Below are 144,179 nucleotides of genomic sequence, written 5' to 3'. Positions count from 1 at the left end.
TTGAACTTTAGTATTTAGATTTTAAAGAAGAGATCAATTTGAATATTATATTAGCTCATTTTTGAATTTTCACTTATTTATTGTACTGTTCTAATTATGTGGCAGTATGTTGTTACTGTGTCTGATTATTATCAGGCTAATTGAATTATTTTCAAAACTTTTGGCTAACAATTTTCTGCATAATGCTGTTGGAGGTCCCCTTTTTAATGATAAATGATTAATGATATATTTCTTTATTGTACCATGCCATCTGTTTCAGGAACAAGGCATTAAACATCTCGTGATTCCCACAAGAGATTATCTTTTTGCTCCTTCATTTGAGGACATACATCGAGCTGTGGATTTCATTCATGGTTAGCAATTATGTTTTCCTTCACTTGTGCACTTTTAATGTTCTGTTTAGGTTAAAATTGTTTGAATGCAAAACAATCTCGCTTTTGGTTTCTCCTACTTGGAACTGTAAAACTACAACGTGTGCCTGATAAATTTAACCAACCAGTTTTTTCATGTGTTGATGTATATCAGTACACATCTTTGTTGGACTGATTTTTCCCCTGTAGAGCTTATCCTTCCAGCTAATCTAGATTTGTTTACTCTTGTGTAACTCTTTAATGTTGTAGTACTGTGAAAAGTTTTCTTGTTTGTGACTAAAAATGCAAAGTTTTGTTTGCTCTGTGAAAGATTTTGGGTGATGTTATTGCATGAAGTTTCCAAATCTGTTGTTGCTATTGATCTTTGAATTGGTCAATTTCTACTTGTATGATTCATTAAGTTTGTTTCAAGTATAGTGCTCTTTTGCAAAGGTTGTCAGTTTTTCTTGTTAAGTGTTTCTTGATTTTAATAATTTCATGCTTGATTGAAAGATTTGTTGAACCATGTTTGAAACATTTTTCTTGACTTTCTGATAGTGAGTGCATTATGTACTTGATTTGCATTTTCAAGATTTTCTGTTAATAACTTAATATAGTCAAATTGTGACTTTTTCTCAACAAATAATCAATAGGATTATAATGGAATGCAGTTTATAATGCATCTATGGTTAGTTTTTGCATTAAATGGCCAAGGCCATGTGGTTCTCATCGTTCGGTAATAATATATACTTGCTGATATTTTCAAGAGGTGAAACATGACTTATGCCTTTGTCTTGGGAGACAATTTTCTTAGGCAGGCCGACTTTAATTTTCAGCATGCTAGCTGTGTAGTAAATGCCAAATGATCAGTTTAAATGAACAGTTCAAGGCTGGTGGATTTTTTTAGCTGAATTATATTTATTCTCTTCCCACAAGGAGTTGATCCTGTAGATGGATGTAATGTTGCCTACTAACACATGAGTATGTACAGGAATAGCTCGTTGATTGCCATGGGGAGATGACTTTTATGTTAATAAAGCAGCAAAAGCAATCTGCTTTAGTTCAAACATGTTCAGTAGCATGTTGTATGTATAGTTTATTTGCATAAATTTTATATACTAATCTGGTAATATACTCACCTTTGTTTTACCCATTCATCAGTCAGTTCACCTTTACTCTTATTGAGATATAAACACTTTGATAGTTCCGTTTTGGCTGTGTGCATGTTCTCTGGACATGGTTTTGTGGACTGCTCTTCTCTAAACTAGTATTTAAAAATCTCACTATCACGATAATGGTTCATTTGTAATACAGAATGATTAGACTCTACACCAATAACCTTATTGAGATTTAAAGAGCCTTTTATAGTTCCATTTTTGCTATGTGCATGTTTACTCTGTAGATTCTAACATAGCTATTCTCCACTGTACAAATAGCCCCATTTCATTGAGATAATTGATAGTTAGAATTAGGATATTTAAGTAGTGCATATTTTTCTTCTTCTTTGCTGGCTTTGAATTATGAATTGTTTTTCCATTTCACACGTCCAACACTTCTTTCTCTTGTTGCATCTATGAGTTTACAACTACGATGTAAGTTTTACGTGCTCCTACAAGACTAGTTGCTTGAAGTTTTAGTGATTCATAATCATGTTGGTGTTCATACTGGTTTCACTGGGATTCTCCCATGCCATCCCCTCTTAGTTTGTCCTGTTACCTATTGGTGTTTGCAGTGACTCCAATGTTTTAGTAATTTGCATGTGTTTTGAGGATCCTTTTACTGTAAATATCTTAATAATAATGGTTGGTGCCTGTACTACTAAATGTTGAAATGCATAATGGTGTTAAAATAAATGGGAAATGGGTGAGTGAGGAGCATTATTTAGATTTAAAATGATAAATGGGTGGGAAGAGGATTGGATAGCTATGCAGGAAACATGGAGGTGAATTAAGTTACAACAGATGGGAGTAAGTTCCAATTTTTTTCATAGGGCTAAAATAATGGTGTTCAAATAAATGGGAAATGAATATGATAAAGTACTGGTTAATGGACTGGGCAGTCCACTCGACAAGCTTGGAGGTGAATTTTGACCACAGCATATGAGATAACTTTTTTTTAAATTGTTAGAATTAGTTCAGCGTTGGGCCGAGTAAAGTCTATTGTTATTTTTTCTCTTTGATGCTCTTAGCACTGTAGATATGTAAATTTTCCTGGCAATTTTAACAACCCAACTTAATGTGCAAAGCATTGGAACTAGATTGATATTCAGAAGCCTGATAATATTTCATATTTGCATTTCCCTCCATAAAGACTTGTACTTCTGAAAGCTGTCGTTAGAATGGGAAAAGTTTTTTATATACTTCTAAAATTATGAAAAGAGTGGAAAATTATTTTTTATGCTTCTGCACTGATTTATGGGGATTTTACTGTCTTAGAATGGGGATTTTTTTTTGTTGGATATTACGTACCTGTTAAAATTGTTAAAAAGTGGCAAAATTATTTTCTGTGTGCCTGTACTGATATTGTGCAATTTCTCTGTCAATTGTTTTAAGTCTGCTTTAACTGAATATGAGATTCTATCGTCAATAGAATGGAAATGTTTTTTTATTTATATTTATGTACTTCTGAAAATTAGTGAAAGAGTGGAAAATTAATTTATATGCGCACTGATTTTGTGCAATTTCTCTGTCAATTTTTTCAAGTTTGCTTTATAACTGAATATGGGAATTTTATTTTGTTTTCGTTTCTTGAATGTACAGATAATGCAATTCACGGGAAGACAACATATGTTCACTGTAAAGCTGGAAGAGGTCGAAGTACTACAATTGTTCTTTGTTACCTGGTATTCTTTTATGCTCGCTACAATTTAAATCTCTATCATTGTTAAAGCTGCACAAAAGTTTCCTCCTATAGTCACATTTCCCATATTCTGAATTTCAATATAAGTGCCAACTTGAATTGAAGATCTATATGTTAGAGATGCTTTTTCCATGTTTGAAGAATTTTAAAATCTACATGAAGAACTATTAAATCAGCTGCTATTTTCCTATATGGTTGCAATATGTCTGAATATATCTAGCTTTTTAGAACTGCCAGTAGTTGATGTTGAAGTAAACTCTATTTTTGCAATCACTTAATCCTCTTGGCAGGGATCTTATCGCATGACAAAAGACACCTCTATGTTCTTAGACTGTCTTGAATAAAATGTTTATTCCAATAGTTGTACTGAATCATTTTCTGAATTTCAGTGGAATGTCAACCTCAATTGAAAGAGCTATCTGTACTTAATTATTGTTTTAAATGCGCGTTATGCTGTATAGGTAGTTGTGGTTTTGTCTGGCAGATACAGTATTGATACCATTAAACTTGAGCATAAAATCCCTTTTTACCAATATGTAACAGGTGCAATACAGGCAAATGACACCACATGATGCATATGCATATGTAAGGTCCAAGAGGCCAAGAGTTTTGCTGGCAGCTTCCCAGTGGAAGGTTAGATAGAAAAATATTGTTCATTAGTGGAAACATTTGTCTCTTAAATGAAATCTAAATATTAGTGTTTGCAGGCTGTTCAAGATTACACTAAGCGGATAAATCAGAAGCAGACAAAATTGATTGTTCCTGTTGGATTTTCCTTGCCAAAACAGTTTCCTGTGACGCCTCTATACATATCCCATACATCATACGAAGGCAATCTAACAATGAACAAAACAGAGATGAATGTATGTTATGATGATTCAATTGTGATTGTTACAAGTGCTGATCTTGAGGGATATAGAAGTATTGAAAGCTCTGGTCTCATTGGAAACGATATATGGAATGAACTAGGAGTGACTTATCGAGTCAGTTTTGTTGCCGCAAGAAGAGTCATGGGAGTAGCAAGAGCTTCAGCAGCACTTGCAAGGCTCTCCTACCTGTGGCTTGGCTGTCAGGCTGAAAGTAAATTGTGCTCAAAAGATCTGCCCGTGCCATCACTAAAGGCTTTGCAAACTTTTGAATGCTGCTCATCGGTAGCAGAGCAGTTGTCAGGCATGAGGACTGATGTTCCTGTATGTCCACAGGGTATCGTAAATTGTTGAGGTATTTATTAGGCTTTAACGTTTCATGCATTGAAGAGTCTGTATGTAAACAAGAGTTGTGTACCATTTCTTTTCTTTTTTAGTCCATGGTACTTAAATTGCTGCCCTTTTTAAGTTATTCTGTTAGCTTGCACAGCACATCCAGGAAACAGGGCTCAGTATGATACTGAAAGTTTGATGCTTGTAAGGGAATTAAGAGCTTGCCCTTAATTCAGGCATTGGCATGAGACAGTGCCAACTTACTTGGATAAGTTGCATCTAAAATAAGGCGAGTGTAGTGCCTTGCAAATAATTGCACTACAAATGAGCATTGATCGAGCATGTTTTAGTTCCTCCTAACGGAACAACATGACAGTGTCATAGTTACAGAAATGTATATGCTGACAACTAGGATGTAAGACAACAATGTTTGTTACTGCATTATATATGTACAGGGTTTCAGTGATAACTCGCAGTTTAATAATCTTAATATATGCAATGTTCTTGTTGGTTGATTGCTATTCATCTGATCTACGTTGGTAGTCAACAGTAAGCCAAGAGCTGCTGCTGCCTGTCATTCTTTTTCTATTTACTAATGTGATTAGTCGTTCCTATTGTACAGTTCATGCAATGTGTATTCTTTATAGGGTTATATAAGATTATTTTGGTGCTTTTTTGTGGAGGATTTTTTAATTTACAAAATTGTGTGGCTACTGATATGTGAGCACACGTCTGGAAGTTTAATATTCAAGAATTGAGGGTATCTATTTTGCTAAAATCTTCCAGAGCATCATTTCCACTGAGGGGTATCTATTTTGCTAAATTCTTCCAAAGCATGATTTCCACTGAGGGGTATCTATTTTGTTATTGTTAAATTCTTCCAGAGCGTGACTTGAATCTGATCTTATTATGGTGTGGATTCATTTAGAAATATTCAACTTCACAAGTAGACTAATGGCCTAGGGCCCCTTGCTGCTTTGGATTTTTGACTTGCTCATCTAACAAATTTTAAATTTTATGAGGGCTTTTAGGGTAAGTGGAAATTTTAGCAGAGTAAAATTTGGTGGTTTTGGCATTTGCCGTGGACAAGAAATGATGATGATAATAACAAGGAAAGTGTTTCACTTATCAATGTATGCTTGGTGTTATTCGGGAAGGGAGCTTGATTTTGCCCATAAGTGGATTCAATTTAATTAGTGTTTATGTGGACCACTTGTATTTGAATAGTGTTATCCGTTGATTAAAAATATTCTAAATAAGATTTTAATGTTCTGAAGCTGATGGTTTTTAATGGATAAACATTATGAATAATGCATTCCTAATCCATTATGTGGGTAATTGGCCAATGTGGATGATGTTTTTATAGATATTCAAAATATAACAATCTTGTCCCACACACTGGACTTCTCGTTGTATTTGCATTTGCGGCATCTCTGATTAAATAAATCATCAGAATAAAATATAGAACAAATTGATTTGATTGCACGCCCCTCGTTTCTAGAAACTGGTAACCAAGTCATGGATTTTTAGTTGTCGTTTATGCAGCCCCTCGTTTGGCACGTCATGTTGTTGACAAAAGTATCAAGAAATATCAATTTACTTGAGTAAAGAATATAGGAATTGTAGTAGATTTGAATTTTATGCAACTAAGTAGATTACAATAAATGAAGGTTTTTATAATAAATCAAACTAGAGTACATCATTATCGTTAAAGCATGATAGTTATATGGCGGACTTTATAATCCTTTCCGAGGATTGATAAAATAAATAATGAAATGGATCTTAAGAAAGTATTCGGCAGAAGGATCAATTTTGAGGAGATTCTTGTCGTATTTTGTTGAGAGAGACGTTACAAATTGATCGCCTTGTCCAGATATTCGTGCTGTTGTCTTCGTTTATGTAGCCTGAAAAAGACCTCACTAATTTAACTAAAACCGATGCAGGCTTTTTCCAAATTAAATCGGCATTCTTCATTTCAATATTTAATATAAATCTTATTTGAACATTTTTTAAAAAATTTGCAGGAATACTTATGCATTCATGTTAGTGCTAATATGACATTAACACTGACCAATCAAATCAAAGAATTTAAAAGATTATATGAAATTTTAAATGTTAATATTTTTTTCTAATTTTTCATTATATTATAAATCGCATTTTTCATTCATTCTATTGGTCCATACTGTTTGCTTCAACAAAAATACAAATATTTTTTAACAACTTCATCATGGACAAGTTGATAAGATTTTTTTTAAATCATTTTACCCTCCCCCTCACACATGTCTAATCAATATAGCAATATTCATCTTTGTATTTGAATTTCTAATTTTTTTAATAAAAATAGTTAAATTATTACTATTATTTTACTTTTATAAAAATAAATTAAACAATATTATTTTTAAATTATATTTTATAATAGTGTTTGTAATATGTATAATTGATAAGTGTTATAATTTATAAATTATATCATTTATTATTAATAATATTTTTTATTTAAACAATTTATCATTTAGTTTGACTATATTTAAAAATTATATATATATTTTTTAATATTAAATTAATAATTATATTTTACATCAAAAAAAATACTAAAGGAAATATCCACAAAAAAGAAATAATTCAATTCTAAAAGATACATAAATTATTATTAAGTTTTTATAAATTATGTATTAAAATTAAATAGTTTATTCTGTTTCTTATTTATTACATAAATGTGAGTTTTAATATAAAAGTTAAATTCTTAGTTTCATTAATTAAAATATAATGTATTTTTATCTTTTTATTATGACCATGATTTTATTTTGACTATTTGTTTTATTAAAGAAAATAATTATATTTAATTTTCTGTCTCTCACACAATTTATGTTGGTATCACTCTATCTTAATATTTTATCTCTCTTCCTCTTCCTCCTCTATATTATCTATCCTTTTTCCCTCTGCATATATGTTTGTTGTTATTGTTCTATACTACTATTTATCTCTATCGTAGTTTTTGTCCAATGTTAATGATTAAAAATAGTGTGACTTCCATTTGATAATCAAGATGAGAATAATACATAGTTGGGGGAGTTTTTCAGCTTCTTATGGTTCTCTAGTAGCATGCATAATATGCTTAAACATATAATGTGATACTCCAAATGCTTCATCACTTCTTCAAGTTCTATAATTCAAATATTGGTATGAATATCTTTCCTCATTGCACATATTTTATGTTGTCAATGTAGAAGTTGCAAATTTGTCTAAAGCATATGTATTGATCGTAATTGTAATCACCTAAAAATGGTCATCTAGACTATTAGCCCCTTTTTCAACATTTTGGCTAAATTAATTTAATCATTTACCTAGATCAAATTGCTAATAATCAATTTATTTGATTATAACCTATAGTTTGACTATGCTATCCTAAGTTCTTTATTTGATTAAAAGAACATGTCCACATCATCCATATACTCTTCCTACTACCATTTCTCTTTCATCACCCTATCAACATCTTTGAGCATACCAGTCTATGGTCTCGACTTATCATGACTTATCTTTTCTATAGGAGCACTATCTACAAACAGCTTGAGCTCTTTCTAAATTTTTTTTTTAAAAAAATGAAAAAAAATGAAAATGTGCCTTGGTGAAAACCACTTCTTGTGGCACCTTGGTAGCAAAAGTAAAGAGAAATAAATTTATCCTATGGTGAAAACTACTTCTTGTGGCACCTTGGATAAGTACCATGATGAAAACCTCTAAGGCTCATCTGAGAGCTTTCTTATTTTTGAAATATACTCTCTTGCACTCCGTGGATAAGGAGCTCTAAGCCGACATCTGAGCATTCCAAACTCATGGAATCGTTTGGATAGAAGGGTTTAGAGTGGGACACAATTCGAGTGTACAGTAGTATGATATTAAGTACTTAGTGTCATATTGGGGACTTTGGCCTCTTATTCTTGAGCTTGAATGCCCAAATATATAATAATATAACATGAGAACTTAACAACAAAATATGAGCCATCCTATCAAATCACAAGTGCATTTCTAGGCAAAAATTAATGCATTCACAATGTTAATTTAGAACTATTTAACCTTATTCTCACTCATCTACACCTCTACAACCATTATGCGTTAGGCAGGAACTATGACGGATTGTGTCTCTTGTTTACATATTGGCATTGGCAACATTAGTTTTTCGACACTATAACGTTGGCAGTGACTATTCTCCATATGATTATATTGGGAGAAATAATTTAGATTTTCTTGAATTGTAAAAAATTAATTAGCAACTTTTTTTCATATTTATTTATTTATTATAATCGACAATCTAACAAGGGTTTTGACCCTTGCATAATCATAATTTGAAGATGTCAAGAGGTGTTGACTTTTATAGGCCATCAATGTGTTATTAATGATGTATGAATAAAATTATTGTAAAAAATAGTATACTAGTACAAAGGCTACTAACTCTTCTCAAGAGAGGGAGGGTTGTTCACTAATAGCCTATGGGGAAGAGTGAGTTTGAAGAACTAGTTTTCTTGTGTTGTTTGATGACTAGGTGATGTTGTCCTTACAATGTCCACCACAAAGGGGAGAAAATAGTAGAACTATATTTAGATATTTGTCAACACAGTGGTTGACTTGGAGTTAAGTAATAATAGAAGGTGAAGTTGAGATGGTCAATGAGTCATCATTTGCATCTTTTCACTATGTGACAATACCTTTACAACATAGAAGAGAATAGTTTGTAGTGAAATGTCTAGTACAAGAGCATTGTTGACATTAAAAGGAGAGATCCTCATAATCTGGCAATCGAGTCTAAGCATATCCTCAACCATATTCCTGGATAGTGGTGCAGAGATATTTATGTTTTCATGCAATTCATCTACATTTTATCAAGTTTAAAATTAGCTTGATGGGTTCTTATAGATTGGACAAGAAGTTAGTTGCATGGAGTTGAGCTAGAAAGATCAAAAAATGATGTTACTATAGGAAGATTGTTGGATTAGGAGAAGTTAGTTGTATGGGGTTAGGGATAGAAAATAGAAAAACTTGATGGGGGTATAATAAAAAGATTCAAATAAGTTACAATGATAGATGAAGGGTCAGATATAAAAGATATGGAGTGGTGGTGTCTATGAATGTTCAAAAATAATATCGAATTAGTTACAACATCTAGAGAAAATTAGAAAGGAACATCTTAAAACAAGATTAGAAAATGTCTAGAAGATGGAAGACATTGGTTGAGAGAAAAATGAATGGTAGGGAAATCTATAAGAGGTACACATTTGTGAGTATGTTGATAATTAGTGTTACGATTGTGATGTACATAACTCAATATAGCTTGTAAATAAATGTGTTTTTTAATAACTTGTAAAGAAATATATTTTTTAAAATATGTGTAAAAGCATGATCAACATCTATGATTGGGATTACACAGTCGTGGAAAGAAAATTGGCAAATGGGAGGAAGGCGAAGGAGAAAACTGACAATTTTGTTAGTAATAGCAAAAAGAATTGGACAAATCAAATAATTTGCTAGTTTTGGTTATTATTATTATTTATTATTTATACATCCTACATTATTCCAACCTTTTTAATATATGATGCACCTCGAGTATGAGATAAAGGGAAGATCTTATGACAAATTATTAGTTTGAAATAGATTAACCTTCCACTTGAACATGTGGATTGAAGGGAAGAATTCAAATAAATAAAATGGTATTTTATTGAGTAAATCTCACTTACATGATAGATAGAGGGAGTAGCACTATAGAGATAAATGTCACATTTTTTATTTGGATTTGGTTAATTTATTTAAAAGAATGAAAGATTAATTTTTAAAAATATTGCAAATTTATTTTAGTAGTTTGAAGATAAATTTTGTGATTTTTTCTAATTACCACTAGTCTTCATGACAACACTAAAAACAAAGAAAAGGAATGTCTATATAATATATTTTATAGCCCAATCACAAATCATAGATGAAGCACACGTTCGAAGGCATACAACATTTTCATAGCACAAACATGGACTATTATAGAATATTCTTTATAATCATGATTCTTTGATCAAAGAGCTACCCTTAATCATATATACTTCCTAAAATAGGCGATGCAAATAATTAGATTATTAGCCCTCACATTCATTTGTTAACTTAAGCTTAATGTTGTAGCATTTATTAAGGTTAAACCATAAGATTAGTTTGTTCCCCTTTACAATATATTCCTTTGTAACACTTTACAATTTATAGTTCATTTTTTAAAGTTTTAATAGAAACCTTGTAACATGGGATGACAAGATTGCAACAAGAGAAGATTGAGGGTACAGTGGCAACCCTAATATTTAAGCCTCCATTTCTCTAGAAACGATAGAGACTATGAGTGAAGGTGAATGGGAATAGATGGATGGAAAACCATGATAAACAAGAAAAGGTCATAAATTTTTGTAGATCATAAAAAAAAAAAAATGGTCTAGGTGTTGAAATTTCAATTTTAAATCAATTGTCTTAAGCCTTTTCCATTGCCTCCTACTTCTCAAGAGTAGCCAACAATGAACAACTAGAAGATTGCTTTGCTTTTTCATCCCCTAATTTGTTCTAGATGTGCAATAGTTGCTAGTGAATTTATTGTTGGTAGGTCAATTTAAACTCTAAGTATGAGAATACTTGTGTGGACATGCAATAAACAAAATGGAAGAATACTCCCATTAGCAAGTTTTTTTTCTAATATTGTTAATAATTTTGAGCAAGAGGATTTTTGCACAAGAAATAGTGTTTGTGAGTTTACATAGAGTAGTAATTGCTCCAGACATTTTGTTTTTGCAAGTGCAAAATAGTTAGAGAGAGTCCAAAAAGCTCCATAGTTTATTGGACGCAACTCTTGATTAGTATAAGTTTTTTCATAATCAACAATTAGTAGTTTATTTTGAGTTTTTAGTTTGTTAATTTTACAATAAATTTTATTTGTGAATCAATAGAAAAGAAAAAAGAAAGTTTCATGTCTTCAATTGTTTTTTTGTCTTTTTTCATTGGTATTTCATTGTGCATTGTTAATGATTAACAAATAGAGTTGCAAAATATTTATCTTACAATCTTGTTCTTGGTACTAAAGCATTTTAGTTTCCAATTTTAGGGATTTCCTAGGTTATGTAGTGGGTAGTAAAGATATTTTGTGAGTGATTTTACTTCTAACTTGGTATTATAGCCATTTGGCTCTAAAATGTTGTGATTTTTGACATAAGATATTTTGCATATTAAAGTTTATTATGTAGGAAAAATGGCTAGAGATGAAGGAAATACCTAACTATGATCATTATCCTTTAATGGACAAAACTATGATGTTTAAGAAAAGAAGATGAAGGTTGTAATGGTTACAAATATTTTGTGAATCTCAAGATAAGTGGTTTTGTGGATATAACTAACTCAACTCTGCTTGCATCCTTCACAAAAAATCAAAAGACCTAGTTGAAGGAGACAAGAATAAAGGATGTAAAAGCATTAAGCTTGATAGAAGGTCAATTTGGTTAGTTTTAAGCCTAGATCAATATCCAAGTTCCAAACTAGAAACAACCACTATTATATTGCCAACTACTAGTGTTATTCACCAAGCATCTAAAGGTAAGTGATCATTTTTTGAAGTATTATAATATTTTTCAAAAAAATCTATTTATAATTCTTAGTTCATTTCTATTAAGGAGACCTCAAATATCTAGATTGTAGGTCCCAAGACTAATGAATCTTTCAGTCTATTATTATTTTTAAATAAGTATATAGTTTTGTATAGACCTTATTTTGCCAGAAGTGTAAAAAAAGATGACATGTAAGAATCTTGAATGCGGCGAAGGCCAAGAGAGACCAACAAAATGCAAAATCTCAAACCAAAACTTTTGCTTCTATCCTAAACCTTATATTCCTAATTTTGTGGACACATTTTATCATAGGGTTCCAAAGAATACCTAATGGTGTGGAGGTGTCCACTGTTGGCTCTCCCATTAGTTCCCATAAACTTCACTTTCTACAAAATATTTCTAAGCCTTGACATTCTAGCTTAGTTTCCCATATCATAATCATATCTGCCTTGAATGTATTAATGGAACACTTAACTAAGCATTGTTTGTTAGGGGCATTACAATCCCCCAATATTCTAGGTTATGAGTTTCATGACTCATTAAGAAGGCACTTCCCCCTCCTAACATACATTGTGGCTATCTTGGCTTGGTCTACAACTTGCACGTCTTCCTTCCTATTATCAGTTAATAGTTTCCTTCCTCTCCTTCTACTAATCATGGCACAATCCTCCCCTCTTTTTCTAATCCGAGCTCCGCTAGAATGAGCTTGCTACCAGCCTCCATCTCCTTTTGCAGATTATGACCTATATCATGGTTTTCTCATCCTCCTCATTGAGTGCATAAACAACTCTTTGAAGAACTTTGACTTTTATCTTGATTACCTTCTGAGATCAAATCCAGTCCCAAACATTCACCCAATTCTTTCCATCCTTCCTTACATCCTAGAATATCATTTTACCTTTGATCTCCAAGATCATCTCGTGGTATGCTTTTTCCTTCCTCTTCCTCTAGAACATTCAACATGGTCTCCTTAGATGGATCCATAGCCCATTCTATACGAAATCTTACCCTTCTTAATATTTACTAATTTCGAAGTGAACACCCTCTTTACTGCTTCTACTTGATGTAACATATTTTCTAGAGATTCCTTAACATTTATACCTTGTAACATCCTTTGTTCACTCTCCTCATGGCACCTCTCTTTTGTGCCTTGATTACCAGTTTCCGACCTCATTGCTAATCCATCTTCCAGTTGTTACTTGGATGCATACAATAGGGATTACCTTTCCCTTCCATACTTATCACTTTCTCCTCTACATTAGTTGTCCCCTTTGATTTCTTCTAGAATTACATTCCCCCATCCTCACCCCCACTATTACTCCTTCTTCAACCTCCCACCCCTCTAAGGCGGGTTGCTCATTATCTAATATGTTGAATCCCCCTTGATGCTCATCTAGCTAAATCTCTATTCCATCTTTGCTTGGTGGTTTCCTAACATGGGGTTCCTCATTAGCCACATGAAAAACTTGCTCTAGCAAACCTACATATTCCCCTGCGGTATTGCATATTTTCCTAATAGTCTCTTTATTGAGAAACTCTACTATTAATTTTGGTAACAAGATAACCCTCTCTACTTGGAAATCTTTTAAATTTGTCAGTTTAAAATTCAATTGCCAATCTAAGAAAGCAACGAGTAATCCTTTAAAATGGGGAGTACTACTTGATGAAAAATCCCTTTTCATTTTTTTGGCTATTACAATCTGTATAGAGAAGATTATCAGAAAAAATAACTAACACCTACTTTGAGGGGCTTTTCCTTGAATCTACAAACTCAAGCCCTCATTTTGCCCTGGCCCCTCTGTCCGTTTTCTAGAAACCTCGAGTTTATACTGAAATTCCTTAATGTTCTTAGATGTGAGTGAATTTCTATTTCTAGAATGATTGAGAGGATCTTGGGCCGAATAAGGTTGGGAATTGGTTTTAGGTAACCCTCCTCGCCATTTTGCAAAATTCCAACATTTATTCTCCCTCCACAATGACACCTCATTCTCTATTAGAATTTATCCTCTTTTTCTTTTTATTTTATTTTATTTTGCCCTTATTTGCCCTATTCCCTGAATTGATTGCAGAGAGCCCAATCACATATTTTGTTTACTTGAAAGAATAGTACTGATGATTCTTTCGTTGTCTATTGAGATTATGCATATCCATTTCTTTTAGCATTACAAAACTAGCTTTGCAAACAAAATTCTTAGAAAATGGAGGACATTCAAATAAATGCTTCCTTATCGCTTTAGTCTTTTCCTTATTACTGCTTCTCATGGATATCTCTCAATAAGATTGCTCTGCATTGTTAGCAGAGAAAAGCTTTTAAAGTGTGATGTTATTTCTTCTTTGATGGCACTGACATTCTTCTTGAATCTTCTTCCAAGGAGAAGAGTGATTCAGGATTTGTAACTAAAATGAAATTTTGGCTATTAGATTTTTTTTTGAAAAAGCATTATGTTTTTGTTTGAACTATATGATGGTTGTAATTTTTGAAAAAATTATCTACATTATCATATTGTAGAGGGAAAAATTTATTACATTAAAAAAAATTATTTCCACTTTTTTTAAAAATTGAAATTATTAAAAATCATTGCACATAAATTGATTAGAAAATCAATAGAACTGTTTTATTATCTTATATAGATTATCATTTTATGTTTTGAATTACAATATTCAATTTACTACACAATAAATAATATTTATTACAATTAAATAGTGTATTCATAATCATGATTAGGATTATGATTAGTTTAAAGTTTAGAGATTCGTAAAAATTAAGACTTACATTGTAAGGTTAGTATGAGGTTTTTAAATGAAGAAAGTAGTGAATCCTAAAATAAAGTTGCTAAAAAACAAATTAATATGAGTGATAAATTTTCAAAATTTATTAAAAAACATATTGATAACTCAATGAGGTTTGTAATATATTTATTACATTTTATTAATCCATACTATAGTAAGTTAAATATACAAATTTAACATATTGAAAAGTTGTATATTTAAAAGTGGCAATTTAGATATTTAATGATAAGATTGATAATAATATTTAATGAATGATTTATGAAAAGTGTTTATTACTTTTATGTTACTTAAAGTTTAAGAAGAAAATATATAAATAGTAAATTGTTTATAATTGATTTGTATATTTTGTAAATATCAAAATAATTATTTATTACAACAAGAACTCTACAAAATTTGAAATACATTAATATAGCTTAAATTAGCATTATGAACATTTAATGTGATACTTTTACACTTAAATTTACATATTAACTTATTATAACATATTCACTTCTTTGTATTCCATTATTATCAAACTAGAAGATTCAAACTAAGAATATGGATTTAGTTTTATTGCTCGCTACTTTGGAGTAACTCTTCATATATCAAAATAGTACTACCAAGAATATGTTACAAGATATGAATTATTAAGCAAACATTGGACCATAAGGATGGCTTAGAAAACGTTACGTATTGGCCTAAAATAATCCCTTCTCTCATAAATGCATACAATATTGAGAGTCTACTCGATATGACATTTCCCACCCTCTTCCCAAATGGATCGACATAAGACATGAAACCATGTCTTAGGGATATGAAAATCCATGAATTTCCAAGTAAATCTAAGACTGGATTGGAATTTTCTAATGCTGATGCACAACCTATTTTTGACCCATCTCCTCATAATTCTAGTAAATTTGAGTAGATTATGCCTACCAACACTAGATGAGGAAAACTTTGTTCCCTCTCCTGCCATCCTTTGGAATGAAGAAGGACCTCCACTAGAACAAGATAATGAAGCTTCTACATCCCAACAAAAAGAAGAGTTAGATATTAAAGATCCTAATATAGAAAACATTCCCAGAAAAAGAATTGGTATTTATTGAAATTATGTGGCTTGCCAATGTCTTACTTGGTAATCTAGCTTTTAAAAATTTGGTGCAATGGATTGTTTAGTTTGACTTTTCAAATTTAAATAGTCTAATTTTGACAATATTTTCTATAAGATTTTGATTGTTTTCAAGGCATATTTGAAGTGGTTATTTATTCCTGGTGTACTTGGTCTAAAATGAGCCTTTTGAATTTGAATGTGTTTAATTTTGACAAGATATTCAGATGTGATCTTTTTCCTTAAAAAAATATAATCTATTGATTTTATTCAGATTTCTTGTTTTCTTATTATGAGTTTAATTACACTTAATGAGGTTCCATAGCCAGAGATTTTGAAGGCATCCCCAATTTCGATATTAATTCTCCAATCTCAGGATAAGGCACCACCAAGTTCTAATAATCATTGCAACAAGCACTTAGAGTGCAACAAAAATGTAGTCAATGAGGAATAACTTAATAAATAGGCTTTTCTTTGCAAAGGTTCTATAACACCGGGGGTTCCAATGTATGTTGTAACACGTATTGATAATTACAATGGGCAACCATGGAACTAAGATTTCAACAAAATTATAACAATAGTTCATGCATCACTGTAGAGTTGAAGATTGTTGGTGTAAATACGTATTTACTATTTACACTTACTTAGGTTAATGCATTGTTTTACTATATTGTATTATTTTATTTTGTGAGACACTTAGGAGTTTGTGTACTTTCATGAGTTGTCATGTTGACAACACAAAAGTAAGCAACTCATGGTGTCTACAACACTGGAGTTTGCATCATTCACTGAGTTGTCATGTTGACAACATATTTATTCGCACTCCCTTTTTAGCACATGTTGTCTACAACATAAATTAGTGTGCTACACTATTGTAGGCTTATCCTCTCATCATCACACTTACTTCTGTGCTTAATGGAGGATAACCCATATTTAGTGGGCATGTGCCTGGTTGTATGACTTATCATGATGTTGATTCTTAGGCATTCTAGATACATCTTAGAGGCCTTTATTTACTAGCACTCCTAGTGTACTTTTATACGTATATTGAATCGAATACATTGATATTCTGATCATACTCCTTTCTGGTCTATAGTTGTTCTTATGTTTGAGTTCTTAGTTCTCGGGTGAATTTTTCCCTAAGGCAAATTTTTACATAGTATCAGAGCTTGGAGAATCTCTCTTCACATAGTTGTTCGAGACCATTGTTGCTTCAACATCTCGACCTAGATCTAGAGTACCGCAAAAATTGAGAGCGTCTAGAGACAAAACGAACCTCGCCATTGCGTCTGAAAAGTCGATTCGGTGCAAATCGACTATAAATTTGGCTATCTTAGGTCAAAGTCGATTGTGAGGCAAATTTATTTTGCAAATTGGCACCCGGAGGGCCTAATTTGCAATTCGTGTATGGTCATTTTGCAGATCTAATTAATTGTTTTTCGGATTTGTAATTTAATTAATTCTCTGCATTTTTTCGAAATCTACATTTTTTTTTCGATTTTTTTTAAAGCCCAGTTGGGCTAGCAAAGCAATTTTATTTTGCAGAACCGGGTAGTCACACCCCGGCCCTGCAATTCAGAGGGAATATTCGTTATTCCATTCGGTAGGCTTCATAAAATTCCCCTGGCATCAGAGAATATTCTATGGCATTGAACCGACCAAGCCCTAATTTCTAGCACACAAATTTGGCGAGCTTCACAAACTTTGGCGACCGGGATTGGCCCCACCCTCCACACCAGCAAACAAACATTTGGGCCAACACTTTTAGTTTGTAAGCGACAAGTTTCATCTTTTATATACTGCACCGTCCCCTGTTCCCATGCATGTGGGATTAAAAAAGGTGAATTCCCGATGGTAAAACTCGATGACAGCGACAACTTCAACATCTGGCGCCACAGAGAAGAAATCTAGTCCCCTTGCTAACTTTCCGGTCCATGACTTAATTTTGAAAATTGTGCAAAGACTCTAGCGTCATAATACCTCCTCCCAGTGGTCGTTGAAAGTTCCCGGGCCGCACATAGACTTCCTTGTCAAGTTGCCACGTGACAGCGCTAGAATGTGCCACATCGTCTACAACCTAACTCTATAGCGACCTCACGTCGAGCCATGCAGACAAATAGCATAACACCACACAACACCTTGTCAATGATAGCAACTGCACAAACCCACGTCACCTCAAGCGCCAGCTAAGATCCACGTAAGGGAACGACCTGCCACGCAACAGTCACAGCAACTGTCACACGAGCACCACATGAACCCACCCTTTGTTCGCCACGTGTAAACGTGGACCTACAGTCAACACACGTCATCACTGCCTACGTTAGGACCGTATTGACATGCAAGTTGCTATGGTGGACTGTCCACATCAGCAGAACCCTAAGTGGCTTTTTTTTTGCTGACATCATCCAGACACAAGGAAAAATTTGACAGTTGTTTGACCATCATTTTCAGATTTTTTTATAACTACTACAGCGACCATTTGACCATCAAATTTAAGCACACAATTTCCTGCCCAGACCCCTCTTTAGATTGCTTTTTGGTTTGGTAGCCTGACTTTGTGAGCCTATAACTTGGTCATTCGGACTCCAAATCAGGTGCATTTTTTTTGAAATTGGGTAGAACTTCCTAAAATTTTTAGTGGTCTTTTTTGGTTTTGATGCAACGATTTTTCAAAAATTGCATTTTTTGGCAATTGTCCTTGCTCAATCCTACATTTTGCAACTGCAAACGCTCTGTACGAGCTCATCTAGACAAGAAAACAGGTTCTATTTTTTTGAAAGTGCGTTATTTTTTTGTCTACTTTCCATATCTGCAATCAGATTCTAGAGTTATGTGGACAAAAATCTCACTTTCAGAACCAGGGTTTTTCCTGCATTGTAATGTTTTGATTACTTTTCAGAATTGTTGTATATCTGAGCTATAGTGCTTAGTGACAGATTTGAGCCTCAAAAGGCAGTTGTAAAAAGCAAAATCAGAAGTCCACTTTGTTCATTTTGACAAGTGGCCTATTGTACATGCACTACATATAAAGTGTCAAAAGCATCTTTTTTGGAGGGTCTTTTGATTGTGTGAAAAGGGGGGGTGTGTACTGTGTATTGTGTCTCTCTTTTGTGCTCTTTTTATTTTCTACATCATGGGTTCACCTAAATGTCCACTTCTAACTTCACGCAATTATTCTACATGGAAAGATATTGCATGGAGTAGATTAATGGCAAAAAGTCAATCTTTATGTTGATGGTACAATTCCAAAACTCACTAATGCTAAAGAACTCATTGATTGGAAAATTATAGACAATCAGGCTTTAAGAATTAGCAGTTGTGTACATAGAGATCTCTTCTTCCACATTGTTAGTTTTACAAATCCAAACTTGCATGGGATAAACTTGAATCATTGTATGGTAAGGTGTATGAGGAAAAGGGATTTTAGATTGAGGACGATCTACTTCTCTTGGATCCAAAGAACTTTGACACAATTCAGGACTATATCAACAAAGCCAATGAGTATAGGGCACTACTTAAAGATTGTGGAAATCCTGTGAAGGATGACAAGTTGATTCATCACATCCTGAAGAGGCTACCTTCAGAGTATGCCTCCTTTGTTTTGAGTTATAATACTCACAAGTTAACCATGGGAAGTGCTTACCAAAAGCCTACATTTGATGCATTTGCAAAGATGTTGATTGTTGAACAATCTCACTTGATAGATTTGAGACTTCTCACAACATCAAAGACCAAAGCCTTGGTGGCTAGTGATGAGCACCAATCAAGTCAATGAGGGAAAAGTTCTAGCAACAACAAGAAGCAATGGAAGCAAAAATCACAAACTGAGACACAACAATCCTCCTCACAGCAAGACAATTCTTCTTCCAACAAGAGGGGAAGTAATGAAAAGGACAAACTTTTTTGTGCATATTGCAAAAAGCCAAATCATGATGAGCATCATTGCAAGACTAAGCAAATCGATGAGTTGGAAAACCTACTCAAGAAGAACAAAATTCAAGTGCCAGGTACTTCCAAGGATTCAATTCCAACCTCTTCAAAGCAAAAAGGGCAAGCACTTATGCCAAATACAAGTTCTTTTTCGGAATGGATTCTTCACTCAAGTGCCTCCTATCATATGGGTTCTTCAAAGGGAGACTTTTCTTCATTGAAGTAGTCACATGTACCGCACATCTTCGTGGGAGATGATACTAAAATGGAAGTTGAAGGGAAAGGACACGTGGAAATGAAAAATGGGAAATTCAAAGATGTTCTCTACATTCCAAACCTTAGCTCTAATCTCCTCTCAGTTTACCAAATCACTCACCTTAGAGATGGTCACAAAGTTGAGTTCCTTCTAGATTAAGTGATGGTGGGCAGTCTTAGAGATGATTCATTGGTTGCAGTGGGGGAAGTCAATCATGACAAAAGGCTTTATACCTTCTCCCACTTTGTGCCTAAGTCTCCTTCTCAAGCCTTGTTGACTCACTCTACTTCACAAGTCAAACTATGGCATGATTGGTTTGGTCATCTTGCCTTCCGCTACATTCAACAACTTTGCTCAAAACACATGGTCAAAGGTCTACCTAACATCAACTTTTCTAAGGGTGAGTGTTCATCATGTTCAGTGGATATGCATCTCGAGGAGAAGTATGATAAAAGGAAGTCTTCAAGAGCACCAGTTGTTCTTCAGTTGGTTCACATGGTTTTAGCAGGTCCTTTTGAAGTGACTTCAATCAGCCAAGGCCGCTACATCCTTACTTTCATTGACGACTTTTCCTGTTTCACATAGATCTGCTTCATCATAAGAATTAAGTGGTTGACAAGCTTCAAGCCTTTAAGAGTCATGTTGAACAAAAATCAAGGAAAGCCATCAAGGTTCTACGGATGGACAATGAAAGCAGATATGTGGATAGAAGACTTAAGGACTTTTGCAAACTTGAGGGAATTGATCTTCAGAATCCACCAGCATTCAGTCCGCACAAGACAAATGTTGCAGCACTGAGGATTAGAACTCTTAAGTCCATGGCAAGTTGCATGATTAAAGCCAAGTCTCTTGATCCTACACTAGAAGTCGAAGCTATCAGCGATGCTACTCACAAACTTAACAGGTCTCCTCATAATGCCCTAGATGGAAAGACTCCTTTTGAGGCATGGTGTGGCAGAAAACTAGTTGAGTCACTTCAGAGTCTTCAGTTGTCCAACATGGGCAAACCTATCTTCTAGGGGATGCAAGGCACCACCACCTAGGCCTTGTACTTTCATCGGATATGAAGATGGTGCTAAGGCTTACAAACTTATGGATCCAGAGACTCATGATATTTTTGAGGAGAAGGATGTTCACTTTGAGGAAAGTTCACCCAACTTATCCTCTAATCCTCTCCGCACTTCATACACAGTGGAAACTAATAGTGACACCAACGGTAGTGCTTCAACAGATTCAAAAACGTGGGGTTCTATCGAAAGTTGCAGTGAAAGGTCACGACATCAGTGTAGTCTACATGCATACATTGCCACAGTGATAGGTCCAGCACAACAGGGTACACATTGTCTTTCAGTTTCAGCAATAGAAGATGACTACATGGTAGACATTGCAAGTTTGTTCGTGGAGTCGCACACTGCAAATTTGAGAGATGATCTTGATGATTTACATCTTTGATGAAGATGAAGATGATCCTTCTACAGTTGTTGCGAGGGCTTACTTTGACCCTCATGTCCATTCTCTACACGATCGATCTTTGCAGGTTGGCGTGATTGTGAATCCTTATGTACAACAGTTGTCAAAAGTCTCTTTATCAGTTGAGGAGATAGTTGGCTCATTGGGATAGGTTCAACAGACATCCTTGCCAGAGCTGCATTCGTTCTTTTCAACACAGTTGGAAGAGGCGATCATCAACATCAACACAGGGACACTTGAGCAAGTTTCAAGGCCACCATACATCTTTAGGATTGCACCTTTGCCAATGTTTCTTCCAAAGGGAAGGAACATCATTCTACACTCATGGACCGACTTCTTCCTTAAAGCAGCACTCACTGGTCGACATTCTTCACTTGGGGGGGGGGGGGGGGGGGGATTACCTTGTCTCTCTTCTTCTTCTTTCTTATGGGGGGATTTTTTCCTCTTATGAGGTCTTGCTCTTCTCAGTCTTCACTATTGTATATACTTGATGTATGTCGTAATGGGGGGGGGAGAGTCTTCCTTACTCCATCCATCCATGCATCTTGTCTTTTCATCTCTCTTTTTGGGGGAGGGTTTTTCCCATGAGGTTTTCCCTCTTTCTCCGCTTTATGAGAGATTGCATTTCATTATGTACATGGGTACCTAACATGGCCTAGTAGTCGGGACCCATTCTGCATTTCATCCTAGTTTTCATAAGCTTAAGGGCATTCTCTTAAGATGCATTTAAGAGGGGGTGTTAGTGTAAATACATATTTACTATTTACACTTACTTAAGTTTACTTCGGTTAATGCATTATTTTATTATTTTATTTTGTGAGAGACTTAGGAGTTTGTGTACTTTCATGAGTTGTCATGTTGACAACATAAAAGTACACAACTCTATTTCAGCACATGGTGTCTACAACACTGGAGTTTGCATCATTCCCTGAGTTGTCATATTGACAACACAATTATTCACACTCCTTTTTTAACACATGTTATCTACAACATAAATTTGTGTGCTACACCATTGTAGGCTTATTCTCTCATCGCACTTACTTTCGTGCTTAATGGAAGATAACCCATATCTGGTGGACATGTGCTTCGTTGTATGACTTATCATGATGTTGATTCTTCAACATTCTAGATGCATCTCAGAGGCCTTTATATACAAGCACTCTTAGTGTACTTTTATACATACATTAAATTGAATACATCGATATTCTGATCATAATCATTTCTGGTCAACAATTGTGCTTGTATTTGAGTTCTTAGTTCCTGGGTGAATTTTTCCCTAAGGCAAATTCTTACAAAGATGAATACGCTCATAATGTCATTGGTTGTTACCATACAAAAATCCCAAAGATTGACACTATCAAGGAAACAATTGACATTTGACAAAATAAAGAGGCAATGCTTGACATTCATAACCATCTGTAGAGTCAAATCATTAGATGATCTTCACATTCACCTGATGCTCTCCTTCGAGAGATACTCCAAAATGCAAAGCAACTAGTACACAAGTCTAAGAAAAAAAGAGGAAGCTTGGCTGCTTCAACTCTCCCTTGAACAAGTCAAGCTACATGGGTTGGAGTCAATCATCTCCTATAAGTATCTGTGGTTACACGTTGTTAAGCATCTTTTTTCAATTATGACTTTGAAGAACTAAACTCATAACTTGCTACTTTGTTTCATACATTGTATAGAAACCCATATTATTATTATTTTAAAAAGTTTATCTATACTTTGGACACCCCAAGAACAACTTGTTGCAACATGTAGACTATACCCAACTTACCAATTAAAATTGAATTGTAAAACTTTTGGTTCTTCACATTCACCAAAAAAGAGGATCTTTATCTTGATTGTTCCTACATAGTCTAATGTGATCTTTATTCTTGATTGTTCCTATAGTATATATTGGTATCGGCGTAATCATTGCACCTCCTTTTAGTGCAAGTGCTAGTTTAATCATTCCATCTATAATCTAACCAATCGTGTCCCTGAAAACATATTTGAATCCAAGTATCAGACCATATAATATGGTGTAATGAATTGCAAAAAAATGGAATATCTAAACATATGATATCACTATGGCAACAATGATGGATGGTCCTTACGAAATCCATGAAACAACCATAAATAGAGACAAACTCCTTGCAATGCATTTAATCAGATGAGTATGGTCCTTGTGCATATATAATCCTGATTTAAGATTCCTATCGAAGTTATGACCATGAGTATGATTTAGAGGATTTAATCTTACACTTTTAGAATCCCCAAAAAAATGTAGGGTAAATCATATTGTTGTGTTTGGTATACAATTTAGAGGATTTAATCTTACACTTTTAGAATCCCCAAAAAAATGTAGGGTAAATCATATTGTTGTGTTTGGTATACAATGCAAATGCAGAAGGATTACTTCCCCAACATGGTAGCTTGTTGAGAGTCGTATATTTTCAGATTTTGTATGTTAATACAGACCTCCATGATAACCCAACAAACACAGACGAAATCTTGTTAACTAAAATAGAGACTAATATTCATTTCTTTACTGTTGTAGCTTTATCGTACTTCTGATTCGTATGGATCTTCTTTGGTCGTTTGTGGACGTCAGCATACTGTGAATTGACCTTTTTCATTAAATAAACATATTGTATGGACAAAAGATGACTTCATGTTTACTATTTCACCAAATATGACTCAACAACTGTCCGCCCAAACTTCTCTTGTATATCGTTAGGAGTTTCAATCTGCAAAATAAATGCAAATTACTGTAAGGAGGAATGACAGAAAACAACGGTCAAGTTTTTTCTCCAAGTATATAACAAATTGTATCAAACCATTCGAGTAAAATTACAACCAGAAAATTGGGTACATGTTCTTCTATGTCTATAGTTCTTCAGATTTCCAAACAAACAAATAGATCGGTCTTAGATACTTGCGAAGAATAAGAAATATTAGAAAGCAAAACACAATGGATTTCACACTCAAAAAATTAAAGGCAGGTTTGTAAAGACACAAATACAGCCCTTCAAAACCTAGAAAAAAATATTTAAGTTTACAGTTGTGATGGAATTGGAATAACAATAAAGCTGGAGATCAATCAGAAAAAGGAGGATGAAAAAACATAAAATGCAGTTCCTCACACCAAATTTCAACAATGAACTGTCTTGAGGAGTTTATATATTGCTTTTTGCTGTAACGCACCATTATTAACTAGTCGCAAGAAAAACAACTTCTTAGAAAAAGAATGAACTAAAGAACACTTGAGAAAACACATACCATATTTAGTGCTTTGAAAAGAGCTTTTACAGTATTCTGTGGATTTCTTGAACCGATAACCTGCAAGTAAGAAGCAAGTCATGATTCCACTAGTAATTTGAATTGCCTAAATTATCCTTTTCCAACCCATTTATCATAATGTCAGTGCAGAACTGTACCTTTGATTTTACATTCTTAAGGCCACACAAAAAGAGTATACTTTCAACTGTTTTGCCTGCCCTCATCCCTGTGTTAATAGCACCAGGCCACAGGTATATCTGCTAATGACAAGGAAAATAAATGTTCAAGGTTAGATCATGTAGAGGAATGAATCAATGCCTGGTTTAAAGTTTTTCAATAAAACGATATATATATATATATATATATATATTGCTTGTAAGCAGAGGCTGTGTTTTATACGACAGTCCACAGAGAGTAAATATTGGATGAGAAACAAGAGAGCTTACCCAACCAAACCAACCCCCAAGGACAAAATGGAGAAATAACAAGATGGCCAAAACGTCTGATTTCAATTAAATTACCTTAGTCTTCTTAAATTGAGCCTGTACAGCGTGGGGAATGGTATGCTCCTTGAACCTTTCTATGTAATGGAGGTTCTGAAAGCTCTTTGCATAAGCCTGTGAAGAACAGTAAAACATATGTAAAGCACTTCTACAGAAAAGGAAAAGAAAATTCTGTAGATACGTAATGACTCAAAAGGGACAAAAGTGCATCTTAAATACAAAATATTATCAAAACCATACTTTTAGACAGACATATGTATCAATCTCTGAGTCCTATGAAAGAAAAATATTCTATTTACCAGTCACTTTGAAAATACTCTATGATCAATCCCTTGGTCAGATTATGCAATTCACTAATTCACTAATGATATATTTCCATCGTTCTGTCTACAGTTAATAATATTCTGCAGTACAGTCAATAGATCAGTCAAATTTCTAGCAATAGGAATACATTATTTGCCTCACAATGGTTAATGTCCTCAACTAGTTTGAAGTATGCTACATTCAAGTGGATTGAGCTATTTATACTTGTCCAAATGGTCTTTTGTTTGTCCCAAGTTTTGACTGTTCCAGCTACCTAAACTCCCATGTTTTTGTCATAATGACTTGCTTCTGCCTACAATGTCGTTTTTCCTAGGTTGTCAAATTATAAACAAAAATAGGTATGGATAGGTTAAGATATGTTAGTATGATAGATCTTTAGAAAAGAGCAGCACCCATTTACGTACATCCACACAACAAACATATAAAATTAGAAATAAACACATTAAAATTAAAAATATAAATTATAATTATATGTAATATATATTAATATATATAATATTTGTTTCCTGTCACACACACCATGCCACATATACAGAATGTTCCTCCCCTAAGGCAAGATTTGAAGCAGTCCGTAATTTTTTAAGCACTCGATAAACTCACACATTCAACAGCAACCCCAAGATAGCCTGACCAATCCTCTACTAAATATTTTACTAATGCAAGATTTACTTAAAACTCTTCTTGTTGATCACGAAAATGCAAATAGATCCAGACGAGGGAAGGATTTCACTAACCACAAAAATGTAAAAATCATTGCTTAAGGTTTCAGACAAATGAAATGTGTCAGTTTTTCCCTATCACTGGAATGTCACTAACACACTACATCTAACATGGATTCATCGTGAAAATGCCATGTTGGATATGGAAAAGCTATTGTTTGCTAGTTCTCAATTCGTAATAAATTGGACAAAGAAGAATCCACAAGTGCATTGTTTCAAAATATGATTCCAAAACATTTCCTACCTAGACTAAACCTAATTTCCTGCCAGTTTAGTAACCTAGCTTTTTTCCTTCTGAATTGCCAGTGTGCCTTCTTCTCTAGATGTTTCCACATGCTAGCACCTTGAATACACTAGAAGTTACCAATAACTTCTTGCCAACACCTAAAAAGCTAGCCTCACATCCCAAACAAGTACTGCCCCTTCAAATTAAACTAAACAGGTGTTAAAAACCTATGAATACTCAATTTTTAACATCCTTCCTTTGCTCTATTTTTCTGCCAAACGTGCAGACAAACAAACTACCTCACTTTTTCAAGTCATCTGTAGTGTCCTACCTTGTTTGCTACTAAATTTTTGGCTTTTACCACTCATTGTGATTTGTCAAACAGCTTTCTGTATGTTTGGAATATTGTTTAAGCTCAATGTATTGATTCATATCAGAGGTAGCAATTATGCAAATTAAATAAGTACAAAATATCATTCAGCAGTTACAGATTTCAAAGATGATTTCTGAACTTAATTGCAACAATAAGCATCAATTGATGAATATCTCAAAGCTCAATATTCCAGAAATACAATAGGAAATGGACATCTTGCTGCAATATTGAGTCAGAATATGATGATGACCTGGATACAATGTGGCATATTACCAATTATTGAAGAAAAAACATGAAAGACCTTGCATCTACAAGGTAACTGGTTATGCAAGAGGGTGTTGTCCCAATGATGTCCAAGCCAGATAAAGGAGCTGAGCTTTCTACTATTTGAACTCCCATGCCAAAGATATGTAGTCAAACCTACATGCCAAGAAATGACCTGCAATGTCATGAAATCATCAAACATATATTGGCTCATAAACATCTCCAAACTGTTGTCAAAATACCATGGCATCCCTATGCACCTTGCACCTATGTCCACGCCCAAGATAAAAAGAAAACTTGTGCCAAGAATAAGGGAAATCATACCAAAATAATCCCAACAATGTAGATGCCAAGATATCTCAAAAAACCATGCCAGACCAAATTCGAGCAGAAAGAAAATAACTAATGCCCAACCAAGGAGTCTCACACCAAAGTTAAGTTTAATATTTCACAACTCCGCACCATGCAAGAAGTCACTCCAATCAATCATCAAATCTCACACCTTGATGTGATTATCCATGCCAAGAATGTGTACAAAACCAATGTAAACCTTGAATTGCCAAACTACAACAAGACATGAAGTAGCCCACACCTAGAAACAGTCTTTAATGTGTCCTGGATCCTGTAAATCATCCACTGAAAGGAACCACTTGAGAATTCTCAAATCTGAAAACACTATGAAAAACCTGTAAGATATTTCTAACAAATACCAAAAAGAGTAGACCTTTCACTATCATAGCTAGTCTTCTTCAAGAGGAAGTTTGTCCTCAAGAAGGATGAGATTAACCAAGTCCAAATCTCTAGAACCACTCTCTCAGACAGAAATATCAGAACCAATAAACTCAACACATTGAAATGAGCCTCAAAATCCCTTTGTATAAGCCAACACCATAATTAAGGTTTTGCACTTCTTAATTTAAATTTAAGTTCACCATGTTAATGTTTTTGAATCAGAATACAAAGAAATGCAATATAGTGAACTCAAAACACAAAAGAGATGACACAATAGGCTATCATGGGAAAAACCTCCTACTTGAGGGAAAGCCCATCCACACTCGAAAAATAGATTCTTTATTATAAACCAAAATCAATAAAGAGATCTTAAGCTTCTGATTGTTAACACTTAACAATCACTTGATAAGCTTTATGCATAATAATGAAACTGTAAGTATCTCACAGATACTTATAGCAAACAGTATGACTTACAATAATATATCAATCATAAATTGATCAAAAGACATAATAATAACACAACTGTGCCTCATGTAAACACCCACAGTAATCACATCGCTCTATACATCCAGATGTCTTGTACTTTCTGAATATTTCTCACACACATACAGCAGTATTACAAAGAGTAATATATGCTCACATCTCTGTGAATACAAAAACTGTATAAAAAGCCCAAACCTAATAACCACAATTGCCATGAGAAAGAATTCTTTTTTTTTTTTTTGTCTTCATCAAGCTGGAGCCAAAATGGCATCTCTTGGAAACTGACAGGTCCCTTGCGGAAGTTCAAAAGACAACAGTTACACAACCCCAGCTAAACTGATAGTACATGTCAATCATCAATTATTGACAGTTCATAATTTGAATGGACAACAGGTAGCTCACTGCAAAGCCACGATGCCAAGTCATTGTCCATCCAGCAAATACAAGGATGACAAAAGAAGTGAATAATAAATAAGAAACAAGGCCAGCTGGAAGACATCCTAATTGTCTTAACTGAAGACACCTCATGATGCAAAAATTGACAACACACGATATCATTTCGCAATGCTGCAGTGATGAATGAGGTAATAGTGATATGAGAAGGAGAGAATACAAACGAAACTGATCAACCATAAGATTTTATATACATGATGACACAGCTGAAAAGGAACTGAAAACATCTCCAACAGATAACAAAGACCATCTGCAGAGAAAAGATGAACAGAAGAATAGGTGACCATCAGAGGTATGAACAATGTCTATTGCTGCTACAAGAATTTAAACACACCTGTGTCTCCCAAGGCACCAGAAAGAAGTCACTTAATTAATACTTCAAATCAATATCTTGTCTCCCCTCATGCGAAGCCCCTACTATAGATAGGGGTCAACATTAAGCCAGATCGTGAATCTCTTCAGCTAGTAGTAAACAAATTGTGAATCTCCTGTAGGTGAGGTGGATTGGCCCAATCAATTAGCTAATATTGATTAGGGAATGGATAGCAAGATTCTCCAGCAGACATTTAATTGTTGGACAGCCCTAAAATATATTTCTTGCCCCCCCCCACCCCGGGGGAGAATCTGATTACAGCAGTTGGCCGGATTGGTGGGAAGAAGAATTGTGTCATTTAGGAATCCATAAGCCCCGGAGACTTCATTTATAAAAATTAAAAAGGTTAAATATTTAATTTGATTTTAGTATTTTAACATTATTTAATATCATATCTCTAAACGCCTTATGTTGCCAAAAAATCATCAATTTTAGCAATCATCAACTGTCCAAACAAAGTAACTCTGCCAACTGACTAAATCAGTGTCTAAACTGACACTGTCAATAGTAAGTACAAACAAATTGTCTGAAATCCCTCCAAAAAGTGACAACTCAAATAAATCCTCCGAGCTCACTGGCAACATCAAAATACTCTAAACCAGCTGACACAAACCCTGCAAGACAGCACCAGCTGCACTAAAGTCTAACAGAGAACCCCAAAGAAATGGGCATCACATCATTCTCATAACTTCAAACATTTTTGGTTCACTTGCAAATTTGTACATTGACTGTCAAAATCTCTTCTTTTTACTCTTGTTCATTTTCTTGAAGTTTGTCTATATATTTTTGTAAAATTCTCACACATTGGATTTCCCATTCTCTTCCTTTGTCCATGCCTTGCATCAAGAGAGGGGAGGGTGAAATGTGGGCACTAGTTGGTCAACACGTTTGTTCCACACCACTCATGAATTTCTTGGTAATTGTATTCTTAGATAACAATTTATAGAGGAAACTTAAGATTAACAATGTCATCAATGATGATAGTCTCCCAGCCATTGAGGCAACTGACATCTACTTTGACCTAGATTGAGTAGGCAATAATAACAAAACAGTACAAACAAATAATCACAATCACACCAAAATAAAATATATGAAACAAAGTTGTATCAATAATAACATGGCATTAAGTAATGAAATGGAACATTAGCATCTAATATAAACATAACACTGGGAAAGATGCTCATGTGATGATTGTCTGATCATAAATATGGTCAGCCAAAAAGATGCAATTGGACAACCATGAAACGATTAATCAAATCATATATTGCACAATATATTCTTCCAATACCCATACATAGAAGAATATAATTAGTCAGTCAACACAATATGCCAATATATCTAACTCAAATATATCAAGATAAGCATGATGGAATTGTTGTAATTAAATACTAAATCAAATTGCCAATAGTACACGTATGCTTTAATAATTTAATTGACTAACCAAGGAATACAATGAGTATTATGCTATGTTAGTGATAGTAGGTACTCGGGCTTTTTTTGTATTATATTGAACTTTTATCAGTTGATAATTTTTTTTGTTTTTCTCTGTAGTATGTTCCAGATTGTTATAATACCAAATACAGAAAAGCATAATTAAAAATACACAAGGAAACACCCGCGATACAACTTCAAAAGATGATTAAGTCACACAAGTAAAACAAAATAGTGCATCACATTTTTCCACCACAACAGGGGAATACAGAACCAATGCTGCTGCAGAGTAATCAAAGCATTTTAGTGTTTGAGCGATCGAAGATTGTGCTATATTCTTAAGTAGATCAAGTAAAAAAGGAATAACTCACCCTCTGAAGAGCAACTGGAACTGCTGTACCTTTCCCTTTTCCATAGCCAACTACACCATTAAAGTTCCCACAAGCAACTATGGCAGAAAATTTATGCACTTGGCCTCCCTGCCAGACGTCAAGAAACGTTCTATACATTGGCAATGAGTATTAAACTTCTCCAGATTACTCATGGTTTTCAAATAGCAAATGTATGTGTGAACAGAATTATGTAAGTGCTAAAGCATAAACAGAGAAAAAAATGGAACTAAAATCACCTTAGTAACTTTGCATGTCCGATTTACATCTATGAGCTTTACCTCAAAACCCTGAAACATATGGGAAAAAAAATCAACTTTCAGCAATTTAAAAAGGACACAAAATCCAAGAAACATTGCACTCGTGGAAGGGAAATAAGAGTAAAATTCAAGTATTATCAAGAAAATTATGAGAATAAATCTAATGCCTCTCCAAACAAGCTATTTGATCACGGATTGTGCAAAACCATATTCTTTAAATACATTATCCTTTAAAAACATTATTCTTTAAACATGCCAATCTCTAACATGAATATTTATCCTGTGCTGTACCTGCAGCATATCCTGTTAAGCAGGCCACTTCATAATCTTGCATGACCTTTTTTGGATTCAACTAGTTTGGACAAGGAAATACTTTCCATTTAACGTCTCCAAAGAGTCCCTAACTGTTAAATCTGTAACTTCAATATTATACTGATCTGATTGCACAAGATCATTCGGATCTGTTCTTGCATGAAAGGCCTATTAATACTTGCTCCTTGTATAAGGCATGATCGGTGTCTCCCTTGGGTGATGATATTTAAGTATGAAACTAAACTAACCTTATTTCAATAACAAACAAACATTATCTTCCTTTGGCGCCGATTATGGGAAGTCAGGTAAAGGCTGATCTAGATAGGGTCATGTCCTTTGGTTATGTGGGGTTTGGTTGTAGTTAAAGGACACACAAACAAGTCTGCTCCTTTAAGCAAGTCTGCCCCTTACGAATTAATGCAGAGATAAAGAAATTCAGAATAATAAATATATTATAGACATTTCTTCATACAAGCCTGATTAAGGAAGATCATCTTCAGCAAGCATAGAGAAAGGTATTATCTCAGATTTGATCACTTAAAATTTGCAGAAACTTTACATGATATTAGAGCTCTGGTAGTCAAACCTAGGCTCTGCAAATTAAACAATCACACTTGATATATATCTGACATCATTCTTCTATCTTCAATGGCATACACAATCAGACCCGAGGACAGGTTTGATGGGAAAGAACACGTTGATGCTTGGAAATTCAGAATCATGATGATTCTTGAAGAAAATGATGTAAAACAATTTGTTGATTCAGCATCCAAACAACCTGTTGTTGAACCTAATAAAACTATATGGAGTAAAGGAAACAGGAAAGCCATGCAGATCATATTAGATGGAGTAAAAAATGAAATAGTAGCCATGCTAACGAAACATCAAACAACATTTAATATTATGAATGCATAAGGTCAACAATGCAACTAGAGTCCTCACACTAAAAAAACAACTAAGTCATATATAGATAAAGAAGGGAGAATCAATGAATTTTTACTTACTAAGGGTTGCCAATCTAAGAGATGAACTTGCAAGTATAGGAACCATAATTGACGACAAGGAACTAACACTGATGGCTATAGATGGGTTACCAGATTCATGGGAATCGTTCGCACAAGGAGTAAGTGCCAGAGACAATCTTCCTAACTTCAATAGACTTAAGGGAGAGATTGTCTTCAAAAAGAATCTAGAAAACTTAAGAAAGGGGAAAAGTTGAAAACTAAAGACAAAGAACTTCATGTTCTCAACACAAATTCCTATAAGGGTAAGAAAAAGCATTTCAAGAAGAAGGGTAATCAAATGAATGACAAACTTTAGAAAGATCTATACAAAGTAAAGTGCTTCAAATACGAAAAGTTTGGACACTATAGATCTAACTGCCCTGAGAATTCTAAACAACAAGTAAACTGTACAAACATTACTAAAAAAGATAACTATGATCTTGAGAATCGTGTATTGCATTCGGCACTATCAAATAAAGTATCAAGCAAGGCATGGGTGATTGATATTGGATCATCCTGACATATTACAGGATACAAAGAAGCACTACACTCTATATCTAAAGAAGTTGATAGCAAAGTTACCATCAATGATAATTCCACTCATTCAGTCAAAGGAATAGGGAATTGCACCTTGAAACTAAAGGCGAGTAGTTCTCTACATCTCAAAGGAGTACTCTATTTACCAGGAATAAAAAGGAATCTAATCTCGGTTACAACACTTGAAGATGATGGACATAATGTTGCATTCATCGACGGTGAAATAATGACCTGGGCTAAGATCTCATTTAAGAAAGTAAAATTGATTGGTCAAAGAAAGGGGTACTTGTATGAATTAAACTCAGAACCTAGTCAACCCATTCAAACCTTAATTCATGAAACTGCCGATATAAACAAAATATGGCACAGAAGATTAGGACAAGAAAATTTCAAAACTTTATCTACTATGGAGAAGATGGTTATTGGTTTAACTAAGTTAAATAAAGATCATTCAAGTATATGCAAAGGATGCGGTCTGGGTAAGAACACCAAAAGTCCATTTCATGATAGCACTAGAAAAACTAACAATGTTTTGGAATTAATCCACTTAGATTTATGTGGACCTATGTTTGTTCCTTCTCTTGGAGGATTCTAGTACTATATACTTTTTATAGATGACTTCTCTAGGAAAACTTAGATTTACTTCTTAAAATGTAAAGAATCAGAAGAAATCCTTAAGAAATTTAAAGAATTTAAAACCTTAACTTAAAACTTAAAAGGGCATAAAATTAAAACTCTTAGGACTAATAATGGAGGGGAATATACCTCAGATTTGTTTAAAAATTCTTGGGTAAGATTGTGATTGTTTATTTGGATGATATTCAAATATTCAGTAAGACTAAGGAAGAACATCTTGAGCATATTAGACAAGTATTGCAGAGGTTGAAAGAGGAAAAGTTGCTGATTAATCTGAAAAAGTGTTCTTTTTATGCAAGAAGAGATTGTGTATTTGGGATTTGTGATTTCAGCTGATGGATTGAAGATGGATCCTGAGCAGGTTAAAGCTATTTTGGAATGGCCTACACCTGAGAATGTGGGTGAGGTAAGATCATTTCATGGTTTGGCTAGTTTTTACAGAAAGTTTATAAAAAATTTCAGTGCTGTTTGTAATGCTATGACTGAGACAATGAGAGGAGATAAAAAGGAATTCAAGTGGACACAGAGCTGATAAGAGTTTTAAGACTTTGAAACAAAAGGTTGTTGAATTACCTATATTGGCTTTGCCTGATTTCAACAAAGTATTTCAAGTTGAATGTGATGCAAGTGGTAATGCAATAGGAGTTGTATTAAGTCAAGAAGGTAAGTCTGTTGCTTTCTTTAGTGAGAAGTTGAATGATGCTAAAAGGAAGTATTCTGTGTATGATCAAGAATTTTATGCCATTGTCCAAGCATTGAAGAAAGAGAGACATTATTTGATTCCTAAAGAGTTTGTGTTGTATACTGATCATAAAGCTTTACAATACTTGGGAAGTCAACATAAATTGAATCAGAGACATATGAAGTGGGTTGAGTACTTGCAAAATTTTACATTTGTAATTAAGCATATGAGTGGAGTTGCTAACAAAGTTGCTGATGCATTGAGTAGAAGGCGTTCTTTGTTGACTGAAATGAAGGTTGAAGTTCTTGGTTTTGATGAAATGAAAGAGTTGTATGATGCTGATCCTGATTTTTCTAAGGCATGGAGAGAGTGCAGAGCACCAGATTTGACAAATCACATCGAAGCTGCAAGAGCTATCATATTTGATCAAAATCTCGAATATTATCTTTGGGCAGAAGCCTCCTAAACTGCTTTCTATATTCAAAAAATAAGTCCTCACTCCTACCTTAGAGATAAAACTCCTGAAGAAGTCTTTACTATGGTTAAACCTAATATAAGTCATCTTAGGATATTTGGGTGCCCAGTATATATACATGTTCCAAAAGAAAAGAGAACTAAGTTAGAACCCTCTGGGAGGAAAGGTATTTTTGTAGGGTACAGTGAAACATCTAAAGCATATAAGATTTTCATACCTGGTCAAAAAAATATTGAACTTAGTAGGGATGTAATTTTTGAAGAAGATTTAGCATTCAAAAGAGCCCGATGTTCTGGACATCCCTCTCCCTTACTTAATTCTGAAGAAAATACTGAATATGAGTCTCAAAGGGAGAACATTGAAGAAATTGAAGATGAAATTCAAAATCTCAATCTTGAAGACACTCAAAATATTAAGAAAAGACCAATTTGGGCTATTAAGATAGTAGACGAAGCACAAGACTTCGCTGCACCATTTGGAACATTTAGAGAAAGCAAAAGACCCAAAAAAATTCTACTTATGCAACAAACATGAATGATTTGTCTAAATCAAAACCAACCAATGTTTCAGATGCTATTAGACCTACAACTTCGAAGGATGCTGTGACCGAAGAATACCAATCTATTATGAAGAATGATGTTTGGGAAATTGTTCCAAAACCTGAAGAAAAATCTGTTGTTTCTTCCAAGTGGATATTTAAAATCAAGCATGTTGTTGACGATAGCATTGAAAAATATAAAGCCAAATTCGTAGCCAAGGGATTCTCTTAGAAAGAGGGGATTGATTATGAAGAAACCTTCGCTCCTGTTGCCAGATACACCTCCGTAAGAGCAGTCCTAGCTATTGCAGCATTGAAGGGATGGAAAGTACATCAGATGGATGTAAAAACAACATTTTTGAATGGAAAGATTATAAAAGAGGTATATTTGAAGCAACCTGAAGGATTTGAAACTCATAACCCTAAAATTTTTGTTTGCGGGCTCAAGAAAGCTCTCTATGGGCTTAAACAAGCTCCAAGGGCATGGTATAAAAGAATTGATAAGTATCTCACCGGATTAGGATTCTCCAAGAATGAAGCTGATCCAAATCTATATTATAAAAGGGATAAAGATGGTATGGTAATTTTGATTATGTATGTTGATGATTTACTAATAATAGGTGATGATCATCTCATAGATCAATGCAAGAAAGATCTAATCAAAGAATTTGAGATGAAAGATTTAGGACTCCTTCATTACTTCCTAGGACTGGAAGTATGGCAGAATTTTGACAGCATCATACTCAATCAAGGAAAGTATACATTAGATATCTTGAAGAGATTTGGAATGTGGACCTGCAAGCCTATGTCTTCTCCCATGGAGACTAATCTACATAAACTTAAGGAAGCAACAAAAAAATCACCTTCCATAGATTCTACTCTTTACAGACAAATGATTGGGTCTCTTATGTACTTGGTAAATACAAGACCTGATATTTGTTATGCTATTAATGCATTAAGTCAGTTTATGTGTGAGCCAAAGGAGATTTACCTAGTTGTAGTCAAACATATCATAAGATAGTTACAAGGCACTCTTAACCTTGGGCTCAAGTATGAGAAAGTTGAATTGGACCTACATGGATACACAAACTCAGATTGGGCTGGAAGTGTTATTGACATGAAAAACACTTCAAAATGTTGTTTCAGTTTAGGCTCAGCAATGATATCATGGATATGCAGAAAGCGGCCTTCAGTAGCACAAAGTTCCAAAGAAGCCGAATACATTGCAGCATCAATGGCCTCTCGTGAAGCAGTTTGGCTTAGAAATTTACTTGTGGGATTATTTGGTCAAGCCATGAATCCTACGATTATTCATTGTGATAATCAGAGTTCAATCAAGCTTTCTGTGAATCCAATTTTTCATGATAGGTCCAAACATATCAAAATTCCTTACCGCTATGTAAGAGATATGGTAGATAGGAATACTATAAAATTAGAATACATTTGCACTGCAGATCAAACAACAGATATTCTTACCAAACCTCTCTCTTGAGTGAAGATAGATCACTTCAGGAAAAGACTTGGTATGGTTGAATTGTAATACATTTGTATTCTTTAAATTATTAATAAAATAATTTTTATTGTCAAGCTATTGACTGTTATGGGTTCCACCATTTGAATTCATTATCTAAGAGGTGACGACCTCTAAGATAATGAACACTTGTATAAAAGACATTATGAGAGATGACGATCTCTTAGATAATGTGCTAAACAATAGAGATCTACTGTCAAATATAGATGAGTTCAAGATCACATTGTGATGTAGACACTGTTATGCCTATGAGTCACAATTTGGATAAAGGAAGAATTTTATTATTCTCCGGAGTTTATCCTGTGTTTTAGTAGATCTTAACTGAGGATCATGTTGTAATATAGGAATGCTAGTACCTATGAGTCACAACTTGGATAAATGAAGAATTTAATTATTCTTCGGATGTTATCTTGTATATTGTATTCTTTTCAATACTATTACCACTAGTATCAGTGATATGTCATATCAAAGGTATAGTAATATGACATAGTATCATGTGTTAGATGATACCACATGCTAAGAAGATTCAGATAAATATAGAGTATCATTCTATGCTTATTCATCGTAATTGATGATGCTAGATATGTTATCTCTTAGTATTATTATCAAGTTAAGAGGGAGTGTTAAATCTGTAACTTCGATATTATACTGATCTGGTTGCACAAGATCATTCAGATCTGTTCTTGCATGAAAGGCCTATTAATACTTGCTCCTTGTCTAAGGCATGATCAGCGTCTCCCTTGGGTGATAATATTTAAGTATGAAACTAAACTAACCTTAGTTAGTTTGATAACAAACATTAATTATCTTTGTTTGGCGCCAATTATGGGAAGTCAGGTAAAGGCCAGCCTAGATAGGGTCAAGGGACATGCCCTTCGGTTACCTTATGTATGCGGGGTTTGGTTGTAGTTAAAGGACACACAAACAAGTGCAAGTCTGCTCCTTTAAGCAAGTCTGCCCCTTACAAATTAATGCAGAGATAAAGAAATTCAGAGTAATAAATATATTATAAACATTTCTTCATACAAGCCTGATTAAGGAAGATTATCTTCAGCAAGCATAGAGAAAGGTGCTACCTCAGATTTGATCACTTAGAATTTGCAGAAACTTTACACTAACTGCTATGCTATGACAATAGATGGCTACTATTGATTTATTTAAACAACAGTCTATTGGACTTGAGAAACCTCCTCAGAGAAAATCTTGATCTAGGCATTTGCTACCGAAGACATGTTTCAAAACAGCTAGAATGAATTCTCATTTGTCTATGATATCTCCATTATATAACTTATTATCAGCTTTTTATGTATTGAAAAACCATCAATATAAAAGCACAAGACAATTTCCCATGTTTTAATTTTTGGTCAGAGAAGAGTGAGGCTTGAGCCTTCGAACATAAATCTCAAAAATTTACAGATCAACCCCCCGCGCCCCCCCCTCCCCCCCCCCCCCACCCACCCGTCTCTACCTTGTACACACACATCAAGGAAAGAAATTGTTTTAAATAGTTATGATGCAATGCATACTGTCAAGAAGCACTACACGTACGTGATAGTTAAGCATTAAGGAAGCCCAAGTCTACAGACAAATGTAAACAGCATGTAACTTACCAAACTGAAAGTTCTTCTGGTTTTTGCAATTTCTGCAATAAACTATGCATTAAACCTTAACACCTTTTGCTCCCCAAGAACTTTGCGTGGGCAAGCTTAAGAGTATACACTGAAAAGTGTAAACTAATATTAGAATATTATATGCTTGCTAGCAGCAAGTTACACAACTCAATATTGCAAACTTTGTGCATTCCGCTCAAATCCTCACCACCTGTATCAATTTCCAGAGAACCAATCGTATCTCTACTTCAGTTGTTTACTTATATACCCTAAGTTCATACAGAATACATATTTAATAACTACCCTTAAAATTCAGCATTCCCTACTCCAATTTTGGAAGTTTCAAGAAGTTAGGTCTGGAACTAGATGTCATACAATGCACAGTTCTTAAGAGTTGCGCTCCATTATGCATTAAATCCTTGTCCTCTAAATTTTTATTACCAGGAAAGTTGAAGATATTAAATGAATCCTCAGTTGAGTTTAAAAATTCGGAAATAGTAATGCAAAATCGATCACTTATAGTGCAAAGTAACCTACCTTTCTATACAGAGGCTGTTTACTTTCCTCTGTTAATGTTTGTCTTTGTTCCACAAGTTCCTTGATCTCCTCTTCCAAATCTCTAGACTGTTTGCCAAAGCTCAATTCCATCTGTGCAAGTTTCTTCTTAATTTCTTTATCTATAGCATGAATCTTTTCACTGAGTATTTCATCTTTATTTTCATCATCAGAAAGATCTTCATCCTCCTTATCAGTAGCAGCTTTTTCATCAGTCTTTTCACTTTCTTTATCCTCTTCGCTGTATTCATCCTCTTCCATATCATCTGTAGGACCCATATCCTCTTGTTTGATAACTCCCCAGTTAGCACGGTTTTCAGGATCAAATTTCTCTTTCCATTCCAGTTGCTTAAGAGCTCGCTGAGTCTTCATCAAAAGCATGAATCGCTCTTTTCCAGTGGCTTTCTTAAGCCGTTGCATTAACCAGCCAACAACCTTATATTCATATGACATTGCAAAGTTCTTTGCTTCAAACTGATCTATCGCATCCATCAATCTATACACTTCATCCAAAGTACCTGCCAATCGATTAATAAGAATAAGAAAACCAGTGCAAGAACTACAATAAAGTTCCTTTGCGCTATCTCAAACACAGCATACATCTTTCAGAAATGAGATATTCTTAGAATTAGAACTCCAATAAATCAAAAAGAATACAATTGTGGAGAATCAAATACAAATAAGATTCTAAGAAAAGAATTCTATATTATTAATTTTTAAAAAAGAATTCCAAAACAAATCACATCAAACTCCATAATTAGTAATTCCAAGAAAAGGACGAATCCTCCAATGACACCCTGTGTTCTAGTCTTCCCTAATATTTTAAAACCACAGCAATGATCACAAAGGACTAGAATTTGAAATCAGTATGAAGTATGCAACCACGCATTTGCAAGTGTTTCCAAAGAAATAGAACATTATCAAAACACACATCATTGAAACCAAAACCATATATCTTGTAAACGTAATGAAACACCCTGTCAAGTTTTCGAAAAAGACTAGTACCAATTACAAATAATTTTGACAAATAAAGTCAAAATAAATAATTCAAACCAATAATGAAAAGTAAGCAATAAACTTGCACTCATTACAAGTAATAGTTTGTGATCTTGACGCCTCTTCAACGGATAAGAAGGAATTCCATTGGCACAGACCATGGCAAGAGAAACAAGGACAATCTGAATTTGGCTGGTAGAGTTTTTTTTATTAGATTAGATAAGATAATTTTATTAATGTCCAACTAAAGACCGCAAAGGGTTAAAGGGACTACCGAATGAAACAAAGAGAGCCAGCCCACAGCAGGAATACCAAGCAGTATCCGGAAGAAGCAATGAAAACAGGAACAAAATAGAAGAAGTGGGGGGCTGGGGCAGAACCCCCTGGAGCCCCACTAAGAATTCTGAACAGCAGTAAAGAACTTCAACATTAAAAGATAAACCACAGGGCAAGACGGAGTCCTGAGCCAGCTCTAGGTAGTCCTCAAAGATAAAGACTGCAGCTGGTAAGAACCCATCCTGGGCCTCACGCATCTAGCACAAGGGGCGAGGACAAGTTGTAGCTTGGTGCTAAGCACCGAGTGAATCCCAGTGATGGAGAAGGAGGAGCTACTTACTGGTAAATTTCTTTATAAAGGATCACTGTACTTTCGATTTAGATCTACAAATAAAGCAGAATGGGAAGCCTTACTCACAACTCATGGAAGCTATTTCCAGAATATAAGGAATCTACTAATTGAGGGAAATCCTTGGTGGTCATCAAATTTGTGCATAAAGCATCTATTCCTAATTGGAAGCTTAATCAGTTTTCTAAATAACTGTCAAATTAAAAGGAAAATTTGCTGCATGCAGTTTTTCACATTGCATATGCTACTTAAATGCAGCAATTCATTATTTGGCTAAATCAGGTATACATAATAGCCTATAACTGTAGTATATAGTCATCTCTGCAATTCTTGGAACGATTTGGATTGGCACCTTAGCTATCAGTGACCATGAGTCTTATGCTGATCACTCAGTGTGATTTTTAGCCAGTACAATAATATAGTTCAAATTATTACTTTATTTGTCCTTATCTTGTAATACCCTGCTTATGAGTATGGGGTGGTTATATTTCTTGTTATTGGTATTTATTACATGGAAGTGTCAATAAGATTTTACTGCTCAAAATTAAGTAGAAGGTATAGTGGATTGGTAAAAAAAATTGACCCTTCAGGATTGCAGAGGTATACAGTGAAGCATGGGAAATCATGTTATTAAATGGCCTCATAAGGAAAATTCTTATGTCTTGTAGAATTGACATATTATGATACTATTCAGTATTCTGCTGCAAGTTGTGGAGGTATTAAGTCAAGCATGGGAAATCATGTTATTACGCCTCATGTAGCAAGTTGTTGCGTCTTGTAGGATTGGCATTATGTGTTATAAGTTGAGTATTTTGTGAAGCTTATGACAGGCACACTAGTTATGGGTTTGTATAGCCAGTGGCATTGCAATATTGCTAGCTGGTATGGCAAGTAAGAAAAGTTCGAGTGAGATGAAAAATATAATGCCTCATACTGTCTTGGACGAGGATTTTTTCTTGTGATTCAAAGTTGTCATAGGTTTTGTTAAAAAATTAAATATTTTGGTCTATGACTTTAGTTTGAGATTAAATATATCATTTTTGGGTTCTCCTGTTGGCTCAAGCCATCTTGAAAGAAACTATTTATACAAAACCTATAGTGAAGTCATTCTCTGGAAATAGATATCCACCACTACCTTGTGAACAGACTTAATCTCATTATCAGTATATTGATAGGGAAGCTGCATTGAGAATAACATAATGAACTACAGAAGAATTCAATCTGAAGTTGAAATATCCACTGGAACAGAGTTCATTTTATCAGATGTTTCAGTTTAAAAAAGAAAAAAAGTAGCAGGCTAAGTTATTCTGGAGGTGCATCTCTTCTTTCCAAGTCCATTTGTGATGAGCGTGCTGAGTTGGTTATTCTCATCTGTCAGCAGAGAGTTAATTTCCCAGGTGGCAACAGGAACAGTACATCAGTAATCACCTTTGCTTCCCAGTGGTTGTCCATTTCTTTCCATAATGTGAATGGTATGTCTAATGGAGGACTTGGTGCACAGTGTGAGCTCTCTTGCCAAAGAGATGACATTCTATACTGTTCTAATTCCAAGGCTCTGTTACAGGTGCTCTGACAGCATCAGAATTTGACGATTGGCAGCTTTATCTGAAACCATTTCATTTATTTATTCATCCTGTTTTAGTGAAACTGCTTCAAAAGTTTTTGTCAACTATGAGTGGGACAATGGAATTCTGGCAACTGTTGCTTGCAATATTTTTGTGCATTGAAGAGGTATTCAGAAGTAAATGGCATATACTTCAGCTGTCCATTCAGTGTGTGTGAATCGAGCTGTGGTATTGGATGGATGATGTTAAGGATGCAATATTATTGAATTGAAAAGATTTGAGTCGATCATGGTGTGAGGGTGCATAATATTTTCTGAGTTGTGTATGCTCTGGAGTGGAAATGTATGAGGTTGTGGAAATGAGCATGTAAGCTATGCATGTGTCAGATCTCTATTCATGGGTATTTAGATACTTGCATAGCTTCACATTAATGAGTGTTGAGTAAATCATGCATGGTGTTTGGAGTGCTGAGTATGTAATGATGAGTGTTACTGAGTTTTGCATTTGAGTTGGTGCTTCAGCTGATCAGAGTTGGTGCTTCAAGGAGAATTGATGCTCAGCTAACTTAAGTGATCAGAGTTGGTGCTCTCAGTGAGTTGGTGCTCACTTATGCAATCTGGGTTGGTGCCCATTTAATTAATGAGACCTGTTGATGTGCCATGGTTTTCTACGCAAAAGGATTTTCCACATAATATCTGGTGTTCTCTTTGTTCATGCTTTCTCTCTATTCTATTTCTAATTTTATGTGGTTATATATGTTTAAAAAGTTCAAAATGGATTTGAAGACAAAATTACCTTTCCACAGAACAAAGAAGGATCTGATTCTCTTCCGTGGGACTTCTTAGAATGGAAACAAGGTAGAGATAAGAGAAAAGTTTATTAATGTCCAACGAGTGACCACAAATGGGTCAAACGGACTGAGGGAACAACAAAAGAAGAACCAACAGCAGGAACACCAAACAGAGACCAGAAACCAACAAAAAGAAGACCCCGACAGCCCAGGGGGGTGGGTGGTGGTGGAAGGGACAAGACGGTAACCGCACCACACCAAACACAGCTAAGAAGCCGACGGGACCAAGAAAAACCTTCAAACAGAGGGGTCAACCATAGACATGGTAGTGATAGTAGGGCGATGCCAACGGTGCTGCTGCCTCTGTAGGTGTCTCAAACCGGAAGAGGAACCGGATCTGAATCTTCGTCTCTATAAATAGAATCTTTGAGATCTCATAGATCTAGGCTGAAAAGGTGAGTCCAAGTGTCGTTTGGTGCTGCGAACCATCTCTGAGAAGAAGGGTAATGATCTGTTCTGATAGAGGGCGCGGGGGAGCTGAAAGAGTGGTCCCACAAGCGAACAGCCCCTGAAAATAAAGAACCACACATCACTAATTTGTGCCTAAAGAAGGACGAAATGAAGCAAGACTCCTTAAAGACACAATAGAACCTTGCTCTGATCTCATAGTATACAGGACAGCGTAAAAGAAAGTGCTCCATTGACTCCACCTCACTAAGAGTGCAAAGCTTACAAATCTTGTCACATCTCTCGAACAAAAGGTCAATCTTGACACAACGATGATGAGAACCAACTCTAAAAGACCTAAGAGGAATCCTGAGGGAGTGTTTCCGGTGAAGAGAAGTATATAGAAGGCAAACAATGATACCACCCTGAATCTCTAAAAAGTGTTCAGCATAAAAAGACATCTTTAGTCGACACCCCCTATGAGGGTTAACCCAAGTGGTGTGAATGTATTGTCTATAGATATCATCTCTAACGCATCTGTTCAGATCTTTTCTAGTGGGGAAAAGGTGGGGTAGGGCATCCAAAGAATATTGGAATGGGGGAAGGTGGTCAGTCAAGATCTCGATGGGCTGATAGTGCTTAGAAGGGAAGCAGCCCCATCAACCACCCACAAGATTAATTGTAAGGAGCAGCAAAGAAAGCAAGGGACTCAAACAAATAGTAGGCCAGGTATGGATATCTCATGCAACCCTTTCTGGAGTCAGCAAAGCCATGAAGACAATGTAGGAACTACACAAGGTCAAAGATTGCCTCGAACATGAAGGGGTGAGCCCAGAACTCAACATGAACAATACTATGAGGTGTGGACCGTGTGCATCTGATAAATCCTTGAAGGAGGATCTGCACCTGCTCAATAGAGGTCCATTCAAACTCCAAAAGAGAAGACCCCCAAACTACATATCCATAAAGAATTGGGGGATGCACAAGAGTGTCAAGAAGTGTCATCTTGGATGAGATTCCTAGAAGCGATGTCTGAAGCGCTGTCTCTCAAGAAGAGCTAAGGAAATGAACCCTTTGTAGATATGCGGTTGGATAGTAGGCGAACCAGAGAACCTGACCCCTTAGTAGGTATAGGCTGAAATAATCTCGATCTTGGAACCCTTGAAAGTGAAGTGAAGATGGGAAGTCTTAAGGCAATCGAAGACCATTACCTTAGTCTTAACTAGGTTCACAGATGAACGTCTTAGGTCACAAAAGGAGGCTAGACAGTCCAATTGTCTTTGAAGGCCCTCAAGGGAGGAGGACAAAAGAACCACATTATCCACGAGGAGCAAGATATGAATCAGTACCCGATGAAGATGGCAACCATCACTCATTGGAAAGTGATCACAAAGAAAGTACTCAAGCTGATCAATATATATCCCAAACAGAGTAGGGGGTAAGGGACATGCCTGATTCGCTCCAATAGTGCTACTAATGAAGTTGGAGGAGCCAAGAGTCCTAAGACTACCAAGAATCAGCTCATAAAGTCTCATGGTAGTAGTAATAAGTATGCCCGAGGTGCCGATGTCCTGAAGTCTCTGAAAAAGTGCCCAATGGGAGACCACGTAGAAAGCTCTACAAAAGTCAACAAAGCAGCGATAGTCCTTTGAGGAGTGAGAGTGAGCCTCCTTAATGACAGTGCAAAGAGTCAAGATGTGGTCCATAATTTGGTGATCTTGTCTAAAACTTGCCTACCTTCTAGCTCTAGCTTGTCGCTAATTGAGCTCTCTAGAAAGAAGGATATTAAGGGTCGTAGCACACAACTTTGGGAAAGTGTGGTAGGTCGTAATAGTTTTGTAGTTACAAGGATTAGAGGCAGGCCTGTTTTATGGATCAGATGGATTATATGATGGGACCAAGAGGGACAGAACCCTAAATAAACCACACAGTTCACGAGCTTTGAGAGATGAGAAACAAGAATTGTAGCACCAAGCTTGAAGAGCTCAACTTGAAAGCCCTCCTCATCAACAACCCTACTAGTACGCATGTACCTAATGGCCTCCAAAACAATCGAACAAGTGAAAAGGTGGCACGTGGAAAGTGGGGTGGGTTGGATGAGAGTTTGGTCGGGGATATCATACAAAGAGGAGCAAAGGGAGAATAAGGTGCATTGCACAAGCCTGAGTGGGTACAGGAGGGAAAAGTGGAGGGCAGATTTGTGATCAACAATGAAATGGCACTTCTTATAGTGGAGGAAATAGGACAGTTGCAAGGAGGGGAAGGAAGGCTGATGGTGGATGAAGGTGTGGCGAAGGTGAGAGTCAAAAGCCTTACAATGCGCATCATACCAATGGTTCATAAGACAAAAAAATCTAGGCTTAAGACCAGAGGGAGGATAAAACGTAATCAATGATGTTCGCCATACAACAATGAGGTCGACAAGAGAAAGCATGAGATCTCATAAAGCATTGGATCCCATTGCAAATCACAAGGGCAGAGGACATACAAAGCTGAAGGTGTTTCTTGTACTTGATGCTGAGTCAATAGAGGATCTATGAAGGCCAGACACACTAAACTCAATGTCCTAAGTGTAGAAAGAGTTAGTAGCTCTGTCATGAAGTGGAGCCTGTCCAATCTATGTGCGGGCATTAAAATCCCCAAGAATAAGAATGTCACAGTCGGTCAAAAACTAAGAGATGTTGTCAAAAGTATCAATGTATGAGTCTCCATCAATGTCGTTATGAATGGCATAGGAGGAGGAAGCAGGGTTAAGTAACAAACTGCAATAAAAAGATCCCTAAGATGACAGGTAATGTGGTAAACACGAATCCACATGAATCTAGCCCAAGTGTCAGAATAAAGCACCGAAACCTGACTCACACCACCAAGCACAAACACCACCCAAGAATCTAGTCTCCATTAAAATCTGGAATGCATGGAAGGAGGCAAATCTGGTTGTCATGGGTCTCTTTAAGATAGAGTATATCTAAGGTACCTAATGCATCAAATAGCAGCCTAGGGAAGACCAGAAAGAGCCATTGCCAATCCAGCAATTAAGCATAAGGTTGGAATCCGTAGAACCCCCACACATCCTCAAGTTACGTAACCATAATCTAGTAGCCTCAGGATGACTCTTTGACCAATTGGGTGCAAAAGAGTCCTTGATGACAGAATTTAAGTTACAGATTACAGTCCATTTTCCATGTTTCCTAACATTGGCCACCGAGATCCTGGATTGTTTAAGTTCAGCAACCTGCAACTTGGTCAAATCTTCATCAAGATACAGTGATACACCTTAGAAGGCAACGGGAAAATCTTACGTCTTGCTTTGAGAGTACAGAGGCAGTCAACAATGGATTGAAATTGGATAATCAGAACATAATCAACCCTAAACCAAGCTCTGTCTGAGACGATGCCTGAAAGACTCAGATGTTAAGGAAGGTGGCAGCAGCTGCCATACATCCTGTGACAATTGTGGAGGTCGGCAGAATCTGAGATTGAGTTCTTTCAATCTTTGTGACCTTTCTTCAGTGATTTCGGATTGTACTAGCGCCTTGACACTAGCAGAAAGAGGGGAACCATTGTTACTGTTGCTGCAAACTGATGCCCAGGACTGATGTTTCTTATCAGTTTTTGAAATGAGGTTATTGTGAGAAGATAATAGTTTGGTATGCTTGGCCCTGAGTTCAGAAATATCAAATTCCTTGGTATCAGTCTATGTAATGTTGGTACCGATTAGGTGACGCAGTTCAGTGTTTTCAGTGACCAGACTAGAAACCGTAGCAGATAGATCAGAAACTAAGATTTTCAAGGCAGCATTGTCATTCTCAAGCCTCACCAAGCGTTCCAAGATATCATGAACTGTGGTCTCAAAAAGTTTCAGACAGTGGTAAGTGACGAGGAATGGAGTTTGCCTGGTTTACAGGAGGGGCAGGTTGCCATTGGCGAGAGAAGACATTGTGAGACTAGCAGTATAGAGCAGAGTAATAACCCACAACCACCCAGAGCACTATACAACAGGAACCAAGAAAACAAGCATAGGGAACAAAAACACACAACAATAGTAGGACCATGGAAAACACAATCGTCCAAAAGAACCAACACAAACGGGAGGAAACAGCCTCGCAAGATGAGGAATGCCAACAATCACCTGAAAAATATGAAAACAGAGGATGGAACCCACGGGAAGAAGCAGTTGAAGGTCATCATTAGGAACACTCGACAATCATGACAAACAAGGAACATAGACAAGCGCGACAACAAGGAAAGATGTAATGAGGAGTGATGGAATGCAAGCAAACAAGCCAACAAGAAGACAGAAGAGTGACTGATGCAGCACAAAGCATTACAGGAATGGATGAAGGAACAAACCATCACAAGCACAAGAAAAGGCAAAGGCATGGGCACAAGCACGAGCAAAGGGAGCAAATCATGAACATGAGAAATGGATGAACGAACACGAGCAGAGAAAGGGGGGGCAAAGAAACATGTGGGTAACGAACAACCAGGTCGGTAGCTAGGTGCTAGCAACATTGTCATGGACAAACAAGGAGTTAGTGAGCAGCAAAGGAGTCGTCAATCACGGGGTCACAGGTGGAAGTCATTATAAAAGATTTTCTCATTTCAGATGGTGCAAGGACAGAAGAGGGAAATTTGATTTCGGTGTCCATATACCAACACATATAGACAAGTGGTGTGGGTGCCCTGTAGAAAGGTTTTCTCATTCGAGATGGTGCGAGGACAGAAGAATAGGAGGGGAAATTTAATTTCAGTGTCCAACATACCATTAAGCATAGACAGGCAGTATGGGTGCCCCCTTTGCAAAATTCTTTGCTAGAGAGCAAGAAAGAAGGATGGGACCAATGAAGAGCATATTAGAAAAGCAAATTAAAGTCATTATCTATAGGAAGTTTCCTCGCCCATCAACATCCCCATATTTCCAACTTCAAAAATAGGCGCTCTATTAATCTGCAGCTTCCCAAGATCTCATGGTCTCAACATTGTTGGGACATTATTCCAAGAAGAAATCAGTACTAAAAGCAATCTAAAGCAGGGTATTTTCACAACCAATATTAATGGTATGGTTTGAAGAAGAATGGAACCCAAATCCCCAAACAAGAGGAGAGTTAGAACAAATTGGAAGAAAGGAGAGTTACAACAAACGTGTTGATGTTAGTTTTTGTACCACTACATAACATATTAGCAATTGAATATCTGATACGGAGTATCAAACACACAATTCCTCTCTTGAAAAGTTAATACTCATGGGACATGAGAATAACTCCAATGTTCCTTACACCTGTGGATACTAACTCAGTATATCGATGTGATTTGCTGGTAATCACGTAGGCAGGCTTACGTTATTCCTTCAAGGACAACTTGGATTTTGGGATGATGGTAATGGTGATTCAGTATGAGTGCTAGATGATGTTGATGGTGATGGAGAGTGAGTGTTCAAATGGCTTATACTTTCTTAACCTTCTTCAAAACCTCGACTAATCAACTACTCACTATTCTACTCCTACTCCTATGAATGGAAAGATTAGCAAATGGACGGGGATCGAATTTAATGAAAGTTTACCGACGGCTCCACCCTCATAGATGCAATGATTCAAAGGAAAAAGAACTAGTTTATCACACAAGGCTTCCCAACAAGCCACTAGGATGCTAGTGGCCTAGTTATAGATCCCTATCAAACATCTACTAATATCACCATACAATTAGCCATCTACTTCTACTCTCGCAACATGAAATGAAATCCTACTTTTAATTTGAGAGATGAGAAGAACCATGCAATACACCAAAATGATCATGTATATCCACCATGCAAGCCACAACAATGAATAGAGAACAATTTTGATAGTATTTTGGCAACAATTCTCCAACATGAGCAAAATAACTCCCTCACAAATGAAAGCAAAATAGCCTTATATAGAGGCTCCAAATTACAATGAATGGCCGAGATTAAGAGGCAAAATCAAGGGCCAAGATTATATCTTACAAACCCTAATTAGGGTTACCATTATTCAACCAATTACATGAGGGCACCAACTTTGTGGGCCAATGAGAAAATTACAATAATTTGTCGACCAATGAGAACATAGGACACTAGGCATGATTTGATTGCATTCACATGAAAGTGCCACCTCATCAACCTTATCTTATAAATTTATTCAATCCTTGAGATAAGGTGAAGCCTTGGATGCTTGAGCTTGTCCTTAGAAACTTTCTCATCACCGCTCGAACCTACTTGTACTTGATGTCCTGACCTTGAAAGGATGAGGTCTTCATGCACTTGGGGTAATCTTACCTCGGCCTCGATGGCTTCCCTGGATGTGAACTTCTTTACAACTTGAGAGCTTTGCTCTTGGCCACTACTTTGAAATCGAACTTAACCTCCCCCATTATCCTTGTCTTCCTGGTCTTCCAACCTTCCCATTCGAATTCAACCAAGCTAGCTCGCATCAATAGCCAAGCCTTGCCTAGCCTCAAATATTTTCAAATCTCTTCTACTAATCCGCTCTTTCTTGAAATTGCGGAGCTTCTTGAATCTTAATCTTCAATCAAATTTGCCTTTCACCCGATTTCATTCTTCACCAAAGCTCGCACTTCAACCTTTGCCAGCTTGCGATCAACTAGAAGGGCTAGGACCCCACGTGGAATTGCTTCTAGTTTTGCACTGCCCTAAGTTGTAATTCTAGATTTTCACTTATAATTCTAGCCCAATCAAATTTGCCCCTTCCATTTGCAATTTCATCAATTAAGAAGTACATCTAGTTTTTGGATTGCATACCTTGAGCTAGGCCCATGATCCGGCTGAGAAGCACCATGAGATCGCCATATTCTAATTTGAAGTCTGCCACTGTGAGCCTCGATGATCTAGTGACTCCTTTCTTTCCCTCGTGTAGCCAATCCTGTTTTAGATGCATGAAATAAGCTTCCTAGTTATCCTAAAATGACTTGGCAGCCTGATCCATCATCACCACTGTCATGCTCTTGTACGGGGGAACGTTAAATGCTTCTTCGATCGCTTGTCCGCTAATGTTGGCCAACACCCTGTTCTCTTCATCAAAAATGATGGATTTCCTAATCAATTCAAACTTGGATGCACACTCCATAACCAATTCTAGACAAGGCAAGGTAGGAGGAAAAGTTGCTGCATGTACAATTCCACTTCTGTATATATTCTTTGCCATGGGGGATTGTCCTTCCTTTAATCTATCCTTTAGTTGTATCATATTTATTGTACCGACATTGGTATCGGTTATTTGCCTCATTTTCAAGAAGAAAATTGTTTTGGGCATCATATCCTCTTTGTCTTTCTTAGTGTTTGTTCCCTTAGGGTTCTTGCTTGCACTGACATCTACCATTCTAAACACTTATTTCTGCCCCTTCATTCTAAGTGATATGGACTACACTTATCGATCTCCAACCTTCTTTCTATTGATGGATTCTAACTTATTTTTGCCTTGCCAAGTCCTATCACTGCACTTATCAATCTTCAATCTTCAACCTAGGGTGGGACTACCACTTATTTCTGCCTCTTCGTGCCTTAGGATGGACTACACTTATATCTCCCAACTTCAACCTAGGGTGGTCTAGCTTATTTCTGCCTTTTCAAATGTCTTAGCATGGATTCTACCTTTATCAATCTTCAATCTTCAACCTATAGATGGGATGATGAAGTGGTGGATGATGAATGCAAGAAGAACCAAGAGAAACAAAACTAGACAAGAACAAAAGAGCGAAATCCACTTAAGGACCACTTTCAACTCTAAATGAATTGAATTTACCATTACCAATGGCCGGGTCTTCTTTTGAATTTCATATCAGACCTAAGAATTTCAAGCCCCGTTGCAAATATTGATGCCCTAGTTGAAGAAATCAAAATTCTGCCCACTAGAAATTGCCGCATGCATTTGCAAAAAAATCAGCCTTTAATCACCTATTTCCTTTGCCAAATAATACTGTCTAGATCTGATGCAAAATCGCAGCTCCTCAAGAAAATCAAACTTCCACAAATTTCGGCTCCACAAAAAATTGCAGCTCCACAAAATTCGCAGCTCTCTATGGAAATCAGACATCAATCAAGAATCATCTAGGGCAAGAAAAATCAGATCTGCCTTATAAAAATCGCCAAGAACTGCCCTAATAAAAAAAGGCCAAGGAAGAAGAGCTGCTCCCATATGCAAATCTGCCCTTTGCCAAAAATCGTCCAAGGAGGAAGAGCTACTCCAAGCATGGAAAAGGAAGATGGAAGAATGAGGAGACAAAGTGAAGGAGAGCCTTCTTATACCCAATTCACTTGCCTCCCCTAGCTGGCCGATTTGCACCTAGGAGAGGCAAAAAAGCCAAAAACATTAATTAGTGCACAATCTGGTCCCACTTAAATGATAAGCCAAAAAAATTTTTTGCCACAATGAGATTTGCATTATTAAATTGCCGGTTAGACCAAAATTGCAAAAATAAAATTAATAAAGCCTTGGAGATGCTAAATGTTTTCATTTAATGATGATTTAACAATTAATATATCATTAAAAATCAGATTTGGCAAGCCAAAATTGATTTTTTCAATTTTAAATTACTATTATCTTTAAAGACTTTAAAATCTTCAAGGCAAATTTAATCCATTTAATGCCAATTTTTGCAATTTAATCTAAATCGATTTTGCTATGCAATTTTAATTTTTAATCATTTATCTAGAATCCAAAATCGATTTTCCTATTTGATTTCACCATCACAAACTTTATTTTCTTACCGAAAAAAAAATTCAAGATTTTCCCAAAAAAAACCAGATCTAACAAAATTTCATTTTTTGAAAATTACTCAAGTTTATACAATTATATCCAAATTTTCAAAAAAATCGTCTGAGTACCCAAAATTTTGTAATTTTATCTTGGCAAGTATATTTCTTTGAAATTTGTTCGCCATAAGTATAAAATTACTCGTTTTGGAAAATCAAAATTAAAACTGGGTGAAAAAACAAACCTAAACCTCCTCCCTCCTAGCTTGAAGGTGTCCAAGACATAAAATTTTCTAAAATCAGAAATTTTTTGAACAACTTCAAAAAATTATTTATTGCCAAGGTGATCGAAAAAAAGGGGGTCCCCAAAGTTCTGGGGCGATGGTGTGAAAACTTCACAACAAAAAGGATTTTTTTAAAATTTGATTTTAAACAAAAAAGGATCAAGCAAATCAAAGACACAGATCACAAGTCAAATGAAGCACAACTTTTGGAAAGCAATGTAAATACACAAAGAGGAGTTGAAGTAGGTCAAAATTTGGTTAAAGAGAAAGCGGAAGAGGACAGGAATATAAGCAATGGATATATTGATCTTCCTCAACATCGGGATCCTACTCCACCTATGTTGATGTATAGCATGAGTTGAAGTAATATCAAGTGCTTTAATATATATATATATATATATACATTAAATTGTTCAGAAGATAAACTTCATAATTATCGAGCTCATATATTAAGAAATTTGTTATTATTATTGGGGGGGCTTTGTATTCATATGGTCTGCCGCCGATTGCAAAGAAAAAGATATTATATGGAAGTCGACTACATTTGTTGAAAGACAAACTAATGATTAGTCATGCCCACATAGAGGCATGACCCTATGTGAACTTTGGCCATGTAGAGTCACATCTCCATGGGGACATGACTCTCCACCTTATTATAAATATATCGAGCAGTCGTTGGGATTAATATCAATATACGGCATAAACAATCCCAGCAATTACCCTCCCTCCCTGCAGGTCATTATAATCAAGATCACCGAATCTTGTTGGCATCGAAGTCTGAAGACAACATTAATCAGATTGCTATTCATAGGTCCCAAGATCTGCATCATTTAAACATCACTATAAGTCTAAGATAAAAGTAAGACAATTTGTATTTGTGCAAGTCTGCTATAATAGTTTATTTCTATCAGAAATCCTATGCATTAACATGGTATCAGAGCCATCCTGATAAGAAATTGTATTATTCATTAAAACTAAAATCTCAGATTTCAATATTAGAATTTTTATTCTCTAAATCAAAATGGTTAATCACGTAAGATTAAAGGATAGACTTGAGGGAGCATCAAACTTTTCATTATGGAAAATTCGAGTCATGATAGTACTAAGAGAAATGGATTTAGAAGAGTACATAGAATCAAACAAATCTATTTCTGAAAATGAACCAGATAAAACAACATGGTGAAACCACAACAACAAGGCCATGAAAATTATTATAGACTTGGTGAAGGATCATATTCTTCCTTCTATATCGAGTCTTAAAATTGCTTTTGAGATGTTCTCCATTATAAAGAATACTTTCGAAATTAATAACACAAGCAGATTGCTAACATTGAAGCAAGATCTACATCACATCAAGATGAATAATGGAGAAACTGTTGCGTCCTATTTCCTAAGAATCTCAAAATTAAAAAATCAACTTGCGACCATTGGAACGAAGTAGATGACAAAGAACTTAGCATTATAGCCCTAAAAGGACTACCACTGTCTTGGGAGACATTTATTTGTGGACTAAGTTCTCGACCAGATCTTCCTAAGTTTGAACTACTCGAAAATGAATGCACTCAAGAAGAGTCAAGATTAATTACGAGAGGAATCATTTCAAATGAAGAGGGAGAATTTCAAGCTCTTCAAGCCAGTATCAATAATAAGGGAAAAAGAAAGGGAATTCATCAAGACAACAAGGAATTCAACAAATCAAACAAGAAAAGAGATTGGTCCAAAGTACAATGCTTCAAATGTGACAAATTCGGTCACACTCATAACTTCTATCCAGAAAAGGAGAAAATTCAAGTAGCCCTAGCAGAAGTTAAGAATGAAAAGGATGAAAATCTAGCATTTTAAGTTGTTGAACAAAGAGATAAAGTGGAACGAGAATCCCATGGTGAGGAATTAGAGGGAGAGTGATACATTTCCAAAGTTCGAATACATAAGTGGCATATGCAATGTTGTACTCAAATAAATCAGTTATCTATAAATTAAGTTTTTGAATCAAAGATATGGTATATCAACATTGATGAGCAAACAACAATTATTCTTACTCAACCTCTTGCCAATGTTAAATTGGAATATTTCAAGGTAAACTTGATCTAATGAATATTGCACTTAAGTTTCAATTTATGTGTGTTTATACTTCTAAGTTGAATCGTTGCATCAGATATGTAATGAAAGATGATGATCTTTCAGAGACATATATATTTTTGTAAGGTGACGATCTTGCAAGTGATAGGCCTATTATTATAACAATTTTGTTCCAAATATGCCAGAAGTCATTGATAACGAATGCATTATGATTACTCTAGATACTGTTTTGGACAATTAGAGATCATAATATATGTTATGATAGTGTTCATAGCATGGTGATTTTGGTTATTTGACAAGTCACTATTTCAGAGTGTTAAAGTCAGATAATGCGGACAGATATTCTATATTCTGATATCTATTAACGAGTTTATTACTTCTCCCTTGCTAAGAGGGAGTGTTGATGTATAGCATCAGTTGAAGTAATATTAAGTGCTTGAATTCATGTTTTATGTGAACTCTGTTTTACTGGTGAAACATATATTCCTATATATATATATATACACACATTAAATTGTTCACAAGATAAACTTCATAATTATCAGGCTCATATATTGAGAAGTATGTTATTATTATTGGGGGGCTTTGTATTCATATGGTCTGCTGCCAACTGCAAAGAAAAAGATATTATATGGAAGTCGACTACATTTGTTAAATGACAAACTAATGATTAGTCATGCCCACGTAGAGGCATGACCCTATGTGACCTTTGGCCATGTAGAGTCACGTCTCTACGGGGACCTGACTCTCCACCTTATTATAAATATATCGAGCAGTCGTTGGGATCAATATCAATATACGGCATAAACAATCCCAGCAATTGCTCTCCTCCCCTGCAGGTCATTATAATCAAGATCACTGATTCTCGTTGGCGTTGAAATCTGAAGACAACATTAATCAGTTTGCTATTCACAGGTCTCAAGATCTGCATCATTCGAACATCCAAGTCTGAGATACAAGTAAGACGATCTGTATTTGTGCAAGTCTGCTATAATAGTTTATTTCTATCAGAGATCCCATAAATTAACAACCTATAGAACAAGAACACTTGTGTATACAGTTGGGGAAGGATTATATTCAATCAAAAACAGAAAACTTAGCACATAAGGTCATCATCTGTAAGTTTTGGGCTTCCTCTATCTCAAATATGGCATTACTAGAATAGATTAGATATCATTGGAAGGAAGAGCAAAGTGTTTTATCCTGGATAACTCTAATGGGGTATTTACAGTAAATTTTGCCTCAAAAGAAGATAGGGATAGGACTTTTAAATATAAGTTTTGGTTTTATTAAATGTGTGGATTACATATGAGATCATAGGTACCCAATTTTTCAAAGGATACATTAAACATTAGATTCACTCCCTTTTGGATAATATTCGAAAACATGCCTATGGAATATAGAAAACTCAATGTATTGGAGTTTATTGGTAATTAGTTAGGGAGCTTCCTCACTCTTGATACTTCTGGCTTAAATAATTTTTTTCTTCCGGTGAGAATCTGCCTTCTGCTAGACATCACCAAAACCCTAACACGCTCTGCAAATATTCTCTACATATGAAGGAATGGGTGCAAAAAAACTATTATGAAAAGAAGAAAGACTTGTTAACGAAATATGAAGAGGTACTAGCCATGGAGGAAACCGTCCAGAGAGAAATCAAGAGAAGTGTGGCTTGAAGATAAAAACCGTAACACTAAATTCTGCCACAACAGTACGAGGAAGAAGAGCATTAATAGAATACAAAAAATTGAACACTGAAAACAATATTATCATTGAAGATCCAACAGAAATCAATACTAAAGCGGTTCAATATTTCCATGATACTTTAAACAGGATATACAAGGCAGATCTCCAAGCTCAGAGAATTATGCTTGCAGGAATACCGAAAATAATCACAACGGCATAGAATAATTTTATGAATTCAAAAATGAATGAGCAAGAAGTCAAAAAAGATCTTTTTCAGCTTCACCAGGACAAAGCCCCTGGTCCAGATGGCATCCTGTTGCTTTCTTCCAGATGTGTTGGCATATTGTGGAATCAAATCTAACAAAAGTGTTGGAAGCAGCGAGGAATGGAGGGATATTCTTGACAGAAATTAACAACACATTCGTAGCGTTAGTTCAGAATGCCTCAAAGCTAGAAGATTTTAGACCTATTTCTTTATGTAATACAATTTATAAAGTCCTCACCAAGGTTTTAGCAAACAGACTTAAGTGCTTTCTGCCAGATAATCTCTGAAGAATCAACCAGTTTTATCCCACACAGATCCATCTCTGATACAGTTATCATAGCACAAGAAGCAATTCATTCTGTTCAAAGATCAAAAGCACCAAGTATGATTCTCAAATTGTTTATTAAAAAGGCCTACAAAAAAGTTGACTGGAGACTTTTATGTAAGTGCATTGTAGCATTCGGCTTTAATAGAGCATGGATTAATATTATCTTTTATTGCATTTCCATTCCGCTGTATTCAATACTAGCTAATGGTTCACCACAAATTTTTTTTTGAATGCTCAAGAGGCATTGGACAAGGGGATACCCTATCCCCATTCCTATTTACCATTACGGCAGAAGCTCTAGGTAGGAGTTTACACTTAAGCTCAGGTGGAAGGAAACATTTTGGGGATCAATGTAACCACTTCAGTGGCTCCAATTGCTCATCAAAAAGTTGCAGATGATAATTTGCTCTTTGATAATGGGGAAAAGGGGGAAGCACAGGCCTTCAAGGAAGTCTTGAATACCTACTCTTGTGCCTTGGTGTAGAATATAAATAAGGAAAAAATCAATGTCATTTTCTTTTCTGTGAAAGCAGAAACAGGAGAAATTCTGCAAACTTTGAGTTTTCATGAAGGGAAACTACCACACTCTTACTTGGGTGTTCCATTGGATAAATCTTTGAGATATACTAGACTATGGGATAGCATAGGAGAAAGGATAGCTAGGAAACCAAACTCAAAGAAATCAAAATGGTTATCTTGGGCTGGAAGAATTGCTATGTTGAAAGCAACAATATCAGCAATACCAAATTACCTTATGTCTTGTCTCTCTTTATCTACAGAAGCACATGGTAAGCTGATCAAAAAATTGAGATCTTTCTTTTGGCAAGGGACTGATACTAACCAAAATATATGATGATTGCTGGGAACAAAATTCGCAAACCAGTAGAAACAGGAGGTGTGGGGGTTAAAAACCATGGTAAAATAAAGCGTTGGGGACAAAACTGTTTTGGAACTTTTCAAGCAACCAAATTTGGAATGGGTAAGACTAATTAAAGGTAAACATTTCCCTCTAGTAGAACCTTAAAATTATTTAGACAGAGTTCTTTTCCAAGGGGATCTCGGATCTGGAATTTATTCCTCTCCTATAGATCGGTAAGTATGGATCAGATATTGTGGAATGTGGCTGAAGGGAATAAGGCCCTTTTTTGGAGGGACTCTTGCAGAGGTTATCCAGCTATTTCACAATTAATGGATACAAATAGAATTGTGCATATTTGTGAGGCCTCATGGAGACAGTTTATTAAGGACTCCCTAGATGGGGATGGAAATCATGGAAAGAGTTGCCTCTTCCACGTGAGGATATAGAGTATTTGAAAAGAATATTGGAGAATAGGCTATTAGCCTTTAGAAAAGAAGATGATGAGGTAATTTGGAATGGCTATAAATCAGGCTATTACAATGTTAAAGAGAGTTACAATTTTTGGTTTGAGCAAAGTGGCTTACAGAAAACTGAGATTCCCTTCCACCTGTGATGGAACAAATAATGCATAACCAAAGCAGGAATCTTTGCTTGCACAGCTCTTCAAGGTAGGATTTTGACATTTAAACAGGTCAGGAAACTATGATTTCAAGGCACTTCAATGTGTGTTATGCGAAAGTAAGGAAGAATCAATAGACTGTATGTTGCTCCATTGCCCCTTTCCACTGAAAGGATGGAATTGGCTGTACGCTGGGTTACACTGGGATTAAGCTATACCAAAAGACACAATGTCATTGTTTAAAGGGTGGCCAAAACTCTTTCCTTATAGTATTTTTTTGAGTTTGTGGATAGTATCACCTTCTTTATTGATTTGAGAATTATGGAAAGAAAGAAATTGTAGAATTTTTCAAGGGAAATATAATGGATTGGAAGCAATGGATTAATAAATTAGAAGCAAGTATAGCAGAAGTGGTGAATTCAAGAGTTAAGAATGCCAGAAGTAATCATATGAATCACCTAGTGCGGGATGACATGATGACACGATGCTGGTTTGGACTAAAATGACCTATTTTTGTAAGGGGGTCATTGAAAAATAAACAAAACATAGAAGAATGTCATTGGATACCACCAAGGCAGGGCTGGGTCAAAATGAATTTTGACGGTGCATCAAAAGCTAATTCAAGAGTTTCGGTGGCAGATGTGTCATTCATTTTGGAAAAAGGAGAAATCGTGGCAAAAGTGGCCAAACCTCTGGATATAGATACCAATAATGTGGCAGATTTCAAGGCATTGGTAGAGGGGCTGCTCTTACGTAAGGAATTAGGAATGATAAAAATGGAGATAGAAGAGGATTCAGCAACAGTTATCAATGCTCTCAGAATGAGACAGTCCATCAATTGGAAACTTAAATCATTAATTTCACAAGCCCTAGAGTTATTGGATTGTATTAGCAACACCACCTTCAATCATATTCACAAAGGAGGAAATATGATAGCTAACAATTTTGTTAATCTAGGGGCAGATGGTCAATCAATCAGAAGAACTCACATATAATTAGTGCTATTGTCTGGTTGGAGTCACCAGTAGATGATATATTTAAAAACAAGAAGGGGGAAAGATTAGAGAGGAACGAAGAAGAAAGAGAATGAGAGCTTCAAAATTCTAGCTGTTCAAATAGGAACGTTAAGTTTGCAGGAGAAATGCTAGATTTTCTCTTAAGGTCCTTTCAATTTAATATTTTACTCACAAGAATAAGGCCTACAATATTCTAGCTGTTTAAAAAGGAACATTAAGTTTGTCAGAGGGATATTTGATTATCTCATATCGTGTTTTATGTCTTATTAATTTAATATTTCATTCACTAGATTGATGATATTATGAAGTAATTGGTAAAATACTTTCTTGTTATTAAAAACGATCGAGAGGTCAATATATACAAGAAGAATGAACGATGTTTCCTTAGGAAACAATCGTAGAAAATAGAAACATTCTATTCTAGCCAATAGAAAACTAACAGTTATCTACAGATTGACTAAATATTAGAAAGATTCTAATATTTACAATAGATTACAAATAGATAACCATTAACTAATAATAGAAGTTATCTATTATCGCAATACCCTCCCTTAATGGTTAATCTATTGACAACAGCAAGCAGTCCTCCGAATTTGACAAATTTATCAGGACCAAGAGGCTTGGTGAGAATGCCTGCAGTATGATCCATTGTAGAAACATACTACAAGTCTATTGTCCCGTCTTCAACTAGTTATCGTATGTAGTGACAATGAACATCCACATGCTTGGTTCGTTCATGGAAGACTGGATTCCATGCTAATTTGATAACGCCTTTGTTTTCAACAAAGTGGTCGGTCCTATTGGTGACATTTGCATATCCCCAAGCATTCAATGAAGCCAAACAACTTCATAACCTACCTTGATTGTTCCTCTATATTCAGCCTTTATAGAGGAGAGAGAAATTGCTTGCTGTTCTTATTGGCCCATGTCACAACACCGGATCCCAAATTGAACACATCTAGAAGTTGACTTTTTATCATCAATAGAACCTGCCCAATCTGAATCTGTGAACCCACTGAGTTTAGGATTAGAACTCCAAGAATAAAGAAGTCCATAATCTGAAGTGCCCTTCACATAACGAAGCACATGCTTTGCGGCCATCCAATGATCAGCGTTGGGAGCTGTCATAAAGCGAGAGATGTAGCTGACTGCGAAGTTGATATCAGGCCTAGTAGCAGAGAGGTAGATGAGGTTGCCTACTAGTTTCTTGTATGTGGTATCATCAATGGGAGGAGAATCGGACTTGGCTAATAACTTGGGACCTTTCTCCATGGGTGTAGATGCAGACTTGCAATTCTGCATACGAAATTTGTTTAACAAAGCCCTGGCATATTTGGACTAAGGAATGAATATACCAGAAGACTGTTGCCAAACCTCAACACCTAGGCAATAATACATGAGCCCAAGGTCAATCACATCAAAAGATTAGCATAAATTCTGTTTGATTCCCTGAATCAAAGATGTCGACTGCCAGTGATGATCAAATCATCCACATAAATAACCAAAAGGATGATGCCATTGTTAGTAGTCTTGATGTACAAATTTGAGTCTGAAGAACTCCTCTAAAAGCCTTCATCACTAGGATACTTATCAATTTTCATGTACCATGCCCTAGGGGCCTACTTCAAGTCATAGAAAGCTTTCACCAATATGAGAACATGATGTTCTTTACCAGCAACCTTGAAACTAGGAGGCTGCGCCATGTAGACCTCTTCATGAAGATCACCATTCAAGAAAACACTCTTGGCGCCCATCTGATGGACCTTCCAGACAAACTGTGCTGCCATGGCTAGGACTAATCTCATTGTGCTCATCTTTGCAGTAGGAGCAGAGGTCTCCTCATAATCAATGCCCTAAAGCTGAGAAAAGTCCTTTGCAACTAAACAAGCTTTGTACTTATCCAAAGAACCATCAAATTTGTATTTGATTTTGTAAACCCATTTACAGCCAATGGGTTTCTTCCTTGCTGGAAGATCAGAAAGGACCCAGGTGTTATTCTTCAGCAAGCTCTATTGTTCAGATTTCATGGCCTGTTCCCAATCTAGAATTCCTTTAGCCTTGAAATATGTTTGAGGTTCAAAGTTCAAACACACTATGAATGTTGGCCATAAGAGCAAAGTTAACAGACTCTGTCTGTTCGCTCTTTTTCCGAGCAGTTGTCCCATCAATCAACTCATCCTCACAACGATCAGCAAGTGTCTTAGCACACCACTTAGGCCAGAGAGGAGAATGACCAACATTAGTATCAGAAGATGCTCTGTTACTAGGTTCCTCATATGAAGAATTTGGATCAAACTCAGGTGACGCATCTACAAATCTAGGTGATCCTACAAGAGAGGTTGGAGGTGTCCGTACAGGGATCACTGGTATACCTAGAGCTGCAGGAACTACTAGAGCCCTCCCATCACGTGGACTGTTGGTTCCCAAAACTGCAGATTAGAAATCCAAGAGCTTGCCACTTCTCCGATAGGACTTCTCAATCAGTTTTGGCCAATGAACGGAAATCACTTAGATTCCCCTGCACTTCGAGCTTCGCTACACCCAGGCGGGTAAACCTTCACCTTGAACGTTGACTACCCAATTCAAGGGTTTTCTATAGCGAATTTTAAACTTTACGAGTTCCTCGGTTGGCAAGGTCCTTGAACTCGATCAGAATGAAACTGAAACTGGATGCTAAATACTTGATGATTGAATGTTTTGTATAAATTTTGTAAATAATGGAATTGATGCTTGTAGGAGGAATATATTGATTTTCTGACTTCAACAAAAGACCAGTGCCTTTGCTCATCCGGGCGATAGAGTCAACTTCAGAGAATTTTTACATACAACTTCATAATGTTCAATGCACTTGTACTGCCAATAATTTTGATAATCTTGATGCGACAGACCAATTATGATGCAATCTTAAATTAGTCCAGATTGAATTTTAACTCTACTGAGACAAACTAGACACAGCTGTGGAAACAATTAAATATTTCACAACACCTGCGATGATCAAACTTAAAATGCTAATTGACCATGTCCACTTATCTGATAACAAAATCACATACAGAATTTTAAAATATAATTATGAAAGACGATTCCCCTGTGGTTTAAATCTCTACGCCATTAACAACAAACAAAGAACATTTTTATTTTATTATTAAAATAAAATAATTTTATAATAATAAAATAATAGAATTTTATTATAAAATCATATTGAACCCTTATTCCTACTCACAATAAAATATAAATATAAAATGCCTCCTCTCAATATCTGAATGAATGTTCGTATATGTTCTTTTTAAAAATAGCTTGCCCCTTATTTATATTTTAGATATAAGGAGGCGTGACTTTTCAAATGAAAAATCATTTTATTTCGAAACATTAAATCACACCTCTTCAGATTTATTTTAAAATTGCCGGCACATAACCAAATTTTAATTTGTAAGATTATTAACTTTCATTGCATCGGACCACTTTATAATTGCTCCCCGAACCCTTTCAAACATTTATGGTATCTCAATAAACTGTAACTGAAGATTAATTTGCTGCTTAATCACTTTGGTTTCTTGTGTTATATGTACGATTCTCCTTTTGGTAATGATTTTATAATGTATCGAATGGAAAATAATTTTTTTGGCTAAATACTGGATATCGCCTGTATGGAGCCGTCCCAAATTCTGCCTGCCATATCACGCTAAAGTCAACGGGTTTTCTCAGACTTTCAACTGAAACTCCTCACGCAAGTGGAAATCGACTGAACGTTTTGGTATTCCACATAAGAGACTACTCCCGATGAAAATATCTCACAAGATTTTTTATTAACTTCCATACTGGTAGTGTTCCTTGCTCTCTATCATGATGTGGTTTCTTTCAATGCGACTCATCGTATTTGCTACATCCTTTTGAGACCCGATGGTGATACAAGCATTTTTACTTGTTGCCATCTATCACACAGAAATTTAGAGTTTGTTGTCATGTATAGATTTATATTTGCCACTAATAACTATTTCAACATTAAGACTCTCGATGGCATCCCATCCCTTTGATAATTACTGTTTGATAATATTGATTCCACCAATTTTCAACTCCAGTCCTCCTTTAATAATTACTCTTGATACTGATTAAGTTTGTTGCCGTGGATCTGTATCACCACAATGTGCTGCCAATGACCATCAAGGGAAGAATATGAGGCTTTGAACATAGAGGATGGTCATAATCTGTTGAGGAAATGTCTGTTAAGTCTGATCCTATTCTCATCCTATGCTCCGTGTATGTTGTCATCCATTGCTTGTAAGCATTCTAGCATTTTTGTTTTATGTTTTACTTCCAAATGAGATGATATATTAAATGGAATGTGAAATAGTATTTGCAGAAGTCATTGTTTTCTTAGTTCATCCCAAGATGTCCCTGCATACTGTTCTGGAGCCTTACATATCCATCTTTCTAGTTCGACAAGTCCAGATTTAATATACTTCACATTGCTAAATGAACAACATTCACATTGCAGCAATAGGCTGTTGAAAAGCCGCTCATTGATGAATGAGAAAACTTGGGTAAAAGGTGGTACATGATTCTCACACAGTTTATTTAACAAAGTGTTCAAAATTTTCAATAATGTTCTGCCAATGACTGCTCAAAGTTTGCTGAACAATTCCAACCATGTTTGATGATCGCACTCTTTTTCCATACTTTCTCGGGATGTTCCTGGTGCTTGAATGCAACCAAAATATTATTGTCATAACTAGACAGTGAATCCTTGATAGGCAGAGAAATGCATGGTCAATAGCGCTGAAGACCTTGTCTTGCTCTTGACACTTCTATGGTTCTGCTATATTAGAATCTGATGTTATAATATTTTGATCCTCTCATCCAAGTCTCCTTAGCCATAATCCATAAAAACTTTCCACTTTTGCCCAATCTTAACAAAAATTGGAAGCTCAATTTTTGAGCTCCACCAGTGGCTCTTTCTGGGGACGTATGCTCCTTGTGAGCATAGCGAGATCTCAGCTATCTCTGGAAGAGCAGACCGAGCTTTGATGCTTAATGATGCAAGGTGAAACTTGAGTGACCCCAGGCTCCCCAAAAAATGAATAGATCCTTCCCTCTATCAAATACCTTATTCTGATCAAGTAACACTTTCAGCCCTGCTGTATTGATGCCATCACTTCTATGGATGATACATATTTCTTCTACTTTACCAATGCATTCTTTGGTATCTATCTCATGCTTAGCCCTCACAAAATCATTAGGTGCCTTATTATTTTTGCTGAATGGAGGATTGCTAGAGTTACATTTTTTATCTGTTATACAACCATTGGAATACGTCCTTTTCACCTGATTGTCTTGCACACAATCTGTCCCATCTTCAAGATGTTTCTTCTTACAAGAAGGATTCAAAGATGGTTCATATTCAAGGGATGCTATCTACCTATCATCAATAATTCCATCAAATGTGACATTAAGAAAATTTTCAGAACTATTTCTCAACATATTATCCCCATTATGCATGGCAGATTCCACCTTATTGCACAACTCCTGCTCATAGGATGAGCTGAAAGACACCTCACCTTCTGAATGTATATCATGAGCTTCATCAATTCCAAAATCAGACCGACTATCTTCATCATGATACAGAGGGATTTGGCTATATGGAAAATCCTCTTCATACAATGGATTTGAGAACGTGGTGAACTCAGGGATATCTCCTTCTGCTTGCTCCTCAAACAAAGGGTTTACAAACATAGAGAATTCAGGCATGGCTTCAAAAGAGCTTTCACCCAGTTCATTAAGTGTTTCATCAAATAGTGTACTAACTTCATTGCTTTGAGAATCATAATCTGCTTGACCAGCAAGGGGGATATCTTCATCATCAATATACTCTAAAACTTCTTCCTGTTCATACATTGTGTACAATTCTATTTCATCTTCATAATATGATTCTTCAGAATGATCACTTCTTTCATCCAATACCTCCTTAGAATGCATTGATTCATCAACTTGCTCACCATGGTGATTTGAGAAAAAATTTGGACCATTTTTCTCAACATGCTTCTGATATTCCTGATCTAACAAGGCTGAAATCTCTTCCACACTTAGGGAATCCTCTTCCTTATTTTCACATTCATCATCATCTATAGGCATATACGTATCATCACGAGCTGATTCACCTTCAACATGTTCAAAAATTTCATCTCTACTTGAATCTGAAACTTCACTTGACCCATTTGTTATTTCAGTCCTGCATTCATTATCATCTGCAACCAGCTCTTTATCCATAAGTTTAAGAAAGTTAAGAAACTAACAATCATATAAGAGGCCTAATTCCCGCATCTTGTAGAGAAGATCAGATGATGGAGGCTTGTATTCAGAAGGTATTTCTTGATAAGCATTAAACATTCTCAGAAAGAATTCTGTTGCAGATTCATCTTTTTGCTTTTCTACATTCAAATATGCATCCAAATGAGATATATATCTTGGACTTTCATCAATTATTTGGAAGAGAAGCATCAAATCAGGATCTTTTGGTGATATTCCCAACTCACAAAACTTTCGTATCAATTCCTTGTGTGAAGGCATGATGTCTGAAGGTATTTCTCGAAAAATATCCCCCATTCTTATGAATAAGTGTGTCGATGTCTCGCCTTCATATCTTTCCAAATTGAAAAATGAATCTAGAGGGTGTATGTATTCCTCCTCCATGGTGTAACATAGATCCATCTCCTGATCAGAGTAGATATTCTCCATTGTGCATGATCAAATTATTTCCCTATGAGTCCTTTCCCTCAACAGAGTTACCAACTGAAACTTTATCCAATAGAGTCGCCACCTCTTTCGAGGAATGTACTTATCTTTCAGGTTCTTACTTCCAGCAAAGTACACTTCCAATCAAACTGTTACAACTATTTTTGGATACTAATCCATGAACTTCGAAACTCTGGGTAACTGCAAAACACTTGTTGCGAGCAAATTTTCCCAGCAGAGTCACCAATCTGTTGGTTCCCAAAACCGCAGATTGGAAATCCAAGAGCCTTTCACTTCTCCGATAGGACTTCTCAATCAGTTTTGGCCAATGAACGGAAATCACTTAGATTCCCCTGCACTTCGGGCTTCGCTACACCCAGGCGGGTAAACCTTCACCTTGAACGCTGACTACCCAATTCAAGGGTTTTCTATAGCGAATTTTAAACTTTACGAGTTCCTCGGCTGGCAAGGTCCTTGAACTCGATCAGAATGAAACTGAAACTGGATGCTAAATACTTGATGATTGAATGTTTTGTATAAATTTTGTAAATAATGGAATTGATGCTTGCAGGAGGAATATATTGATTTTCTAACTTCAACAAAAGACCAGTGCCTTTGCTCATCCGGGCGATAGAGTCAACTTCAGAGAATTTTTACATACAACTTCATAATGTTCAATGCACTTGTACTGCCAATAATTTTGATAATCTAGATGCGACAGACCAATTATGATGCAATCTTAAATTAGTCCAGATTGAATTTTAACTCTACTGAGACAAACTGGACACAGCTGTGGAAACAATTAAATATTTCACAACACCTGCGATGATCAAACTTAAAATGCTAATTGACCATGTCCACTTATCTGATAACAAAATCATATACAAAATTTTAAAATATAATTATGAAAGACGATTCCCCTGTGGTTTAAATCTCTACGCCATTAACAACAAACAAAGAACATTTTTATTTTATTATTAAAATAAAATAATTTTATAATAATAAAATAATAGAATTTTATTATAAAATCATATTGAACACTTATTCCTATTCACAATAAAATATAAATATAAAATGCCTCCTCTCAATATCTGAATGAATGTTCGTATATGTCCTTTTTACAAATAGCTTGCCCCTTATTTATATTTTAGATATAAGGAGGCATGACTTTTCAAATGAAAAATCATTTTATTTCGAAACATTAAATCACACCTCTTCAGATTTATTTTAAAATTGTCGGCACATAACCAAATTTTAATTTGTAAGATTATTAACTTTCATTGCATCGGACCACTTTATAATTGCTCCCCGAACCCTTTCAAACATTTATGGTATCTCAATAAACTGTAACTGAAGATTAATTTGCTGCTTAATCACTTTGGTTTCTTGTGTTATATGTGTGATTCTCCTTTTGGTAATGATTTTATAATGTATCGAATGGAAAATAATTTTTTTGGCTAAATACTGGATATCGCCTGTATGGAGCCGTCCCAAATTCTGCCTGCCATATCACGCTAAAGTCAACGGGTTTTCTCAGACTTTCAACTGAAACTCCTCACGCAAGTGGAAATCGACTGAACGTTTTGGTATTCCACATAAGAGACTACTCCCGATGAAAATATCTCACAAGATTTTTTATTAACTTCCATATTGGTAGTGTTCCTTGCTCTCTATCATGATGTGGTTTCTTTCAATGCGACTCATCGTATTTGCTACATCCTTTTGAGACCCGATGGTGATACAAGCATTTTTACTTGTTGCCATCTATCACACAGAAATTTAGAGTTTGTTGTCATGTATAGATTTATATTTGCCACTAATAACTATTTCAACATGAAGACTCTCGATGGCATCCCATCCCTTTGATAATTACTGTTTGATAATATTGATTCCACCAATTTTCAACTCCAGTCCTCCTTTAATAATTACTCTTGATACTGATTAAGTTTGTTGCCGTGGATCTGTATCACCACAATGTGCTGCCAATGACCATCAAGGGAAGAATATGAGGCTTTGAACATAGAGGATGGTCATAATCTGTTGAGGAAATGACTGTTAAGTCTGATCCTATTCTCATCCTATGCTCCGTGTATGTTGTCATCCATTGCTTGTAAGCATTCTAGCATTTTTGTTTTATGTTTTACTTCCAAATGAGATGATATATTAAATGGAATGTGAAATAGTATTTGCAGAAGTCATTGTTTTCTTAGTTCATCCCAAGATGTCCCTGCATACTGTTCTGAAGCCTTACATATCCATCTTTCTAGTTCGACAAGTCCAAATTTAATATACTTACACATTGCTAAATGAACAACATTCACATTGCAGCAATAGGCTGTTGAAAAGCCGCTCATTGATGAATGAGAAAACTTGGGTAAAAGGTGGTACATGATTCTCACACAGTTTATTTAACAAAGTGTTCAAAATTTTCAATAATGTTCTGCCAATGACTACTCAAAGTTTGTTGAACAATTCTAACCATGTTTGATGATCTGTAATGTTCCCATTTTAGCAGTTGACCAAGTGTGTGTGCGTTAGCCTTGTTCTACATGGTCCCGAGGGCTAACGAAGGGTTTAATGGAATCTTGGAGTGTTTTGGCCTAGTCATTTCTAGTTTGGGCCAAAACGAAGTTGATTTACTCAGTTTCAGGCATACTTACTATTTTTAGTAAGTCGGCAGGACACAGTGCAGGTCAATTTTGGTGATTGGATTCGATACTCCTCGGTGAGAGCTTTCCGATGAGCTATCACTCGCATTATTCGGAGTCCGATTGCTAATACATTTTAATGCCTGAAGTTTTATTAAAGTAACGTCTAATTTAATTGTAAAATATTAAAGTGTTACTTTAATATTTATTTTATGGTGATGTGTACCCAAGGGAGACATAAGGGGTATTTTAATATATGTTTTATATTACACATCTTTATCCCACATTGCCCATATGAGTTGAACGGACCCGTGGGAATAGAATAAAAGAAGCATTTGTAGCTTCATTAGACGAGTTGAATATGAGAAGAAATTGGTGTGTGAGTTGCAGCTTTGTTCTTGGCATTTGAGGATGTCTATCCTCTCTTGTAACATTCTAGACGTCATTCCCTTGGGGTTTGGCCTTTGGAATTCTTTCTTATTGGCTTCATTATCAGGCAGTTTAGTTGCATTTCTGGCTACAGGCAGATTTGATATTTTGCTCATATCTTCTTCACTACTTGTCCGACGCTTATGTCGCTTGGAGGGAATGGTATTATGAAGGTAGTGGACTGATTGGAGGACAAAGCATTGTAGCAGCAAGTTCGTAAGCATGGGCTGGAGTATTATGACAATATTGCTGAAGTAATTAGTGAGTTGATAAATCTGCCATGTATTTGGTTTTATGAATTCTGAAAATAACATTTTATTAGCAGCAGTTCATTTCCACTTTGCATATTATTGTAGTTTCTTTCTTGTTTATGTTGTATGATACCAATTCCATGCACGAAACACAACAAACAAATAAACGTTTGATTTCCAGAGTTATAAGGGGTTTTAAGAAGTTGAATGCAAACTGTTTGACATAATTCCTTTCAGCAATTTGGTTTAGTTTTTTGGGACATCCAGGGGTGCCCATTACAGTGGTATCAGAGCTATAAGTCCTGCCATCCTGTGGAGGTCTTATAGGGAATTTGGAACAGCCGGATAGAGGGAAAAAGTAAGTAAAAAACACAGGCTAAGCATTTATGTTTGAGCATGCGACAGGGGTCTTATAATTTCCGCGATACCAGAGCAAGACAAAATAGGATTTCAGACTTGCAAAGCAAACAGTCTAGTACATCCGTGCAGGGGGACATTGAATTCAACCATACAGACACAGGGAGATATTCTGTGATCAGGACAATAATATGGGTGATCGAGATGACAGGAATATAGGATTAGGCGGAGGCAGAAATGCTGGTCCAGATCAGGGGGAGGTACTGTTCCGACAGTTACTGGATACATTAGAGCAGGGGCAGCGTATGCAGCAGGAGCAGAATAGGCGAATGGACATGATGTTGCAGCTCATGGCTAGACAGATGGGTGTCAATATTAATCCAGATGATGCCAACAATAGAAACAATAACAACGGGGGAAACAATAACCATGAAGGCCAAGGCAACAACAATGGTCCTGAGAATAACATTAATGGTAATAATGGACACGGCAACAATGGGAATGAGGCTGATAACTTTAGACACGTTGCACGCCCAGCACGGACTACGAGCTCAAGACCTCTTCTACCCACGTTTCCACCCAGAGATCCGGTTCAACCAGTAAACGAACCACAGATTACCGAGTTACAGGATCAGTTCAGGAGGGACTGGGAGGCTAGTGGACCAGAGTTTCAGGCGGATATTTCTCTTAGAGATTATATGGACTTGAGGATGAGACACATGCCTAAAGCAGGAGGGAGGAATCAAAACTTTGAGCTGAGGAAGAAAGTTGGAAAACTTTCTTTACCTTATTATGATGCTTCAGGGAAGATGACTGCACGAGCTTGGGTGCAGAAGGTAGATACATACTTGCAGCTAAATCCTATGCCTGAGGAGGAGGCTATCAAGTATGCGGCTATGCACTTGGATGGCGTTGCACATGAATGGTGGCATCATGGCATGGTGACTTTGGGGCATAATCAGATTACATCCTATGAGGAATTCACCGAAACATTGATTGGGAGATTTGACACTAAGGATCCCGAATTACATTTCAAGGAGCTAGCACAGTTAAAACAGTCAGGTTCTGTGGATGCTTACATTGCCGAGTTTCAGCGCTTGTCTGTACTTGTTACTGATATCTCTCCTAGGAGATTGGTGGTGTTATTTTGTGATGGTCTTGCTGATCCATTACGAGGTTGGGTGAAGGGACATGATCCACTCACGTTAGCTGAAGCAACTAAAAAGGCACGAGATTTAGCCCCTTCGGTATACAAAGGAAAAAACCATTCAACAGATTCTTCCTACCGCAAGGACAAAGACAAGAAATCATTTCAGAAAGAGTATAGCAAACCCAAAGAAGGATCAAAAGGACTAGACAATGAAACCTTGAATGAACTTCGAAAGAAGAAGCTGTGCTTCCATTGTAGAGAGCCTTGGGACTTATCTCATAAATGTTCTCTCAAGGCTAAGGCAAATCGAATGGAGTATTTTTCAGCAGAAGAGTCAGAGTCAGAAGGGGAGGATCAGCACTCCGATTCAGATGAGGGTAACACTATAGAGGAGAGCAACATTCCAAAGGATGATAGATCGTTGGCACGCTTGACAGGGGCCCAAAAGGCAATCACATTTAAGGTCAGGGGTACTATCCAGGGGCAGAAAGTGATATCTCTTATTGACACTGGGGCTACACATAACTTCATAGATGCACAGTTGGTAGCCAGGAGAGGGTTACAGAAAGAGGAGCATGATGGGTTTAGAGTCATGGTGGCTAACGGTGATAAGTTATTATGCACTCGGAAGATATCTAATCTTCGCATCAGGTTTGGAGATGGCTACGAGTTGGAGGATGAGTTCTATGTTGTGGACATGGGAGATTATGATGTCATCCTCGGCATGACATGGATGGCTTCACTAGTTGAGTTCACACTCAATCTAGCGAAATTGGAGATGAGATTCCAGCATGAGGGCAGAACTGTGGTACTTAGAGGGCTTTCAGATGGAGGTTGCAAAGTAGTGTCCTTGAGGAGAATGCAGAGACTTTTTCGTCATGATGACATAGAGTGGGCGGCAGAGTGCCACATTATGCCAACTTCACCAGAGCCACAAGAAAAGAGTCATCCACTAGATGTCCACAAGATACTTGATAGACACGCTAAAGTATTTAGCAATATTCCTCATGGGGTTCCTCCTGACAGAGGGATGGAACATGTTATTGAGCTCGAGGAGGGAGCCAATCCAGTTATGATTACTCCCTATCGTCATCCTAAGAAACACAAGGATGAGATAGAGAAGGCGATTAAGGATTTGTTGGAGATGGGGCATATTAGGCCCAGTAAGAGCCCTTTTGCTTCAGCAGTAGTATTGGTAAAGAAGAAGGATGGGACGATGCGCATGTGCATCGATTACAGGGCACTGAATAAGAAAACAATTAAAAACAGGTATCCCATTCCTAGGATTGATGAGTTGATTGATGAGTTGCATGGGGCATGCTTCTTCACCAAAATTGATTTGCGATCCGGATACCATCAGATCAGGATGAGAGCAAAGGACATTGAGAAAACAGCCTTCCGATGTCACTATGGCCACTTTGAGTTCATGGTTATGCCATTTGGTCTAACCAATGCACCTGCTACATTTCAAAGTTGTATGAACCAGGTATTCAGGAAGCAGCTGAGGAGATTTGTCTTGATCTTCTTTGATGACATCTTGGTCTTCAGTAAGACCTGGGAGGAGCACTTACATCATCTAGAGGAGGTGTTATCTATTCTGGAGAGAGAGTCATTGTATGCCAAGGAATCTAAATGTGAGTTTGGCATGACTGAGCTCCTTTACCTGGGGCATATCATTAGTGCAGATGGCGTTCGGGTTGATCCCGAAAAGATTAGAGCTATTGTAGAATGGCCTACTCCCACAAACCTTACACAGCTTAAGGGATTCTTTGGTTTATGTGGTTTTTATAGGAGGTTTGTTAAGGGATTCTCACAGATTGCTACACCCTTGACAGATCTTACCAGGAAAGGAGCCTTCGTGTGGAAAGGGGCAGCACAGAGGTGTTTTGAGCATTTCAAGCAGGTAATGTCTTCATGTCCAGTTCTAGCTCTACCGGATTTCACGAAGCCTTTTGAGCTTCATTGTGATGCATCAGGTGATGGGATTGGAGCAGTATTGATGCAGGAGAAGCATCCCATTGCATTCGAGAGTAGGAAGCTCCGAGGAGTTGAGAAAAGTTATTCTGTCTATGACCGGGAGATGTTGGCCATAATGCATGCATTGGCCAAATTTCGATCATATTTGGTAGGTGGACGTTTTGTGATCAAGACTGATCACAACAGTATTAAATACTTCATGAGCCAGCGTGATCTTAATGACCGGCAACAAAAATGGGTGACTAAATTGCAGGCTTATGACTTTGACATAGAGTTTGTCAAAGGTAAGAAAAATGTGGTGGTCGATGCCTTATCTTGGAGACCTCACTTATGTGCTCTGGCAGAGATTTCAGGAGATTGGAGAGATCGGATTATAGAAGAGTATGTCGGAGATGCTTGGGCTTCTGGATTGATTTCAGGTACCATACAGGATGATCGCTATGAGGTGATAGATGGATTGATCAGAGTTCAGGACAGGGTTTATTTGATTCCGTCATCACATTTGAGAGAGGCGATACTGAAGGCATTTCATGATGCACCCACAGCTGGACATCCGGGGGTCTTCAAGACCTACAGGCAGATCCGAGAGCGGTTTTCATGGAAAGGGCTCAAGGATGATGTTCAGATATGTCAGGGAGTGTGTGGTTTGTCAACAGAATAAGGGAGAACACACATTTCCTGCAGGTTTATTACAACCCTTGCCCATTCCTGATAGGAAATGGGAAAGTATTTCGATGGACTTCATCACTGGTTTACCACGAGTGCAGGGAAGGGATTGCATCTATGTGGTGGTGGACCGCTTGACGAAGTTTGCTCACTTCATTGCTATTCCGTCCACTTACACGGCAGCACAGGTGGCAGATCTTTTCTTTAAAGAGATATTCAAGTTACATGGGTTGCCCAGATTCATTGTCAGCGGCCGGGATAGTAAGTTTATGAGTGTTTTTTGGCAAGAGTTGTTTAGGTTGTGTGGTACAGATCTTACACCTAGCACTAGTTATCATCCGCAAACAGATGGGCAAACAGAGATTGTGAATAAATGGGTGGAAGGATATTTGAGAAACTATGTAACTACACAACAAAAGGCTTGGATCAGATGGTTGCATATGGGAGAGTATTGTTATAACACCACTTATCATATGTCCATCAAGATGACTCCTTTCATGGCACTCTATGGTTATGAAGCACCTAGCTTCATGGATTTAGTTTTGGGGGACAGTAGAGTGCCCAAAGCCAAAAACTTATTGCAGGATAGTCAGGACATCCTGACTGTGCTCAAAGAGAATATACAACAGGCCCAGAATCAACAGAAATTGTATGCTGATCAGCACCGAATAGAGCGCAGTTTCAAGGTAGGGGATATGGTTTACTTGAGGCTACAACCATATAGACAGTCATCGCTCAAGAAGAGCGAAGCTGAAAAGTTGAAACCTAGATTTTATGGTCCCTACAGGGTGATTCGCAAAGTGGGCAAAGTCGCCTATGAGCTTGAGCTTCCAGAGGGCAATCGAGTGCACAATGTGTTTCATGTGTCTAGGCTTAAGAAAGCCATTGGTCAGAGTGTAGTGCCTTCTGCAATTTTACCCCCTTTGGATGAGGAGGGGAAGCTTGTGTTAGTACTTGAGGCTATTCTGGATACAAGAGAGAGGAAGCTTAGAAATAGGATAGTGAAGGAGTATTTGGTCAAATGGAAAGATCTGCCGGAGGAAGATTCTACATGGGAGAGTGAGCAGGTTATTCAGCAGGCTGGACTGAGATTGCTTGAGGACAAGCAATTTCAAGGGGGGCGGACTGTAATGTTCCCATTTTAGCAGTTGACCAAGTGTGTGTGTGTTAGCCTTGTTCTACATGGTCTCGAGGGCTAACGAAGGGTTTAATGGGATCTTGGAGTGTTTTGGCCTAGTCATTTCCAGTTTGGGCCAAAACGAAGTTGATTTACTCAGTTTCAGGCATACTTACTATTTTTAGTAAGTCGGCAGGACACAGTGCAGGTCAATTTTGGTGATTGGATTCGATACTCCTCGGTGAGAGCTTTTCGATGAGCTATCACTCGCATTATTCGGAGTCCGATTGCTAATACATTTTAATGCCTGAAGTTTTATTAAAGTAACGTCTAATTTAATTGTAAAATATTGAAGTGTTACTTTAATATTTATTTTACACTTTAATATTTATTTTATGGTGATGTGTACCCAAGGGAGACATAAGGGGTATTTTAATATATGTTTTATATTACACATCTTTATCCCACATTGCCCATATGAGTTGAACGGACCCGTGGGAATAGAATAAAAGAAGCATTTGTAGCTTCATTAGACGGGTTGAATATGAGAAGAAATTGGTGTGTGAGTTGCAGCTTTGTTCTTGGCATTTGAGGACGTCTATCCTCTCTTGTAACATTCTAGACGTCATTCCCTTGGGGTTTGGCCTTTGGAATTCTTTCTTATTGGCTTCATTATCAGGCAGTTTAGTTGCATTTCTGGCTACAAGCAGATTTGATATTTTGCTCATATCTTCTTCACTACTTGTCCGACGCTTATGTCGCTTGGAGGGAATGGTATTATGAAGGTAGTGGACTGATTGGAGGACAAAGTATTGTAGCAGCAAGTTCGTAAGCATGGGCTGGAGTATTATGACAATATTGCTGAAGTAATTAGTGAGTTGATAAATCTGCCATGTATTTAGTTTTATGAATTCTGAAAATAACATTTTATTAGCAGCAGTTCATTTCCACTTTGCATATTATTGTAGTTTCTTTCTTGTTTATGTTGTATGATACCAATTCCATGCACGAAACACAACAAACAAATAAACGTTTGATTTCCAGAGTTATAAGGGGTTTTAAGAAGTTGAATGCAAACTGTTTGACATAATTCCTTTCAGCAATTTGGTTTAGTTTTTTGGGACATCCAGGGGTGCCCATTACATGATCGCACTCCTTTTCCATACTTTCTCGAGATGTTCTTGGTGCTTGAATGCAACCAAAATATTATTGTCATAACTAGACAGTGAATCCTTGATAGGCAGAGAAATGCAACGTCAATAGCGCTGAAGACCTTGTCTTGCTCTTGACACTTCTATGGTTCTGCTATATTAGAATCTGATGTTATAATATTTTGATCCTCTCATCCAAGTCTCCTTAGCCATAGTCCATAAAAACTTCCCACTTTTGCCCAATCTTACCAAAAATTGGAGGCTCAAATTTTGAGCTCCACCATGGACCTATTGGAAGTCTAACTCCCAAATCATGAGCCTTTATAGGTTGGTCTGCTGGATCAAGAGCTAGAGAAACAGGCATGAATGGTTCTCGCTGCTCATCAAAGACTACATCATGACTATACAAGAGACTAACGTATCCAACAAGCGTGAATTTCTGACTCTTGGCATCCAACTTGGTGTGTGATGCATTAGGGATCCAAACAAAGGCAAGAGAGCCAAAAACCATCAAGTGACTGATTCTAGACTTGCGACTTGACCAGGCCTCTTCCAAAGTCTTACCTTTAACCGCCACTATGGGTGACCAATTCAAAAGATGAACTGCAACGTTAACTGTTTCTACCCAAAACTTCTTCGAAACATGTCTATGTGTGAGCATGGATTGAGCCATCTCAGTGATTGTTCTGTTCTAGCGTTCAACTACATTGTTTTGTTGTGGTGTGTGAGGTGTAGATAACTGACGTTTGATGCCATGAGTATCCAAGAAGCTAGAGAATTCATTAGAATAAAATTCCCCCCCATTGTGTGACCTAAGAGTAATAATAGATTTCCCAAACTCTTTTTCAACTAAGTTTAAACTTTTGAAATACAGTAAATGAATCTGATTTCTTTTTAAGAAAATATACCCACATTTTTCTACTCAAATCATCAACAAACAATAGAAAATACTTGGACCCAAGAACAAAAGGAGTGGCCATAGGGTCACATATCGGCATGAACAAGCTAAAGTACCTAAGAAGCTCGCCATGAATTGCCATTGGTGAAAGGTGTGCAATGTTGCTTCTCAACCTGGCATGCATCACAAACTCCAAGCTATTGAGTGTGAATTTGTGGCAAACTAAGGACAAGCTATTCTCGAGCAAGCTGAGAGAGATAATGCACATTCAAGTGCCCATACTGCTAATGCCAAAGTGCACTGACAGAAGACCGTCGAGCAGCCATAGCTAAGTCCTGAGAATTGGTCTCAAGACCTACTGCAACAATAGACTGAGTTGCCCTATCAGTGATGGTGCACTGATGTGAACTAAAGGCGACATCCAACTGTGAAGAATGTCACAGCAACTGACTGACTGACAGTAGATTTAGTTACATCCTTGGAACGTAGTACACATCAAGGAAAATGAGATTCCTCCCAGTTGACTGAATTTGAATATTGCCTTTGCTGACAACAATGTACTCTTCTCCGCCACCAAAAATAATAGAATTTGAATAGGGCTAGTAGTCAATGAACCAATTTCATCTAGTAGTCAATGAACCAATCTCTACGATGGATGAAATGATGAGAGGCACCTGAATTAATGTACCAAGCAGACGACTTCACATGATCTACAGGTCTTTTAGCCATGAAGGCGTAAAAGGCAAATTATGTTTGCTCAGCACTGTTCGCTTTGGGTTGCGAACTTGATTGCTTAGATTGGGCAGCTACGCATTTCTGACTTTCAACCTTCATGTGACCAAACTTGTGGCAATAGTTGCATTGAATGTTCTTCTTCTGGGAGCCTTCTGAAGCTAGAGCATAGGACTTCTACTGAGAATACTGAGAAGACTATTGAGACTTACCTTTATCCTTCTGAAAGGATTTACCAGCAAAGGCTTGCTCTATGGAGGTGGAGCTGTAACTGCTATCGAACTATTATTTCCACCGATCTTGCTAAAGCAAAATTGTACAGAGATCTATGAATTTCAGATCAACACCAATAGAAGTGATGTTGGGAGTCTCGATAAAATGCTCGTAGGACTTGGGTAAATTCCAGAGAGTTATGAAGACAATGTCCTCTTCCTCCATCTTGTGACTAATGGCAAGCAACTGATCACGGATTTCCTAAATCCTATTCAGGTGATCCTAGAGCGATCTTCGCTCATCCATCATAATAGAAAACAAAGAGTTCTTCAAAAAGAAAGCTCTACATTTGTCAAAAGTCTCATGAAGGTTCTTGAGATGCATCCATATCTCAGTAGTTGTCTTGCTAGATAGAATCTGAGAGAGCTAACCATCAACTAGGAATAATTTGAAAAGCATCACCGCCTCCTGATTATTCAGATCCCATGTATCCTGATCAGTACTAGGGGTTGTCAAAAGTTGTGTAACACCTAGAACAATCTAATCAGTATTCCTAGGAATAATTTGAGAAGCATCGCCACCTCCCGAATATTCAAATCCCAATATCCTGATCAGTAGCAGGGGCTATCAAACAATGTGCAACACCCAAAACAATCTGATCAGCATCCCGCTATTCAAAATTTGCTATTATCTGCTGCTTCCAATTGTTATAATTTCGACCATTGAATTTTGAATTACTCTTGAGAAAAATATTAATTAGAGATGCCATAGTACATTTTCAATGAAAAAAGGTGAAAATTTGTGAAGGCACATACTTTGAGGCAACAAAATGGAAGACCTAGAAAAATTGAAGGGGTTCCCAAAAGAGAGTTCAATAAACCTAGAAAGAAACTATTGTCATTTTTCGGATCCTCTAGCTTGAAAATTGAAGCATGAAAATCGAGGCACCCAGAAAAATCTAACAACCCAATTGAGCTCTCAAAAAACCCACCAAGTATTTATAATAAAAAAAAAAATCAAATAAAAAAATTAGTGTTTCAAACAAAACCCTGGTCGACGGCCATGGAAGGAAAAAGTTGCAGGAAAAATGGTGACTGCAGGTAAAAAATGACCGATTTCTTCCACAAGGAGGGGTTTCCTACCGAGACGTCACAAAAGATGAAGAATCTGACCCCAAAAATGGTATTTTGTTGCAAATATAGGCATGAAGGATTTGCAAAATAGTTGCAAAAATGGTTCGCGATTTTCCAAAACTTTGTTTGCAACCAAGGAATACCTCACGTCTGAGACTGAAAAAATATTGCAACAAATCATATGAAGGTTTGCAAAATATCAAATGCAAACCAGGAACAAACCAAGGAAAACACAATTCGTATATGGTTTTCCAGTCGCGATTTGCAAAAGGGTTTTTTTCAATCACGATTTGCAAACACTAGTATCAAAAAACCCTAGCCAAAACTAGGTATTTTGTGTGAAGTTTTTGCAAAATTCTGAAGTGAATCAAACTTAGATTGTACCTTTCTTATGTTTTTTGTAGATAATCTTCAATCTACAGTCTTGTTTGAATGGAGAAATATAATTTTGGAATTGCTTATAATTTTTGCAAGTCATCTTAGGGCAGTATTGATTAAGGAAAAGACTTCTATGTTTTGTGTGTCCTTAAACCTTCGACCACAAGCTACCTAAATACCCTACCAAAAGGGCATGTCCCTTGAAGGGACATGATCCTATCTAGGTCGGCCTAGAATGCTTCCTCAAGATTGCCACCCAATCAAGGTAAAGAACATGTTAAACAAACTTAACTAAAACTAGTTAAGGTTAACACAATTATTTACTCCAAGGGGCATTGATCATGTCTAGAAAGAACAATATATATTTTCGGCATTTCATAAGGTAGTTAATCAATGCTAAGGTCTGTGCGATCTGCACATTCAGAGCAATATGTAATCAGAGTTATAGTTTTAACACTTCCTCTTAACTTGATACTCATACTAAGATATAACATATCCAACATCATCAATTATGATGAATAAGCATAGAATGATACTCTATATCTATCTGAATCTTCTTCTTAGCATGTGGTATTATTGAACACATGATCCTATGCCATATTACTATTTCTGTGATATGACACATCACTTATACTAGTGATAACATTATTGCAATGAATACAATATACAGGATAGCATCCGGAGAATAACTAAATTCTTCATTTATCCAAGTTATGACTCATAGGTACTGGCATTCCTATATCACAACATGATCCAGAGTTAATATTTACCAGAACATAGGATAAACTCCAGAGAATAATAAAATACTTCCTTTATCCAAATTGTGACTTATATTCATAAAATTGTCTTCATCTAGATCTTGACAGTAGATCTCTACTGTTTAGCACATTATCTAAGAGATCGTCATCTCTCATAATGTCTTTCATACAAGTGTTCATTATCTCAGAGATCATCACCTCTTAGATAATGAATACAAATGGTGGAGCTCATAACAGTCAATAGCCTGACAATAAAATTATTTTATTAATAATTTAAAGAATACAAAAAATTCATAATTCAACCATACCAAGTATTTTTCTGAAGTGATCTATCTTCAATCGAGAGAGAGGTTTGGTAAGAATATCTGTTGTCTAATCTACAGTACAAATGTATTCTAACTTTACAGTATTCCTGTCTACCATATCTCGTACATAATGGTAAGGAATTTCAATATGCTTCGACCTATCATGAAAAACTGGATTCACAAAAAGCTTGATAGAACTCTAATTATCACACTGAATAATCGTAGGATTCATGGCTTGACCAAATAGTCCCACAAGTAACTTCCTAAGCCAAATTGCTTCCCGAGAGGCCATCGCTGCTGCAATGTATTCTTCTTTTGTGTAACTTTGTGCTACTGAAGACTGTTTTCTGCATATCCATGATATCATTGCTGATCCTAAACTGAAACAACATCCTGAAGTACTTTTTCTATCCTTAACACTTCCACCCCAATCTGAGTCTGTGAATCCATGTAAATCCAAGTCAACTTTCTCACATTTGAGCACAAGGTTAAGAGTGCCTTGTAAGTGCCTCATAATGTGTTTGACTGCAACTAGGTGAATCTCCTTTGGCTCACACATAAACCAACTTAAGGAATTGACAGCATAGCAACTACCAGATCTTGTATTTACCAAGTACATAAGGGACCCAATCATCTGTCTGTAGAGAGTAGAATCTATGGAAGGTGATTATGCTGCCGCTTCTTGAAGTTTATGTAGATTAGTCTCCATTTGAGAAGACATAGACTTGCAATTCCACATTCCAAATCTCTTCAAGATATCTAATGTATACTTCCCTTGATTAAGTATAATGCTGTCAAAATTTTGCCTTACTTCCAATCCTAGGAAGTAATGAAAGAGTCCCAAATCTTTCATCTCGAATTTTCTAATTAGATCTTTCTTGCATTGATCTATGAGATGATCATCACCTGTTATTAGTAAATCATCAACATACAGAATCAAAATGACCATATCATCTTTATCCCTTTTATAATATAGATTTGGATCAGCTTCATTTTTGAAAAATCCTAAGTTGGTGAGATTCTTATCAATTCTTTCATACCGAGCCCTTCAAGCCTGTTTAAGCCCATAGAGAGCTTTCTTGAGCCTACAAAAAAAGACTTTAGGATCATGAGTTTCAAATCCTTCAAGTTGCTCCAAATATACCTCTTCTGTAATCTTTCCATTCAGAAATGTTATTTTTACATCCATCTGATGTACTTTCCATCCCTCTGATGCTACAATAGCTAGGACTGCTCTTACAAAGGTGTATCCGGCAACAGGAGCAAATGTTTCTTCATAATCAATCCCTTCTTTCTGAGAGAACCCCCTAGCTGCAACTTTGGCTTTATATTTTTCAATGCTATTATTAGCAACATGCTTAATTTAAATATCCATGTGAAAGAAACAACAAATTTTCTTTCAGGTCTAGAAACAATTTCCCAAACATCATTCTTCATAATGGATTGTTATTCTTCTGTCATAGCACCTTTCCAAGCTGCATGTTTAATAGCATCTGAAACATTGGTTGGTTTTGATTTAGACAAATCATTTATGCTTGTTGTATAACTAGAAAATCTTTTGGGTCTTTTGCTTTCTCTGATAGTTCCGGATGGTGCAGCGAAGTCTTGTGCTTCCTCTACTGTCTTAATGGCCCAAAGTGGTCTTTTCTTAGAATTTTGAGTTTCTTCAAGATTGAGATTTTGAATTTTATCTTCAATTTCTTCAATGTTCTCCCTTTGAGACTCAGATTCAGTATTTCTTTCAGAACTAGGTAAGGGAGAGGGGTCTTCAAAACTTACGGCTCTTTTGAATGCTAAATCTTCTTCAAAAATTACATTCCTACTAAGTTCAATATTTTTTTGACTAGGAATGAAAATTCTATATGCTTTAGATGTTTCACTATACCCTACAAAAATACCTTTCCTCCCGGGTTTCTAACTTAGTTCTCTTTTCTTTTGGAACATGTATATATACTGGGCACCCAAAAATCCTAAGGTGACTTATATTGGGTTTAACCTTAGTAAAGATTTCTTCAAGAGTTTTATCTCTAAGGGAGGAGTAAGGACTTTTGTTTTGAATATAGGCAGCACTACAAGAGGCTTCTGCCCAAAGATAATATTCTAGATTTTGATCGAATATCATAGCTCTTACAGCTTTTATAATTGTTCTATTCTTCCTTTCTGCTATCCCGTTTTGTTGTAGGTTAGGAACAGTATACTCCCTCTTAATTCCTGTTTCTTTACAAAACTCTTTAAACAAATCTGAGGTATATTCCCCTCCATTATTAGTCCTAAGAGTTTTAATTTTATGCCTTGAAAAGTTTTCAGTTAAGGTTTTAAATTCTTTAAATCTCTTCAGGATTTCTTCTGATTCTTTGCATTTTAAGAAGTAAATCCAAGATTTTCTAGAGAAGTCATTTAGGGTCCGTTTGGTTCCTGGAAGATGACAGGAATTGGCTTTTTCAAAACCCGGATTTGAAAATTTGTGCGTTTGTTTCAAAATTTGCAAAATGGAATTAGCGTACGAGACTTCCAATTTTGCCTCAAAACCAGGTTTTCCAACTTCCTAAAAAAAGTAGGAATTGAAAACCAAAACCTGGTTTTGTTTTTTAAGGAGTGTAAAAACAATAGATTGGACTACTTTTTGAAATTTTCCTTTAACTCCAAGTTTACACATAAAAATGTGTCCTCACACGCATCTTCCGAGTGAAACAAACGCTTTCAGTAAAATCCCAAAAATCGGAATGAAGATATACAAAACCTTGATTTGGCTAAACCAAGGTTTGTAGAGATCCAGGTTATTTAAATTCCACGAACCAAATGGACCCTTATAAAAAGTATATAGTACCAGAATCCTCCAAGAGAAGGAATAGACATAGGTCCACATAAATCTGAATGGATTAATTCCAAAACATTGTTAGTTTTTCTAGTGCTATCATGAAATGGACTTTTGTTGTTCTTACCCAGAGCAAATCCTTTGCATATGATTGAATGATCTTTATTTAACTTAGTTAAACCAGTAACCATCTTCTCCATAGTAGATAAGGTTTTGAAATTTAGATGTCATAATCTTTTGTGCCATATTTTGTTTATATCAGCAGCTTCATTAATTAAGGTTTGAATGGGTCAACTAGGTTTTGAATTTAATTCATACAAGTACCCTTTTCTTTGACCAATCAAGTTTGCTTTCTTAAATGAGGAGTTCTTAGCCTAGGTTATTACTTTACCGTCCATGAATGCAACATTATGTCCATCATCTTCAAGTGTTGTAACCCAGATTAGATTCCTTTTTATTCCTAATACATAGAGTACTCCTTTGAGAAGAAGAGAATTTATCGACTTTAGTTTCAAGGTGCAATTTTCGATTTCTTTGACGAAATGTGTTGAATTATCACCGATGGTGACTTCTCCATTAACCTTTTCTGATATAGTGTCTAGTGCTTTTTTGTATCCTGTAATATGTCGAGATGATCCACTATCAATCACCCATGCTTTACTTGAGACTTCATTTGATAGTGCTGAATACAATACATGATTCTCAGGATCATAGTTATCTTCTTCCCTAGTAATGTTAGTACAGTTCACTTGTTTAGAATTCTCAAGGCAATTAGATCTGTAGTGTCCAAACTTTTCACATCTGAAGCATTTTATTTTGAATAGATCTTTCTTAGTTTTGTCATTCTTTTGATTACCCTTTTTCTTCTTGAAGTGTTTCTTCTTGTCTTTATAGGAATTTGTATTAAGAACATGAAGTTCTTCATCTTACATTTTCAATTTTCCTCCTTTCTTAAGTTTTCTAGATTCTTCCTAAAGACAATCTCCCTTAAGTCTATTTAAGTCAGGAAGATTATCTCTGGCACTTACTTCTTGTTCGAATGTTTCTCATGAATCTGGTAATCCATCTATAGCCATTAGTGTTAGTTTCATGTCATTAATAATGGTTCCTATACTTGCAAGTTCATCTCTTAAACTGGCAACCCTTAGGAAGTAAGAATTCATCGATTCTCCCTTCTTTATTTGTATATGATTCAGTTTTCTTTTTAGTGCTAGAACTCTAGTTGCATTGTTACCTCATATGCATTTAGTAATGCATTCATCATATCAAATATTGTTTGAAGTTTCGTTAGCATGGGTACTATATCATTTTTAACCCCATCTAATATGATTTGTATGGTTTTCTTGATTCCTTTACTCCAGATAGTTTTATGAGGTTCAACAGTAGGTTGTCTGGATGCTGAATCAACAAATTGTTTTACATCATTTTCTTCAAGAATCATCATGATTCTTAATTTCCAAGCAAAAGTGTTCTTTCCCATCAAAACTGTCCTCGAGTTTGATTGTGTATGCCATTGAAGATAGGAGAATGATGCTAGATATATATCAAGTCTGATTATTTAATTTCCAGAGCCTAGGTTCGACTACCAGAGCTTTGATACCATGTAAAGTTTATGCAAAATTCTGAAGTGAATCAGACGTAGATTGTACCTTTCTTATGCTTGTTGTAGATAATCTTCAATATACAGTCTTGTTTGAATGGAGAAATATGATTCTGGAATTGCTTATAATTTATGCAAGTCATCTTAGGGCATTATTGATTAAGGAGCAGACTTCTATGTTTTGTGTGTCCTCAAACCTTCAACCACACCCTACCTAAATACCCTACCAAAAGGGCATGTTCCTTTAAGGGACATGACCCTATCTAGGTTGGCCTAGAATGCTTGCTCAAGATCGCTGCCCAATCAAGGTAAAGAACATGTTAAACAAACTTAACTAAAACTAGTTAAGGTTAACACAATTATTTATTTCAAGGGGCGTCGATCGTGTCTAGAAAGAACAATATATATTTTAGACATTTCATAAGGTATTTAATCAATGCTAAGGTCTATGTAATCTGCACATTCAAACCAGTATGTGATCAGAGTTATAGTTTTAACATTTTGAAACAGATAAATTAAGGAAAGAATAATTTCGAAAATAAAGGTCTGAATATTTTGCTAAGAAATTATTATTTTCGAAAAAACTTCAACCTTGCTCTGATACCATTTTAAAAACTAATTGGTAAAATACTTGCTTATTATTAACAAAGAACGAGAGGTTAATGTTTACAAGAAGAATGAATGATGTTTCCTTAAGAAACGATCATAGATAATAGAAACATTCTATTCTAGCTAATAGAAAACTAACAATTATCTACAAACAAACTAAATATTAGAAACATTCTAATATTTACAATAGATTATAGATAGATAACCATTAATTAATAATAGAAGCTATCTATTATCGTAACAGATAAAAAGGAAAGGTGGCAAGGAAATTAAATTGGACGCTTTCATTGCAAACAAAACCTCCAATTCCAAATTGCCTAGCCAAATGTTTCAAAGAAAGGAAAGTTATTATGGAGAGATTGTGAAAAGCTTGGGCAATTATAACAGGATGTGATAGCTCTTATGCGAGAGCCTTGGAAGAAAAGGTAGCAATATATAAGATGGAGATCATGTGTGGCAAGGAAGTACGGAATAGAGCGATTTTAATGATTTGGTTGCAAATTTTAGCTAAAAGAACAATTTTGCTAGTGGAAATGATAATTTCCCTCTTATTTCCTAGGCACAGGGTAGATTGACAAAATAGCTATCGGGGAAAGAATTGCTAGAAAATTGATTTGATGGCTGAAGTTAGGGGAATCGTCAGGATTAAATTCAGGGCCATCATTATAATTCTTTTAATAGCTCTTCAAATTGGTGCAGCTAAAAGTCAAAAAAAAATTTGAAGGCGGTCTTCTACTTTCGCACAACATAAAAGTCGCAGATAAAGGTAGAGAGGACAATAGGTGCAGTCTGTTAGGTGTAGTAATATAGAATCCCCCATTTTGCCTAAGATTGCAAGTCTGAAGAGGCAAGTGGCCTGTTAGTACTGACACTGATCAGAGGTTACAGGAAATCTTGCAGGATCCACATATAATGGTGATTAAACTGGTCTTGGGGATTTTCAGAAATGACTTCCTTGGGGAAAATCAAATATATAGAGTCAATACGGATATAATGGCAGTATTTCTGGCAATACTACTTCATGTGGACATGACAAAGAGAGTTACAGAAAGGATTTGCAGGAAAATTATCCAGCGGTACTTTTTGTATAGACCTAACAATGGTGCTAAGAAACATAGATGATTGTGCTCACCATTTTGAGACCCAAGGTTTATGGTGTTGCAAACATTAATGTTAAAGTTGTAGCTTCAGTCAGATTGATTCGATCTAATATACATTATTGTTATTGGTAAATCATCATTTCCTATATATATTTATCCATGTTAAATAATATATATTATTGTATACAATGCATATATATATATATATATATATATGTTATATTAAATATATTATATATATATAATGTTATACATATTATTATTATTTATGTTAATATAATATTATTAAGTGATGATTACACCATAGAGACATGTCTCTTTATCAGACATGTCTCCTCTCATATTTATATGAGATCCAAATCTACATTTGGAACATATCAATTACAATGGCAATATTAGTACGTTTGCAGAAAACGATCCATGTTACTCAACTTGGTATCAGAGGCAAACTGCAAATGTAAGGAAGCAATTTGTTTTGCATGAACTCTTCATTACAATTCAAAATATCATGTATCTCCATAACCAGCTTTGGAGGAAAAGCATGAGAAGTGGAGCAGACTATATATAAAACTACCCAGGGATGCAAGGAAAGCATCGAATCGATAAAGGTTGCTGCAACATCAACCATACACTGCTTACGGTAGAAGAGTTATCACGGTAGCAGTGTTGTTGCAGCTGGCTTTCGTATCGGAACCACTTAGTTATCTCTTTTACTTGTGCCGCTAATAACAACACTTCTATACTCCTACAAAGCCCTATAAGACAAGGCTGGAAAGTTCTTGATAACAACCAGCGCGTTCTTGCTTTTAACATTTGCCTTCACGAAGACAGGTTAGCAGCTACTGTATAAACAATGTTCAGTGGAAAAATATTCCACTGTGTAACTGCAGGACAGTATAAATCAATATTTAAGAGGTCCTGATAAACACCTATGTATTCTGAATACTTGGTCAACCTCTGCGTGTATGCTCTATTTCGTCTTCTTCCCAGGGGTGATGTGAAGCCACACGGTCCAGACAAGAGGTTTTGATGTTTCACCTTTAATATTTCCACCCAACAATCAAGCATGAGGCGGCACTTGTAGTTTCTGTGTACTACGAACACCATCGCAAATATAGAAATGACAGAATGTGATTCTTGTATTACAACTGCTGAACTGGTCCTTTTCTCCTTGATTCATTGTCGCAAATAAAGCAAACCGATAGATATGTAAATGTTAGCATACATATTTCATCAGACCTAATATTCTATCGCAGGATTAAGGAACGAATAAAATAATAAAGGAGGTTAGAAGGTCTATTCAACTCATCCATTTACCAAGTGAAAGCAATCTGCATCAGCTATCAAACCCCTCATTAAATGTCAGGTAATGGAGAAAGTAAAAAGAAGTAGCAGGAGGGTCGACCCGAATAAGTGATGGATATGGATTATTGGGGCTGGCTGATTGAAACTCGAAGACTTATTTCGTTCCTGCGAAGATTTATGAATTACAATCGATGACTAATAAATATTGTGATGCCCTTGTCTCAACAATATAATATGTTCTTGCTCAATTGTTCGTATGGTATTACTATTGTGGCTAATGCTTGCCGTCAATTAATAAATTTGTATCTATGAGTTATATCAAGCACCAACAGTGCTCAACAATATGGCTGCAAACTATATAGTCATATTATTTGTTTGAAGGACTATCTTTGCAATACCATTAGATTGAATTGGCATCGATTAATAGTCTGTTGAAAACTATAGTTGCGCCCAGAGTAGTTGTGAATTCAATGTAGGCAGTGGATATATATATATATATATATATATATATATAGATAGAGAGAGAGAGAGAGAGAGAGAGAGATTGTTAGGGATTGCCGGTTCAGACAATTAGAAGCCAACAGATACACTGATGATTACAGACATCCAGGAAGGTTAGAAACTAGTATGACTCTTTAATTTCTTTGATTACATGTTCTCAAAGTCATTCAGTGCTTTGTGAGAATTTTGACTCAATTATAAATAATCAAACACTACGAACAAGAAATTGTCCTCAGATTCGTAGATAGCCTAGCAGGGGAAAACAGTGCTTGATAAATTTGATCTAAAATATTACTCAATAAAATCAGAAATTCAAAAAGTTTAAACAAACAGGAGAATTAGTTTGAACTTCAAAATAATTAGTCTTCAACTTGTTGATAGCCCACTGTTTGGTGTAGATGCATAGTCATCTTTGACAATCCACTCTTTGAGTTGATTGATGGGGGACTTCCTAGTTCTGATGAAAAAAAAAAGTGATGACAATATTAAGATATGAGATCCATGTATGATGTTCAATCATGAAGTGGTACCAATTGATTTTCTTAAAGGGGCATTCAAAATTATTGGTGGCATGATGGTTGGCTTTGTGGGTTCACCACAAAGAGAGGAATAATATTATGATTTAGACATTGACGTTATTATGGATAATATTAGTTTTGGACTTCAAGCATTGCCCAATGCCCTCTAGCCAAAAGACATATGATGATCAGACTAGCAGCACAGCAACTTGGTGGGGTTGTTTTTGGGGTGATGATGGGAGATATATACCATTAAAAGTTATTGACCTACAATGCAAAAAAAAAAAAATTATTGATTTTATCTTTCCATTCAACCATCTTGAATTGTGTTCTTACAAGTGGATTGGAGGGAGATTTGAACAAGATATGAAGTTCGATTAGTTGTTTGGCTCTTGGATAAGTGATTTCGGCTGAGGAAATGAACTTTTTCATCTTGGTTGAGGACATTAAATTTTATTGTTGGTTTAATCCAAACTTAGCAGTTGAGATATGGTATAATTCCTATTACTTAGTTCAAGAAGCGAAAACTCACCCATAGTAAATGTGAGAAGTAAAGTAGTTGCCCCAAATAATCCAAGTTAACAAAGTCAATGATACATACGGTCTACTGGATGAGATCTTAAACGAAAGTCTTAAGCTGGATGCTTTTAGAAGATTGGAATACAATGGAGGGAAGAGTTTTTATTCTTCTATGACAACTTATACTTCATTCATTCAATGGTGGTAATATGAGAGATAGCAACGATCATGTCCATACAAACACATGCTAAGAACACAAACGGAATACAGGCTCACTCCTAAAGCAAATTGGAAGAAATGTCTTGACTCTATAAAAGGGAATGAGAGGAAATTTTTACATTGTGGGGGGATAATAATAACCAATGTTTTGTTTCCACTTGAACCATCTTTAGAGGGAGATGACAAAGAAGGGATATCATCAAAGTTTCAAGTTTGGATCATCCTTTGATTTGATGCAGCCTTTATTGGAGCAACTTGTATTAATGATGGTGATGCACAGATAAGTTTTTACTATTCTTAAGTATTATATTTATCTATTCATTATAGTCTTTATGTCATTTGCAGTTTCATCTGTGTTATATGAGTTATTTTTCCTTGATCTTTTCCTTTGCATCTAAAGTTGATCTTGTAGGAAAAGAAGAATGGCACATTAGGCAGCTTATGACAGTAGCTTCAAAGAAGTTGTGATCGAGTTGGATAAAGTAAGGCTCTTGAAACAAATATCTTTGATATTATGAGTATCCTTCTATATTAAGAGGGAGTATGACACTTCTTTGAAGGCAACACAGGAGCTTAGAAGATTGATACTCAGAGGGAGTCTAGAAATACATGTGGGTGACTACATGATTTTCATAGGCTTACTCCTGAGTGCATCATGGGGAAGTATTGACTTATCACTAGACAATCGGAAGATTGATATCAGATTCAAAGTGAGTCTAACATGACTCCTTGGGGGAAGAGAGCCTCTAAGGGAGTAACTACTGGACTTGACTTCCTAGGATCATTGTTCAGAGGGAGAATTTTGAGGTGCAATCCTTTGTAAGTGATATCTTCTCTATGAGGAGAAGTTCTAAGTGAAATTCCTTGTAATGCATTCTTCTATGTGAAAGAGAATTGAGGTGAAAGCCTTTGTACCGCCCTCTAACTTGATTCATGGTGGTTACTATTTCGCATATGATATGTAATGAAAGGTGACGATCTTTCATGTGTGTAAAAGGTCACTATTGTAAGGTGACGACCTTACTAATAGTTTGATCTATCTCCTAGATACGCTACATTAACTTGTAGCACCTAAATGTGTTGGATGTCTAGGAGCAAATATCATCATGGTTCTTTGGGACGGATTTTGCCGAACACCATGATAACCAACTTGTTATGGCTCTTTGGGTTGGATCTTGTTGGACACCATGACATAGTTACTATTATAGACCACACTTAAGGTAGTGTTCAAGCTTATATTAAAATTATGAAAATTGTTTCAATTGTGTGTTATGAAAGGTGAGAAATTTAGCCTCATAGTGAATTAAATATCATACTGAGATGATATCTCTTCATATACTTGAGAGCATAATGTGTTCTACAAATCCTCCCTAGCTAAGAGGGAGTGTTAAAGTTATAGCTTCGGTCGGATTGATTTGATCTAATATATATTATCGTTATTGGTAAATCAACATTTCCTTTATATACTTATCCATGTTAATATGTATATATTGTTATACATATTATTATTTATGTTAATATTAATATTATTAGGTGATGATTACACCATAGAGACATGTCTCTTTCCTCTCATATTTATATGAGATCCAAATTTGCATTTGGAACATATCAATTACAATGTGAATATTAGTACATTTACAGAAAACAATCCATGTTACTCAACAATTTATTGTCATCCTCCAATGAGATATCCCATCTTGGAAATTGAGGATCAGAGAAATTTTTGTTACGTGAGGCTGGATATACATTATGGAGTTGATTTCTTGATGAAGTTGTATGATAAGTTTAGACACAATACAGGACCCACCTAGGGTTAGGGACTTATTTATCTTTCATAACTGTGTTATGTGTTACAGAAAATGAAGGAATGCAGAGAATGAGGAACATGGAAGCCAGGCTATCAAAAAAATTGATAGCCATTATCCCCCATCACACAGCATAGAACCATGGGATCCAGATTGGTGAGTTGAGCACGTAGTCATGTGGTCTCCACAAGAACATGCAATAATTCAAGCCAAAAAAAAATTGTTGACTGCCCATCTGGAGAGAACGGTAAACCTAAATATAGATGCTACAAAAGGATGTAGGAAAGGGCATGGAAGGAAATGACTCAGGGGAGGATAGGAGACAACAATAAAAATCAGAATGGGACATGGCAAGGAGAAGAAGATGCAAAGCATGAGCAAAAGCAAGGGAGACTAGTTTTTTCTTATATGCTTGGATGTTCTTAGTTCTTTTGTCCTGACTTTGATACTGAGATATCTGCATAAGCTTCCACAATACAGTGGTTTTTCTCAAAAATCATGGATGGATTTCTCCATAGACTTTTACTATTTATTATACTTTTATCTTTATCCTAAACTTCTTATGTTTTAATAAATTCTAGATCTAGCCTTTTATCGGTTTAAGAAAAAGCAGAGTTCCTAGACTTGCCCAAACTCAAAGAGTCACGAGTCAAGTGATTGTGGGCGAGTCCCAGGGACTCGGACTCAAACTCAAACAAGTCTTCGCTAGGACTCCTTGAGTCATGGTGAGACACAAATCAATGCATAACTTGCCCGACATAGATAATTTTATGCAAAAAAATATTTAATGTTTTAAGTATTTTTTGTTCTATTTCTTCATTGTAACCCTAAAAAGCATTTCATTGCATTGTGTTAAGAAGAAAAGAGAAGAGTGAGAAAGAAGAAAAATAAAAGTCCGTAGAAGTGCAACCAGCAAGGAGGTAGAGCTAAAGGTCTTCAACAAATCATATTGGAACAATGTAATACTTGCATTTGGAGCATCAAAGAGTCCATGCCAACAATTGCAAAAAGTTCTAATCTCATTACAAATTTGTCTCAAGAGGTAAGTGTGAAATTTAGTGGATATTTTGGGTTTGTTTTTTTGTATTTTTGATAAATAATCTTCGTTGTTTTTCTTAAAACTTTCCAACTCTTGAAGTTGAATGTTTTCCTTTCAAATCCAATTTCAAACTTCAATAAAAGAACAATAGAAAACCCTACTTTTCTTTTAGAAATTGTTACAAATATGTATTTACAATATTTCTAAAAAATGAAGGTTTTGTTAATTTCTTTAACTTTGAAGTTTGAATTAGAACTTGAGAGGAAAATAATCAAGATTGAAGAATTCAAAAGTTTTTAAAACCCCACATTTTTTGGACAAACCTTACTTTTTGTATTAGTTTATAAAACACAAAGCACAAATCACAATTTTTTCCCAAAATTGTCTAATTGTAGCATCTCCGATGCTTTGAAAACCATATCTTTTCTCAATGCCTACTCCTAATCCTCCACCTAAACCTAAGCCTAACAAAATAGGTAAAAAAATGTAGCTTGGCAATACACTGGGAAATTTCCTAGTAGAACAAGAGGGTAAGTGAAATGTAAATAGTGTAGAGTGTTAAATTGTAGTTCAGTCAGATTGATATTCATAAGTTCATTAAATGGTAAATCATCATTAGATAAATATTCTTTATATATATTACACATTATATTATATATATAATAATTTATATATATATTATACATATGTTTAGTTATATTAAAATATACTAAAAAATGATGATTAGCTATAGAGACATGTCTCTTCATGAGACATGTCTCCTCCTCCCCATATTTATATGAGATCCAAATCTGCATTTGAAAACGATCACTAACAATGGCAATGAAAATTACATTTGCAGAATTTGATCCATGTTACTTAACATGGTATCAGAGCAAGGTTGCAGATGTAAATCAAAAGAAGAGTATAAGAAAGGGATCATTCTTTGTATAATAAGGCACTTAGCAATACATATAATGCAGAATCTAATCAAGGTGATCGAAGAACAGAGCGTTTCCCATCCTAGTGATTTGGCATCCACTGCATTAGCACATTGAGTCGAGCAATACATAGATTAGAGTATAGACACAGAATTAGACAGGCTCACTAATTGTTTTTGAAGCCCATCTTCTGATCATGATCCAACAAGTGCAATCCGCATACTTAGATAACACCTTGATCATCATGTCGAGTGTCACACAAATTGTTGCATCCTTCAAATGACAAGAGGTTTGGTAAAGCATGCATTGACCCCTGCCAGCGCAAGCCTCCCTTTCATACCAAGTTGCTCTGACATAGGAGAGCAGATTGAAATCACCGCACATCAATATAATCAGATCATGGACCTAAGATGGAAAATCTATGCGGCTTCACTCATCATTAAGTTGCCAATCTAATTTAGGCACCCCGACGAGGTTCCTCTATAGGGACATTCACAACAATGAGAGCTTCTGCGATTTCCAATGTCTCATTGACACCATTTTTAGATACGAATTGACATTCTACATCCGCCCATTTTGAGAATGCCATTTTGATGCACAAGCCAAAGCTCTCACCATTCCCAAAGCAGTTCACATGAAATCTACTCACCAAATTAGTCTCATCTGCAAGCTTGGTCCAAGATTGTTGATCACATACAAACCTCAGCGAGAAAGATCGAGAACTATCAACTCTCACACAGATTATGAAATACAAAGGACAAGTCAGAGAACACCCTAGATTTGAGCTTAAAACTCATCTCTCCCGAGCACCCTCAGAGATCAGTTATGATATGATTAAGGAGATTGACTAATGTTTAAGGTTGAAAAGGTGCAACTTGATATAGAAAAGGAGCCGTGAGATATGACTACTCCAAGAAACTACTCTAAAGAATACATTATACTATAAATGAAATATGACAAACGTCCCTCACTATACATTATGTTTAAAGAAGCGAAGGTTGTGATCATAAAAAGGATCGTGCTTTGCTTACAAACACAAAAGGGTGTTATTTAAGGTTATGACAGTATCATTTTAAATTAGTTTATTTGAGGATTGGAGGATCATGCAGAGAATCATAAGGTCATTAGGAGTTCCTGACTGTACGGCAAGTAAGAGTGTCATACGACATTGACATAGCCTTACTCCAACTGTACAGAGTCAAATTACCCGGTGACCCACTATGAACTAGGCTATAATGTGAAATAAAGAAAGGTAAAGGCGATATGTAAGGATGGGCAGAACCATTGAAAAGTAAAGATGTCGCACGAAGTACATGCTTATGAACATCAATGCGGGTAACAACATATTCAATGCATCCTTAATTTAAATTCAAAAGGTATGTTCATAAATATTTTTCTTATTTAACTTGAACATAATTATGATATGTTAGATAGTCCAAGGTAATTATATATATTTTTTAATTTCTTGCACTATTAACATATTATGGTGGATATTTTGTTAAATATAAAGAAATTCATTATGGGAGAATGAAAGGTAAAGATTGAGTATTATGTTTTCTTTCCTTTTATTGGAAATATAAACTAAAGAGCTATGTTAAAATTATTTATGTTATTGCTAACATTCTAATGAATGTTAACATTCTTAATTATATTATATTGAGGATAGAGAAAATATTATGTAAATTCTATTATCCTTATGGTGACTAATATATTATTCGGTTATGTAAATAACTATGTTTGAAATACTTCCTTATTCATTATTTGAGTAAAAATTCATACTCATTGTTTGTTATTTGATAATCAAATAACATGTTTAAAATATATATTGAAATGATCTTATTTATGATCCTTGAGTATTTTGTTTATCTAATCTTTGTAATATATCGCTTACTTGTTTTTTCTATACGAGCATTTGCCTTGATCTTTTCCTCCGAGAGTGTTCTTGTAGGAAAAGGAGGATTAATATCAGATTTAGAAAAAGTCTAACATTTTCTTAAAGGGAAGTTTATTTTAGAAGCTTAGAAGGTTTATGTTCAGAAGGAGTCTGACACATTTGTCAGAGGGAGCAGATAGAGGATATGGTTTCATCAACTGTCAGTGATATTGACCATATTGATTCAGGGGGAGTAAACAAATGTTGTGATGGAATCTTCAGTGATCGATAAATTGTAACAGTCAAGAGGACTGAAATTCAAGCAACTATGTGAATGAGCCTACCCCTTGTGTACATCATAAGAAAGTTGTGACTTTAAATTAAACTATCTACGAGTCTCTCTTTGATAAATGAAACTTGACGTATGAGTTGTAGAGTCATTCAAGTGGCACAATCATACTCAATCAAGATATTGGCATATTGTGGACGAGCTTGTGTTAGCTTCTACCATTAAGCTTAATGGATGTTTGGAGCTTCAATGGATGAAAAGAGCAAGTTGGAACTTAGAAAGAAGTCATCAAATTTGATGTGATGTAAAAGTGTTCAATGATATAAGAGTGGGAATTTTACATTATGGGGGGCATAATAGGAAATGTTTCATTCCTACTAAACCATCCTTAGAAAAGGAGACATTCCATGACCCTCATGGACAGATAAGTAATTGTATCTTTTACATTTATCTATTCATTTATTTGTAATTCTATACATACTATAAGGGTTATTTGCTTTGATCTTTTCCTTTATGTTTGAGGATATTCATACAGGAAAAGAAGGTTGGTACTTTACATCTGCTACCAAATATTGTGCAAACTAAATCTAATGATAGTAGTTCCAAAGACCCTAATGATTAAGATGGATAAAGTGAGGCACTTGAAGAAAACATCTTTGATGATTAAGATTATGAGATTCTTCTACATTAAGAGGGAGTATGGCACTTCTTTGAAGGCAACGCAGGAGCTTAGAAGATTGATACTCACAGAGAGTCACTTAGAGGGACTCTAGAAATACATGTGGGTGACTACATGATGTTGATGGGCTTGCTCTTACGTATATCATGAGAAAGTGATGTCTTATCACTAGGAAATCATAAAATTGACATCAGATTCAAAGTGAGTTTGACAAGCATCCTTGGGGGAAGAAATTCTCGTGGAAGTAACTAGAGGACTTGACCTCCCAGGATCGATACTCGGAGGGAGAAATTCTGAGATGCAATCCTTCATGGATGATATCCTCTCTATGAGAAGAAGTTCTAAGTAATGCATTCCTGTTTATTATTGTTTTAGTCTTGGGTCAAGCTATGATATCTTGGTTTAGTAGAAAACCACCAATTGTTGACTTGAGTTCTATTGAAGCTGAGTATGTTGGAGCACGTGAAGCATATCAAGACTCTTTATCACTATATAAGAGATATGGTTGGCAGAGACGTTATCAAATTAAGTTATATCAGTAAAAATGAGCAAAATGCTGACATTTTTACCAAGCCTCTTGCGAAGTTGAAAATTGTGTACTTCAGAGGTAAACTTGGTATGACATTTTTGTAAATACATTTATTAACTAATATATTCATGAATATAAAATTGTGCTTGCAAGCTTGTGTTGTGAAAAGTGACGACTTTTCTTGTGAAAGGTGACGACCTTTCTTGTGTTCTAATCCTATTGAAAGTGACGACTTTATTATAGTTGATCTGTCTTCAAACAGAAATGTTTGAAGTTAGGGTTATCCTTGTTCTTCGGGCCGGATTTTGTCAAACACCATGAAAATGAATTATGGTTCTTTGGGCCGGATCTTGCCGGACACCATAATTTAAAACTATCATAAACCACAATTAAGGTAGTGGTTTTATAGTTGCTTCAATTCCTTTTATAAAAGGGGGGGTTAATAAATTTAACCTCATAGTGAGTTGAAGAAAATTCCAAATGTTAAATATGTTAATTTACATATGTGTGTTGATGAATTCATATTGATATGCCATTTTAGGGATATTATAGTGAGATGATATCTCCTTATACTCAAGAACATAGTATGTTCTATATCAATCCTTCCTAACTAAGAGGTAGTGTTAAATTGTAGTTCAGACAGATTGATATTCATAAGTTCATTAAATGGTAAATCATCATTAGATAAATATTCTTTATATATATTACATATTATTATATATATAATATATATATTACACATTATATTATATATATAATAATTTATATATATATATATATATATATATATATATATATATATATATATATATATATATATATGGTTAGTTATATTAAAATATACTAACAAATGATGATTAGCTATAGAGACATGTCTCCTCCTCCTCATATTTATACGAGATCCAAATCTACATTTGAAAACGATCAATAACAATGGCAATGAAAATTACATTTGCAGAATTCAATCCATGTTACTTAACATAAAGAAATCAATAATGGTGGCATTAATACATTTAAATACTACATAGGATATGTTGCCATGAAATTGAGTCATGCAAAGAAGCACCTCTCAAGGTTGTTTGTGAATGTTATGTGCAACTAGAAACATTTGAGGAATTAAAGAAACAAAGAAGAGGCAAATGGAGGAGTCAACTAGTACTGGTTCTCATTCAGCCCCATCTGTAGGTTGTGTTGGAAAGGGTTCCTCCACTCCTCTATTCCTTCCTGGTTCTTCTGCTAGTGCTAAAGCTTCTACTTCTGCTCCTCATAGCGGCACTGTTAGCTTTGGTCCTAGAGTTTGGAAATCTAGGCTGGATAATTGTTTTGTGCCACGCACTACTATTAGTTCACATCTCTCACTTGAGAGCATGCTTTGAAACAAAGAAGTCCAGGGTGCTACAAAAAAAGCAATTCGCAAATTTTGGCACTTTTGTAACATTCCATTTGTTTCAACCAGGTACTTTTGGTACTTTTGCAACATTCCATTTGTTCCTTTCTATTTGATTGTTTTATTAACTTCATAGTTTGAGCTTGCTTTGTCTCATGAATTATAATTTTATCACACATACTTATTTAATCTATTTGTGGCACTTCTCCTTATTAGCAAGGCATGATATATGATGTAAGAATTTGTAGGGCAGGGTTTAAAGCCCCTATTATTGCTGAGTGAAGTAGTGCCTTTTGTTAAAACTGTTAAAAATATAAAAGTTGAATTAGAGGACAATCTAGTGTTATGGAGCAACAAGGATTGCACCATCATGACCAATGGTTAGACCGATAGGAAGAATAAGACACTCCTAAATTGTCTTGTTTCCTATAGAGATGATTCATCATTCTACTTCCTTGAATGCATTGAATAATTTGAATTATGTTATTTTATTGATTCGTCATTAGTTTGCTTTATTTTCAGGTCCACTGTGTTTCTTAAATCCATTGATGCTTCCTCAGATGTAAAAAATGCCACATAGTTATGTGAGAGTATTAAAGAAGTCATACATGAGGTGGGGGAAGAAAATATGGCTTAGGTGGTGATGGACAACACAACATATTCTATTGTTGCGGGTAGACTTATGATGGACACCCAAAAAAGTATTGGTCTTCACATGTGGCCCATTTCCTTGACCTTATATTGGAGGATATTAGCAAGCTTGAATAGTTCAAATCATGTGTTGATAAGGCCAAAGATATTAGCAAGTTCATCTACAATTAAGCATTGGTCCCGCATAATGAGAAAATTATACGGGGTAGAAGGAGTTGGCTCGTCCTACTATCACAAGATTCACCACAATTTTTTTCACATTAAAATCTTTGATGCAGTCAACAACATCTTTGAGGTGCATGTTTGTTAGTGAGGAATGGACTTCTTCGACCTATGCTATGAGTACTACAAGGATGGATGTAGGAGATTCCATTTTTTATGAGCCAGGTTTTGAACCCCTTGTAAGAGATCATGCAAGTAAATTTTCAATAGATTGTATATTGTGATTTAGTATTACTGTTAATTTATATGCATACTTTTATTTTGTTTGCAACTTTGCACTTTTTCTTATTTTCATTCCCACTTAATGTTACTATTTCACAATATTTGCAAATCATTGAGCCCCTAGTAGTTTACCTACGAGTTAAAAATGGGGAGAAGTTCACTGGAGCTACGTATATGAGGGAATGAATAGGGCCAAGGAAGCCATTAGCTCTATATATGGAGGACGTGAGAGTAAGTATAGCCCCATTTGGGTAGTAATTTATATAAGATGGAACCTCCAATTTTACAAGCCCATCCATGTAGTTGTTGATTACCTCAATTTGGCATACCATTTTTGCCTTAATTTCAAGGCAAATGAGATTCTTATTGGGCTCTCTATTTAGTGATAGAGCGGATGACTGCTAGTGATACTAATATTAGAAGTACACTGCACGAGATAGAGGCATTTGATAATGCGCGAGATGAAGATGTTTGGTAGTCAAATGTGCAAAGTTGCTCGCATAAAATTGCAGCCAAATAAAAAATATGTAAGTGCATAGTTTGATTTTGGAAATGAGACTGAATTTTTTTTCTTTTCCTTATTTCAAATAGATGGTGGCAAATGTCTGGGCCAAAAACCCCAAACCTTTAGAAAAATACCATTTGAATATTAAGCCAGCCATGCAGCAATTCAGGTTGTGAACACAACATGAGCATGTTTGAGCACATTCACTCGAAAAGGCGCAATAGATTGTCCATGGAGAGGTTGAATGATCTAGTGTTTGTTCATTACAACCATCGGCTAAGAACGAGATGAATTATGGACCGTGACACCAGCCCAATTATGCTAGAGAAGGATAATCCAAAACCCAAGTGGGTTACAGAGCCTACCAATCATGTCTTTGCAGATGAGGACCTTAAGTGAATTAACTAGGAAAATCATGAGGCTATGATTCTACCCATGGCAGAGAAGGACAAAGCATGATTGGGATGGTTGATGTTGGTCATAATGGCATCTCATAGGCACAAACTATGGTTGTTCAATCATCCAAGACCTACCTTAGACACCATTGTAGGAGGGATGCAGGCTCCTCTGAGGCTAAGGCTGAGCGATAGACTTGTTTTTGTTTTCATGTATGTTTGGAACATTTGATGTCATTCATTTCATATTCCACGAGTTTTAAATACATTTGACGCTATTTATATGTATACACAAGTTTTTTATTTCCATCAACTACAATTTGTGTCTGTACTTATTTGATTAATGTATATTTATGTATATGATCAAATTAGCTTCTATTTAATGATGTTATTGTGTCTTTAAGCTTTATTCAATAAAGGGTGCATGAAACATATTTTAAGACCTTCTTGGGTATTTTTCACTTTGTCAAAAAAAAATTGCCGAGGCCTAGGTCTCAAGTCAAGTCAGCCTCCTTGTTTCCGAGCCAAGTCTGAGTCTACGAACTTTGGTTAAAACTACCTACTAACCAAATGTATAACTTAAGAATGAGGATTCCAACGAAAAAGGAAGCACTACGATTTCCCTATAACATTAAATGGAACAACGCACCACAAACACTCAAGGTGATTAGTAATCTTAGAAAGAAAATTGGGATTTTTTCCTTTACTAATAGTATACATAACTTTTTTTGATAGAAGACAAGCTAGCAACCTTTCAAGTCATGATAATTGATCGGGAACAACTCCTGTATGGCGGTAAATACTAGCATAATAAATTCTCAATTGAAAATTATCAACTAGATTTAGAAATGTTTGTTATCGCTATTAGGGAAAAGATGTAGTTTTGGGCATAGAATGACTCAGAGTTTAAATAGTTAGGAACAATGTTTTTTAATTTTCAAAACTTATCCATGGCTTTTAGTACCCATGGGAAAAAGGTGTAAACTTTTGGGAATAAAATCCCCACCAACTAAAATCATTAGCTCCCATAGGATGGCTAAATTGCTAAAGAAATTCCTTATTATATATAGGAGCACAACTACATTTTATAAAGGCGCAAGATATGAAAACTCAAGATTAACAAAAACTATATTTCCTGGAGATGTTCTCCCGAACTATCATCACAAAAAATATTGAATTGATACATGATTATTTGATTATTGGAGGTTACCCATCTAAGTTGTTTGCTATTTTACAGATTTTAGTGTTTATTTCCAAGAAATGTTATAACATGCTCAATTTCATATCCAAGGAGTTTGTATCAACCTAGACATGGTTTTGACCTGCATCGCGTATCCTTCTCTATTTTGTCTTTTACTCCAAGAAAAATGATCATTACAAAGTGTATCAAAGTTAAATTTCAGTCTTCTTTGAGAATAATGATTTCTTAGCATATTTTACGAACACTTATGATTCAATGTGGATCAATAAAGAATTGTATTGCAAAATTTTGAAACAGGATTTGGGTTCATTAGTACAAAAATATGTAAAATGTGTGTGTGTGTGTGTGTCTAAAAGAATGAATTAAGATTAGAATACCACACAATATCTAAAAGCCAACAAAAACACTATAAAATTGTAATCATAGCATCATATCTATTTATTATCAATGCCAATTAAAATAATGTAGAGTTCAAGTATCATTGTTTTCACTTTCAACAATTAGAACTTTATAATAAGTTGAATCATCTAATGTATTATCTAAATCATCATCTTCTTCGTCTTCTTCTTCTTCATCAAAGGCATTAGTTGATTCACAAACAGTGCCAATGTCAATGGAATCAGCTGCACTAATAACATTCTTGCTTTCCAAGTTGTCAAACGCTTATTACTTTTTCATTGTACAAAGAGCTTGGTAGTTTGTAATTAACATCCTACTCGAAAAATGTTATATAAGTAGCTTGCAACTCCCTTCACCTATTAAAGATGTTGTTTAATGTTTAAAATGTGATCTATCAATATATAGAGCTTCCAATCAATCAAACAAGGATCATTATCAGCAATTGGATATAAAAGTTTAACTGGAAAAAGTCTCGGGGGCTAGTTAAATTTTATGTAATAAATATCTGAACTTCGGCAAATTTGTTTTTAATGTTAAAGATCTTTATTCAAATTCTGTAATAATTGTTTTCTACACTAAATTATAGAGTGTTTCTTAGTGGAATTGTGGAACTGTACCTAGTTCACACTTAGTGTGCCTAGCTTTGCTCTAGTTCGACCTAGGTTCAACCCCAAATGGAACCCAAAAGAGAACAGAGTCCGGGATCAAGGAAAGGTTTGAAATTCACCTAGTTCGAAGGGAAAGGGGGAGTACTGGGAAACTAAACATTTTAAGATAGAGTTTTTCAAAAAAAAAATAATACAATATTATTAAATAAATAATGATACTAAAATCATATATTACAATTAGTACTAAACTATAAAAATAAGAAATAATAATAAAATAATTCTTTTATTATATAAATAATAATTAAAAGAGATATCAATATGATATAATCTATTATCAATTGAATAAGATAAATAATAATAAAATTACAATGAATGAATAAATAAATAAATAAAATTACAAGAGACAATATAGTAGAAGTATGCTACCTTTCTAAACAGGACTTAATTAGAAATGATAATAAATATAAAACAAACAAATAAATAAAAAATATACTATAAAATAATATAAATTAACTAAATTAATGAAAGGTCCAAAGGCACATAATAAAGAGATGTAACTCTTTCAAAACAAGATATAAGAGGGAGGAGAGTTTCATTTGAAAAATAAAGGAAGAAGGAGAGTAAAAAGGAGAAGTTAAAGAAGGTTTAATAGAAGACGAAAGGAATGTGAAGAAAATAAGGTAGTGGCTTTTTTTTCAAAAGGCAATAATGATGAAAGGATGTGACTCTTTGAAAGGTTTGTAACTATTAAGAGTTGGGACTTTTCAAATGGATTGTAATTATGAAAGGTTATGACTTTTCTAATGGATTACGATTATGAAGAGTTGTGACTTTTTGAAAGGATTGTAATTATGAAGGGTTGTGACTTTTCACATGCATTATGATTATGAAGATTGTGACTTTTTGAAAGGATTGTAATTATGAAGGGTTGTAACTTTCCAAATGGATTGTAATTATGAAGAGCATTGACTTTTCAAATAGATTATGATTATAGAGGGGTGCAAATTTTTTAATTGATTGTGATTATGAAGGGTTGTGACTTTTAAAGAGACTGTGATTATGAAGTGCTGTGACTTTTTTGAAAGGGCTATAATTATGAAGGGTTGTGATCGGTTGTGACTTTTCAAAGAGACTGTGATTATTAAGTGTTGTAATTTTTTTGAAAGAGGACCAGACTTACATATATGCTAAGAAGTATGCATACATTCAATAACAATAAGGAATTATATAAATATAAACATGTTAACAATGATGGAATCATAACCATATATTTGTTATACAATATATGAATATATTTATATTTTCATTATACAAGAGGTATTGGTCTTCTATAGTTATATTTTCATTATACAAGAAGTATTGATCTTGTATAGTCTATTCATTAATCTCTTGCTATATCCTGAAGTTGATGGATGGTGTTGTGTAGAGAAAGGTGGAGTAAATCTAGAGAATGTATCAGTGTCAAGCACCCTACGACAAGTAAATCCACACTCTTCCTAGGGTTAGGTTTAGGAGAGAAGTAAGGAATCAAGACTTGAACATGTTAATTAAAATTTATTAAGGACTTGGATGCTTATTCAGAAGCATTACATTTAACATATATTTTCAACATAAAGATAATAATATATATTAAGTTAGTTCTTTAATCACTCATTAGTGCAACCAAGCAGATAGGGAGTGCATAGGGGAAGGAGTAATTCGATCACTTTGGGGCAAAAGAGTACCAATACGGGTGAGAACCATAAGGGAGCCTCAAGTTGATTGTTTTTGTACTCGAGCAGCAGTAATTCTACCATCTGCCTTAGGGTTAGTAATTAGTGAGAGGATTAGAGAATTAATGCTTAAGTATGTGTCATAAGTCAATTATTGTTTCTAAATATGATGATGATAGTGAGTTGAAATTCTCTAAAAATGAAACAAATGTAATCCAAACCCTAATTGGTAATTTTGAGAAAAATTTACGTAAGACACTATTAGGGGTCATTACAGGATCTGAGTCCACTTATGAAAACAAATTTGTTTTGTATAATGAACTGCAGAAAGTGGTTGCACCAGCAGTAAAACAAATAGGTTTATTGACTTATAGGTGATTCCAGCATAAGAATTTGTAACAAGGTCTAATAACTCATCTTTTCCAATCCAGACTCCTCTGCTGTTCATAATCTTGTTAATTCTCTTATTTGAGATTTCGACTTTAAAAATTAAAACATGTTGCAGTTGAAGAGAAGATTTTGTATTAATGCATGTTGCACCATTTTCAGCCGTATTGCTGATTTTTAGTCTCATTTTCAATGCATATTTTTTAGCACAAAGACTTCTAATAAGCCCCAGTCTGGGCATTAGATATTCATATAAATGCACTTTCTTTTTGGGTGGATATTGGTTAGAGGAAACAAATAAAACTGGCAGCTTGCATACATAATAAGCCACATGCCAGCAACTTTCCTTTTAGTTAGCATTTTGTAGTGAATTAGGGATAACCTTATTTTCTTGGCCAATATAAAATATGCAAATAATGTCTCTTTCTTTGCCTGTGTATATTTTGCCTCCATTAGAATCTAATACCTCTCCACAAATTTGATGTAAAAGGAAAGGGTTGATCATTACTTTATCATCTGTTGTGATATCCAGAATAAATGAAGGAGCAAAATCGGCAAATGCTTCTTTATTATAAGTGAATTGTTTTTCATCATGGTAAAAAAAGTTTTGAAGTGACCCAGAACCCTTTAACAAGATGCCATAGCAGATAAGTCCAAAAGCCAGGGCATTAAGCAGTACAGACCACAACCAAAAAGTTGCCCACAGAATAAGACATAGAAACCAGTAGCAAAAAGACAGAAAAAAGAACTAGGACAGAGCAGGAAAATCTAAAAAAGATGCTTCAAAGCATCTGCCACTTCCGCCTCAAGTTAGTTCATGTTCAGTGCAACTTTCTTCAGCTCCTAAATGTCTTGTGGAAGTTTTTCAGCTTTTCTTTTTAAATTCCATCTTGTTCTTTTGCTGGGACCAAACGCCTCATCTTGACCTTCCTGTTTGTCCATCTCCTAGTCCACTGCCAGCTTTTCCTGGTCCATGTTCTCCAAATTCCCTCAATTGTATTCAGACTATCAACTGCAGTCTTGATGACTTTGCAGCTTAGATTCGTAATGGACAGCAGTAAGCCATTTAGCATGTTCAATTTTTCCTCAATACCTTTAATCTTTCCCTCAGTCCTTTTCAGCTTTCCAATGGCATCCACTATTTTGCACGGACAGTCACTTTTTCCTCAAAACCTTTAATCTTTCCCTCGGTCCTTTTTCAGCTTTTCAATGACATTCACTATTTTGTGTGGATAGTCAACCACCAAATTCTTCTCATCTTCAATCCACAGCTCTTTCTCTCTATTATCTTGTTTTGCGCCCTTGTCAGTATCACCAGCCTCTAAAAGATATTGATTGCTACTTATAGCCCTCTGTTTAATATGAATCCATTTGATTTCATGGGAAACCCACTTTATCAGTCTAAAAATAATCAATATCTCCATTTCTAGCAATAGATAGAATATCATCAAGGAATTCCTAGTTGGTTTAAATAGTGAGAATTAGTGCTGATTTCTAAAAGGAACTTGGGCCTACATTACCTCTCGATGGCAGAATAAGAGGCATAAGAGTCCTTTGATGCAAGGGAGACCAAGGTAGCATTTTTACCATACCATAGGGAGGACAATCCATTGCCAAAGATTTCCCCCTATCTGTCGCAGGGTACCAACTATATTCTTAACTTGACCCCTTTTCTTTCCATGTCTGGGAACAGGGGAGACCGATTTTTCTTTGCCCTTCCCTCTATCATTCTTCTTTCCAGGTCCAGAGGAAGGGGGGACAGATTTCTCTTTGCCCTTGATAATCCCTTCATTGTTACTCAAGGGTTTAATTTTAGCTCTAATGTTCTTTTTAGTCTGTTTTGAACTAGACTCAGAATCCTCATCCTCCATTCCAGTATTCTATTCCTCCTTTTCTGAGTCATTAGTTCCCAATTCATCTTCATCTATAATCAAAATAGGGGATGAATTGAAAGGACGGGACAAGCCTCTCACATGCTCATAAATTAACACAAGAAGCCCCTCAAAAAGAACAGGGTTCTTATTAGGGCACATCCTATGATCCCTAATGCTATTATTCAAAGTTGAAAGCAAATAGAAAGGTATAATTATACTCACCTTGTGTCTGAAATGATTAAGGAGGGCAAAATGGTGCCCAAAAGCCATGTAATCCGCTCATTCAGTGTAATATATTCCATTATAACCTTCAACACCTTCCTTCAGACTGTCATGATCTTGGATGTCTCATAGTTGCTCTTGGAAACCCTAACCATATTTTTCCTTTCCTCCTCCATTTTTGGGAAATTTTTGACTGCCATTTAACAGTAACTTCTATCTCTGAAGAATTTAAGACCATATATGGGAAAACCTGTAACCTAAAAGACCAGATTTTCATCTATAGTCACACTCCTTCCAAAAAGGGGAATTTTCCCTTCTACCCTCTGGCAAATATATGAGTGATTTTGGGATCCCAGCCATGGAGCTTCTTGATGAAAGGGGTCACCCTCCTTCTCCAGCACCCTCCATATGGTAGCATTGTCTTCAGCGCCTCACACTACATGGGTTCTACCCTCCATCTTTCTCCCCCCATCTTCCAAATTTAGCTTCAGCATTTTTGGGCAGAAAAGGTCTGAATGAAACACTTAACCAAAGAACCCTCCAAACTACCCAGAAAGCATGGGAGAAATAAAGCCAACAATCAGCATAAAATCCCTCCGCAGTGTACACATTTTTGGTAATAACTACAAAAAGGTTTTGAACTGTGATTGCAATCATTATCTGAAAGGCATATCTCTTCCTTTACCATGAATATGATCATACAACAGCAAGGCACTGATGTCATTGCCCAAATCATCACCCTTGCAGTTATACCCGTCTTTAGCACTGAACCCTTTGTTACCAAAAGAATCTGCCACTTTGTTAGCTTCCTGGTAGGCATGGGAGATATAAAAATTATCAAAGGACCATATGATATCCCTTTACTTATTAATCCAAATGTTTATGGCAAAAGACTGTTTAACATCCCCTTTCGAACATTGAATTACATTGTCCGAATCATCTTCAATCAAAACATTTTAGCATTTGAGAAGGTGAGTGTAATGTCCCTTTTTTGGGACACTAGAAATATTGAAGTCTTATTTTATAAAATGTTAAAATTGACTATGAGACGTAGACTCAAATTATTAAAAGGTCAATTTAATGTTATAAAGAAGGCAAAGGATCAAGAAGGAATAAGATGAAATGCCAAAGGGAAGTTGAAGAGTCACAAGGGAATAGGACGAAAGCCAAAGGGGAGTTGAAGAGTCTTAGTTTGTGTATTAAAAAAGGAAAGAGGCTCACTGCTGGATATGCTTGATTTATGATTCAGTTTAGTTTTCTCTATTGTGAGTGTTTTCAAAAAGCTTCAACTTTCAACTAATTTGAGGACGTAGCCCCTTGTACTCGCAGACAATGGATGCAAACCCATTGTCTTGGGAGACATCAGTTCAGGTGTTTCGCATGCACTTACAAGTTCTTATTCTAGTATTCCAATCTGACTATTAATTTGTATTAAGGATTGAATTCGTAGTGTTGGTTATTGTATTACTGTTGTATAATGCAATAATGAATTTTAAGGAGTTATAAGAGTTTGCTAATTTTATCTTACTAGTTTGTAACTCATGGTTATATGCTCGACATCTTGAATGTTATTGTGAAATAACTGGTTATATTCTTGTGGAGGATCTTCTGGTTTTATTATAGTATTGTATTCCATTTGCCTATATCTAAGTTTGAATGTTATATTCAAAAAGTAGTTAGTCAAATATTTAATGGGGTTTTCTACTGGATTTGATTGTGTTGGAACTTGGAATACATTTGCAAAGTTTTAGTTCTGAATATATTGTTGAAAGAGAAATTTAGTAAATATCCAGTTAGGGATATTTCAGTGGTATCAGAGCCGTGCATCCTACCATCCTGTGAGGTTACTGAGTTTATAAAACTTAGTACTCGCATTTGCACTTTCAGCACTGAGTTTCAGATTGATACATCAATTTACAGAAGATTAGAGTTCCACCTCAAGAAGAAGAGTGATTGAAGGTTCAGTGGCCAAGACAAGTATGGCCTAATATAGGGTATTAACACTGGTGAAAGTCATTTTGCATTTAGTTGGGTAGCTGTAGCATCTGCAGATACCAGTATGGGCAAACTATAATACACCATAGCCGTATCAGAGGAAAGGTGAGATCAATACCAGCTGAAGAAGGGTCGGGTTGAGAGCCATGTGACTTCCAGCTGATTGTGGGAGACCAATGTGGTAGGTCTATTGTAACTGTGTTGGGCAGATACAAGTCACGCATGACATAGGAATAGATGACAGAAGTTGGAACAAAGAATTCAGAAAATCTTCTACCACGCATATCTTGTAAGATAGTCAAATAGAAGGAAATTGTGAAGTTTGTTTCCCTTGAGCAACTCAACAAAGAGCAGAGTTTCGTGTATTTGGTTAGAACTTGAATGACACAGCTTGGGAGAGGCGTTGGGTGTTTAATCAAGCTTTCTCAGAGAATCACGAAAACTAAGCAAGAGGGTAAATTTTGGAGCTGGAGACTATACCTGTTGATTAATAAAAGTCATTCGTGAAAATTGAAAGAAATGGATTTCTGGCCGTCGCAAAGATATTTGGGAAATAAGAAATTACAATGAAGTGTAGACGGATTCAAGATTGATATCAATTTAGGGAGTATTGAAGAAAAGCTTTACGACTCCTGTGAAGGTTAGAAGTATTGGATGCGGAAGTGTTATTTCTTCTTACACCACGTCAAGGTCCCACTAGCGGTGATAAGAAGAGTCGAGTCACTCAGGGAAATATATATATTTCCGTCAAAAAGAAATTTATACCAAAAAGAAAATTCATAGAGAATGGAAGCTAGAGAGTTCGAAATTTCACAAGACACATACAACGATTCTAAGTTGTTCTTGTCGAAAGATTAGAGGTAGATAGTTTGTGCATAACCATTCCAAGTCGCTCACGGCAAGACTGTAAGACACGATAAGGATGCTATGAAGTGGGAATTTAGTTTGCATCCGCCAAAGGAAAATAAAGTAACGTAGAGTGGAGACGATCAGGAATCTTTGGTTTTGTGGATACTGCTAATCTCAAGAAATTGGAAGGAGCCGCTAAACCTCATTCAGTAAAGTATACACATATTCAAGAGTTCTGAAGATTTGAATCGACTCCAATACATATCATGTGGAGAGCATCATATTCAAGTTAGTATAACGCCATCTGCGGAGGGGTCTTAACGTTTCAGTAACCGCTAGAGGATTAGTAAATGGTAAAGTGAATTTTAACTCATGTTTGCCAATTGCCTATAAACCGAGATTAAATTAGATAATAATCTCTTGCTTGCAGTGGTATGTGGTTCATGACACTTGTCGATGAATGTTCATGTGTAACTGTTGTCGGTTCCTTGTCTAGACATTATTCTGTTGCATGGGACTTCGATAGTCTGAGGTGTTTGGGCTTACAGGTGTCAAGAAACAAGGAGAAGAGTTAAGAATAGTTAAACACCTCACCTAACAGCCCTGAGCCTGATGGATCCAAAGTAGTATATGTGAAGGTCAATGTATCGATTTATCCCACTCAATATGCCTAGGACGGATAAATAGCTGATTGTGTCTTATCAGACAGGGCTCTTCACTGTTCATGACTTGGATTCCTCAGTATATTGAACGATAAAACAACTATCTATGTTACTACGAATCATATTAATGGACTACTTTACAAGGTGCACTCACTGCTGCTGTTTGGATCGTGTTCTCTCAACTTATGTGGAATAACATGTGGAAGGCTTGACGCCTCTAATGTGATCAGGGGATGTGGCTGTGGGGGTTCTATTAGTTCAATAAGTTGGTAGTTGTGTCTTTGATCCAGCTGAAGATGACTTCAATATCACATCTCAACGAGTGACAACATTTGAAGGAGACAGTAATTGATGCATCAAGGGGTAGTGAATAGACAAGAATTATTAATCGGACATTTAATCATCATTTCTTCTTGGACTTCAATTATCCATCTTACCCTATATTACTTCTGAATGAGTGGCAATCTGTGATATCCATTCAAAAGAGGCAGTTATAGATGCATTGAGGGGCTATGGGAAATGGTAATTATTAATCAAGACATTTACCCTTCATGCTTCTTATATAACTAAGCTTTGCTTTGGCTGCATCTAAGGATACAAAGGGGCCATATTAAATCTCATACAAGCTGGAGCAGATGTCAACTCTATAGAAAAAGAAAATGGAGTGACCTTGAAGGTTTGGCGTCAGTGGGTCATGAATCCCTGATATCAAAAGTATGTAATAGTGGTAACTTTCAGCAAAGGCAGTAACACCGTATTCAAAGCAGTGACCACATTTTAAAAAAGGTATATCATACTTTTGAATAGTGGCAAGTGTCTTTGGGTGGTCTCGACATATAGAAACATCTAATTCCAACAAGCGTACATCTGATTAAGAACACGATGCATCAGATCTTAGATAACGTATAGAGACAGTGACCAAATATTTCTATTCAAAGCTTACAGTTAGATAAAGGAAGGTGTTGGTATTGTCACAAACAATGTTGCTAAGTATCGTGCCCTCACTCGAGGATTGGAAGTGTGTTTAAGAATGGGAACCGATTGCATTCATCTCAAGATAAGCGGAAGGCAAATAATGATAACATTGCTGGCAATAACATTACACAGATAAATTCAGAATTACAGTCACATCTAGCGTGCCGCAGAGTTCATGGTTTGAAAAGTCAATTAACAATACCTCAAGGCAGCAAGCAATCTCAACCCAAAACTCTCAGGACATTCCTTGTTATAACATTTTCCAAAGTGCTACAACAGCATTGTTAAAAATCTCTGTACACCAGTTTCCTTCAGTTCCAAAGGGCATCCATTTTGATAATTTGGCAAATAAAGGATTTTGGGGTAAAATCTTAAAAGATACTATGAAACTACAAGAACAGTTAGCACAGAAGTCTAAAGCCGACATGAGAGCAGAAATCCTTGACTTATGGAGAGTATGAAGAAATTCCTACCAAAATTCAGAATGAGTTATCATTCAATGATTACTTGGATTTTCATTTAGAGCACCAAAATAGGACTGACACGACAAAAAGGAAGTAATTTGAATTAGCACAGGATCTCCTTGCAAAAGACCAGTGCAAAACTATGTATGATGAATGTCCAGCAGATCAAGGTCATCAAAGTGAGGTTTTTAAAGAAGAAAAGTAGTCAACTACCATTGATTTACAGCTTTCCAACGATCACGTAGAAGATGTTACCTAGGGTACAAGTTTCTATGTTGGTGAATTGGAGGTTAGTGTTGACAAACAGGCGGATGAGGACGGTTGCACACGAGGTAATAACAAATTGGAGATTTTGTGTGATGAACCATATATTACCTACGCCCACGACAGAAATTCAGAGGAACGATCCAAGATGACACTACAAGACAATGAGTTATATCAACATGATAATGAAATGCATGCATTTAGAAACCAGCTGAAGGTTAACGAAGAAATGGTTGTGGCACCATTGGTACATTATGACAGCACTCACAAGATGGTGGAAGATCTCTACAAAAGGGTTCAAGAGGCAGCGGAAGCAATTTGGCTTGTTTATGATTTGCAATTGATCAAACAGCTCTTGAAACTATAAAATCGGATTATTTATATTTGCTTTTCGACAGGGATAACATTCTTGAAGTTGTTGGAGTACATGTTGATCAACTAAAAAAGGAAAAGAACGGGATTATGGAGCTCAATAGGGAGCTTAAGTCTACCCAGGACGCATTGGATAAAACTCGATTTTCTCTTCAGGAAGCAAAAAATCAGATCAGGGTCACGAAACACTCTCGGGAACATGAGGGTAAGGTGAGGCAAGAGTTTTTCAAAGAATTCATTGTTAAGCTTGATAGCATTCAAAAAACTTATGACTTGGACAATTGTCCTAAAAGACCAAGTACCGAAGCTTCAGATCTCATTCAGCTTATCGACAACCCCGTGTTTGAAGTTGATGCTGATTGGACCTCCGATAATCCCCTGTTTGAGGTAAACGAGGACTCTCCTTTTGTTTATCATGAAGAAGATGGTTCTGATTTCAAGATGTGGAATCCCGGTACGATTCCTAGCAATGAATATGGCTCACGGGATGGAAGTGGTGAATTGACTATGGTTGTTCGTCATCAGATCAGTCCTAGTAGGATTCTCGATTTCACACCATACAGGAGTTGGTTGGATTGCATACATCATTCTTTGGGTAGTTTTCGGTGTAGTATGGGGGAGAGTTATGTGCTGATCATAGGGAATGCTCTTTCAGTTTCATTCTTATTCATAGTACCTAAGTACTCGGAGATTCTCCAAATTGAAGATGATAGTTTTGTAGAAGTTGAGAAAACCAACTTCACAGATCCTCAAGAACACCTGCATGCAAATATCCTACAATGAAGAGAAGCCAAAAAAACGGGAAAAGCAGAGCTTAGAAGTTCTCTAGAATGTGAGAGCAAAAATGTATTCTAAGTTATGAAAACAAAATACAAAAGTTCAACCTTTTAAGGTGAACGAAACCCTAAAAGAAAGAAAACTAGGTTTGCGCATTATAATTAATATAAAATATTAATTATATGCACCTAAGAGAGCTAAAGCAACTAGAGTAATAAATAACTTACTCTAACAAGTTTGGTATTTGTTGTGCCCAAGGTGTTACATTCGATTTTTGAGTGGCTTGTTTATTACATCATCTATTTAAGTCGGGTTGTCATCATCTACTGGGTTATGCATAGTTCACTAATAGATTTCTATCTTATCATATCGGCTGAGTATGACAATAGGGTTTGGGATCCAAGTGTTGATCATATGTATTTATGGCTTGTTGAGGACCTTACTATAATTCCATTCAATTTGAGGTTGGATATAGTGATGATCAGAATTGTTCAATTTATAGGTGCAGAGTTTTTTCAGAGAAATATATGGGATCGAGGGATCCGGTTGAGAAATAGATTGCACAGTGACATCTTGCTTCGCAGTGTGACCGGAATTGTTTTCAGTTTGGGCTACAAGGCCACCTGCAGACTTGCATGGGATCCTGGTATTGATTGCTTGAGGACAAGCAATTTTAAGGAGGGGAGATTTGTAATGTCCCCTTTTTGGGACATTAGAAATATTGAAGTCTTATTTTATATAATGTTAAAATTGACTGTGAGACATAGACTCAAATTATTAAAAGATCAATTTAATGTTATAAAGAGGGCAAAGGGTCAAGAAGGAATAAGACAAAATGCGAAAGGGAAGTTGAAGAGTCACAAGGGAATAGGACGAAAGCTAGAGGGGAGTCGAAGAGTCTTAGTTTGTGTATTAAAAAAGGAAAGAGGCTCATTGCTAGATATGCTTGATTTATGATTCAGTTCAATTTTCTCTCTTGTGAGAGTTTACAGAAAGCTTCAGCTTTCAGCTAGTTTGAGGACGTAGCCCCTCGTGCTAGCAGACAGTGGATGCAAACCCATTGTCTTGGGACACATCAGTTCAGGGGTTCTGCATACGCTTACAGGTTCTTATTCTAGTATTCCAATCTAATTGTTAATCTGTATTAAGGATTGGATTCATAGTGCTGGTTATTGTATTGCTGTTGTATAATACAATAATGAATTTTAAGGAGTTATATAAGAGTTTGCTAGTTTTATCTTACTGGTTTGTAACTCATGGTTATAAGCTCGATATCTTGAATGTTATTGTGAAATAACTAGTTATATTCTTGTGGAGAATCTTCTGGTTTTATTATAGAATTGCATTCCATTTGCCTATATCTGAGTTTGAATGTTATATTCAAGAAGTTAGTCAAATATCTATTGGGGTTTTCTACTGGATTCGATTGTGCTGGAATACATCTGCAAAGTTTTAGTTCTAAATATGTTGTTGAAAGAGAAATTTAGTACATATCCGGTTAGGGATATTTCAGTGAGCCAGTCTGAAACCTTGATGGGCCCTTGTGGCTTCAGCTAGGTGGTTGGTCTAGCCAGTCTAAAACATTTAAGTAAATTGTTGAATTAAAATGAGTTGCATATTTTAATGGACATGTTTATTGCTGACAATCATATATATGTGTCATGTTTTCTTTTTTGTTTGCACATAAATGTGACATTTGAGGTGATGGCTATGATCAACTTGCTTTCCATAGGCCTACAGTGTTAGTCAGAAAATGAATGGAAAGATAACAGGCAGCGGTTGCATAATCATTCTTGTCATTTTGTTTAATGATTAGTTTTGTGGTTTATTATTTTCACTTTCCAACTAGTATTTCTCTTTACTTATAATTTACTCTGTGTGCTAAAGTGCCTATACTTGGTTTTATTGGAACTAGCTCTAGTGGACAGTCTTTACTTTAATGATTAGTTATGTGTTTTATTATTTTCACTTTCCAACTATTATTTCTCTTTCCTTATAATTTACTCTGTGTGCTAAAGCGCATATACTTGGTTTTATTGGAACTAGCTCTAGTGGGCAGTCTGTACTTTAAAACAACTTTTCCCTGTTCTTTTACATTAAATTTCAACCTTGTTCCATCGAAACAAAATGTATATTCTAGTTGCATTGGATCTGCCTTTTATTGACAGCAAGGATATTCTAATATAAGTGCAAAACAATCCTTAGGTTATTTTTTGACTGTTAGTATTCAAGTATAAAACTATGGCTTTGGTAGCTTTGGTAGCTTTGGTTGTTGATGGACCTCCCATCAGTTCTCATCATTATCAGACTTCCAATAACATTAAAGTAGAATGATCATTCAGTCATGTTTCTGGAATTTCAAGGGTGTGGGCAGATTGGTAAGGCTTGATTGGCCACCAGGCTGTGCAATGTGGTCAAAATGAAAGGTCGGATACCATATACAAAGTGAGGACCGAACAAGGGAGTCTCACATGCCAAACAGGTGTGCTGGCTAGACCAGAACCTTAAAAATTACCAAGGTTCAAAGGATGTACATGTTTTCTAATACTAACTCCTTGACCTTTATGTTTTTTGTTTTATCTGTGTTTGTGCATTGATTTTTAACAATTCTTCCTTTGAATAATTTTTGCAATTTGAACATTACTTCACTATCTTGGGAAGGCAAGACACCTACATATAAGGCAAGTCAACTTGAAGGCAGTCACTGGGTATTTGTGCTCACGTATATTATGCATATTCAGAAGTGAAGGTATGAAGTTTTGGCTTCTCTACTTCCAATTCTCACACCAAAGGAGTTCTATCTTGTGCAGAAACTATATATGATAATAAATATAACTGTTCCTGCCTAGCCAAATAATAAAACTATCCTAAGTGATGCAGCCTAGACTAATTAACGCCTTCCTATTGTAATCAATATCCCCAGTCTCTCCATTGTTCAGACTTCTCCTGGTAGAATTATTTGTATCTGCATCATCGTCTTTGGGATGAAGCAAGCGTTGGTGTCTGATTGACAAGCTCACATGAAGAATCGATTGAAAAATCAACATCTTTCTGGACACAATATACTACAATAAGGAGCCCCGATCCTATGACTCTTTATAGGGAATAACCAGATACGAGAAAAGTCCATAAAAGGGATCCCTCGGTGACAGAAATTACATAATTCTTCTGCGTGTTTCCTTCAGCAAGAATCAATTATAACTCAACATATGATAAACAGCACATGAGAGGAATTACCAAAATATTACTAATCCACCAACATAATCTATTGAGCTAGGATCAAACAATGTCTTAGCTAAAAACTCCTCACGAAACATTATTTTATAAATAAACAAAACCTTTTTCTGTGCATTTTATTTGTTTGAGGGGGGTTTCCCCATAAACTCTTTAGGATAAATTTGTAAATGGTTTTGTCCAACGTTTTGAATGAGCTACCTCGCTCATTTTTATTTTCCTGAAGATGGTGAGATGGTTCATTCAGATTATCCTAACACCAAAATACAAAAAAATGTTATCAAGAAGAGTTCTAGGAAGGTAAAAATCGGTGCCATAAACGTGCAAGCAAACGCGTTGAGTAAAAATGCCTCGTAAATCACAGTTTGACCATATAGTATAAATCATATGTTCATTTTGGAACACAAATTCAATCAGAGCTGCAGAAAAAATATTTTATGTATATAAAGCAAGCTGTTGTGACTTATCGGACAGAAAAAACAAATTCGTATAGACAATTGTTGTTCAAAAAAAAGTCAAGGGAAATGCCCGCAATTGAAGTAATTTGATGCGCTAGTCCTCAGCTGAAACCTCTCTGTTAACTTATTTGTATTACTTATGGATGCTGCGACTGCATATGCATTATTATATCTTCATATACGACTCGAACACAGTTAGCAGCACTAGCTTTTCACATTCCATACTATTGAGTTCATAAAGATTATGAAAAAAATTGGAGTAGTGCCTTTTTCTACTAACATTTGGGATCGCACTGCATGATCCATCATCAAGGTGAGGCTGTTGTACTTCATAATAATAGCAGTATTATAGTGAATAAAAAGGAACAGAATACCTGCATTACCGAGACTGCGCAAGAGATTTTCATGTTTTTCCATGCATTCCTCAAACCTTTTCTCTTGCCTCTCTTCCTCCTCCTCGGCCTGCAACTCACTCTCCTCATCATCATCGAAATCGTCGAAATCGTCATCAGAATCGTCCTCAGAATCGTCGTCCTCATCTTGCCCTGCCTCTGCAGAGGGCTCTCCTTCAGTGCTCCCCAATTCCAACCCCATATAATTTTCATCTTCCTCTGGTGGTTCTCCCCTCTCCTCCCTCTCCTTCCTTGTGCGCTCTAGTTCCTTCTCGAGCTCGGCTAACAAGCCATCCATGTCGTCCGGTTCGAATGTGGAGAAAGGGATGGAGCGAAAGCGTATACTCGCATTCATGGAAAGTGGCGATTTGGAAATGAAAGAGGAGAAAGGTTTCGCAGACTGGTGGGCAGCATGATCCAGTGTGAGACGCGAAAGAGAGTGAGAGTAGCTGTTCTTGAAGCTGCGTGTACACCTATAAGCACGGAGAAACATTCCAGCCCATCCTCCTCCGACCATTGCTCTGTTTCCGCCTTCTCCAAGGCCTTCACCCTACTCCAACGCACGTTACAACGGCATTTCTAGTTTTGTAAATGCTAAATAGCATAAACCCATATTCATATTCCTGTAACGGGGAATTTTGCATATTATTATTTTTACAAAAAATTGGCTGAAACAAACAAAAATAATAATAATAATATGTGAGGTGTAAATTTATTTTGATGTTTAGAAATAGCACCACAAACAAGGCCTAAAACTCCTAATATATTATATTTAGGTACAAATATGTACAATTATTGTTGTCTTCTATTCTACAATAAAATAATAATAATAAATTATCTATTTTCATATGTATATTATTCTATAGATCTTTATAGCTATTGGTGCATTATATATTACAATTAAAAAAATTATTAACTTCATGTGTTATAAGATGTGCATTCTCTTTCACACCATATTACATCTTTATGCATTTGTTCCAATTACTACTATACTTGCATATATAATATGGTTTATGTAAGGGGCGAATAGCCTAGCTTATCTAGTGTAGTGGTTGAACTTGAGGTCATAGGTTACTCCCATGGTCTCAGGTTTGAGATTTGAAGCATTTTATATGAGGGAATTTGCAATGTCGTTTTCATTGCAAATTCTCAATACAACATTCGCCCATGTGCAGACAGGTGTTAAGGAGTTCGTGAATGGGGTGTTAAATGACTTTGAATGATTTTATGAAATCCCCTTCATAATGCTAAAGTGTTAAATGATAGCATGCCCAACATCAATTGAATTTTATAATGAAATGTTATATTATTTTGGTAAATAGGGGATATATGAGTTTTCATCGTCTATCCTTTCATGAAGAGTTAATGTCACAAAAGGGTTGTTATGCATAAATCAAAGTATTGTTCATATGTTCCTATATGACGTATGCAAATTTTTAGGGGCATACAAATAATACTAGTTTCAATTAGTTCTTAATAACCATTGTAGACCATATTTAGAAATGGTAGTGATGTCATTTATTTCATGCAACATTTACATACTATTTGTACCATCTTAATATGGATGCACTTGATTTTGAGACCTTTTAGACCTCCTTAGCGTGGTTTTTGTTATCTCTCTCTCTCTCTCTCTCTCTCTCTCTCTCTCTCTCTCTCTCTCTCTCTCTCTCTCTCTCTCACTCTCTCTCTCTCTCTCTCTCTCTCTCACACACACACACACACACACACACACACACACTTTTAAGTCATCTATCATCCTTTGGCATAGTCCTTTAAGTGTTATTTTATCACCTTTTTGGTCATATCTACTAGCAGTTTCAGTTTTTCCTGATTCTTTATGCACCTTCTCTGAGGCCTTCAGGACCCCTTTCTGGGAATCCCCTTAGGAATAGGTTGATTTAGGTTGACCTATTATGGGTATAGGTCAACCTATTCCAGAAAGAAGTCAACCTAAGTTGACCTCTTCCCGAAGTGCCTCAAGTTTGCCAATTGCTCTCTCTCTCTCTCTCTCTCTCTCTCTCTCTCTCTCTCTCTCTCTCTCTCTCTCTCTCTCTCGCTCTCGTTGGCTTGTTTTGTTTTTTTATTCTTAAAACTTGTATATAAGGAGGCTTGAACTCTATATTTCATCATTCATCATTCTACAAGAAACCAAGAGAAAGCATACACATGTTCACGAGACTTCAAGTATTCATCAATTTCAAGCATTTCCTTCTTGCATCAAGCTTCTTTCTTCAAGGTGGTAGTAGAGTTTGACTTCTAAGGAGGGGATCAATCATTCCAAATCATTCAAGATCTTCCATCCTTCATCATGACATGTCACATATGTTCATATTCATGAATTTTTGGCTTCTTTGAGTCAACACTATTACATTAACATACTTGATCACATATCAAATTCAATTTAATCTACAAAGATAATTGTGTCTTTCATTTGATATATTTAATCCTACCACATGTTATTGTTTCCTTTATCAATACATTTACATCTCAATTTTAAGGTTGATTCCTCAATCTAGGGCTTGACCAAGGCAAGTCCTCATCCACCCATATTGTGTGCAAGAGCAGGATAGTTGAATTGCTACCACATATTTAAAAATCATTCTCTGAAACAATTTCAAAGAAGTTGGGTCAAATTTTTTGTCCCTTGGGAACACGGTGACTTCGTTGTAAAGCATCTGCAATATGTTGCACCAGGTCAATGTCTTCTGAAGAGCTCAAGAAAAAGAGGATTTTCTGGGTTTTTTGTTGTGATCATGAATCTGTAGTCAAAATTTTAGCCACAATCCTATATAAGTGATTTTAAAAGAAAAAAGGCATATTCCTCTACACATTTTGAGGTAAGTACGTTATCATTTATTTTGAGTCTAGACCTATTCTGATATATTAATTGGGTTAATTGCATATATATAGCACTTAGATCTATTTTACTCTTTGCATTTAATCAATTAGCTCAATTTCACATTTACATTTATGCATTTTTAATCAAACTTTAAATTGCATGAAAGAGGACTTTATTGTGGACTTCCTTGATATAACTTGGGTCTAGATTTGGCATGCCTTTATCCCTTTGGGTTTTGCTAATCTAACTTGGATTATATTGAGAGTTATCTTTGAAAGTTTATCTTTCTTTGTACTCAATGTTAGTGGAAAGTGGAGGCCCTATCCTTTTGAGGGCTTCCATCTCACCACTAAATATTCTGGTGAACCTAACATCCTATACCTCTTTCTTGGAGTTAGGTCTTTATCTCTTCATATCTCTCTTATTTTGCATTAGTTTCACTAGACATTTTGTTGAACTTGATATCTTATACCTCTTTTTTTTATCTTGGAGTTAGATCATGGTCTCTTGAAATCTCCCTTTTTGACTTTGAAGTTATATTCATTGATCTCCATTTTTACATTAGGTTTTTACCTTCTTTTGGTGAGCTTGAATTGTGCCCCTTTCTTTTCTAGAGTTAGATTGATTCTTGGTGTATCTAGATCTACGTTGTATGCTATTGTTTGCATTAGTGGATTTTAGATCTCCTTTTTCATTTATGTTATTGAATTGCATTTCATATATTTGTATTTTGAAAGTACAACAAAAAATGCATCTAGTTCATTATTGGATTTCATTACTTTCATAATCATTGCATTTACTTTAAATGGGGTGCTTATCTTTATTTTTAACATATCTTCATGATAATGTATGTGATGAGGATTCAATGTGTTCCTTCATTGAGGCTCATCTTTTTAAAGATGATGTTGATCAATCTCTAGTGAATCATGATGTTCCTAGTATAGATAATCCTACTATTTGGAATAGAACCTTAGATAAGGGCATGGATTGCTCCCTTCCTCATGAATAAACCTATATACCATTTGATGATGGCATGGTTATATCTTCTAATGATCAACCATTTTCTATGCATTTCATTGACATTACTTTTATAGATGAGGCCTTGATGAGTTATGTTTTCTCTTCACTTAAGTGCCTTAGAGGTGAAGGAACACCACTTGGATTCTTCTTCTTTCTCCTTTTAAAACACGTCTCAAATAAATTTAGGTCTTGTTGAAAAAGATGGTAATTATGACCTTATTTTCACAAATCCAACCTTAAACCATAAGGTCCTTAACCACATTAACCCTATGGGTGGCTTATCAACTCTTCAAGATTGTGGGACCTTATATTTCACACCAACATTATTTAACAAAACATACATTCTTGGCTTTGGAAATCAAACATCTTTATTTAATGAATGTATGCACGTGGAATGGTTCTCTTTACATTTCAATCTAAATTTTTCTATGCTTCATCACATTTATAAGACTAATCCATATCATTATTTTTGTTGTAAAGAATTCATTGTTTCTTGAATGTTTCACATGAATTGTAATGACGAATGGCATCTTTTTCATGATCACTCTACTTGACACATAGACATCATTATTATGTTGCTCCTCACTATGTAATGTTAATCCTATCCTTTGTAGTCTCATTGTCCTACTTTGTGAGTGACATAATAGTCATTTCCCCTATCTCCTCACTTGGGGGGCAAGGGCTTTATTTCCTTTTTCTATCTATATAAAGATACATTTTCTCCCTTTGTTTTTTTACCTTCTATAGGATGACATATTTTCTTGTGTTCATTTATTGTGTTACTTATGATTGACATCCCAAGTGCAATCTTATGCTTCCTTGAAATCATATGTCTAGTATAAATTAAAACCACTTAGGCAGACACAATGTGTCCTTCTTCCCTTGTTCAATGCATATAATATCCTTCATGAATTTGCATTCTCTTATAAGTTGATGTTCTATCTTGTATGCATTTATTGTGTTGCATAGATATTAGCATCATGAGTGCTATCATATACTTGTAAGTGCATCTTTTTTATAAATGATCTATCATTTAGGACATAAATGGATTTTCTTCTCTTTTCTCTCAACGGTCCATTATCCCTTTGTTGTTCCTTTCACAATAACTATGTAGGTATAACATGGTATACTTTCATGATAACTATTTGTACCATCTTAAAATGGATTCACTTTCCTTTTTAAGACCTTTTAGCTTCCTCTCCATAATGCCTTCTTCAAACCATGGATGTGTCTGTACTCGATCTCCTTTTCTCCTATTTTGTTCCTCTTTCCACTGTGTTTCTCCTAGTATCTTCCTAAGCTTCTTGTGGTTCCTCTAACCTAACCTTTGAGACTAGGTTGACCTGAATTGGACTAGGTCAATCCAAGTCCACCTAGTCCTCGTAGGTCAACCTAGACTAGGACTAGGTTGACCCAAGTCAACCTAGTCCCCAGTGGTTTTGGGGCTTGGGGCCCGAAAGGTCGCGGAGGTTTAATAAATTTTCTTTCACTCTCCCATCTACTTATATTGTTTCATTGCCCAAAAACTCATATATAAGGAGACCTGGAGGCTTCATTTTCATGTCTCATTCATTCATGCACTCAAGTATTCAAGATTTTCAAGCATTTAAGCAATGATATTTCTATCTAGCATTGAACGATCCTTTATAAACATTTTCTCTTCAAGATCAAGCTTATTTTTGTTGTGGTTGATGAAAGATCAACCCCATAGCTCCCAAGAATCATCTACATGCAAACACTTGTCATAGAAAGAGAAAGCTATGGAGGCTAGAATTGCCAGATCCATAGATGAGACATTCTTGATGAGCAAAAAAGAGAGATCGCTATAATCAAAAGTGAATTAATCATTCAATTACAAAGAGAGATCACCCTTATAAAGGAGATTGAAACCCTAAAAAGGTCTAACCTAGGTTGCATCATAATAATTAATAAAAGAATTAATTATTAGATGCCTAAAGTTTAGCTTAAGAAAATTGGAGTTAATTAGGAGATATCTAATTACTCTAACACCCCCCTTAAGATAAACTCGGGGAGTAGCTAAAAATCTAGAAAATACTATAGAAAGTAGATTTAGGTCCCAGCAACAAAGCCTGATGAGGTAGCCAAGCACAACCAAATCTCTGAAAAGAGGAGAAATAGAGAAAACCACATGAGAAAAACTCAACTCCAAAAAGAGATGGAAAACATGGTAAAAGAAACTAGTGAAGGACTGAAGAAGTCTCCAAACAAGGGAATGTCCCAAAAGATAGGAACAAAAGATGATCATGAAGAATAACATTGAAGCATGTAGAAGTTGCAAAGCTCTGTCAAAAGTAACTGTTGATCAAACAAACCTCCATTGAAATGAACTTGACCACGTAGAGAAGATTGTAATCTGCATCAAATTAGGAGGCACATAAAGGCAAACAACTGAACTCAAAGATATAGATAGCATGAGACACCAAAGCCTAAAAACTTGATCAATCAAACATGGAAGGTTGCAACCAAAGTAGGAATGAAAAAAAGAGTGTCTACATGGTAGATGATCTATCTCACTAAAATGCATAGGTACCCAGCCACTGCATCCACTTAGTACATAGGAACAAATACTGAATACATAACTCACTCCATTGAACCAAGGAAGCATGAGAAACAACAGAGGAACCCCCCTAATGCAAACAAGGGTGAGGTGATAGGCAACTGGAAAAGTGGGCCAAAATAATTCTATGTCAAGGAACCATGATCAAGATGCACAAGAGAATATAAAGAATATATATGTGTGTACCGAGGTGATCAATCTTAGACACGTCATTAGGCTAATGTCACATAAGGAAAACTCACTGGACAAAGGAAGATGGAAACACAGGCAAAACATCAATCCCCCATGGCACTTTAATTAGAGTAGTGCATGCACAATAAGGCACAAGATATAATGAATCACAAGAATATAATAATCTTCATGAGTGTCCTCAGATGACACTGCTTGAATCAAAAGGCAAAACAAGGCAAAACAACTATAACAAAAATATAGATGGAGTATGACACTTTATCTTAGTGTGTTTGCAAGAATGCATACAAATGATGTTTAAATAAATGAGAAGAGACATAAGACTAATACAATAGATAGTACAAGTCATGACAAATCATCTGAAGCAACATAATCAATCCTTGGACTTAAAACAACCAAGATATCTATCATAATGCAAGAATGTAAAAAAATGAATAGAATGTGTCTAGAGTAGAATCTAGAAAAACAACTGACATCGCTAGAAAGAGCTCAGAAAGACCTTTCCAATGATGTAAAGATTTCCCAAATTGGAGATCGGATACGCAAGATATGTCCCCTAGAGTGCAAAATTGTACCCCTAACTTTAATAGCAGAAAAAGCCATAAAAAAAGCATCAAAATTGAAAACTAACTATATCACTATGATGGGCTCAGGACCAACTTTCTGACAATATCTTGTTTGTAAAAATTGGAGTCTGTACGCCTGAGATATGAGCAAAAATGCAAAGGTAGGTCCAAACAGAGCCTAAAGAGGTGAAAGGATATGTTGATGCAGTGTTGACATGGTCCTAATATCAGCAAGTGACGAGCCCAAATTTGATGGTCAAATGGTCGTCGAGGCAAAAAATGCCTAAAAATAACTCATGCTAGATAAAAAAACCATCCATCGAAAACATGTGCCGAAAAAAGGGCCGGTGTCGGATAAAAAATTTGGTGGCCAAAAAAACCATTCACCGGGAAGTATTGCCACGTCTTAAAGAGATTCATTGGCAAATAAATGACCATGCCAAATAAGTTTTCCTAGATAAAAATAGTGAGAAGACAAAGGCATCCAATAAATGCCTAACCTTGCATGAGTATGAGAGCTTGCAGTCCAAGGTGACAGGGAGGTGTGGACCCGCAAAATCACAAGAGAAGACCATATAAAATCTAACCATTAAACAAAGTTGTGTGGATGCCTCCATTGAAGCCACATGCCATGGTGGACAATGAGGCTACAGAGGTTTTGAGAAAGCCACATGATCAGAGATGCTCCACCAGGGTGCTCAAACCATGGAACACAAATCAACATAAAAATTTGTCGCGTGGGGTTCAAGGAACTTGCCAAAAATCAAATCACCAAACCACCAATAATTTCACTCCAATAAACTCAAAACGTCTAAAAAAATGCATGCACATAGGTTAGATCACATGTAGGACTGCCCAATAGAATAATTCAATTCACACCAAAAATCGCTAGCATGGACTTTGGCTTGGATTACAAGTTTGAAGATGAAAAGAAAACCATATCAATGCAAAGAAAACTAACAATGGGAACACAACCATCACAATGGTTAATCTGCCAAAATTGTTGTACCCTTCAAACAATGTCATCATGGTGGGTTGTATTGAGCAATGGGAGAACCAAGACATGACCCATGCAATACACCATTTGAAACATTGCTTCCATAAAAAACAACTGTGGGATCACCAAAAAGTTTGATTTAATCTATGGAAAATTTGCCAACTAAATTCCTCAAACCTCTAAAAATTGCCTTTGTAGACGTTGAAGGGCTTATTTTTTAAAAAAACATGTTGAAGCCCATTCATGGCCAAAAGAGCAGGTTGACAGTTCCCATGTGTCATGCAAAGAGGTGGATGTGCAATGTTGGGTCAAAGGTTAATGCAAACCGTAGATTATTTGAAAAGAATGAGCGCTACTAAAGGAAATTTGCTTCTACAAGGGCCTATTAAAATCAATGATCACTTAAAAAAAGACTGGAGTCAACTCGCAGAAGTTGGCATTGACAAAGGATTGATTGTTGGGGATTAATGCCTCCACATCATAAAGAAGTAGCCCAGGTCCAAACTGCCAACAAAGGAAAGAATTACTCCAATTAAGAGCACTGATTTTTACTAGGGAACAAAAGTCAAGAAAGAGGCACTTTGAATCTGCCAATCCACCATAGAAGGTGATAAAATCACTTAGAGCACCAAACTACTTTCTAAAAACCATGAACCACAAGGTGACTCCACCATCATAGAAATCAAGTGCTAGGTAGACCACGTTAGAAGATTGGTGTACTCCAAGGCATGGCAAGGCCCAAGAAAAGGAAATGAACTAAAGTGACTTCAAAACCAATCAGAGCAACAAATATCGCTCCAATAATCAATGTGTTGGACGATAAAAAAAGGGCCAATAAATTTACACTATCTCTAAGACCAAGCGTCCCTAACAATGCCCCCACAAATCAAAGCATTGAACATGCCAAAATATATGGCTCCACCAAAAATTGTGTCCCATACCAAGAGCTAAGACATAATGAGAATCCCAATGCATGTGAATCCAAAAAAGCCCAATAAATCCACATGAGTGAAAAGGTGGGGCTTGAAAGCCAATCATGCAGCATGGGCCCCAAGGCTTTTTTGAGTGCAGGGTCACATATGAAGAGGAGGCACCAGAAAAAAGGTATGATGCTAAAATTGAGGAAATGTGGCACACTCCAAATTATTTTTGGAGAATAAAAAATAATCATCGCCTCAATTTTTGAGCCTTCATGCAAAAAAATTTGCCTCTAATTTCAATATCATCCAAATTGGATGTATTTTATATGGAAATGGGAGTTTTCGAGTGCTCTAAACTCAATGGTGATGTCCATTTGAGCTCAAAGTGCTCCAAAAAATAGGTTCTCCCCAAATCCAATACAAAATCCTCTAAAAGCTACAAATTTGAAAATTGATGCCAAATCTCTCAAGAACAAAATAGGGGCATGGAGATATAGAGCTTTGATACCATGTTGTCATTAATGAAAGATCAACCCCACAACTCTCGAGAATCACCTGCATGCAAACACTTGTCACAGAAAGAGAGAAGCAAAAAGCTACGGAGGTTGGAATTGTCAGATCCATAGATCGAACATTCTTGGTGAGCAAAAAAGAGAGATTGCTATAATCAAAAGTGGACCAATTATTTAATTACAAAGAGAGAGCATCTTATAAAGGAGATCGAAACCCTAAAAAGGTCTAACCTAGGTCGCATCATAATAACTAATAAAAGAATTAATTATTAGATTCCTAAAATTTAGCTTAAGCAAACTAGAGTTAATTAGGAAATATCTAATTACTCTAACAATTGGTGGCCATCAAGGGAGGATATCTGCATTGAAGCATTCATCAGTTTCTTCATTGATGCACTTTTACATCCATGACACCATAATGGGATTATGGTAGATCCATTGCAAAATGTGGAGATACACTACATTCCTAGTTCAAGCTCTACAATAAACTTACATACAAAATCCTTATTGACAAGGGTTTCAAGCATGGTGAATCCTAATATTTATCTTTTATTTTAGTCATTTACATTTCTCAATTATGGTTAATTCTTTAACCTAGGGCTTAACTAAGGCAAGCCCTCATCAAACCCCAACCACAAAAGCCTTATTTTATGTGTTTATCTGTAGGATACTAGTTGGAGCTTATAGATCTAGAACTTACTTTTCAGGAGCTTTCTAGAGAAGTTAGTTGCAGATCGTCGGACAACATCAACCTAGTCAAAGGACACCTTTCCAAGTCAACCTAGACCTTTCGTAACCTTTTCTAGGGATATTTCTGGGTTTTATTCCTTTTGTCATTTTATTTTGAGATCCACAAATGGATATTCAGAAATAGCTTAGATCTGTGAGTTTCAAAGCTAAAATACATCTTCCAGTAAGCATTTAAAGGTGATTCTTTCATATCTTATTTTCTTTCAAATCTTTACCCTATATCTATATCTTAATTGGGCTAATTATGTTCATATAGCATTGAGATTTACTTTATTTAAGTAAGTACGTTTAATTTCATATTCACATTATCCTATCAAGGGCTAACAAGTACATTTCCTTGTATTGCATTCCTCTTTATAATTTTAATTTGGTATTGTTGCCCTTCTTCCCTTGGGCTCAAGCTAATCAAATTTGGGTCATAAGTGGAATCATTTGAATGGTTTAATGGCCCTAGAAAAGTGGAGATCTGCAATCCTATTAAAGTGTCTTCATTTTCCCCCTAAACATTTTGGTGAACTTGACGATTCCCCAATTTTTTATTTTGGAGTTAGATTCCTTTAATCTCCCTTATGTGGTATTCGCCTTACCTATAAATTTTGGTGAACCCAACTCCGTCAACTCTTTCTTCGATGGTGTTAGATTGTCTCTTTTTCATTAGATTTAGGTGTTTACCTTCTTTTTGGTGAACCCCTTTTTCTTTCCCCTTTTAATCATAGAGTTGGATTTGGATACTTGTGTATGGTTAGATCTCTATTTTATGCTCTTTATTACATTTGCATGGTTATATCTCATTAGGTTTTCCTTTTGTGATCTCCTCTTTTATGAGCTTAATTACATAAAGTCCAACCTATAATATTCCCATTAGGTGGAGATATGGACTTGTGGGCTCCTTTGATCGTAATTCCTCTTTTCTTCCTAGGACTTATTTACTCATGATCTTAATCCTACAATGGAGCATAGCTCTTCTCACTCATCTCATGATAAAGTTGATGCTTTAAGAGTTTGATCAAAACATAGTCCAGGAAGATGCAGAGGATGTTGGCACAAGAAAAAATGGAAAAATATCAAAATCCATTTTTAAGGTATTTTCTATGTTCTAGTATTTTGCATTTTCGAAGGCCTCTGGGGCATTTATGGGCTTTAGCAAGGTGCTACACTTAATACTTCAAACAAGAAATGTAGAACTCTAGAAGATCTTCCCAGAAATTTTGACAATTCGTGGTTTTAAGCCACAAGTAGAAAGTTATGACTTCTACAAGTAGACATAAATTTTAATATAGATTTTTGTAGTTTTTATAGTTGTTAGAGTTTATTTTGTAATTAATTATCTTGTGGAATTTTTGTTTTCATATCCAAGGGATAATGGTGACCCTTGGGATCCATCAAACTTGTATATGGGATCCATCAAACTTGTATAAAATCTATTTTTTGAAATGAATGGATAATTTTTGGGCTTTCATAAACATCTACTGTTGCATTTTAATTGCTTTCAATTAGTCACACTACCACAGGTTCTACGCCAGGTATTGTAATATGATTTCCTAATTCAGATCAAGTTTCCTCCTTCGCAAGTTGATAAGCTTTCTAATGAATTTCATAAATTGTAAACTTGGCTTGCTCAAGAAAATAAAAATCTCGATAGTGTTGTCATTATTGAAGCTCTTAAGAATCTTGTTAACAATGATGATAATAACCTTTCTATCTTGTGTGATATATCTCACCCTATTAGTACTCATGCTAAGTCTTAATGATGTAATGTTCTCAATAGATAGGGTATTTTCCTCCTTCCACAAATGTTGAACCTTCTATTCCATATTTTACCACTCTTTCTAGAATACCTACACATGCTCTGCCTCTTATGACTACTTCTTCATAACTTTCTGCTACTTTAATTGTCAATCTTCCTAGCATTTCACTTCTTGTAAGTGTTCCTCCTACTTCTGTTCCCTCTTCATTACCTTCATATAATGTGGTCCCTTTTACTTATTTGAACCCTTTACTCATTCCTTCTAATCCTTCATCGACATCCTTACATATTCCTTTCATTTTCTTATAACTTTCCTAATCCATCTAGCATACTTATGCCTACTAGCATTTCTTATGATCCTACTGTTAGTACCTTGGTTCAAACCATTACTGATTTACAACAACAACTCACTAAATTAACTCAATCTAAGCACAACATTCCTACATGTGATGTTGCTAATCCCCTTTCCTTAGATATCCTTCATGTTATTACTCCACAACATGTTGAGGTACCTCATCTTGACACTTATACTAGTAAGGGAGATCTTGTAATTCATGTTTAAAAATTCCAAACTATGTGCAATGATTTTTCTCATGACTATAGGCTTATGGCTGAGTTGCTACCATGTGCTTTTATGGATAGAGCCTTGTAATGGTATTTCTCTCTGCCTCCTTATTCTATTGATTCTTTTCAAACTCTTGCTAATGCTTTCACTCAACAATTTCAAAATAATATTGGTCCACAAATTTCTTTAACTGATTTAATATATTGTAAGTAGAATATTAAAGAGAAAGTTACTGAATTTATTGGTAGCTTTAAACATTTGTATGCTCAGATTTCTTATCCTATGCCTGATCATGATATTCAACATATCTTAATTTCTAATTTACAAAAAGACATTAGGGATAAGATCCTACTTACTAAGTATACCTCCTTTTCACATCTATGTGCAGTACTTCACCATTACCTATTACAAGCAAGTAAACTTGAGAGCTCTACTCTGATGGTTCATGCTTCTAGTGATAAGGGTGATGCTACTGCAAATTCAAAAAATTTCTCTAAACCTAACAATTTCATCAAAATCAAATCTACAAATATAGTTGTTGATCAAGTGACTACTACATCTAGAGGTATGCCTACTTTTTCCTTTGTATATCATCCTAATAATCACTATACTCAATTATCTGAGCCTTTGTTTGAGGTGATGACTAAATTGATTCATGCTTGAATACTTGAACTTCCTCCTATTAATCCGATTAATCCTAGTAATTCATTGTCTAAATCTTTTGATTCAAATGTTTTCTATGAATATCATCGTTAACCATGTCATGATACTCAAAAGTGTTATGGCTTGAAGAATGTTATTTAGGACCTTATTGACTAGGACCTTATTGATTCTAAGGCCATATTTGTTGAGGCTCAAGTTAGTAAAATGAATAAATTTGTTGCATTGCTTAATCATAATTTTTTGATTTATACTAATCTTTTACCTTCACACTTAACAAATATTATTAATCAACCTTCTTCTGATCACCACATTAGTTATGAAGAGAAGATACAAGAAGCAAATCATGTGGTTAATCATGTTGAGTTAGCACCTCAACCTCTAATTTCTTCTCAACCTAAACCTAAATAGATACCTCTTATTAGCTTTAGTCAATCTGATATGTCTAAGGCACCTAATGGTCTTCTTTACATCGCTGCTAGAGTTGCTCATATTCCTTCTCATGGTACTTTAGTTGATCCTTCCTCTATTGTGAATGTTATCATCGAAGAACATCTTTTTAACGAAGGATTGCATAGAGATACTTTTGATACAACTCCTATGTGGATTCAAACTTGCAATGGTTTTCTTTATCATCGTCAAGGTTCTGTCACTTTACTTGTTACTCTATCAGGGAAAGTTGTATTTACTACCTCTATTGTTATTCCTACTTTTGATCAATTTCAATTTAAGCTTGGTATTCCATGGCTTTCTTCCGTGGAAGTCTGTCATGCCCAAAAATTCTAGGCAAAAACTCCCCAATATTTTTTTCTTTGCTCCTATGGAAAAGGGTGGTTGGAGTCATAACAACTCCCTGATCTCTTCTCCTACATGCCTAGGTGCTCTTACCACTGGTCGTGGTTTTGGAATAGGTGGTCGCTCCAACGAGTGCACTGATTCTACCTCACGATCATCCTAACCCTCTGCATGACTAGGTGGGGGACTCCTACTCCTTTCTCTGATAATAATCCTATGTCCCTCTAAAATTTGTTCCTCTAGCAGTGGTGCTACAAGTGGTAGCCTCTAATGAACTACTCCAATGAGGTTTTGGATAGCATTAATAATATCCTAGTCGAGGTTTTGAGGCTACTCAAGCAGATGTGCCTCAACTTCTTTCTCTACCTCAACATGCATTGCACATGCATCTCTAGGGACCCTAGCCCTTCGATGACCATTGCAGGTAACAACAGGCATCCTACACAAAGTTGAAGTTTTCATGAGTTGAAAAGTAATGGGTTAGGCTCCTAGTGTTGAAACTAGGCTATGATACTAGAATGTCATGGCCAACAATTCTAGGCAAAAACACCCCAATTTTTTAAAAACTTTTTAAATTTTTCTATTCTCATCTCCCAACCTAGGCCTCGATGAGGGCACCCACTGAGGTAGGAGAACTGAGGCCCAAATGGGTTATAATTGCACAAATTCACAAATGCATAAACATCATAATGAAAACATGTAACACCCTCAACCATGAGCTTCACAATGGGTCACAAATGGAACCATAAACAAAGGGTGAAGGTGGGCTTTCCAAGAGGAGATTGCCATACCATTTCCAATAACATAACATGAAATTTCAAGGCCTTCACAAGGCTTTACAATACATTCTCCATTCACAATAACTTCCCTTATCTTCCCAAACACCAAATGATGATTATTATGGCATCATGAAGCCCATACTCCATGAAATTCCTCTCTGCTCCATGAGAAGAGGCTCTCAACTACATTGTCAAGCCCAATTAACCCCTTCACCCAAGGCTACTCTTCCCTCCCAAGGGTGAGTGAAGCCTTCACACCCAAAAATAACATTCAATCCAAAACCCACAACAAGAAAGAAAATACCATGCAAGAAAACTTTTAGACTCATCCCAACACAACATGAACACAATCTTCAAGCAATATGAAATTACATTCCTACATGTTCATATTTGCAACAGCATTATACAAGTTTCATTTGAAAAGAAATTCCATGAAAAGATGCACCAACCTTGGTTCTATGAAAATGGCAATGAATTTTGAGAAGAGCTATTTTTTCACTTAGCTTCCAATCTCCAAAACCCTAGGTGTCTCTAAAATTAGAGAGTGGGTGAACATTCAACTAAGTTTCCCAAAGCCCTCTAAACTATTAGATTAAATAATTAATTATTTATTATTTATTCTATTTACTTAAGCTTACTTAGGTAAATGCATTTCATTTATTAGTTGTAGTCTAGGAGTTTGTTATAAGTTTTTGACAATACGAGAGTTTGTTCTCTCCTAAGCCATACTTATCCTCTGACCTTGTTTGAGGACTTTCCACCTCATGTGGATGTATGCTTAGTTGTCACACTTATCTCCTAGTTTCTTCTAGCTTGTTCTAGGAGATTCCTTGAGCTCTTTATATTCGAGCTCCCTCATTGTATTTCACATCAACTCATATTGCATATTGTAAATAGATATTTTCTTGTGTTTGCATATTTTCTTTCTCATGTCCATTTAGGGTTTTTCTCTTGCTCCACGCTCTTCCTTTCTTGGCTTCTCTTTGACAGGTTTTTGCATGCAGGTGATATTGGGCATCTTCGGAGTTGGATTTCATCAACTCCAACATAAATAGGCCTCCAAAACCTCTAACTCACCCACTATCTCAATATGGAAAAAACATAAGCCTCTTTTCTCTTATGCTATCGTCCCTTCCCAAAAATGTAAGCTGGCCAAGTATGAGGGTGAGGGAAATGTCATGCGACAGCTCCATTTTGACAAATTTTGGAAAATGACTTGTTTGGAGGGTCTCCAAAGTTATCTAGAACTTATAATGGTTAAATTTAAGCTCCTAACTTATAACACTATCACATGGGTACCTAATTTCCACTAAAATGGCACTTTAGGACCACTTTTTAGCCCTCTAAGGTCACTAGGAATTTTGAATTCGAAATTCAACTTGATGGGGACTTCTTCTAACAACTCTTTCAAGTGGGGTTAACTTGGGTACTCCATTGGGGTTAATTTTTAGGTTAAGTTCTTACCAAACCCTAATTGACATGTCATTTACACATGGACATTACAAGTGTCAAGTGACACAATAAAACACATTGCAATGACATGTCACTAGTTACAAGAATGCATTTAATCTAAGACACACATACAATTCACATTTACAAATTAAAGCACATAACAACAAGGTTTGAATCTTTCCATTAGATTCAACCTTGGATTTACTGTATTCACATATGTTTAAACCTTGGTTCTCTGATTAAATTCCATGATAAACTTCCTGCACACTAAACTCGAGCATTAGTAGTCCAAGAAAAAAATCACATATAAATATACACAATAGATCAACATTACATAATTTAATTCAATATTTGGCATGCGTGATTCCTTTTCAATTAACTTTCCCTTTCTAATTAATGTCATATAAAATACATGCAATATTAAATCCTCATGATCTATACATCAACATCAATTCTCACTTTAAACATAACCAATTTAACATTTCGAGTATCATCGTGATTCAATTTCTATCATAACAACAAACCACTGGAAACATATATGTTCAATCATCAAAACATATACTATAGGTCCTAGTCCACAACATAAGTAAAGATCATCAACATGTAATTATCATACATCATCAATAATGTGAATCACTATCTGATCGAATCCAAAAGTATATCAAAACATTGAATAATAAGGTCTCAAACTATGAATATATCACTATGCTATAATAGGTCAGGGTGAGGCCTCACAAAGTCATAGCTTATCCTATTCATAAATTCCTTAAATTTCCTTGTGATGGAGACATTATTACTATTAATCATTCTCTTTATAAACCATCATGTCCTAGAGATTATGTTAAGATTGATTTTTATTTGCCATCTTATCCTGAGAAACCACTTACTTGTCCTAATAATCTTTATAGAAACTACCAATATATAAAGTAGCTAAGATCATGTAACTTAGTCTTCCTAAATTTTGTTCACCTACGCCTATCTTGCTTACTTCATCTCCTTATTCTACTTCTGAACCTATTTTACCTTCTACATCTATTCCTTTGGCAACTATATCTGAACCTATTGGTGTTGCTTCTTTAGAACCTATGGTAGTTGATCCTAATCCTTATAATATATCTTGTAATCAACACACTTGTCAGCATCGCAAGAACCATCAAGCTGAAGCTAAGGCCAAATCATGTTCTCTTACTTCTCAACCTACATCTTCATCTCAACCTTTACCTTCCTTAGATAAAATCATGCATGAGCATTTGAAGGAAACTAAACAAGGTAACACTTTGCATATGGATAAACATGATGATTTTATTAATATGTTAGATGTAATTAATCTAGATATGGAAGATACTTCAAATGATGAACATGTTAGTAGTGACGAAGAATTGACTGATATGGATAAGGATTTTCCTAACATGTTCTTAATGTACCTTACAATGACTTCTAGTACTGAGCATAGTGACTCCCAAAGTCCTTGCTTAGAACTCGTTTTGATTCCTACAGTTAAGAATGTTGTTCCTCTTATGAGTCATCATCCTTCCCCTAGAATTTCCGACCAAGATGGGGGGTGGCGGGGGGGGTGCATGTAGAACACTTGATGTAGACTTCATTCATCATGGTAGTCTTTGTGTTCTTGTGTTGTGTTTTTTTTATATGTTTGTTTTCTTTTCTTTAGACAACCCTTGTTGCTTTGTTGAGCTCAAGAGGATAAAGTAATTGCCCTTTCACATACATTCTTCTATTTGTATCTCTTTCCTCTATAAGTTGTTATATGTTATGTCATAGTTGTGCTATTGTCAGTGATCTTGTATAGTCTTCTCAATTGTTTATGATATGGTAGCAGTGATTATTTTTGGTCTCCATGTTATTGGACCAAAAAGACTCTCCTTCGTAACTCTTACATGTCTTTTCCTCCATTGTTTTATAGTTTGACTTCCTTTGGGGAATGATGATATTTTCATACTTGATATTATATTACATAGTATCATATGATTTTACTTACCCCAAAAGTTAGTAGATCCCTTTGTGCTCTCTCTTTTATTATGTGCTCATTCTCTTGATATGTTTCTCTTCTTGGGGGCATGTCATAGTGGAAACATTATTTTATGGATGCATGTACATTTTTTTTAAAGTCATTTTTCCCGTTAAGTTGTTTGCAATTTCTTTAATGTGAGGGCATACACTTGCTTATCATTTGACCATGGAATATGATTTTGTGTATAGCTTGGAGTACTTCAACCTTTAGTGCTTGGTATATATGATTTCTAAGGTGTACCCAAATCTATGCATTGTTATTTCATGTTTACCCCTCTCTCACTTTTTTCTTCTAGTTTTCGAGAACTATTGTCGGTTCTTGTGGACTTGGTCTCTTTTTGGATCTCTCTCTAAACTATTGACAATTTAGGAGGCCCAATACTTGCTTTGACCTTTCTTTTGATTACTAACAATCTAGGAAGCTTGGTCTTGTTTCAGTCCCTAAGGACACATACATCCTTATATGCCCGAGTCACTTTTCGATTCTTCTTTTTGGGACATGGAGTTCCTTTGAAGTTGAATCCCTTGATGGACTGACTAACATGCCACACACACTTTCTAGACCATTTGGTTCATCTTTGATGGATTTAGTAGCATGTGACACACACTTTCTAGACTATTCAATGTCATCCTCTCTTGTAGAGACTATTTCCCCTTTTTCTTTCTCTTGTGCGGTTCACAATAAGGCAAAAAAACCTTATTGGGCAAGTAACTACACCCCATTTTTTCATAGCGTGTATCTCTCTTATTATGATTTTAGATGTGACAAAGACTCAACTTTCTTGGGGCTTGATTATTTTATTGTCCTCCTAGATCGTTATAAGATTTGCTCTTTTGCTCTTGATCTACTTTACCATGAGTTTGAGGAAACCCATACTCTCGCTAAAGTGGGGGCTAAATATACCATCTTAAAATGGACACACTTTCCTTTTTAAGACCTTTTAGCTTCCTCTTGATAATTCCTTCTTCAGACCATGGATGTGCCTGTGTTCAATCTCCTTTTCTCTTACTTTCTTCCTCTTTGCACCCTGTTTCTCTTGGTATTTGCCTGAGCTTCCTATGGCTCCTTTGACTTGACCTCTGGGACCAGGTTGACATAAGTTAACCTGGACTAGACTAGGTCAACCCTAGTTAGCCTAGACTAGGACTAAGTTAGCCCTGGTTGACCTAGACCAGGACTAGTGGTTTTGGGGCCCAGGGCCTAAAAGGTCATGGGGATTTAATTAATTTTTGTTCACTTTCCTATTGGCTCGTATTTTTTTCCTACCCAAAAACTCATATATAAAAAGACTTGGAGTCTTCATTTTCATATCTCATTCATTCATGCACTCAAGTAATCTGAGCTCTTGCTTTCAAGTAAATATTTATGCCTTTTGTATTCAAGGAGCTTGAGTATTCAAGATTTTCAAGCATTTAAGAAAGGAGATTTCTATCTACCATTGAAGGATCTTTTGTGAGCATTTCCTCTTTAAGATCTAGCTTATTGTTGGTCATTAGGGGAGGAGATCTACATTGAAGTATTCATCATCTTCTTTATTGATTTACTTTTACATCTATGGCACCATGATAGGAATATGGTACATCCATTGCAAAGTGTGGAGATACGCTACATTCCTAGTTCAAGATCTACAATACATTTACAAACAAAATCCTTATTGACAAGGGTTTCAAGAAATGTGAATCTTAATTTTTTTCTTGTATTTCAGTCATTTACATTTACATTTCTCAATTACATTTAATTCGTTAACCTATGTCTTGATCAAGGAAAGCTTCATCAAACCCAACCACAAAACCCTTCTTTTCAATGTTTATATGTAGGACACCTGTCAGAGCTTACAGATCTGGAACCTACTTTTTGGGAGTTTTTTGGAGAAGTCAATTGTAGATTGTTTGACATCATCAACCTAATGGAAGGGTGCCTTTCCAAGTTGACCTAGACCTTTAGTGTTCTTTTTAGGGAGATTTATGGGTTTTGTTCCTTTCATCATTTTATTGCAAGATTTATGGGTTTTGTTCCTTTCATCATTTTATTCAGAAATAGTTCAAATCTGCGAGCTTTAAAGCTAAAATACATCTTCCTCTATGCATTTCAAGGTGAATCTTTCATATTTTATTTCCTTTCATATATTTACCTTATATATATATATATATATATATATATATATCTTAATTTGGCTAATTGTGTTGACATAGCATCTATATTTACATTATTTAAGCAATTAGTTAGATTTCGCATTCACATTATCCTATCAAGGGCTAGAGAGTACATTTGCTTGTATTGTATTCCTCTTTATAATTTGAATTTAGTATTGACACCCATCTTCCTTTGGGTTATAGATAGTCTAATTTGGGTCATAAGTGGAATCATATTTGGAAATTCCCCTCTTTCCCTTTCATACATATTTGAATGGCTTAGTTAACTTGGAAAAGCAGAGATCTAGATTCTTATTAAAGTGTCTCCATTTTCCCCCTAAAAATTATGTAGGTAAAACTGTGGGAACTTTAATGCATTTACATTCACTGGTCTATAAAAAATATAATATGAATCTAGATTTATCAATCACATACTAAAGGGATATATATTATAATTAGATACATCACACATACAGGGATGACATTGGCTCAATATGCAAGGCCAAAGATACTATCTCATGGTGTCATTGTCAGGGATATAAGTACACACTCAATTCCTATAATTCATAATGGATTTACTCGACACCTATTAGTAAATATTCAAACATCAAGTGTAGATTCTCAATATATATAGACGAAGCACAAACAAGCAAAAGTCACGTGAAGGAGAAAAGGACACCATATAGATCTTGCAAGAAAGTGACTACAACTTTGTTCCATCTTCGTACTAGCACCCATGGGAAATCCAAACATAGCATGTGTGAAATAAAACATAATAGCATATAAATATACAATAAATTATTTAAATTAAATCATTATTTAGTTATTTAACCATTATTCTATGCATACATCAATAAAAGCTAACAACTAAAATACCCAACAACATATTTGGCACAATATATAATGAAATCCCATAAAATCATCCTGATATAAAATAAATCATTTTGAATGAAAAATACACTAGATAAAATCATAAATCATCATTATAAATATATGATCAAAATACCATTAACTACATAATCTAACATATAAATCAACACTATTGTAGTAACCAAAATAAGGTGCAACATATAGTACAATCACTAATCACATCATAAGGGTACTCATGGAATAGATGACCACTGTCACATATCTTATTGAAACCATAAAAACACAACATAAATCTCATAAGTCAAATGCCAATCAAAACCAAAACAGTCATCTTCGAAAGGACACAAGAATCAACTATAAAGGGTGCATCTCACAAGATCACATAAAAGTATAGCAACTAGATAATCACAACATCTCAAGATCAACTCAGTTGATCACACAATAAGCTTAAATCATCAAAATCACATCCATCAAGATGGAATAAAAAATCATATGGAAGAGGCACTACACTCCCTATGGGCCAATCATGGAAAAAGTTAATAAAGTTGACCTCTTCTAGAATAGGTCAACATGTTCCTTAGGGAATTTAAATCCTTGGCCCAATTTTGCCGCATGATTTTAAATTTATTTATTAGGTGTTCCTGACAACTTGCTTTGTTTTCACACCCAAAAAGTTGGTATAAAAGGAAGCTTAGGCACCTCATTTTCACATCAAATACCATCCATAAAAAATGCACATGTACAAGAAATTCATTATTGATCAAACTCAAGTGTTCAAGCATTCAAGCAAGCATATTTCCTTCAAGCACTAAAGGTGTTCAAACATTCAAGGATTCTTTGTGAGTATTTCCTTTTTAATATCTATCATTTTTTTGGCCATCAAGGGAGGAGATATACATTAAGGCATTCGTTATCTTCTTCATTGATGCACATTTACATACATAGATCCATGATGTAGTTTTGGTAGAGCGATTGCATTTGTAGAGATTTCTTACATCCATTGTTGCACATTCAACATCTATAACATTCAAACATTAGAAATCCTTATTGAAAAGGGTTTCCATGTACAAGGTGAATATTTATATTTGTCTTGCTTTCATTTACACATTTAAATTACATGGTTGATTCCTCGATCCATGGCTAGCCCTCATCCACCCAAAACCCAAAATAAGACTTTCTACATTCAAGAGTAGGTTAGTGGAATTGTGATTGCATATTTGAGAAACATTCACCAATCCATTTTCAAAGAAGTTGGGTTGAAGTTTCTATAGAACCCAAGAGTACAATGACATTAAATCATTGTCTTCTATAACATGGTGATATTTTTTACGTCTTCTTTAGACCCTAAAAAATAGCATTTTTTGGGTTTTGGTTATGATAATGAATTTGTAAATAGAAGTTCCCTTACAATTTCATATTCATATTTTTTGGAGCAAAAAATAACATTCATGACGCAATACAAGGTAGAAGAATCCCCAAAAGTGATGTCCTAGCCCCCCAACTAATAACCACACAATGAAAACGCAACACAAGATCCTAGCTAGTCCAGATCTACACTTTGGTAGAAACCTTCAAGGAAGACCTAAACTTGTACTCACAAGCCCACCAAGAAATCTCCTTATCTCTGAAGCCTCAAATACTAGCCCTTCTCAAACTTTACCTAAGATCCAAGTGTAAATTGCCTCACATTCAATGCTCTATCCACACACTTAGGAAAAATTTGCTCACTCAACTACTCCATCTTCTCCATGCTGGATCCCACACTCAATAATGACTTAAGACTCTGCAAGGCCCCCTACTTATACCCAACTAAGCCACAAGTCATCCTAAAATGTTACAAATTAAATAAAAGCTTGCATTAAATGCGCATTTAAGCCACAGGTCAGCTTACAACAAAAATTAAATACAACCAAATTAAATGCCAAGGTTGGCTCACACTAGAAACTGAACATAGACAACTTAGGCAAAACTGGAACAAAGATATGACTAAGCATTAGAAAATCACTTTCGAGTATCAACAATTATCAAGCTAACATGATAGGTTAATACTTGGTTAACATTGTAATTCGGTTAACATGATAGATTAATACTCGATTAAGACTGCAACTTAGTTAGCACAACATGTTAATACTCAGTTAAGACTAAAACCAAGCATCATCAAGCTCCCAATGTATGACAAGTGCCTTCGATGACCGAGCACCTCCAAGATTGTCAAGAACCTTTTCTTTGACCAATTAACACTCCAAGTAGTCTCCAAAGCAACTATGGAGCGTTCCTCCAAGAACTCCAAAGTAGTTACTGAGAAAACCCATGATGCTCCTGCATTAGATTCCCCATGTAAATAGAAAAGTGTATCCCACACTTTGATGCTCAAATAAAGATCCAATCCAATCTTCATCTTCATCAAAGGTTTATACTCTATTAGGGACAAGAAAACCAATATGTAAATCACCCACATCTGTATCATTATGTCAAACACTAGAATATCCTCAATCTTAACAACCCAATCAACATGCTCACTCCTAGGAACAAACTAAACATAATGCTTCGCATGTAAATCCTTATCCATGTCCACCATTAACAAATCAAGAACATACAGATCAATAGTATCATGTAGATCCTCAACCATATTAGTAAAATCTAACTCCACATCCAGAACAACATGATTATCCATGTCCAAGTGCTCTAGAATTTCCATGTCAAACTCAACCAATCGATCATGAAAAATAATCTTTGTCCCAACATCAACAAGATTAGGAACCTCTTTAGCAACAACCACAAGTTTCTCTATAGGTTTCACATCAGACTCCACAAACTGATCAACAAAACCAAACTCTTCCACCTCAACCTTTTTATGTTATCTTCTCTATTGAAAAAGTCTTCTAACTAGCCATACAACTCTCTTTTGGATTGGTAGACTCCAGCTCCACAAATCTGTATGAAACTCAACCATCTATTTTTTAACTTGATCAGTCAATCTAGCTTAAAACCAAATAGACATCTCTAAAATTTTCTTCTCCATCACATCATAGAGATTCACAATCATCCCAGGGTCCAATCTTCTTGGAGACATCTTCCAAGCTCTTTGCAAACCCTTTGCAAAAACTCCTTCCCATGCACCTTGTAATAAACCCAAATTGTTTATAAGTCAAAGTGCAACCTACTACCTTGCATGAACAACTAGGAACAAATCACAAGTCCAGGAACACAAATTTTCAATATACATCACACAAACTTTTTGCGATCATGCTCTAACAAGATCAACCATCCATCTTCACTTCCATCAATCCATCTGCAAGTCCTCTATAATTGCAAGTTAGAACCACAATCTATCACCTCACAACCTAAGACTCCATAAAGAATAATCCATCACCAAATCAAGATCTTCTTAGATCAACTTCTCTCAATCCAATCTCCTGGTGCAAACTGCCTCAACTTTGGCAATCTATCTACACACTCAGGAGCAATTGTGCTCTGATATTATCTGATGTAGTACAAGGCAGGAGAATCCCCAAAAGAGATGTCCTAGCCCCCAACAAATAATCACATAGCAAAAGCACAACACAAGAAATAAGATCTGATACCAAACACAATTCTTTATTCATAAAATAATTAATTAAATGCAATGTGCCTAACTACAAGGCCTTTCAGGTTATGGCCAAATACAATAGTAATTATAATAGTAGTTCTACAAGATCCCTCAAGATCCAACCTAGACCCCAAATCCCAGCTTCTCCAAATCCACACTCTGGTAGAAACCTCCAAGGAAGATCTAAATTTGTGCTTGCAAGCCCACCAAGAAATATCCTTGTTTCCCAAGCCTCAACTACTAGCCCTTCTCAAATTTTATGCAAGATCCAGGTGTAAACTACCTTACATTCAACACTTTGTGGACAAACCTAGGAAACTTTGCTCTCTCAACTACTCCATCTTCTCCATGCTAGATCCCACACTCAATAATGACTCAAGACTCCATAATACCCCCTACTTATACCCAACTAAGCCACAAGTCGGCCTAGTATGTTATAAATTAAATAAACCCTTGCATTAAATGCACATTTTGTACACTAAGAAAACCCTTCTATCCAAGATATCTCATGAATTGGAATGCTTGAATGGCAGCCTAGAGCTCCCTATCCATGGAGTACAAGGGGTATAAGACAAGTATAAATTGAGCTCTGAAATGAGCCTTAGAGATGTAGCCCTTGCTAGTAAACCATGAAATGGGAGGTTCCTTAGACAAGAACAAGGATGTAAGTATCCAAAAGGAGTCCTCAAGTATGAAATGAAAGTATGATCTTTTCTAGAATGAGATGTACAATGTAACTATGCTAACAATATGATAATGTTATCAAGCCATGCTAGTTAAACTAAGTGATTTCATCTATTGAAAAATGAACTAAAATACTTGCAAATGGCTCTAATCTAGTATGAGAATGGTGATGAGATAATTTAAACAAGAAATGAGAAGTTCTCCACGAAGCTCTAAGAAATCTATTGAGAAACTTGCAACATAAAAATAACTCAAAATCAGGATACTTTGAGAAGGAGAGAGCTCTCTCTTTTAAAGGTAGATTGACTATTGAGATAAAGATCAAGAATTAAATAATTAAGAGTGAGGGTTGACTTTTGGCATGATCCATGTGTAAGAGAAAGTCAAGGAATGAAAATGAGTTGACTTTTCATGTGAGACAAAAGCCTTTTCTTTTTAATTTGTAAATAGAAGAAGTCTTTATGTGTGCATATTGAGTGGGTTAGAAGAATGGGGTCTTTTATTTAATTAAAAGGGGACACATTCTTTTAATCAAATATGGACTTAAAATAATATAGTCAAACTATAGGTTAAGATCAAATAAATTGATTTTTAGCAATTTGGCCTAGGAAAATGATTAAATAATTTAGCCAAAATGTCGAGAAGGGGGCTAATAGTCTAGATGACCATTTTTAGGTGATCACACATTTAAGCCAAAATTTGGCTCACAACATAAATTAAATACAAGCAAATTAAATGCCAAGGTTGACTCACACTAGAAACTGAACATAGACAGCTCGAGCAATGCTAGAACCAAGATGTGATCGAGCATCAAAAAAAAACTTCCTAGTATAAAAAACTATTAGGTTAACAAAACATGTTAATATTTGGTTAACACTGCAACCAAGCATCACCGAGCTCCCAATGTATGCTGAGTGCCTTCGATTATCGATCGGGCACCTCCAGGATAGCTAAGTGCCTCTTCTTTGATCGAGTAACACTCCAAGTACTCTCTAAAGCAACTACCAAGAATTCCTCCAAGATCTCCAAAGTAGTTATTGAGAAAACCCACGATGCTTTTACATCAATTCATCTACACATTTTAGAGTGAGTATCTTATCACTAATTTCATTTTTTTGTCTAGAGTTATTTTCAAATCTTAATTGGCTCGATTTCTTACATTTAGCACCTAGACCTATCTTACACTTCTAATTAAATCAATTAAATCAATTTTACTCTTACATTTACAAATATTTAATCAAATTTCTATTGCATGAGAGAGGACTTGCATGTATACTTCCTTGATGTGGTTTGATTTTACATTAGCATCCCTTTATCTCCATGGGTTTTGCTAATCTAACTTAAATGATATTGAGAGTTATGTTTCAAAGCCCATCTTTCTCTTTTATTTAATGGTTTGGTGTGAAAGTTGATAGTTAATGAATTGATCTCATTATATTAGCATTTTAAAATTCATTGATTCTATTTTCCCTTAAAATAGTAGGTTTTTGTATGATGAAGAGTCCCCATTCTTGCAATATTTGCATCTAGCAATCTAGAGTCACATGACTATTTGTTGACA

General features: G+C 35.7%; 2 protein-coding genes across 3 annotated transcripts in view; one reads left to right on the top strand and one right to left on the bottom strand.

The window, feature by feature from the left end:
- The window catches only part of LOC149552294 (phosphatidylglycerophosphate phosphatase PTPMT1-like), a 10,648-nt gene extending 5,727 nt beyond the window's left edge, over window positions 1–4,921 (top strand). For both annotated transcript variants that reach the window (XM_089787813.1, XM_089787814.1), the window contains exons 4-7: window positions 260–353; window positions 3,110–3,192; window positions 3,753–3,842; window positions 3,917–4,921. In XM_089787813.1, the coding sequence (XP_089643939.1) occupies window positions 260–353; window positions 3,110–3,192; window positions 3,753–3,842; window positions 3,917–4,429 (780 nt within the window). In that variant the 3' untranslated portion in view covers window positions 4,430–4,921. The remainder of the gene's footprint in view (window positions 1–259; window positions 354–3,109; window positions 3,193–3,752; window positions 3,843–3,916) is intronic.
- An 18,752-nt stretch (window positions 4,922–23,673) lies between these two features.
- LOC149552293 (Ribosomal protein S5 family protein) lies at window positions 23,674–117,514 on the bottom strand. The gene is made up of 8 exons (XM_089787812.1): window positions 116,928–117,514; window positions 39,208–39,743; window positions 31,325–31,375; window positions 31,068–31,175; window positions 25,337–25,432; window positions 24,974–25,072; window positions 24,816–24,875; window positions 23,674–24,283 (listed from the first exon to the last, which is right to left on the bottom strand). The coding sequence occupies exons 1-8, from the start codon at window positions 117,460–117,462 to the stop codon at window positions 24,215–24,217; spliced, it is 1,554 nt and encodes a 517-aa protein (XP_089643938.1). The 5' UTR covers window positions 117,463–117,514; the 3' UTR covers window positions 23,674–24,214.
- Window positions 117,515–144,179: the final 26,665 nt, after the last annotated feature.

This window comes from Cupressus sempervirens, chromosome 6 (genome assembly GCF_028749045.1).
Source record: "Cupressus sempervirens isolate cs-2001-9-10 chromosome 6, ASM2874904v1, whole genome shotgun sequence".
In the NCBI taxonomy this organism is placed as follows: domain Eukaryota; kingdom Viridiplantae; phylum Streptophyta; class Pinopsida; order Cupressales; family Cupressaceae; genus Cupressus; species Cupressus sempervirens.
Note: the sequence above shows the minus strand (reverse complement) of the source record. Positions and strands in the feature narration are given on the sequence as shown.

What these genes read in the sequence shown, in the direction of transcription:
- LOC149552293 (XM_089787812.1), bottom strand. Translation starts at nt 117,462, where the DNA reads ATGGTCGGAGGAGGATGGGCTGGAATGTTTCTCCGTGCTTATAGGTGT. An exon ending in TTCCAGTTGCTCTTCAGAGG is followed by an intron (nt 25,433 to 31,067) that starts GTGAGTTATTCC and finishes TGTTCTTCACAG; the next exon opens with GCTTATGCAAAGAGCTTTCA. An exon ending in CTCAATTTAAGAAGACTAAG is followed by an intron (nt 25,073 to 25,336) that starts GTAATTTAATTG and finishes TGTCATTAGCAG; the next exon opens with ATATACCTGTGGCCTGGTGC.